General features: G+C 43.5%; 6 protein-coding genes and 1 pseudogene across 18 annotated transcripts; 3 read left to right on the top strand and 4 right to left on the bottom strand.

Annotated features, from left to right (window-relative positions):
* Window positions 1-12,672: 12,672 nt before the first annotated feature.
* On the bottom strand, window positions 12,673-22,993 carry LOC115124948 (synaptic vesicle 2-related protein-like). Of its 2 annotated transcripts, none has more exons than XM_029654461.2 (16): window positions 22,843-22,993; window positions 18,102-18,241; window positions 17,435-17,520; window positions 17,215-17,313; window positions 16,876-16,947; window positions 15,775-15,899; window positions 14,977-15,040; window positions 14,719-14,844; window positions 14,450-14,578; window positions 14,246-14,319; window positions 14,033-14,109; window positions 13,751-13,858; window positions 13,504-13,615; window positions 13,246-13,327; window positions 13,063-13,152; window positions 12,673-12,947 (listed from the first exon to the last, which is right to left on the bottom strand). In XM_029654461.2, exons 1-16 carry the CDS (start codon window positions 22,902-22,904, stop codon window positions 12,723-12,725), a joined length of 1,671 nt encoding a protein of 556 aa, XP_029510321.1. In that variant the 5' UTR covers window positions 22,905-22,993; the 3' UTR covers window positions 12,673-12,722. The 2 variants fall into 2 exon arrangements, with proteins under 2 accessions (XP_029510321.1, XP_029510313.1); XM_029654453.2 differs by having other exon boundaries at window positions 14,246-14,322; window positions 22,843-22,992.
* Window positions 22,994-24,197: 1,204 nt separating this feature from the next.
* LOC115124961 (forkhead box protein N4-like) lies at window positions 24,198-31,762 on the bottom strand (annotated as a pseudogene).
* Window positions 31,763-34,249: 2,487 nt separating this feature from the next.
* Window positions 34,250-48,686, top strand: LOC115124855 (unconventional myosin-Ih-like). 8 transcript variants are annotated; one of them, XM_029654404.2, is made up of 32 exons: window positions 34,250-34,311; window positions 40,882-41,043; window positions 41,343-41,458; window positions 41,592-41,790; window positions 41,894-41,974; window positions 42,074-42,262; window positions 42,398-42,496; window positions 42,625-42,738; window positions 42,926-42,997; window positions 43,112-43,231; window positions 43,380-43,447; window positions 43,573-43,678; window positions 43,777-43,857; window positions 43,981-44,072; window positions 44,240-44,334; window positions 44,570-44,616; window positions 44,875-44,955; window positions 45,082-45,187; window positions 45,391-45,508; window positions 45,662-45,775; window positions 45,869-45,945; window positions 46,104-46,172; window positions 46,283-46,367; window positions 46,480-46,642; window positions 46,759-46,842; window positions 46,961-47,054; window positions 47,172-47,227; window positions 47,314-47,449; window positions 47,582-47,652; window positions 47,792-47,889; window positions 47,987-48,086; window positions 48,204-48,686. In XM_029654404.2, the coding sequence occupies exons 2-32, from the start codon at window positions 40,918-40,920 to the stop codon at window positions 48,243-48,245; spliced, it is 3,099 nt and encodes a 1,032-aa protein (XP_029510264.1). In that variant the 5' UTR covers window positions 34,250-34,311; window positions 40,882-40,917; the 3' UTR covers window positions 48,246-48,686. The 8 variants fall into 8 exon arrangements, with proteins under 8 accessions (XP_029510264.1, XP_029510248.1, XP_029510236.1 ...); XM_029654388.2 differs by lacking the exon at window positions 34,250-34,311 and adding an exon at window positions 34,448-34,504; XM_029654376.2 differs by lacking the exon at window positions 34,250-34,311 and adding an exon at window positions 35,462-35,672.
* On the bottom strand, window positions 48,677-55,760 carry LOC115125002 (BTB/POZ domain-containing adapter for CUL3-mediated RhoA degradation protein 3-like). Of its 3 annotated transcripts, none has more exons than XM_029654513.2 (7): window positions 55,621-55,760; window positions 54,264-54,477; window positions 53,343-53,512; window positions 52,941-53,024; window positions 52,770-52,822; window positions 50,176-50,371; window positions 48,677-50,025 (listed from the first exon to the last, which is right to left on the bottom strand). In XM_029654513.2, exons 1-7 carry the CDS (start codon window positions 55,621-55,623, stop codon window positions 49,807-49,809), a joined length of 939 nt encoding a protein of 312 aa, XP_029510373.1. In that variant the 5' UTR covers window positions 55,624-55,760; the 3' UTR covers window positions 48,677-49,806. The 3 variants fall into 3 exon arrangements, with proteins under 3 accessions (XP_029510373.1, XP_029510380.1, XP_029510368.1); XM_029654520.2 differs by lacking the exon at window positions 55,621-55,760 and adding an exon at window positions 55,283-55,576; XM_029654508.2 differs by lacking the exon at window positions 55,621-55,760 and having other exon boundaries at window positions 54,264-55,576.
* Window positions 55,761-56,858: 1,098 nt separating this feature from the next.
* On the bottom strand, window positions 56,859-86,442 carry LOC115124832 (autism susceptibility gene 2 protein homolog). Of its 3 annotated transcripts, none has more exons than XM_029654326.2 (18): window positions 85,271-86,442; window positions 72,918-73,133; window positions 70,603-70,695; window positions 70,444-70,470; window positions 69,714-69,743; window positions 67,853-67,901; window positions 63,407-63,743; window positions 63,084-63,301; window positions 62,694-62,923; window positions 60,686-60,736; window positions 60,350-60,454; window positions 60,162-60,230; window positions 59,991-60,065; window positions 59,568-59,703; window positions 59,117-59,188; window positions 58,819-58,902; window positions 58,476-58,707; window positions 56,859-58,385 (listed from the first exon to the last, which is right to left on the bottom strand). In XM_029654326.2, exons 1-18 carry the CDS (start codon window positions 85,619-85,621, stop codon window positions 57,356-57,358), a joined length of 3,405 nt encoding a protein of 1,134 aa, XP_029510186.2. In that variant the 5' UTR covers window positions 85,622-86,442; the 3' UTR covers window positions 56,859-57,355. The 3 variants fall into 3 exon arrangements, with proteins under 3 accessions (XP_029510186.2, XP_029510194.2, XP_029510178.2); XM_029654334.2 differs by having other exon boundaries at window positions 59,991-60,062; window positions 63,084-63,304; XM_029654318.2 differs by having other exon boundaries at window positions 63,084-63,304.
* A 12,197-nt stretch (window positions 86,443-98,639) lies between these two features.
* Window positions 98,640-118,004, top strand: LOC115124931 (polypeptide N-acetylgalactosaminyltransferase 9-like). Its single transcript, XM_029654434.2, has 10 exons — window positions 98,640-99,317; window positions 104,273-104,462; window positions 104,572-104,738; window positions 104,854-105,028; window positions 106,386-106,583; window positions 113,200-113,317; window positions 115,519-115,704; window positions 115,799-116,032; window positions 117,048-117,215; window positions 117,318-118,004. Exons 1-10 carry the CDS (start codon window positions 99,077-99,079, stop codon window positions 117,462-117,464), a joined length of 1,824 nt encoding a protein of 607 aa, XP_029510294.2. The 5' UTR covers window positions 98,640-99,076; the 3' UTR covers window positions 117,465-118,004.
* Window positions 118,005-133,236: 15,232 nt separating this feature from the next.
* LOC115125046 (heat shock protein beta-1-like) lies at window positions 133,237-135,027 on the top strand. The gene is made up of 3 exons (XM_029654547.2): window positions 133,237-133,944; window positions 134,110-134,173; window positions 134,417-135,027. Exons 1-3 carry the CDS (start codon window positions 133,542-133,544, stop codon window positions 134,574-134,576), a joined length of 627 nt encoding a protein of 208 aa, XP_029510407.1. The 5' UTR covers window positions 133,237-133,541; the 3' UTR covers window positions 134,577-135,027.
* The last annotated feature ends 8,721 nt before the right edge of the window (window positions 135,028-143,748 follow it).

Consider the following 143,748-nt stretch of genomic DNA (forward strand, 5'->3'; position numbering starts at 1 on the left):
GATGGTATAGAGTACAGTATATACATATGAGATGAGTAATGTAGGGTATATAAACATAAAGTGGCATAGTTTAAAGTGGCTAGTGATACATGTATTACATAAAGATGGCAAGATGCAGTAGATGATATAGAGTACAGTATATACATATACATATGAGATGAGTAATGTAGGGTATGTAAACATTGTACACTGCTTAAAAAATAAAGGGAACACTAAAATAACACATCCTAGATCTGAATGAATGAAATATTCTTATTAAATACTTTTGTCTTTACATAGTTGAATGTGCTGACAACAATAATCACACAAAAATTATCAATGGAAATCAAATGTATCAACCCATGGAGGTCTGGATATGAAGTCACACTCAAAATTAATGTGGAAAACCACACTACAGGCTGATCCAACTTTGATGTAATGTCCTTAAAACAAGTCAAAATTAGTCTCAGTAGTGTGTGTGGCCTCCACGTGCCTGTATGACCTCCCTACAAAACCTGGGCATGCTCATGATGAGGTGGCGGATGGTCTCCTGAGGGATCTCCTCTCAGACCTGGACTAAAGCATCCACCAACTCCTGAACAGTCTGTGGTGCAACGTGGCGTTGGTGGATGGAGCGAGACATATATCCCAGATGTGCTCAATTGGATTCAGGTCTGGGGAACGGGCGGGCCAGTCCATAGCATCAATGCTATGAGCCCTGAGGAACCCAGGGCCACCGCACCAGCATATGGTCTCACAAGGGGTCTGAGGATCTCATCTCGGTACCTAATGGCAGTCAGGCTACCTCTGGCGAGCACATGGAGGGCTGTGCGGCCCCCCAAAGAAATGCCACCCCACACCATGACTGACCCACCGCCAAACCGGTCATGCTGGAGGATGTTGCAGGCAGCAGAACGTTCTCCACGGCGTCTCCAGACTCTGTCACGTCTGTCACGTGCTCAGTGTGAACATGCTTTCATCTGTGAAGAGCACAGGGCACCAGTGGCGAATTTGCCAATCTTGGTGTTCTCTGGGAAATGCCAAACATCCTGCATGGTGTTGGGCTGTATGCACAACCCCCACCTGTGGACGTCAGGCCCTCATACCACCCTCATAGAGTCTGTTTCTGACCGTTTGAGCAGACACATGCACATTTGTGGCCTGCTGGAGGTCATTTTGCAGGGCTCTGGCAGTGCTCCTCCTTGCACAAAGGCGGAAGTAGCGGTCCTGCTGCTGGGTTGTTGCCCTCCTACGGCCTCCTCCACGTCTCCTTATGTACTGGCCTGTCTCCTGGTAGTGCCTCCATGCTCTGGACACTACGCTGACAAACACAGCAAACCTTCTTGCCACATCTCACATTGATGTGCCATCCTGGATGAGCTGCACTACCTGAGCCACTTGTGTGGGTTGTAGACTCCGTCTCATGCTACCACTAGAGTGAAAGCACCGCCAGCATTCAAAAGTGACCAAAACATCAGCCAGGAAGCATAGGAACTGAGAAGTGGTCTGTGGTCCCCACCTGCAGAACCACTCCTTTATTGGGGGTGTCTTGCTAATTGCATATAATTTCCACCTGTTGTCTATTCCATTTGCACAACAGCATGTGACATTTATTGTCAATCAGTGTTGCTTCCTAAGTGGACAGTTTGATTTCACAGAAGTGTGATTGACTTGTAGTTACATTGTGTTGTTTAAGTGTTCCCTTTATTTTTTTGAGCAGTGTATTAAGTGGCATTGTTTAAAGTGGCTAGTGATACAAGTTTTACATCAATTTCCATCAATTTCCATTATTAAAGTGGCTGGAGTTGAGTCAGTATGTTGGCAGCAGCCACTCAATGTTAGTGGTGGCTGTTTAACAGTCTGATGACCTTGAGATATAAGCTGTTTTTCAGTCTCTCGGTCCCAGCTTTGATGCACCTGTACTGACCTCGCCTTCTGGATGATAGCGGGGTGAACAGGCAGTGGCTCGGGTGGTTGTTGTCCTTGATGATCTTTATGGCCTTCCCATGACATCGGGTGGTGTAGGTGTCCTGAGGGGCAGGTAGTTTTCCTCCGGTGATGCGTTGTGCAGACCTCACTACCCTCTGGAGAGCCTTACAGTTGTGGACGGAGCAGTTGCCGTACCAGGCGGTGATACAGCCCGACAGGATGCTCTCGATTGTGCATCTGTAGAAGTTTGTGAGTGCTTTTGGTGACAAACTGAATTTCTTCAGCCTCCTGAGGTTGAAGAGGCGCTGTTGCGCCTTCTTCACAACGCTGTCTGTGTGGCCACGCAGTCGTGGGTGAACAGGGAGTACAGGAGAGGGCTCAGAACGCACCCTTGTGGGGCCCCAGTGTTGAGGATCAGCGGGGTGGATATGTTATTACCTACCCTCACCACCTGGGGGCGGCCCGTCAGGAAGTCCAGTACCCAGTTGCACAGGTCGGGGTCGAGACCCAGGGTCTTGAGCTTGATGACGAGTTTGGAGGGTACTATCGTGTTAAATGCTGAGCTGTAGTCGGTTTTGGTAGCGGGCCGTGTCAGTGGCACTGTATTGTCCTCAAAGCGAGCAAAAAAGGTATTTAGTCTGTCTGGGAGCAAGACACCCTGGTCCGTGACGGGGCTGGTTTTCTTTTTGTAATCCGTGATTGACTGTAGACCCTGCCACATACCTCTAGTGTCTGAGCCGTTGAATTGCGACTCTACTTTGTCTCTATACTGACACTTAGCTTGTTTGATTGCCTTGCGGAGAGAATAGCTACACTGTTTGTATTTGGTTATGTTTCCGGTCACCTTGCCCTGGTTAAAAGCAGTGATTCACGCTTTCAGTTTCGCGCGAATGCTGCCATCAATCCACGGTTTCTGGTTTGGGAATGTTTTAATCGTTGCTGTGGGTATCACATCGCCGATGCACTCGCTCACCGAATCAGCGTATTCGTCAATGTTGTTGTTGGACGCAATGCGGAACATATCCCAATCCATGTGGTCGAAGCGTAGTTTGCCCCCTTTCCTCTGCACTCAACTTTCTTTCTTGCCCAGAGTACAAATTTTAGATGTATTATTGTTGTTATTATTTTATTATTACTACTGTACCTACATTCTTAAAATCTAAGACAGAAAAGTGTAAAAAGAAAAATATGCAGGACAAGCCATAAGAGGAAAAAGCACGATGGGATGGGGGATTGAGGGATGGGTAGAGAGAACAGTAGAGGGCTTTGAAAACTATTATTACTGCAACACATTACCAAGTTCCAAACTGCCTCTGGAAGCAACTCTAGCACAATAACTGTTCTTCGGGAGCTTCATGAAATGGGTTTCCATGGCTTAGCAGCCGCACACAAGTCTAAGATCAACATGCGCAATGCCAAGCATCGGCTGGAGTGTCAAGCGTCTGCCGCCATTGGACTCTGGAGCAGTGGAAAAGCATTCTCTGAGTGATGAATCACGCTTCACCATCTGCCAGTCCGACGGATGAATCTGGGTTTGGCGGATGCCAGGAAAACGCTACCTACCCCAATGCATAGTGCCAACTGTAAAGTTTGATGGAGGAGGAATAATGGTCTGGGGCTGTTTTTCATGGTTCGGGTTAGGCCCCTTAGATACAGTGAAGGGAAATCTTAACACTACAGCATACAATGACATTCTAGACAATTCTTTTCCTCCAACTTTGTGACAACAGTTTGGGGAAGGCCCTTTCCTGTTTCAGCATGACAATGCCCCCATGCACTAAGCGAGGTCCATACAGAAATGGTTTGTCGAGATCGGTGTGGAAGAACTTGACTGGCCTGCACAGAGCCCTGACCTCAACCCCATCGAACACTTTTAGGATGATTTGGAACGCCGTCTGCGAGCCAGGCCTAATCGCCCAACATCAGTGCCCAACCTCACTAATGCTCATGGCTGAATGGAAGCAAGTCCCCACAGCAATGTTCCATCTAGTGGAACATCTAGTGGAAAGCTTTCCCAGAAGAGTGGAGGCTGTTATAGGAGCAAAGGGGGACCAACTCCATATTAATACCCATGATTTTGGAATGAGATTTTCGACGAGCAGGTGACCACATACCTTTGATCATGTAGTGTAGCTACCAGCTACCAGTGGTGTACAGTAAAGTATAAATACCTTAAAGTACTACTTAAGTAGTTTTTTATGTGTACTTTAATTTATTATTTATATTTTTGACTACTTTTACTTTTCTAAATTCCTAAAGAAAATAATGTACTTTTTACTCCATACATTTTCCCTGACACCCAAAAGTACTCGTTACATTTTGAATGATTAGCAGGACAGGAAAACGGTGAGAACATCCCTGGTCCTCCCTACTGCCTCTTATCTGGCGTGCTCACTGACACACATGCTTAGTTTGTAAATTATGTCAAAGTGCTGGAGTGTGCCACTGGCTATCTGTAAATCTGGTTTGCTTAATATAAGGAATTTGAAATTATTTATACTTTTACTTTTGACACTTAAGTATATTTTAGCAATTACATTTACTTTTGATACTTAAGTATATTAAAAACCAAATACTATGACTTTTACTCAAGTTGTATTTTACTGGGTGACTTTCACTTTTACTTGAGTCATCTATTAAGGTATTTCCATATTAAGGTCAAGTATGACCATTTTGCACTTTTCCACCACTGATAGCTACTGTAACTATTTAGCTTCTTGTACCCGTTGTTGGCGCTTGTTGACCCGCAGTGTTGTGCCAGTCCCGCTTGATCTGGTGCGATTCAGAATGGCCATCGACGATCTGTTTGCATCGCCAGACTCAACCCATTGTCCCGTTGTTGGCTTTCCATAAAGGGTTCATCAGGCCCACTCAGGGTCGATCCCCTATCACACAGATGGCTAAGGGGGCTGCTGTATGCGTTTCCACCAATTCCCTTTCCCCTCAGGTAGGGAGGACGATCAGTCTCGAGAGCGCATCTTTTCTACTTGTTGCTCCACTTTGGCCACAGCAACCATGGGAACTCCCTCTCCGGGCAGACCTCCTTTCACAAGCAAAAGACAAGCTTTGGCTCCCCAAACCCAGCATACTGAAGTTGTTGGTGTGGTCCCTGAACATGACCTCCTTGTAGCTGCAGTGTTGATCTTCTTGGTAATTGATCAAATTCAGGCAACCAGGGAATCCTCTATCTGAACCCTGTATTAAGTGGAATGTCCTCAGGAAAAGGTGTCGACCATGCAGAATTTCCTCCAGGAGCTTCTGGCTGCAGGGAAGTCCCCATCTAAACTCAGCAAAAAAATAATCGTCCCCTTTTCAGGACCCTGTCTTTCAAAGATAATTTGTAAAACTCCAAATAACTTCACAGATCTACATTGTAAAGGGTTTAAACACTGTTTCCCATGCTTGTTCAATGAACCATAAACAATTAATGAACATGCACCTGTGGAACGGTCGTTAAGATACTAACAGCTTACAGACAGACGGTAGGCAATTAAGGTCACAGTTATGAAAACTTAGGACACTAAAGAGGTCTTTTTACTGACTCTGAAAAATACCAACATCTCATCTGCGTGAACGTGCCTTAGGCATGCTGCAAGGAGGCATGCGGACTGCAGATGTGACCAGGGCAATAAATTGCAATGTCCGTACTGTGAGATGCCTAAGACAGAGCTACAGGGAGACAGGATGGACAGCTGGGTCCGTCATGGTCTGGGGCAGTGTATCACAGCATCATTGGACTGAGCTTGTTGTCATTGCAGGCAATTTCAAAGCTGTGCATTACAGGGAAGACATCCTCCTTCCTCATGTAGTACCCTTCCTGCAGGCTCATCCTGACATGACCCTTCAGCATGACAATGCCACCAGCCATACTGCTCGTTCTGTGTGTGACTTCCTGCAAGACAGGAATGTCAGTGTTCTGCCCCGGCCAGCGAAGAGCCCGGATCTCAATCCCATTGAGCATGTCTGGGACCTGTTGGATCGGAGGGTGAGGGCTAGGGCCATTCCCCCCAGAATACTGACTGTTACTTTTGATTTTGACTCCCCCTTTGTTCAGGGACACATTATTCCATTTCTGTTAGTCACATGTCTGTGGAACTTGTTCAGTTTATGTCTCAGTTGTTGAGTCTTATGTTCATACAAATATTTACACATGTTAAGTTTGCAAACAATAAACAAAGTCGACAGTGAGAGGACATTTCCTTTTTGCTGAGTTTACATTGAAAGGGTATAGGGCAGCCACCTCTATAGCTCATAACAGATTAACCTATATCCGAGATGGCATAGCAGTTCAGACGTCTTTTGTCCCCGTCTTGTCGTGTCCTGTATATATATATATTTACAACTTTTTTCACATACATTTTATTTTTATTTTTCATCAACTCATCTTCAAAACACTCTCCTGCAACCCGCCTCACCAATTTATATTTATAAATAAGTATTATTTACCTCAAATCTGCAATCCTCCAAGAAGCTAGCCAGAAACTAGCCCAGAAGCTAATCCAGAAGCTAGTTCAGAAGCTAGTTAGCTTCTTCACTGGCAAATCGTTGGTATTCAGCTAACCACGGTTTGTGGTCATCAGCTATCCTTTAGCTCGAAAATCTATCGCCAGTTTTGTACGGCGCAACGCGGCTCGGAACGGAACATACCGGACCAATTTTTCTCTCCATGTCCCTGGATTTCAACTGCTCTCTGGACATTCATACCCGGATCTCACAGCTAGCTAGCTGCTATCCGTGTGACTATCTGCTTTCGTCGATTCCGGAGCAAACATCAATTACTCCGGAACTAGCCAGCTCCGTCAATCACTCCTGAGTTCCATCAATCACTCCTGGGCTGCAGTCACCTATCCGGACCCGTTTTACTGCCTACGCGGAGCCCCACCGGGCCTTCACAACTGGACTGCCGACGTTATCTACCCGAAGGAGATCCGGCTGGCTCCTCCGTCGCGACGTTACCTGGACGCCCATCTGCGGCCTGCTAACCGTTAGCTGTCTTACCGGCTGCTCTCAGAATAGACAATCGGACAATTTCTTTATTTGTATTATTATTATGTTTCTTCTTGGGCCTCTATAACTATATCTAATGTTTATTTTATTTATTATTTATTTATTTGTTGTTTATTTTTTTGTGTGTGTGATTTGGATTAATCCCCTCTACCACACGGAACCTCACTAATCTACTGACGGAACGCAAGAGGTGGCTAACAACAGACCTCCATCCTATGCTAGCTTGCTACCGATGGCCTGGCTAGCTGTTTAAATCGCCGTGACCCCCAACCAACCTCTCCACTCACTGGACCCTTTTGATCACTCGACTAAGGATGCCTCTCCTTAATGTCAATATGTCTTGTCCATTGCTGTTCTGGTTAGTGTTTATTGGCTTATTTCACTGTAGAGCCTCTAGTCCTGCTCACTATACCTTATCCAATTTATTAGTTCCACCACCCACACATGCTATGACATCTCCTGGTTTCAATGATGTTTCTAGAGACAATATCTCTCTCTTCATCACTCAATACCTAGGTTTACCTCCACTGTATTCACATCCTACCATACCTTTGTCTGTACATTATACCTTGATGCTATTTTATCGCCCCCAGAAACCTCCTTTTACTCTCTGTTCCAGACGTTCTAGACGACCAATTCTTATTGCTTTTAGCCGCACCCTTATTCTTCTCCTCCTATGTTCCTCTGGCGATGTAGAGGTGAATCCAGGCCCTGCAGTGCCTAGCTCCACCCCTATTCCCCAGGCGCTCTCTTTTGATGACTTCTGTAACCGTAATAGCCTTGGTTTCATGCATGTTAACATTAGAAGCCTCCTCCCTAAGTTTGTTCTATTCACTGCTTTAGCACACTCTGCCAACCCGGATGTTCTAGCTGTGTCTGAATCCTGGCTTAGGAAGACCACCAAAAATGCCGAAATTTTAATTCCAAACTACAACATTTTCAGACAAGATAGAACTGCCAAAGGGGGCGGTGTTGCAATCTACTGCAAAGATAGCCTGCAGAGTTCTGTCCTACTATCCAGGTCTGTATGCCACTTTGTTTACTTTGTCTACATACTCATCTCATATGTATATACTGTACTCGATACCATCTACTGTATGCTGCTCTGTACCATCACTCATTCATATATCCTTATGTACATATTCCTTATCCCCTTACACTGTGTATAAGACAGTAGTTTTGGAATTGTTAGTTAGATTACTTGTTGGTTATCACTGCATTGTCGGAACTAGAAGCACAAGCATTTCGCTACACTCGCATTAACATCTGCTAACCATGTGTATGTGACAAATAAAATTTGATTTGATTTGATTTGTACCCAAACAATTTGAACTTCTACTTTTAAAAATCCACCTCTCTAAAAACAAGTCTCTCACCGTTGCCGCCTGCTATAGACCACCCTCTGCCCCCAGCTGTGCTCTGGACACCATATGTGAACTGATTGCCCCCCATCTATCTTCAGAGCTCGTGCTGCTAGGCGACCCAAACTGGAACATGCTTAACACCCCAGCCATCCTACAATCTAAACTTGATGCCCTCAATCTCACACAAATTATCAATGAACCTACCAGGTACCCCCCCAAAGCCTTGAACACGGGCACCCTCATAGATATCATCCTAACCAACTTCCCCTCTAAATACACCTCTGCTGTCTTCAACCAAGATCTCAGCGATCACTGCCTCATTGCCTGCATCCGTAATGGGTCAGCGGTCAAACGACCTCCACTCATCACTGTAAAACGCTCCCTGAAACACTTCAGCGAGCAGGCCTTTCTAATCGACCTGGCCGGGGTATCCTGGAAGGATATTGATCTCATCCCGTCAGTAGAGGATGCCTGGATATTTTTTTAAATGCCTTCCTAACCATCTTAAATAAACATGCCCCATTCAAGAAATTTAGAACCAGGAACAGATATAGCCCATGGTTCTCCCCAGACCTCACTGCCCTTAACCAACACAAAACAAACATCCTATGGCGTTCTGCATTAGCATCGAACAGCCCCGTGATATGCAGCTGTTCAGGGAAGCTAGACACCGTTATACACAGGCAGTTAGAAAAGCCAAGGCTAGCTTTTTCAAGCAGAAATTTGCTTCCTGCAACACTAACTCAAAAAAGTTCTGGGACACTGTAAAGTCCATGGAGAATAAGAACACCTCCTCCCAGCTGCCCACTGCACTGAAGATAGGAAACACTGTCACCACTGATAAATCCACCATAATTGAGAATTTCAATAAGCATTTTTCTACGGCTGGCCATGCTTTCCACCTGGCTACTCCTACCCCGATCAACAGCACTGCACCCCCAACAGCAACTCGCCCAAGCCTTCCCCATTTCTCCTTCTCCCAAATCCGTTCAGCTGATGTTCTGAAAGAGCTGAAAAATCTGGACCCCTACAAATCAGCCGGGCTAGACAATCTGGACCCTTTCTTTCTAAAATTATCTGCTGAAATTGTTGCCACCCCTATTACTAGCCTGTTCAACCTCTCTTTCGTGTCGTCTGAGATTCCCAAAGATTGGAAAGCAGCTGCGGTCATCCCCCTCTTCAAAGGGGGGGACATTCTTGACCCAAACTGCTATAGACCTATATCTATCCTACCATGCCTTTCTAAGGTCTTCGAAAGCCAAGTCAACAAACAGATTACCGACCATTTCGAATCTCACCATACCTTCTCTGCTATGCAATCTGGTTTCAGAGCTGGTCATGGGTGCACCTCAGCCACGCTCAAGGTCCTAAACGATATCTTAACCGCCATCGATAAGAAACATTACTGTGCAGCCGTATTCATTGATCTGGCCAAGGCTTTCGACTCTGTCAATCACCACATCCTCATCGGCAGACTCGACAGCCTTGGTTTCTCAAATGATTGCCTCGCCTGGTTCACCAACTACTTCTCTGATAGATTTCAGTGTGTCAAATCGGAGGGTCTGCTGTCCGGACCTCTGGCAGTCTATGGGGGTGCCACAGGGTTCAATTCTTGGACCAACTTCTCTATATACATCAATGAGGTCGCTCTTGCTGCTGGTGAGTCTCTGATCCACCTCTACGCAGACGACACCATTCTGTATACTTCCGGCCCTTCTTTGGACACTGTGCTAACAACCCTCCAGGCAAGCTTCAATGCCATACAACTCTCCTTCCGTTCCTCCAATTGCTCTTAAATACAAGTAAAACTAAATGCATGCTCTTCAACCGATCGCTACCTGCACCTACCCGCCTGTCCAACATCACTACTCTGGACGGCTCTGACTTAGAATACGTGGACAACTACAAATACTTAGGTGTCTGGTTAGACTGTAAACTCTCCTTCCAGACCCATATCAAACATCTCCAATCCAAAATTAAATCTAGAATTGGCTTCCTATTTCACAACAAAGCATCCTTCACTCATGCTGCCAAACATACCCTTGTAAAACTGACCATCCTACCAATCCTCGACTTTGGCGATGTCATTTACAAAATAGCCTCCAATACCCTACTCAACAAATTGGATGCAGTCTATCACAGTGCAATCCGTTTTGTCACCAAAGCCCCATATACTACCCACCATTGCGACCTGTACGCTCTCGTTGGCTGGCCCTCGCTTCATACTCGCCGCCAAACCCACTGGCTCCATGTCATCTACAAGACCCTGCTAGGTAAAGTCCCCCCTTATCTCAGCTCGCTGGTCACCATAGCATCTCCCACCTGTAGCACACGCTCCAGCAGGTATATCTCTCTAGTCACCCCCAAAACCAATTCTTTCTTTGGCCGCCTCTCCTTCCAGTTCTCTGCTGCCAATGACTGGAACGAACTACAAAAATCTCTGAAACTGGAAACACTTATCTCCCTCACTAGCTTTAAGCACCAACTGTCAGAGCATCTTACAGATTACTGCACCTGTACATAGCCCACCTATAATTTAGCCCAAACAACTACCTCTTTCCCAACTGTATTTAATTAATTTATTTATTTTGCTCCTTTGCACCCCATTATTTTTATTTCTACTTTGCACATTCTTCCATTGCAAAACTACCATTCCAGTGTTTTACTTGCTATATTGTATTTACTTTGCCACCATGGCCTTTTTTGCCTTTACCTCCCTTCTCTCCTCATTTGCTCACGTTGTATATAGACTTGTTTATACTGTATTATTGACTGTATGTTTGTTTTACTCCATGTGTAACTCTGTGTCGTTGTATCTGTCGAACTGCTTTGCTTTATCTTGGCCAGGTCGCAATTGTAAATGAGAACTTGTTCTCAACTTGCCTACCTGGTTAAATAAAGGTGAAATAAAAAAATAAAAAATAACCAGGGACACACCCTTTAGTTTCGAAATTCATGAAAGTTGCCCGCAGGCTACGGCCATCCAAGGCCCCTTCAGTACCCTCATTGGAATTAGATTGTTGTCCTACGATCACTTATAAGTCCACCATTTGAGCCCCTGCCTTCACTTGAGCTATGTGAGCTCTCTGTCAGACTGCTTTTTATTGACTATTGTTTCAGCCAAGAGTGTTGGAGAATTGCATGCTTTTTCTACCTATCCTTCATACCTCACTTTAGCAGAAGATGGATCTAAGGCAGTGCTTTGGTCAAATCCAGCATTCTTACATAAAGTGCTTTCATCGTCACATGCTAACCAGACCTTAACAACGCGAAACTCCAGCTTAACTCCTCTTCCACATTTACTTTCCTCAAGACCAGTATGTAAGTGTAACGGATGTGAAACGCTAGCTTAGTTAGCGGTGGTGCACGCTAAATAGTGTTTCAATCGGTGACGTCACTTGCTCTGAGACCTTGAAGTAGTGGTTCCCCTTGCTCTGCAAGGGCCGCGGCTTTTGCAGAGCGATGGGTAACGATGCTTCGTGGGTGACGGTTGTTGATGTGTGCAGAGGGTCCCTGGTTCGTGCCCGGGTATGGGCGAGGGGACGGTCTAAAGTTATACTGTTACATAAGGGACCTAGTTTCAGGCGTTTCTTTTACGCCTGCTACGTTAGGTAACTACATACTATCATACTCCCCACCCAGAAACAAAATGCTATTTATCATGAAATGTCTTGATGTGAATATGTATTTCTTTTTTGTATTTTACCCCCCCTGTTCGATCTTGTCTCATTGCTGAAACTCCCCAACGAGCTCGGGAGAGACGAAGATCGAGTCATGCATCCTCCGAAATATAACCCGCCTAACTGCGCTCTTTAACACCCGCAAGCCGCATCAATGTGTCAGAGGAAACGCCGTTCAGATGGTGATCGGAGTCTGTTTGTCAGGCACCCGGCCCGCCACAGCAGTCGCTCGAGTGCGATGAGCCAGGTAAAGCCCCAACGGCCAAACCCGGGTCTGTAGTAACTCCTCTAGCACTGCGATGTAGTGCCTTATACCCATACGCCACTTGGGAGGTTCCCATATTTGCACATTTTAAGTGGGAAATTCAAGCAAGGAACAATAGTACACACATTTCAGAACTCATGCACAGATATGCACCCATGTATTGCAATAATGAATATGAACACTCTTAAATGATCAAAATAGTTGTAGCAAAATTCATAGAAAAATGATCTGAGCCTCTCAGGCTACACAATATCCATAAATACTCAGTCATCAAAGTCCCGTTAAAAATGCTGGTGTGCAAACGTAAGTGTAGTCTTGTTAATGTGCTGTAACTTGAGTTCTCTCCCCATCCAATAAGGTCTGCGTGGGGTTCCAGCTTGTAAACTGTCCCATCTTTAATATCCTTTTGTGTGGCATCCGTGAGAAATAACTTGATAAGACTAAAGTGGGAATAAGTGCCCTTTATTTCTCTCAACGGCTTACTCCCTATTGTCCTCATCAGCTGTTATAGGATGATCCATAGCTGGTGTGCGTTGGTGAAGCCTCAGAGCCATTTGACATCTGGCCTGTTTTCATCTCCTCCTGACCGGCTGTGATTCGACTAGACTCCTGCAGGCCCAGGCCTGTGGTCTCAATGGGCAACAGCATGGACGCTCCTGTGGCCAGCAGGCAAAAGATGCAGTACACAGACAGTGTGAGGTACACAGACTTCTTGAGCAGCACCTGTATGGGCCAAAATAGCTGGAGGTTAGCAGTGCTGGGGAGCCAGAGGGCCGGGAGTCCTCTGAAGGGGCAGGGTGTCTTCGATTCAAATGAAGTAAAACAAGGTCATGTTTACCTGTGACACAAAGGGAGTTAGAAGGGCACCCACCCTGGCCATCCCACTGCAGGTCCCAATGCCCAGAGCTCTGGTGGCTGTGGGATATACCTACAGAAAAAATCATTTATACAAAAAGTCCTCAACAGCAGAAGCTGTGGTTTTGGATGTCAAGTACCTACTGATGGAGAAAAAAACGCTTACCTCAGGCGTGTAGACATAAGCAACTTGGAACCCCCCAGTGATGAATGCTCTGGCGATGAAGATGAAGACTGTCAGAGCTACCCTGTAGACCAAGTGTATGAGACATCAGCAGAGCATGAACAAAGCTGTCACCCCCACACAGTGTTAAGAGAATGGGTGAAGCCAAATCAGTGACTAACTGGGCCAGTTCAGATTGAAGGCCCTTGATTACCAAGGTTCGCCAATCTTGGACCTGGTCAAGGTGAAGAGTGAACTTACCTTCCAACACAAGCGTACAGGGGCAGAATGCACACAGAGAACATCAGGAAACACATTGCCATGCTTTTCTTCCTGCCAATCCGATCGATCAAAAACAATGTCACAAAAAGACCTGCAGAGACAGGAGAAAAAAGAAATGGACATACAAAATGTCCCACTCAGCACATCAACAAAACACAAGATTCAGTTCCGTTAAATTACTGCTGAACAGTATCTATGGTATATAAATGCCTTAAATATCATTCACCTGGAAATTCAGCTAAGGTGGTCCAGAGTAGGTCTTTGTAGTCATCTAACGTCAAGTATTTGCATTCCAGGTTGCACTTTGGCTCAGTCTTTGCACCTTGGGTGATGACTGGAGGTACATATTTTTTTAAGTCAAAGGTTCTAAAAGAGCAACTAGAAGGGCAGGCTTGCATGACTGTTTACCATGTTTGATCGTTAGGGCGGTGCAGGAGTTTCTCCTTAAGACTATCAAAAAGGGAAGTTTCGACCTTTCAGAGTAACATGCAGACCAGCTGTCACTCACCACCACATGCATCTCCTGCCTGGAATAGCTCAGTGGTCAGGAGGACCAGGCCATAGTAGGAGAAGGCATTGGCAAACCTGAGACAGAAACCATACAAACACAGATCACACAAAGGGACCAATTCTGGGTTTCTGAGGTTCTATGAACTGGGAGGACGGGGTGCACTGGTTGAGCTAATGAGATGCCTGTATAATGAGAGCAAAATCGACCTACCATATAAACCACAGGAGAAGGGTGGTTCTGCGATATTGAGGAGTTAAGAGATCTCGGATCCTACCACGCTCCTCCTGCTTTACAAATATATAAAAAGCACACCCGAGCGATTGTTGTGAATACACAAAAAGTTGTCAGCTAAGATGGTCTCAGATAAACATATCCCACATGAATGCACACACCACACCAATTATACGGTTTCACCTGTTTATTGGCAATAAGCTTCCCAAGAGGCATGGTCTTCCCATTGTCAGCAGCGATGAGTCTTAACGTTTTCATAGCATTTTCCCTGTTTCCCGAAAGCACATCAAAGCGGGGACTCTCAGGCAGCCACTGTATCAGACGCAGACACGTGCATATGACACACTTCATCCACTACCTATGTGTTCAGTATCAACCACCTTTGTGCTGCATGTCAACTATTATCTCAGAACCATAGGTACTGCAGGGCTCAGTTCAGTCGTAATACTTACAAAACAGAAGATAACAAAGACCACCAGGGGTGCAGTAGACAGGCCAAGCAGCCACCGCCAGCCCATGGTAGGCATGATCCAGATGGCCAGGAGGACCTCAAACACAGCGCCTAGGGCCCAGAATATCTGATGGCCGCCAAGACAAGAGGATTAAGCACTGTAGGATGGAACACCACTCCAGAAATGCTTTATTTTCTTATGAGATAAAAACTAATGCAATAGAACAAATATGATTAAAGGCCAGTGGACAGAAAGTACCTGAATCAGCATAATGCAGGTGGCCCTTGACTTCCTTGGGAGGAACTCGGAGTACAACGTCACCCTGAAAGAAGATGTCCATTAATGAACCTAAAAATGACTTTTCTACCTGATGCAGAGCACAACTATGGGGAATTAGAATAAGCACGGCACACAACATTAACTTCTACAAGTAATAGGGTTGCCCGGTATTGGTCAGAAAATTAAACCGTTACCTTGGCTATAAAATAGAAGGTTCCACAGCATCAGTTACATTCAGTACAAAATAAACTACTAACAGTCAGCATTTTATTAACAAAAGGCAATATTTTCTGGTCCTGAATCATTGCGTCTGGAACCAGTTCTATCAATCAGACTCAGGGCTAAAAATACATTTGTTTTGTTCCTGGTTGCAGCGTTATTGTTGCTCTGCCATCTTCACAGGTCTAACTGTCCCAAGAGAGAATGTCAGTGTGCTACAATAACAGCGTTCTGTTAATTCAGCCTGATCAGCTCCACTGCAGATAAACCACATTTAGGAAAGGTTCAACTCGGATTGAGAGACTAACGCAGTCATTTCAAAGACATCAGTCATTTCAACAGTACTTTACAGTGCATCTCCATGATACTGTTAAAGTGGCATTTAGGGTGAATTTATGATGATCGTCTTTCATGTGCGACTGTTATCATCTTGGAAATCTGGACAGTGACGTTGTTGTACAACAAAGTCTGATGAGTTCTATTCCACTGTATTGCAACAGAGTGCGGCACTGTGGAAGCCAGGTGTGCTGTATGTGCCTTATGGAGTACATCACTCACGACTGTGGGGCTCCTCCAATGCCAAAGCCCACCAGGCCGCGCAGCACCATGACCCAGCCATACGCCGGGGAAAAGGCACTGAGGAAGCCGTAGTATAGGACCCACATCATGCACATCGTCAGGCCCTGTTCACCACACAAATACACAGTGTACAAGACATTAGGAACACCTTCCTAATACTGACATTTTGTCCTCAGAACAGCCTCAATTCCTAGGGGCATGGACTCTACAAGGTGTCGAAAGCGTTCCACAGGGATGCTGGCTCATGTTGACTCCAATGCTTCCCACAGTTGTGTCAAGTTGGCTGGATGTCCTTTGGGTGGTGGACCATTCTTGATACCCATGGAAAACTGTTGAGCGTGAAAAATCCAGCAGTTGGCATCCAATACGTTGCATTACTGCCCCCAACTGAACCATAAAGATAAATCCATTATACTTCGTAATACAAAATAAAATAACATCCTTCAAACTAACCCTACACTCACAAGCCATGTCTCAATTGTTTCAAGACTTAAAAATCTTTATTTAACCTGACTCCTCCCTTCCAGCTATACTTACAGTCCACCATTAAACTCCGAAGAAGAAGATATGAATTGCATAGTTGTGCCATTCAGAGGGTGAATGGGCAAGGCAAAATATTTTAAGTGCCTTTGAACAGGGTATGGTAGTAGGTGCCTGGCGCACCAGTTTGGGTCAAGGACTGCAACACTGCTGGGTTTTTCACACTCAACAAGGGCAGCAGGTAGCCTAGTGGTTAGAGTGTTGGACTAGTAACTGAAAGGTTGCAAGATCGAATCCCTGAGATGACAAGGTAAAAATCTGTTGTTCTGCCCCTGAACAAGGCAGTTAACCCACTGTTCCTAGGCCGTCATTGAAAATACAAATTTGTTCTTAACTGACTTGCCTAGTTAAATAAAGATAACATTGAAGTGTATTTAACAGGTGGGATCATAGCTTTCACCTGGTCAGTCTATGTCATGGAAAGAGCAGGTGTTCCTAATGTTTTATACACTCAGTGTATTTCACCATCAACATGACCAAATCATAGCCGTAAGATCTCAACCTTGTATACATGTTAAACAATTGCAGACTGAAACTTACTACTTTTCTGCCGTACTTGTCAGATATATTTCCCCATAGAGTCGAGCTGAACATCATCCCAATGAACACCACCTGAGAGAGAAGAAGTGACCTGATGACATCACTGGAACATTGACACCCAATGAATGATGATTGCTACAAATACTATCCTATTAAAATGTTGTCTGTATGCCTTCAGCATTTCCTCTCTAGCTGTTGGCTACCCTCACAAGCCTATATGATTAGGTCTAATGTGATGATGACGACATGGCGTAATCAAACCCATGCGATAAAGCTTATGAGAATAACCCCAGTCTCGATGCCTGAGAGATAATGTTTTGGTGACAGAATGAGACTGACCGATGTTAGCATAGCCACCTTCCAGCTGGGCAGCATCCACTCACAGTGCAACTGAGGGGATATGACGCTCAGGATCATCATCTCCATGGCGTCCGCCATCTACAGCAAACACAACATGAGGGTCAGTGAGAGCAGCTCATGATTAGAAGGGGTTGTTGTTCCACAAATTAAAAAGATGTAAGGTCATGTCGGTCATTTGGAATCAATCCCACACTCTCACCCATGACAGTCCAGTAAGGATAGAAAGCTTCCACTGAAACTTTCCAAAGCCAATGGCCTCCACTGCATCCTCCACTGTAAAGGTGTCTGACAGGGCAGAGAGAAAGATGTGGTCAAGTTATAATAAAATCCCAAAACAACATATTACATGTTCTATCGTTCACAAACTTTCCCATACATGCTGCTTTTTCTACATCAGACCAGGAATGACTTCATTCATATTATGAACCATGATCAGAAATGGTTACTAAATCAATGTAACAATTGAACAAGCGCCAACGTGATATTAGGTGCTGAATGATGATGTCAGAAGAGTATTCTAGTTGAGAGAGATTGATTGGTGGTTTAACTGGCATAGACATTTGTGTACAATTAGTGTTAATTGGATGAAAAGTTGGGTAACATTCAAGATAACAATGCCACATGTTTTTTTATTTTTTATAGGTGTTCTCGTATCAATAAGTAATGGTAAACTGAGAAATAGTGTTGATGAATTGTGGACAGTGGTTTAGTCAAGCTCAAACTTTGGGAGACTTTGTATGGTTCAGTATTTAGTTTGAATAGCATATTTTCATAAATCCATGGGTTCAAAACATCGGGTAATTCTAAATGACAAATGAGCAGCAAATAGATGTGGACGAAACAAAATATAAATCAGTATGTGAAACCTTCAGTGGGGTCCTGTCCTGTCCTGCGCTCCCCGAGGTCCACAGTCTGCATCCCCGTGGTGTACACCTCATAGTCTCCACACTGCTCCTCCTCATCGTGACGCAGACTGTCTCCCGCTGTGCCTCGAAACGTCACCACACTGAAACCAAACCAAATCTTAAACAATACAGAGAAAGCAATAGATCTAGAGAATGACAACATCCTGATGTGACTTCCTGAACGTCATTGGTTTATTTCATACTGAATCTACATAATAAAGCGCTGCTCTGCCTTTTTAACAACACTATCAACAGGGCAGATCCTACAGGTTCTAGTTTGTTCGCACCAGTCATGTGGTCAGGTACCACAGAGGGATCTCTGAAAATTACAATTGGTTCAGAACAGGGCAGCACGGCTGGCACTTAAATGTACATGGAGAGCTAACATTAATAATTAATAATATGCATGTAATTCTCTCATGGCTCAAAGTGGAGGAGAGATTGACTTCATCACTACTTGTTTTTGTAGTGGAATCTCAATTCAATGGCTCAGACACAAGAGGCATGTGGCAGGGTCTACAGTCAATCACGGACTACAAGAAGAAACCCAGCCCAGTCACGGACCAGGATGTCTTGCTCCCAGGCAGACTAAATAACTTTTTTGCCCGCTTTGAGGACAATACAGTGCCACTGACACGGCCTGCAACGAAAACATGCGGTCTCTCCTTCACTGCAGCCGAGGTGAGTAAGACATTTAAACGTGTTAACCCTCGCAAGGCTGCAGGCCCAGACGGCATCCCCAGCCGCGCCCTCAGAGCATGCGCAGACCAGCTGGCCGGTGTGTTTACGGACATATTCAATCAATCCCTATACCAGTCTGCTGTTCCCACATGCTTCAAGAGGGCCCCCATTGTTCCTGTTCCCAAGAAAGCTAAGGTAACTGAGCTAAACGACTACCGCCCCGTAGCACTCACTTCCGTCATCATGAAGTGCTTTGAGAGACTAGTCAAGGACCATATCACCTCCACCCTACCTGACACCCTAGACCCACTCCAATTTGCTTACCGCCCAAATAGGTCCACAGACGATGGGTCTCGACCCCGCCCTGTGCAACTGGGTACTGGACTTCCTGACGGGCCGCCCCCAGGTGGTGAGGGTAGGCAACAACATCTCCTCCCCGCTGATCCTCAACACGGGGGCCCCACAAGGGTGCGTTCTGAGCCCTCTCCTGTACTCCCTGTTCACCCACGACTGCGTGGCCACGCACGCCTCCAACTCAATCATCAAGTTTGCGGACGACACAACAGTGGTAGGCTTGATTACCAACAACGACGAGACGGCCTACAGGGAGGAGGTGAGGGCCCTCGGAGTGTGGTGTCAGGAAAATAACCTCACACTCAACGTCAACAAAACTAAGGAGATGATTGTGGACTTCAGGAAACAGCAGAGGGAACACCCCCCCCCTATCCACATCGATGGAACAGTAGTGGAGAGGGTAGCAAGTTTTAAGTTCCTCGGCATACACATCACAGACAAACTGAATTGGTCCACTCACACTGACAGCGTCGTGAAGAAGGCGCAGCAGCGCCTCTTCAACCTCAGGAGGCTGAAGAAATTTGGCTTGTCACCAAAAGCACTCACAAACTTCTACAGATGCACAATCGAGAGCATCCTGGCGGGCTGTATCACCGCCTGGTACGGCAACTGCTCCGCCCTCAACCGTAAGGCTCTCCAGAGGGTAGTGAGGTCTGCACAACGCATCACCGGGGGCAAACTACCTGCCCTCCAGGACACCTACACCACCCGATGTTACAGGAAGGCCATAAAGATCATCAAGGACATCAACCACCCGAACCACTGCCTGTTCACTTCATCCAGAAGGCGAGGTCAGTACAGGTGCATCAAAGCTGGGACCGAGAGACTGAAAAACAGCTTCTATCTCAAGGCCATCAGACTGTTAAACAGCCACCACTAACATTGAGTGGCTGCTGCCAACACACTGTCATTGACACTGACCCAACTCCAGCCACTTTAATAATGGGAATTGATGGGAAATGATGTAAATATATCACTAGCCACTTTAAACAATGCTACCTTATATAATGTTACTTACCCTACATTATTAATCTCATATGCATACGTATATACTGTACTCTACATCATCAACTGCATCCTTATGTAATACATGTATCACTAGCCACTTTAACTATGCCACTTTGTTTACTTTGTCTACATACTCATCTCATATGTATATACTGTACTCGATACCATCTACTGTATGCTGCTCTGTACCATCACTCATTCATATATCCTTATGTACATATTCCTTATCCCCTTACACTGTGTATAAGACAGTAGTTTTGGAATTGTTAGTTAGATTACTTGTTGGTTATCACTGCATTGTCGGAACTAGAAGCACAAGCATTTCGCTACACTCGCATTAACATCTGCTAACCATGTGTATGTGACAAATAAAATTTGATTTGATTTGTAAGAAGTGTTGACATGCTGAATGCACCGAGGTGTCTGTTTAAACTACTAGCACACAGCTCAGACACCCATGCATACACCACAAGACATGACACCAGAGGTCTCTTCGCAATCCCCAAGTCAAGAACAGACTATGGGAGGCGCACAGTACTACGTAAAACCATGGCTACGTGGAACTCTATTCCACATCAGCTAACTGCAGTAGAATCAGAAGCAGCCAATGGGGATCCTTAATAAATACAAATATAAATGACAGCAACTGGAATCAATCTACTGATAACATGGCAAGCCCAGAGTACCTGGGTCATTCCAGCAATTGGGTGCCTTTTGAGTAGTGTAACTTGGTTAACGAAACCCATTTGATTTCACCTCATTTTAACATTCTGTCATAAAGAGCGCATGTTCAACTAAATAGAAAAACATGTTTTCCCATCTCAAGAGGTAAGTGCCTATTAAGTGCCAAATAAAGTAACAGGGTTGACTGTAACAGGTTGAATATTTCATCAGACAACAGCCATAAATCCCCATGTGACGAGACGTTTATTGTGTGCAACACGGAAAGTAAGCTTCACAATTCACATTTCTAGCCTATCTATGGGTAACACGGTTGACATGTTATCTCCGACCCACTCACTTTTCCACCACAAAATACCAGAACATGGCCAAAAACAGTAGAACCAGCTCACCTGCTTTTACACTATGGTTTGATTAAAATAGATATTCAAATGTATTCTTGTTTTTAATATATTTTTTTAAAGGACTAGTTTCACCACATTAAAACAAGAGTTCAAGTAACAGGGTTGACCTTACAATGTGGGACAGATGTACATGAATCACTAATGAATCACACATGAAATACATAATACTTATTTAGAAATTACTTTGTCAAACCAACTTAATAAATAGGGCTTTGCAATAGTGGTGAAAACTTGGGAGACTTTTCGGGTTTAAGTGGGTTAAATCTTAATGCAGAATTTGGTGACGTTAGCTGCCACGCCTTGATCTGCTTCACCTGTACTTGTCCTTGTCTCCACCCCTCTCCAGGTGTCACACACCTTCACCACTTATCCCACGGTATTTATACCTGTGTTTTCTGTCTGTCTGTGACAGATTGTCTTGTTTGTTCAAGCCTGCCAGTGCTTTGTGTCTCAGCGCCTGCTTTTTCCCAGTCTCGCTTTTCACACCCTCCTGGTTTTGACCCCCGCCTGTCCTGACTCCAAATAAGGATATGCATCTGTTGGTTACAGATACCTTTTTAACAAATGGGCCTCACAGTGGGCCCTCAGGAACTCGTCGTTTGTGCATTCCAATTGCCAATCGATAAAATGCAATTGTGTTTGCTGTCCATAATTTATGCCTGTCCATACCATAACCCCACTGCCACCATTGGGCACGCTGTTCACAATGTTGACATCAGCAAACCACTTGCCCACACAACGCCATACACATGGTCTGCGGTTGTGAGGCCGGTTGGACGTACTGCCAAATTCTCTAAAACGACATTGGTAAATTAAAATTAAAAGAAATTAAAATGAAATGAAATGAACAATTCTCTGGCAACAGCTCTGGTGGACATTCCTGCAGTCAGCATGCCAATTGCACGCTCCCTCAAAACTTGAGACACCTGTGGCATTATGATGTGTGACAAAAGTGCACATTTCAGTGGCCAATGTCTGGTGGACATTCCTGCAGTCAGCATGCCAATTGCACGCTCCCTCAAAACTTGAGACACCTGTGGCATTATGATGTGTGACAAAAGTGCACATTTCAGTGGCCTTTTTTGTGCCCAGCACAAGGTGCACCTTTGTAATGATCATGCTCTTTAATACGCTTCTTGATATGGCTTTCAGGTGGATAGATTATCTTGGCAAAATATAAATACTCACTGACATGGATGGAAACAAATTTGTGCACAACATTTTAGAGAAATAAGTCTTTTGTTTATATGGAACATTTCTGGGATCTTTTATTTCAGCTCATGAAAATGGGACCAGCACTTTACATGTTGCGTTTACGTTTTTGTCCAGTGTATAACAGGATTTTAAAATTCAATATTGGTGCACAATTTCTACAATATAACAGGGCACTCATTTCATGGAACGACCCAGCTATGCAAAGTATCCAGTTTTCTTCCCCCTATGATTCCCCTACAGGTATTATCTAACGGAACACTAGGTCAGTCACCTTGCACTTCAACTTATCGTTAAGTGTGATTCCATCAATATAAAACTCCAGTAAGCTAGAATTTATGAGATTTAGATATTTACTGTACCTGATTTCAGGATCCCTCCATTGCTGGTAACTTATGTTGGATGTTTCCCCCCAGTTGCTCATGTCGATAAGGCTGAAGGACAGGGACTGAGACCACCTGGTTTCAGGTGTTGTTGAGTTGGTTAAACCTGCTGGGGCATCTTCTATCTCAAATTACAGTCAGTCATCCAATAGGAATTAAGCCCTCAGGGAAGGGAGAGGGAGGAGTTAAATCTACTGTAAACAACCTTTTGGGAGAGGAAGGAAGAAGAATGTAATAGACAATGAACTTTAAACCATTGGCCTCATACTGCCTAATTGTACCATTGTCACTACTATGTATTACGTATACATAAGGGTTATACAACCACTTTTACAAATGGTACTTGGGATATATACAGTATGGATATGAAAATAACCACTTTGTCGCAATACTCTAGACTGACAGTAGACGGTGCTCTTGCATCACACTAGTGCCTACCAAAGTGCACGATTGACATTCAAGTGAACCAGCTGAAAAACCTCAAGGTCAAAGGTCAATTAGGGGGACGCTTATATTTGTCCAGTTTCACACAACTGTGTAACCTGTACAAGTGTGAGGTGCGATCTTTTTTGTGTGCATATCCCACTTTCCCCGAGACACCATCGGAGCGGGGTCACGGCCATCAGAGGGGTATAGCGGTCTGTCAGATTCATCTCAAGATTGAAGTCTTTAGTAACAATAGCAAATGGCATCGGTAAATATTTACGGTTAGACAAACAGGAGTCTATTGTCAGGTTAAAGCCGGTGAATATGCTAAGGCTTTAATACCGTTACGTTAACAATCTTTAGTTAAATGTTTTTAGTATTTCTGAAATAATAGTCCTCTATATTACAAATATAAAAATAATTGTAAGGCATTACATAAAGAGTCATAGTAAATAAATACAAATGAACCTAAATAAATACACAGAAAATGCAGAGATAATGCCTACCTAGTAGTACTATAGTACTACAAACATAACCTATCAAGCTACAGTACCACAGTGAAATCCCGTAAAATAAAAAGTATTGTTTGCACAAGCTAGTAAATCAGTAAGACTTTTCCTCCATAAGGAATAGCCTAGATAACAGATTAGTTTCCCCGACAACGTCTACATATCTTCACAGAAACAAACATTGACTCCGGCTCTTGTAGAAATAAAGTGGCATTGCATTTTACCGCCGAAGATCCACACACACAAAAACACTTCATCCTCATCACTCCAAAAAGCTGACAGACGCAATCAAGAAAAGAGAACACAAAAAAAAAACAGACATAAAAGGGGCGAGACATCCTGTCAGGTGCAGAAAAGTTCAGGATTCTCATACAGTTGGTGCGGGGACTTTCAGATTCAACAGTAATGATCTTCCCATAGTCTGTCCTGGTGTATTTCAGTGTTTAATACACTGTATATCAGTGTTTCACAGTCAAAGTCAGAGCTGGGTGATGGCCTGGCCCCTGGCCTCTGTGGTTGTGATGTACTGGGAGGGGACACCTGTCGGTCCACCAGGGGCTGTCCAGTGCTGGGGCCAGTCAGCTCACAGTCAGAGTGGTTAAAGGTACCCAGAGACTCCAGGCTGAAGCCCTCCTCCCTCATCTCCTCCCATAGGCTCCCTGAAAGACAGAAACAAACACATTATCACCAGTCTTCACCATTACTGTCTGTTTTAAACTATCTGTTTTGATAAACGTGATCAACAAATATGGCATTTTGATTTTAAACATACGGTAACATCCCTCCTATCCTCATCAGAACCCACCGGCAAACTCCATGACACTGGAGTCCAGAGCGTCCACCTCGGCTGTGACGTCTGGGTGGAGGCTGTACAAGCTGTGGCTAAAGGGGTGTCTGTAGGGCTGCTGCTGGGGGAAGGGGCTGTGGGAGTAGTCTGGGGCAGCATGGAGGGGAGGGGTCCGGGCGTGTACAGGGGAGCTGGGTTCTCCTAGGAGGGTGTGATTCTGGGCCTGGAGGTGGAAGGGGAGGGAGGACTGCAGATGTCCAGACAGCGGGGGACCACAGGGCATGGACAGGACACATGTCTTCCTGGGATCACAGGCCTTTCTCCGGCAGCCGTCCGGTCGGTCTGTGATCAGCCTATCCAGCTCATCTGAGAGCCAATACAAGAGCATTAGCTATAAACACTCATCAAGCAATATTATATAATGAATCAGAATGTTGCAATTATTGTCATGTTTCCATTCCCATCATCCCCTGCCAGGTCTCACCTGGGTTGGCCATGCTGTGGCGGATGGCAGTCAGGTCCTTGCGTTTGCACTTCTGCATCTCCTCCTCCATCTTGTTGATCTTGGCTGGGTTGAGGGCCCACAGACAGCCCTTACGAGAGGTAGAGGAGGAGCCTCCCTGCTTGTTTTCCTCCTTCTCAAAGCACTTGTTCAGAGACAGGTTGTGTCTCACAGAGTTCTTCCAGCCATCAGGCGCCGTCTGTAGGGTGGAGAACCATACATCAGTAAGACACATTATACTGATCATATACAATGTTGCTGATGTTCCCAAACTTCCACGAGCCCTGACAATCTCAGGTGTGTAAAGCAGTATCTCCCCGCTCCTCACCTTGAAGTAAGGGAAGTGCTCCTTCATGAAGCCGTAGATCTCACTGACAGGAAGGCTGCCTGTCCGGCTGTTCTTCAAGGCCATAGCAATCAGGCAGCTGGCAAAAACCGTCAAATATCATGCATTTTCGCTCACTTTCAATTGTTCTGACCACTAGTCTGCTTTACACACTGTATTAAAACTGCACCGATTAAATGTCAATGGAAAATGGAGGGGTCAGTGTGTTAGTGTATCCTACCTGTAGGAGTAGATAGGTTTAGGGAAGGCCTTGGGTTGTTGTAGCAGATCCTGGTTGCTGTGGGGGTTGGTGATGCTCGTGACTGCTGCTTGCTGATCATACAGGTTCTGGTTATGGTAGGAGGTGCTGTTGTACAGGCTGCTGGGGGAATGCTGGGAAAAAAGCAAAACAAGAGACCTATTAGGCTGTCTTTGAATCAATTACAAGTGCTAGAAATCCTCTGCATCTCTCTGACATACAGTCTTATGTTTATAAGAGTTCAGAAACACTTCTGAAACAGTCGGTGGATGTGTTACCTGTTGCATAGCCTGAGCTGGGCTGTAGGCCTGCTGGGGGGAGTGGAAGTAGTGGGCTGGGGAGGACTGGTATTCTGAGGCAGGCACAGCACTTCCTGGCAATCCCGCCATCTGAAAGACAAAGACACACAGTAGGAGGGGAAGAACAGTGTTGATTTAAAAAATAACTACAATAATAAGACCCCAAGAAATACTTACATTTCCATTTTGATTGTTGAGGTAGTTCATTCCAATATAAGTGTTTAGCATATTGCTATGTGGAGGGGCCATGGTATTATGTCCTAGTGCTGAACTCATGTTGCTTTGCTGGTCTGAAAAAAAGAGTTTGTTTCAGGCCAGGTGTGTATACGTGTTTTTTGGCTTGTGTGTGTGTGTGTGTCTGTATTGTGTCTCACCTGTGTGTAGTTCCAGTATGCTGCTCTGGGGTCCTGCGTTGTTGAAGGCCAGTCTGCCTGTGGCCATCTGCTGCAGTCTGGGTACATCCACAGTGGTTAGCCAGGACAGAGACTGCAGGTCCCCCAGCTCCTCACTCTGTTGGGGCGGCTCAGTGGTCAGTGGCCTGACAGACACACACAATGAGCTGGTTACATCTACTGTAAGGGAGCTACGGGATAAACATATTCCCTATAATGTATATTGCCACTGCCCTCAGCTTATCGAGACAAGAGGTCACTGAAACTTTTGCTAACGTGCTATTCTTCTTTTTTTCCCGCTTGTATTGAGTTGAAATGTAAAATAAACTGAACAAAACTATAAACGAAACATGCAACAATGTGAAAGATTTGACCGAGTTACAGTTCATTTAATGGAATCAGTCATTTAAAATAAATTCATTAGGCCCTAATCTATTGATTTCACATGACTGGGAATACAGATATGGATCTGTTGGTCACAGATACCTTAAAAACAAAGTAGGGGCGTAGATTAGACAACCAGTCAGTATCTGATATGACCACCATCTGCCTCTTGCAGCGGGACACATCTCCTTCGCATAGAGTTGATCAGGCTGTTGACTGTGTCCTTTGGAATGTTGTCCCACTCCTCTTCAATGGCTGTGCAAAGTTACTGGACATTGGCGGGAACTGGAACACGCTGTCGTACACGTTGATCCAGAGCATCCCAAACGTGCTCAATGGGTGACATGCCTGGTGAGTATGCAGGCCATTGAAGAACTGGGACATTTTTCAAGCTTCCAGGAATTGTTTGAAGATCATGGTGCCATGCATATGAGGTGATGGCGGCGGATGAATGGCACGACAATGGGCCTGCATATGGCACGACAACGGTATATCTCTTCATTATGCCTGCCCATAAAGTAACCCCACCGCCATCATGGGGCACTCTGTTCTGGAGGTCGACCGATTAATTGGAATGGCCGATTAATTAGGGCCGATTTCAAGTTTTCATAACAATCGGAAATCTGTATTTTTGGACACTGATTTGGCCATTTTTTTGTTATTTATTGTTTTGTTACACCTTTATTTAACCTTTATTTAACCAGGCAAGTCGGTAAAGAACGCATTCTTATTTTCAATGACAGCCTAGGAACGGTGGGTTAACTGCCTTGTTCAGGGCAGAACGACAGATTTTTACCTTGTCAGCCCAGGGATTCAATCTTGCAACCAATTAACTAGTCCAATTAACTAGTCCTCTCATTGCACGCCACGAGGAGCCTGCCTGTTACGCAAATGCAGTAAGCCAAGGTAAGTTGCTAGCTAGCATTAAACTTATGAAAAACAATCAATCAATCCCTCATAATCACTAGTTAACTACACATGGTTGATGATATTACTAGTTTCTCTAGCATATCCTGTGTTGCATATAATCGATGCGGTGCGTATCGTTGCTCCAATGTGTACCTAACCATAAACATCAATGCCTTTCTCAAAATCAATACACCGAAGTATATATTTTTAAACCTGCATATTTAGCTAAAATAAATCCAGGTTAGCAGGCAATATTAACCAGGTGAAATTGTGTCACTTCTCTTGCGTTCATTGCACACAGAGTCAGTGTATATGCAACAGTTTGGGCCTCCTAATTTGCCAGAATTTTACGTAATTATGACATAACACTGAAGGTTGTGCAATGTAACAGCAATATTTAGACTTATGGATGCCACCCGTTAGATAAAATACGGAATGGTTCCGTATTTCACTGAAAGAATAAATGTCTTGTTTTCGAGATGATAGTTTCCGGATCCGACCATATTAATGACCTAAGGCTCGTATTTCTGTGTGTTATCATGTTATAACTAAGTCTATGATTTGATAGAGCAGTCTGACTGAGCGATGGTAGGCACCAGCAGGCTCGTAAGCATTCATTCAAACAGCACTTTTGTGCGTTTGCCAGCAGCTGTTTATGACTTCAAGCCTATCAACTCCTGAGATTAGGCTGGTGTAACCGATGTGAAATGGCTAACTAGTTAGCGGGGTGCACGCTAATAGCGTTTCAAACGTCACTCGCTCTGAGACTTGGAGTGGTTGTTCCCCTTGCTCTGCATGGGTAACGCTGCTTCGAGCCCAGGTAGGAGCGAGGAAAGGAATGGAAGCTATACTGTTACACTGGCAATACTAAAGTGCCTATAAGAACATCCAATAGTCAAAGGTTAATGAAATACAAATGGTATAGAGAGAAATAGTCCTATAATTCCTATAATAACTACAACCTAAAACGTCTTACCTGGGAATATTGAAGACTCATGTTCAAAGGAACCACCAGCTTTCATATGTTCTCATGTTCTGAGCAAGGAACTTTAACGTTAGCTTTCTTACATGGCACATATTGCACTTTTACTTTCTTCTCCAACACTTTGTTTTTGCATTATTTAAACCAAATTGAACATGTTTCATTATTTATTTGAGGCTAAATTGAATTTATTAATGTATTATATTAAGTTAAAATAAGTGTTCATTCAGTATTGTTGTAATTTTCATTATTACAAATAAATAGAAAACAAAACGGACGATTAATTGGTATCGGCTTTTTTGGCCCTCCAATAATCGGTATCGGCGTTGAAAAATCATAATCGGTCGACCTCTACTCTGTTCACAACGTTGACACCAGTAAACCGCTCACCCAAACAATGCAATACACGTGGTCTGCGGTTGTGAGGCTGGCTGGACGTACTGCTAAAATGACGGAGGCAAATTATGGTAGAGAAATTAACATTCAATTCTCTGGGAACAGCTCTGGAGGGCATTCCTGCAGTCAGCATGCCAATTGCATGCTCCTTAAAAAGTTGAGACATCTGTGTCATATGACAAAACTGCACATTTTAGACTGGCCTTTTATTGCCCCCAGCAAAAGGTGCACCTGTGTAATGATCATCAGCTTCTTGATACGCCACATCTGTCAGGTGGATGGATTATCTTGGCAAAGGAGAAATGCTCACTAACAGGAATAAGCTTTTTGTGCATATGGAACATTTCTGGGATATTTTATTTCACCTTATGAAACATGGGACCAACACTTCACATGTTGCGTTTATATTTTTGTTCAGAATAATTTTTGTAAACTAATTTGCATAAAGGACATTTTCTTTATTTTAATGAGCATGTTACTTTCCATTTCCAGACACTGAAAAACAAGGTGATGTAACATCTGATGACCACTGATCCTAGTGCTCCATTGGCTGAATCACAATACACAGGGGCACACCCACGGTATTGAAAATGTGGAGTAGGGTCGGGTACACTGTGTGCACATGGTCTGCAACAGTTGGTCTGGCCATTGAATAATGATTAGTTATTGTGTCCCAAACGACAGTCCCCAGCCCAGCGACACGTGCCTCTATTGTTTCCAGAGGGCTGTTCCCGGATTGTCCCAACCACTCTACCCCCATGATGACCAAAGCCTGCATTCATCTGGTTGAGTGACAGCTAATTGACAAGCGAGTTAAAGGAGAGCCATCTGCCTCTCTGTCACCACCAGACCCTCTGCACTACAACCAACCACTCTCTAGTGAAGGGGACTCCCTGAGGGGAGCAATAGCCTGGAAGGCAGGCTTAATGCTGTTGACTCTTCTAAACAGACATTACAATAACATGCATGTTGCATACAAAATGACATCAGTCTGCCTTTACAGCGCCAACCACACACTGCTATCAGTAGGTAAACTTATTTTTAGTCACATGATAAAAACAACGTGTTGCTTGGAGACTCTGTGTGGGCTGTTTCATACCAACAAGCCAACAAGGGAATGGTTAATAACTATAAGTAATATAATGTGAAAACCCTGTCTACAAACTGGCCATTGAAGTTTGATTGTGGTTAATTTGACAGTTAGGGTTTGGTCAATGTGTTGAATTAACTCCATTGAAAATAGGATAATTATAAAAGAGCTGATCTGGGTTTCAATCAATGGGCCATAGGCTATGAGTTAAGAAACTAGGTAATAAGCATAAGAAATTAGACTACAGTGAGAACATTACAATAAAGTCACAATGTGGGAACAGAATATCCAGAATGATAAAAGTGACTGGAGTTCATTCAATGACAATTTGACTGTAAACAATCTCCAAACTTGATTGCTTGAAAAGTCACTAAACATAAAATCTGAAAAAACACCAACCTTTTTGAGGGAAACATCCATGTGCCACAAATAATACCGCTCAATTTAGCTTAGCACAAAATAATGATTCCTTCTGAGGTTAAACTCCCTTCACTCAACAACAATGTCGCTAGGGGAACTCCAAACAAACACAATGTGAAGGCTAGAGACAAGCAGGTCCAGGTGATTGACCAGGAAAAAAGCTTGTACTTGAACTTGTAAAAAGGGGTGTTTGATGTGTCCACCCCCTTCGATTACCAGTACAAATTAGAAAGGCAGTGAAGCAAGTCCCCCCCAGGGGTAACTACAAGCAGTGTCCCCTTGTTTTCTATTTTTGAGGCCAGCCCTTCAAAGTCCCCACAACCAGACACCCGGGGATATATCTCCCGCTCTCCTCCATTGCCCCAAACAGCAGGACTGAAAACAGAGCTGATGTATTCATTGTAATGTTTTTTTGTGTGCATATTTTCACACACACGGGGGTGTAAGAGAGAGAGAGGGGGGGCTCTTAGCAAACCATAACGTTAACATGAACCATCAGGTTTGCCTGCCAAGCTTTTCAGAGTTAGCTAGTTCAGACAAGTGAAAGCCTGATGATGTGATTAGCTGTCTGTACCTGAAATCATGTGATGAGGTGTGATGATTAACGTTAACGTTACTCCCAGAATTTCTGAGAATCGCTGTCATTCTGGGGGTGGTATCATCTCCTGAAAGATAAATAGCCACCGTTACTGTAGCTAGCTAACGTTAGTTCAAAGATGTTCATTGTTCTATTTGTGGTTAGTTGATAAACATGGCATACTTACAGCTAGCTAGCTAACCACATAGTAACTAACCGTAGTTACCTGACCCATACCTGACTGTCTAGTTAGTTCGGTAAGTTAACGTTGCAAGCTAGCTCCCAACGCCACAACAACACTAGTGTGGGACATGTAGTTAACGTTACGTCACTGCTAGCTAGATATCAGAGATAGCTAGCTGCGTTACATGAAATGCAAACAACTGTGTAAACAACACCTTGCTAACCTGTTTCTGAACGAATCCAAAGGTGTTCTTTTCAACTTTAAGTTTGAGTCCATTCATTCACCTTTCGAACTGTTTTTAAATCTCCCTCTTCTGTCACCGACTGTCCTGTGTCGACTCCTCTCTGTCGAGGAGCTGTTCATCAGCACCACTGGTCGGGTTCGAATCCCGACCCCGCTCGCTTGCCCGCGCCGTTTGGGCTGCGGCGGGGGGAGGTGGTCGATGAGGCGCGGAGAGGAGGGGCAGTAGCGTCTGTTTTCAGGCTCAATAACAGCAGTGGTATAAACACCAGTGAAAGCAGCAAACAACATTGACGGGTTGGGATGATGCTATTTGAAAGGGGAGGGAATTCAAAAGCGTGCAAATATTGATATTGCTTGTATAAAACATCGTTAGCGTATATTTTGCTCAAATAGGACTAATGACCCTGCTAAACAATAACTTGGGTAGCCTAGGGCTAGGCCAACCTCCCAAATTAATGTATACTTTTTGAATCGTTTTTAGCCGTCCCAATGGAGTGCACAAGTTTATCGTCCTAGTTGCTCTTGAAATGTATTTCCCTCGCAATCATCAGAACTGTTGCACATAGCCTCTTTCCCAGAATTTAATCATCCGAACACACTCTGCCTATAGAATTGGAAGGTATGGTATGTTATCAACAGCAGCAAGCAGTAAATTATTACTATATATTGTTTGGATCGTAATCAGTATGTTGTAGGCTATACTAGTTTATATCTAACTGACTAAACTTAACGCCGGTGTGAAGGACGTTTCTCAGTTGAGTTCATTTTAAACACTCGGGAAATGAGAGGGCAATGTTACACTTCCCGCAAATCTGTCACAATCCAACACATCATTTAGTACTGAGCCGCAAGAAACAGAAAGTGGGACAAACATCTCGATTTAGTTGTTTCTTAAATAATCATTCTGGATAGCAATGTCGATCAATGACTCATTTATGTTTAGGTAAATCATGTATGATTGTTCTCATTTTCATTCAAACATAACTTTAAATATATATTTGTAGATGACATAAGAGCCACTAGAATACATAATATGAGTCTCTCTGACACATGAAGGTTAAACAGGAAAGCCATCATAGTATGGTATGTCCCTCTTACTGCAGCACAGGCTGGTGTTGACAGCAGCAGTAAGATGCACTGAAAGGACAATAGTTTCATCCCAACATGCCCAATACTGTAGATTCACCATGGCAGTGATGAGTGGTTTGTAATTAGTTAGAATTGTTGCGTTGAGTTTAGTCAGCTAGTTGCTATCAAGAGTTCCAGACAGAAAAGTGTTGACATTACAGTGATCTGTGCCATTTTACGACACAGAGTATGATTCTCTGTATATTGCAATAATATTTTCTCACATTGGCATTTGTCTAGGTCTAGTGGCATTGTGTCTAGTGGTCTCTGTTGAACTGAACAGGGAATGAGGCCAACCTAAAAAAAACAGAAGAAGGAAATTAGGACACCATGACAGCAAGTTTGCAGGGGCTGTTGCATTATGGGTTGTCCATAAATCCAGGTGCTATAGATCATGTTTATAGAGCTGCTCTTACCCTTGTATCAATGTCCCACTTCTCGGCAAGCATTCCTCAACACACAGATGAGCTGGGTTCCTCCTTCTCTGTCCTATCCAGATCAGATTCAGCGTCTATTGACCTGGACTGGACTTGTCAGAACGGCCCGACCAGAAGAATCCTCCTTTTTATGCACATTACACCATGTACATGTTCTCAAAGGTAAGATTTTTGTCATTTGATTGGTCATTAGATTTTCAGTAGAGCATCCTAAACTATTTTTCCACATCTACAACAATAACCTCCACTATCTGTACATTTAAGTGTTACCAGCTCTATCAGCATTATCATATTGTAGCTCAGTCAAATATCTGTTAACCTAAGGGATTGCGTTTTAGAATACTTTTATTTTATTGCTATCACATGCATTTGGTCACGGTGTCCTAGTAGAACGTCTCTCGCTCAAAGAACATGGCAGAGATACAGAAGGCTACTACAGCAACCTGGCTAGTGTTGACCTTCAGTGTCCAGCTCCGTCCTCAGTTATCTATTTGCTCCTATAAATAAAGCATTAATTGAATGTTGAGTTGTGTAAGACAAATTGAGCCTGTGCGTATTTATTTGTCTATCCTGTGATGCCCTCTGGAGGCAGAGTTGTGCTGTAATTGGTCAGATTGTTTACCCATGATGTTCTGAGAGGTTAAGGGGTCACTGTTTTCCCCCAGGCACATGTTACCTAATAGGCTGGTCTAGCTGGTTTTGTGTGTTTGTATTGTTTGGAGAAAGTTGTTAAGTGCCTTGCTCAAGGGAACAATGCCATACAGCCCAGGTAATTAAACTGGCAACCCTTTGGTTATAGGCTAGCTTCTCTAACCTTGAGACTACTGCCACCACTATTGATGGTGTTAAGGTAGAACAGTGAAATTGCTGTGTATGGGATCGGATATCCCATTTCATTGAATGATAGAATGAGAGTAAGGTCAGAGAGGTTGGATGAGGATGATGACCTTACCGCATGACTGGAGTGGACTCTGATGACTAAGGGATACCTCTTGTTCCTCGCATTACAGAGACATAAAGTGTCAGGGTGAAGAGAAAAGGAGTGTTTATGTGTGAGAGAGGGGCACGGGGGGGCTGATGTGTGGGTTTAAAAATCGTAGTCCTCAAACTCAGCATGAAATCTGTAATGGGAAAATCAACCCACTGACTCTGGTGTAATTGGATTTTACAGGGACTCGTGCTAATTCAGAGAGCTGTGGGTAGGTAGCACAAAGCTTGCTTGGGCTAGACAAGCCATACCGCAGGCTAAAGGGGCAGGATGTGTGGTGATAGGACATGTGGTGTGATTGTAAGTATATGGGTGGGTGTGTTTGGTAGGGGGCTGCAACAAAGAGAAAATAAACTGTTCAGTAGTCTCTGGGAATGTAAGCGTCTGTAACGTTGACTGGAAAGGTAATAATCCCTTCTGTTCTGATTTGTAGCAGTGGTTGCTTTTAAAAAGCTATGTGGCTTTAAAATATAACTTCTTTGCTGTGAATGTCTCCTCTCTGTTTAATCAGTGTGGCTGTAATGCAAGATGCCTTCGTTAGTGTTTACAGGATGCTCGACTTTAAATTTTAAACAGTTGGAATGAGAGGGCAATGTTACGCTTCCTACAAATCCAACACATCACTTAGTACTGAGCCAATAGAGAAGGTGGGACATACATCTCTACTTTGTTTTTTCTTAAATAATCATTCTGGATAGCAATGTCGATCAATGACTAATTTATGGTAAGGTAAATCATGTATGATTGTTCTCTTTTTCATTCAAACATAACTTTAAATATATATTTTTAGATGACATAAAAGCCACTAGAATACATAATATGAGTCTCTCTGACACATGAAGGTTAAGCAGGAAAGCCATCATAGTATGGTATGTCCCTCTTATTGCAGCACAGGCTGGTGTTGACAGCAGCAGTAAGATGCACTGAAAGGACAATAGTCTCATCCCAACAGGCCCGATACTGTTGCTTCACCATGGCAGTGATGAGTGGTTTGTAATTAGTCAGAATTGTATCTGCCTAATCAAAGATCAGTAACACAATACCTGTGCTGTAATTTTGTGCGAGGAGGAGGATGAGGAGCTTGAAGCAGATAGTTTCCGCATTATTGTGTTACACGTGCACGCACGCACACACACACACTGGGTCTTTGGACACTCAGGTGAAGTGCTGAATGAGACCTCCCTAGGCTTAATGAATGATTAACTATCTTAGAGCTCTCAGAGCCAACGAGATCATTATGGACCGGACAGGAATGACGCTTTAGCAGAAAGTACTAGTCCACACAGAAGCACTCCCAACTGAACCCCTCCCTTGGTCCCCAGAACCTGGCCAGTTCTGTCAGAGGGACAGTGGAAGCGGAGGTAGAGCAGTGTGACGGTGAAGTGATACGGTCAAAGGGACATACCTGCATCTGAGTCGTCAGAGGCTAAAAGTGACTCTAGAATGTGAGTGCTTCTCGGTTGCTAGCCCCAGGACGAGAGTCCACCTCTACTGCGTACTTGATTTGGATTCTATCTGATCCATTACAAGATCGATTCAACCATGACTCACATGGCTTTGGAGATGAGTGAGGTAATACTGCGGTGTGTTTTTCTTTGTGTGTCTGTGGAGCCCTGGTTCTAACTTGCGTCCTTTGTCCTGATCTTGTCCACATTCTGATTGTGCCCACATTTGTTTGGCAGGTGTAGACAATCTAAAGACACATTGTGATCAGATCATCCTGCCCACCTCCAGAGGTAGTCAGACACACATTGTGTCTAGATATCTCATAAGTGTAGACAGATCTGGACAGAGAAACCATTTAAATCATTATTTTTCCACCTTCGAAAATCATTGACAATAAATAAAAAAGTATTATTTTGAAAGAATAGCTGTGAAATAATTTGCATAAAGGAAAGGGACAAGGAATTCTGGTATCAATGCAAACATAGTGTAGACACATTTCTGGAAATGTGGCACAGTCGGAATGTAGACAAGATCAGGAAAAAGGACCCATGTTAGCACAAGGTATAAACAAGGCTTTTGTTTATCCTCTGTTTAGAACAACATATTGATAAGGTCTTATATGCAAAATAGATTTTTCCCCAATGCTATGAAGACCACCACCTAAAGCTTCTACCTTTGCCAGACTTTGAAATAAATATATAATAGCAATACAGTATTCATATTGTTTTATCCAATATCTATAATTGAAGCTATATAAAGGCAGCATTGTATGAAGAGATACAGAACCGTGACACTCGGGTTTCTCTAGACACCTGGAGCCCCCTAAACGTGTGTTTGTTTCCCTGAGTGATGTGATGTGTGGTGTCAGTCAGTGGCCCACGCACGAGCAGTGCTATCTGTTTCAGGAGCCTAACGGCCACTTTGTGACAGAGTAACAGGATCCTGTGCCATAGTGGAGAGCCTGGGACAATGGGCCGGCCTCTCGGGTGATGGCCGCTGGGTCAGATAGGCTTTCCTGTTCCGTTTTAGCCTGCCATCAAATTTAGGTATCTTGTTGCTCATTTTCCGCTTTTGCAAGTGTCATCCTTTTCTCTCCACATCCTTTTGCATTCTTTGTGTGTGTTATCACCTGTTTCAGTCTCCTTTCTACTCCCATCAACCTCTCCTTTAAAAAGAGTCCTATGTACCATTACCACGAGATGCCACTGTTTCCTAGATTACAGTAGAACTGTGTTGTGCAAGTGTATCTATCTGTGTGTGTGTGTGTGTGTGTGTGTGTGTGTATTCTTATGTATGAATTTACATGGATTGTGTCCTTGGGCCATACTGGTTGGCCATCTCATGACGACCTGGTGTTATCTTCTCATCTGCCGAGTGTTCTCCGTTTTTCAGCTCAGATTCCCCCTGAATGGCTGTAATCTCTGCCTTGCTCTCTGAGGCGTACCACCGGCTTGCCCAGCCTGATGCCAACAGAGCACCAACAATGGGCAGAGTGCCAGAATCAGGCCTGGCATGCAACCTGACCACTCTGAGCCATTGTCTCTGTTCAGTATTTTAGGCCTGGTACAGGGTGGTCAGGTGTAAGCAGGCAATGTGCAACCTTGATGTCACATTGGAAGGAACCTTGGCATTAGAGGAAATAATACGAAATAGTGAATTTAATGCTTATAATTTGATGTTTTTTCCGTTGTCAGTGATTTAGAGTGTGTCAAACACAAATGCCTAGAGAAACTCTTTCTCGCTCACGCACAGAATGGAATGTCAAGACATTTTCCCTTTCAGTGTGGATAAGAAGGCTCCAGTTCCCATGTTGGTGCTAAGAAGGGGAGAAAGGGAGGGTTGATCCTCATCTCCCCCTTCTGTATTGTCAGATTGATTCTGACATCTCAAATAGGGTGCCTTCAATGATATTGTTCACTTGTCTCATTGGTTTAACTTGATGATGGGCTGGGAGGAGATTGGACAGATCTGGAAGGAGGGATGGTGGAGTGGAAGAGAGTGCAAAATAAAGAGTGTCTTGGAGGTGGGAGAAATCAAGCCCCCACCCTGTCCACATCCATTACCCAGTTATCCTCTTTCCTTGAGGATCGGAATAATAATTCAATAGTAATAAAATCAGACTTAAAATTAGTTTCAATGTTTTTTCCCCCTCATGATAACTATAGGTGTAACACAAGTCTGAGACCTTACTTCTCCTTAAAGTCTGTTCCTTGTCTTATGGAGGACTTGTTTTTGGGGTTCACAGATTAGACAAATACACCTCCCCCTCCACCAACCCTCACCCACATCCCCTGTTGCTCTCTCTATTGCTCCATCGTTGCCCCCAGCATTGCCCCCCTTGCATTAAATAGGCCAAATCCCTTTTGTGTTTTGACTGCCGAGTGTGAAATTGACTATGACGTTGAATGTGTTCTAATGAATAATTACTGAGTAGATATACTGGCTGAATGTGTGTAATGGATTGTAGACTGCTCTTTAAAACATTTTCCACCAACGTTTTATTCACACGACCAAAAATGCTTTTCACATGCAAGAGAGAGGAGGGGCATTGTGTGATAATTTTATACAAATTATTATCTTTTTATGGATGTTTTCTCAACTTCACAGAAAATTGAAAAATCCTTTTTTTTTTGCAGTTCAGGGAAAAAGTACTATAGGTTTTCAGTGTTGCAGGGCTGGCAACCATGTAAGCTGTGGCCTGTTGCTGTGCCGGGATGCTCTGCCGGGTTGCTCTGCCAGGCTTGGGACAGGGTGGGAGAATGGGGGTTGGAAGAGGAGGGTGATTTTTTTATCAGAGGAGTGGATTGAAGATGTTTTTAGCACTCCTGTGCCTAGTTTTAGGCAGCTTTAGCGATATCCCACTGGGCATAAACTGGTTGAATCAACGTTGTTTCCACGTCATTTCAACAAAATAAATCAATGTGATGATGTTGAATAAATGTGGAAAACTGACTGGATTTTCAAAAAGTAATCAGTGGAAGGGAATTTTCTTCACCCACCTTTTAACCTAAATCCAATGGCATGGTGACATTTTTGGTTGATTTCACGTTGAATTCACGTTCGTTGTTGTCAACCAAATGTAAATCAAAACTAGACGGTGGGATATGTCTTCAGGTAGCATGGTGTGGGCCTGGGTGTGAGCCTCTGGATCTCAAATGAACTTTTAACTCATGTCCGGACATTTACCAAACGGCTCCTAGTAAACGATTCACTGTAGCTCACTGAAGCTTAGAAGATAGACATGAAGTACAGTCACCTCCGAAATGATTGGCACTCTTGATAAAGATGAGCAAAAAAAACTGTGTAAAGGAAATCATACAAATACTGAGCTATGTTGTATTCTAAGAAAAAAAGAAAATTATACTATTTTATACTAATACAATTGCTCAAAGAGATTGTGTTTAACTCGTAATATTTGTTTCTCTCAAAAAGATAGGGGTCATAATTATTGGCACCCGTGTTTTCAATACTCCTGCACCTTCCCCTTGTGAGGATAACGGCACTGAGCCTTTTTCTAAAATATTTTATGAGATTGGAGGAGGGATCTTAGACCATTCCTTCATATCAGATCCTTGATATCCTTCGTCTGTGCTTATGGATTGCCCTCTTCAATTCACACCACAGGTTTTCAATGGGGTTCCATTCCGTAGACTGAGAAGGCCTTCCCTAGGGAAATGGCATCAGGAAACCACAATGAAAAGTGATGAATCACCTTATGTGTTGGTGCCCTTGGCCCATCTTCCACCTTGTAACTGGGATTGGTAGTGTTGCTTTCCTGTAAGATGGGCTGAAAATAGCCCTGTTTCCCCTATAAATAAGAGTCCGGGGGGAGATTGCTATCCAGTGCTTTGCTGAGCAGGACAAGGGGGTCATTTGGTGGAAAGGGATTTGGAGAGAGAGAGTAGCTTTAGAACAGTTCAGTCATCACTGTACATATAGCTGTCTTTCCCACCTTTATGTCATAAATACTGTAAGTAAGCTAACAGTTTTATTCAAGACTTAGTAAGTAATAAAGGTATACATGCGACTCCACACACACACACACACACACACACACACACACACACACACACACACACACACACTATCACTTCTGCTTCCTTTCTCGCTCACTTTTAGCCATTATTGATGGCTTCCTATTGGTGGAAATGGAGGGGGCAATATGTCAATGTTTCCTGCCATACTGTTCTTTCCCTAAATAAACCCAGATGTTCAGTATAAAAAGGGATTGAAGCTCACAGCAGTCTGATACAGAAGACTTTCTTTCACTCAAGGTAGGGACTTACTTTGAAAATCTTTGTAAAGAAAAATATATATTAAGCTACATTTTGTGTATGGCAGTGTTTGAGTTGTACATTTAAAAATTGCCGTCACCATGAGGGTGGATTGTTGTGGGTATCGATTACGACACCATGGGACCAGGTTAACTTGGCACTGTTTGTATGCCAAACCGGTGGAGCGTTGAAATATTCTGGACAGTACTTTCATAGCACTGTAATTAAGGAGCACAGATCTGACTGATAATGTTACCTGATGCATATTGCGGCCCTAGAGCTCATTTGTTTGGGACACAAAACTTCAGCAACAATTGCATTCCATGCCGGTAAACCTTTGCCTTCTGTTTAGTATGTACATTATGGAAGCACAATAGCATTGTGCATGACACACTCATGTTCTAAGCTGTCAAAGGGATAGCATTATTTGTATTTCTAGGAGTTGATTACAGTGCAACATCTTTGGAGTTGGTATGTGTGTTTTGACCCTGCTGTTGGGGTAAATTACAGGGCGGAGTCTGCCCTATAGTTGTGTGGGGAGGGGGACGTGTGTATCCTCTTAAACAGTGACAAGAGACTGATTGCTCCTTGAGGAACATGGAAGTAGATTAGATAGGGATCCCTAAACTGACCTGCTATCTGTGCTGAGAGGATGTGGTCAAGGCCACCACACACTGAGTGGAAGTGGATGGAGGGCCAGAGATGAGGACAGATTGACAGTAAAATAACTGGTGTAGGGCGAGATTGTCTGTGTGTGACAGTGAGCACCGCATGGCACGGCGTCATACCTGATGGATGCAGATAACTACAAGGAAAACAGGACACAGTGGAACAGGACACATGAAAACCCTTAAACATGTGGTGTGTATCTGAAAATAATACAGCCGATACGTTATGTTGTAAGATGTGGAACATCTCAACTGGTTTGTCGTAAATAAACGTTTACAGCTGTCATGTCTTGATGAGATTTGTGACAGTGTTGTTGGGTTGTGCTTCCCGGGCATTTGCACAGCTATAAGATATCAATGTATCCATCCTGGACCCTTTCTCTGATTGGTCAGAGCCTGGAGGAGCGCTGTAACCGGATCCTCCGGGACATGGAGGGCTCCCTTACGGCCCGGGATCGGGTGGGCATCCAGGATTTCGTTTTGCTGGACGCCTACACAAGTGAGAGTGCCGTCCTGGACAACTTGAGGAAACGCTTCAACGAGAACCTCATTTACGTGAGTCTATCACCTACACAGTCCAGAGGTATCACATAGCCTTCCTTTCAGCCAGAAAGCCACCCTACCTCAAGATGCCAGGGAGAACACAGTGTTCCTCATCTAATTGAACTGGCACTTTGCTCTGCTGAAACAGCAGCTACCGTGCTGTAACTACAGCCACAGGGTGAGCTACCTTACTTTCTGTAAGGTCAGGTCTGATAATTACTCATACTGTGGATAACAAGCACAGCACATTCTCGTTGCAACCATGCAGTGAGGCATCCATCTCTCTTTCGATTCTAATACATTTCCCACAGACCTACATTGGTACGCTCTTAGTGTCAGTGAACCCCTACAAAGAGCTGGGAATCTACACCAAGAAGCAGATGGATATTTACATGGGCGTCAACTTTTTTGAGCTTCCACCCCACATGTAAGTTGCATTTGTGTACGTGTGTAACGTGGCTGTGTGCTTGTATGTGTGAACCACACGATATGAAATAGAGTGCTGCCCATCTATATCCATCAGCAGTATTACTGAACCTCTACATTGCCCTCCCTTTCAGCTACGCCCTGGCAGACAATGTCTACCGCACCATGTTAACAGAGACCAACAACCACTTCATCTTGATCTCAGGGGAGAGTGGAGCAGGAAAGACGGAGGCCTCCAAGAAGATCCTGCAGTTCTACGCTGTGAGCTGCCCCAGTACCAAACTGCTGGACAACGTCCGAGACCGACTGCTGCTGTCCAACCCTGTGCTCGAGGTGAATACCACAGTGAAGCAAATATGACACGAGAAATTAACATTGTTTGCATACTGCCATTTACAAATACAATGACTGATAATACAGTCTATACCTCTCTAAGGCTTTCGGAAATGCCAAAACCCTGAAGAATGACAACTCAAGCCGCTTTGGGAAGTACATGGATATTCAGTTTGATCACATGGTAAGAGTCAAGACGTTGAGCACAGCATTCCCATATTAAAACATCAGAGGAACATCAAACATCAGCATGTCAATCACTGTTATATCTTTAATAATCTAGGGGGGAGCTGTTGGTGGCCACATCCTCAGTTATCTACTGGAGAAGTCCCGGGTGGTGCATCAGAACCATGGAGAGAGAAGCTTCCACATCTTCTACCAGCTAGTGGAGGGAGGAGAGGAGGACCTGCTACGCTGGCTGGGTCTGGAGAGGAACTGTCAGCGCTACAGTTACCTGGTACAGGTGGGAGAGGTAACCTATCAACACTACAGTTACCTGGTACAGGTGGGAGAGGTAACCTATCAACACTACAGGTATTAAAGAGACAAAGAATCAGTGATTCCATGGAGTGGTCATCATCTGGATATTATCTCCCTTCTCACCCAGGGGGAATGTGCCAAAGTCAGCTCAGTCAACGACAAGAGTGACTGGAAGACGGTACGGAAAGCCCTCAGTGTCATAGAGTTCAGTGAGAGCAATATAGAGGTGAGTCCTAATCGCTCTACACTGCCAAAACACTACCATCAGATACTGAAAGGTGAACAGAACATATAATTTGTCATAAAAAAAAACATATCAGTTATGACCAGCGTCTTCTCTTGCCCATGATGTAGAGCCTGTTTGCAATCATTGCTAGCGTACTTCACCTGGGAAATGTTACGTTTGTGGCTGACTCACAGGGATACGCCACTCTCAACAACAGTCCGGAGATACATTGGCTGTCCAAGGTGAGACACCTCTGACGGCAAACTACAAACTAATGGACAGTCACTCTATTTAGCAGTACTCATACCACAGAAAACTATCGAAGCACTCTCCCTTTTCAGACATTATGGCAACTTTTCAGATGAATTGAAATCCCTTTTCAATTAGAGTATTTGGTGATGTGTGATTGGTTGTTTCTCTGCTCTGTAGTTGCTGGGCATTCCTGCACAGGTGATACAGGTCGGTTTGACACACAGGAAGATTGAGGCCCGATCAGAAGAGGTGAGGAGGATGCTACTGTTTTGGGCTCATTCATAGAACTTCATGCCATCACAGTAAATGTGCAACCTGTCTCTTGAAAATCAATCTCTGTGGTTTGTCTGTTGTGCTGGTCAGGTGCTCAGTCCCTTCACCGTTGACCAGGCAGTATATGCCAAGGACGCTCTAGCCAAAGCCATCTATGGCCGCACCTTCACCTGGCTGGTCAACGAGCTCAATGAGTCTTTAGCAAACAAGGTGAGTGACCTTTTTCAGTGGTCCACCAATAAGAGTGATGTCGTCCCAGTCCAAAACGACATCTAACCAATCATGACACTGCTAACAAGTATAGGATATACAGTAAGTAGTAAGACAGTAGGCTGACTGGTATTGTGCATCCATGTAGGATTCCTCCAGGAAGACCGTGATTGGTCTGCTTGACATCTATGGGTTTGAGGTCTTCAGTGTGAACAGGTGAGGGAAGACACAGTTGGTCAGCACCTGTTGTATTCGGCGCATGTGACAAAAGCAATTTGACCCGATAGTGAATTTTAGAGTGTGAAAGGATGAGCCTAATGACTTGTCTCTATATGTTTAAGCTTTGAGCAGTTCTGCATCAACTACTGTAATGAGAAACTGCAGCAGCTCTTTATCCAGCTGACCCTGAAGTCAGAGCAGGAGGAGTACGAGATGGAGGGGATTGAGGTAAACGCTCCTCCTCTACTCAAATCTATGTTTGGACTTAGCTACAAAACTGATGTAATGGGCTACACAGCTTCATGTTTTGTATTGTTGTTTTTCAGTGGGAGTCAGTGCCATACTTCAACAACAAGATCATCTGTGACCTGGTGGAGGAGAAATTCAAAGGCATCATTTCAGTGCTAGTATGTAGATACTGTAGACTTGACTGGCTGACTGACCGACTCGCAGTCAGACTGAAATGTCGTCAGACAGACACGATAGCTTTGGATTGGTTTTGTGCTCATGTTCTGTCTCCTTTCCACTAGGACGAGGAGTGTCTACGTCCGGGAGAGGCCACAGACATGACCTTCCTGGAGAAGCTGGAAGAGAAGATGGGAGGTCACCCCCATTTCGTCACGTGAGTGAGGCAGCGTTGGGATACTGCAGCACAGTAATACATTTCTAACAAGAACTATTAGATAAAGCTGAGCTCCCCCAACTGACAGCTGAGGATGGAGGGGTCACGGTCTGCCTCTGTAACACCTGACTAGAACATCCTCTTCTCTCTCTGTCCACATCCTGCAGACACAAGCTGGCTGACCAGAAGACCCGGAAGACTCTGGAACGAGGAGACTTCCGCCTCTTACACTACGCAGGGGAAGTCACATACAGTGTGGTCGGTGAGAGATGAGTTCCACAACGTAATATACCCAAGCCCTCCGCCCTTCCTCTCACTGTTTCTGTACACCGCTCTCCATATTTGTCTCTCTAATGTGTCTCTTTGATATGGTTTCAGTAAGCCGAATATGCCCCAAGAGTCACCCCCCAGTTCTCCTCACTTTCTGTCTCACTGACAGAAAGTGTTACCAGTCTTTATCTGTTATTTACTCTCAACTATACCTTTCTGTTTTCCAGGATTCCTGGACAAAAATAATGATCTCCTGTACAGGAACATTAAAGAGGTAAGTGTGCCCAGGGCTCTCGCTGGCACTGTTGTGGTCCGGAATTTACATCCTGCCAACTGCTGTATTATTCATTGTTAAGCACACCTGTGAATTATAGAGGAGATGATTGTTAAGCATTGTTTTGGGATAGACTGACAGGACTGTTAAGAGGGAGAACTGTGGGAGCGTTTGTTTGACTGCCTCTTGGTTTTGAAAAGAAGCCGGTTCTTTATCTTTCATCCTGAGAGATTTAACGGAGAGATTTTCCACCTTCAGGTTATGCGCCAGTCTAAGAATGCCATTGTTAAACACTGCTTTCCCAGCACTGAGCCGGACAGCAAGAAGAGACCTGAAACAGTAAAGAGACGTTCTGTTGACACATGATCCACCAAAGTGAATTAGAAACATACCCATCCTTTACTGTTGTGTGTATGGTGTTCTGACCTTGCCATAAGCTTGCATGTTAATCCCCTGTCTTCTCAGGTGGCCACTCAGTTTAAGAGCAGTCTGGTAGGCCTGACTGAGATCCTCATGTCTAAAGAGCCCTGGTACGTCCGCTGTATGAAGCCTAATGAAGGCAAGCAGCCAGGTGAGGCCTCATCTATAAACTGTAACATACATCTATGGTAGTCTATTTGACTAAGCACCACACACCTGTATACTCAGTATAGCCATTACACCAAAAGGAACCTTCCCTAATAGACTTGACCTATGCATGCCCTACAAAGTATTACTTGGCGCATTCATTCACAGTGCATGACCTGATGCCTGTAGCCTTGTGACCTCGCGCAGGGCTCTTTGACGATGTGTTGGTGAGACACCAGGTGAAGTACCTGGGGCTGATGGAGCACCTGAGGGTCAGAAGGGCCGGCTTCGCTTACCGCCGGAGATATGAGATCTTCCTGCAGAGGTAAATACAACCTGCACTTCAAAGTTCTGTAGATAGTGTGCAATTGCTCTGTCCAGCACACCCTGCTCTGATACATGGCTGCCTTACAGTATGTAGATCTGATGCTCTCTAAACAATATATTTAACACGGGTGTTTCCTGTTGTCCCTGCCAGGTACAAGCCCCTGTGTCCAGACACCTGGCCTAACTGGAAAGGTACAGCCGCAGAGGGGGTGGAGTGCCTGGTCAAGCACCTGGGCTACAAGCCTGATGAGTACAAGATGGGAAGGTGAGGTGCTCTCCAGGATTATACATTTGGGTTCACCTGGCAACACACAGTCTGGCTGTTTCTCACTGGCTTGTCTTTCATGATACAAAAAAGGACCAAGATCTTCATCCGCCATCCCAGGACTCTGTTTGCCACCGAAGACGCCTTTGAGGTCTGCAAGCATGAGCTGGGTGGGTCCTGGCTCTAGCTTAAGTCTTTCAAACAACGGATCACAGACCACTACAAAAATTCAGCAATTGGATTGTTATATGGTGTTGGGATTATTTCAAAGAAAATGAACCTATTTGCCTATGAAGTTAGGTTCTACATGTGTCTCTTTATGTTACAGCTACAAGGATCCAAGCAAAGTACAAAGGCTACAGAGTGAAGGGAGACTACATGAGACAGAGACAAGCAGGTAACTGCTGAATGAGACACAACAGGCCTCTACTTTTGACTGCCTTGGAACTCGTATAACAAATATGACGTATAAGCCGATAAGTTTATCAGCTTGTGTTGTCTTGTTAGCTACAAAGATTGAGACATGCTGGAGAGGCATGAAGGCCAGGAGAGAGAGGGAGAAGAGAGCCTGGGCTGTTAAGGTCATTAAGAGGTAAGAGACAAACATCTGAAGATATCGCCAAAGACAAAGGTCCAACATCTACCACGCACAATGAAACGACATAACGCTCACCAATCAAATCTCTTGTGCTTATATTTTGTAGGTTCATCAAGGGCTTCATGACTAGAAATCAGCCAGCCTGTGTTGACAACACAGAGTACCTGGCATTTGTCAGGCAAAACTACCTCACACGGCTCAAGGAGAATCTACCCAAAACAGTTGTGGACAAGAACACCTGGCTAACCCCACCTCCCATTATGCAGGAGGTGAGTCGCAGTAGGGAATTGACTTTACTTGAATACTTGCGCTAACCTCGTTCTGCACGCCTGTGCGTCATGGTATGAGTATGCTGTACACTTATTACATACATTTGTACTTGTAGGCCTCACAGATGTTGAGGAAACTTTACACCCGGCACATGGTACGGAGGTATGTACAAGGAATCATGACAGAGCGGAAAGCACAGGTAGGCCTACCCTACAAGCCAGGGTGCTTTAATGCATATTTGAACTGCATTTGACTATAGGGATAGCCTCACTGATCACTTAATATATCTCTACTGTGTTTGCTTACCCCATGTACAGTTGCAAATCAAAGGATTGACCAGTTCCATATTCAAAGGAACAAAAGAGAACTACCCTCACAGTGTGGGAATACCATTCGTGGACACCAGGATAAGTAAGGCATAGGCCTTGTGCTGATGAATTATGTGCCCCATTGTGCACCTCTTACAAAGCAACAGTGATAATGAAAATGATTTATGTCATTTGACCAGTTGCATTGTTATCTGGTCAGGTGAGGAAGACATCCACATTAAAGTCTACCAGATGATTAGGCAAGAACGCATCAAGGTAAACACACGGAGCGAAATAAGCCATGTCAGAGTTCAAATCAACTTTAATGTTCAAATGAAAGTAAGCCCCATACCTTCCCACAGTACAGTGTTCCTGTGGTGAAGTACGACAGGAATGGCTTCAGGCCACGTTTCAGACAGCTGATCTACACTGGAAGTGCAGCCTACCTGGTGGAGGAGGCCAAGATCAAACAGCGGGTGGAGTTCAACAACCTCAAAGGTTAGCACCACTGACTGGAACACGTGTGTGCAGGTGTCAAGTGTTTTCTCTCTCAATGGAATAGTCCGTGTGTGTATACTGTGTTAATTCAACCACTGTTCTAAAGTATCTGGGTGGTGTGTGTTCTTCCAGGTGTGTCAGTCAGCACCCTGAGTGACAACTTCCTGATCCTCCATGTCCAATGTGAGGATATCAAGCAAAAGGTTGGCTGCCCAAAAATCTTTTCATTGATGTGCACAAATGTATTTAAATGTTTGATTATGCTTTGCACCAGTTATTTTCTGAATGGTATATAGAACTATAAAATGTGCATTTCCATTGTTGCATTTTCTATTTGCTCAGGGGGACCTGGTGCTGCAGTGTGACTACCTGTTTGAGGCCTTGACCAAGTTGTGTCTGGTGGCCAACAAGCACAATTTTATCAAAGTAGTCCAGGGCAGGTAAGACCTGTGTTCAACTTGTAACTGGTCTTAAAAAAACAACTGTCACCAAAAGTATTAACGTAATGTTATATATTATGTCTGTGCTCATTTGCAGTGTAAAGTTTGACATCCAGCCTGGCAGAGAGGGGTTTGTTGACTTCAAGAGTGGCCAGGAGACCATGATTTACAGAGCAAAGAATGGCCATCTGATGGTGGTGAGTATGAAACTAAAGACTGTGTGGCCATTCAATTCTCAAAATGAACAAATACATTTTCTAAACTATTATTAAACAGTAGGCTAGGACATAAACACTTCTCTTATATTTACCCAGGAATCAACTCGAACAAAGTCCCGGGCAATGATACAAAATTGAACTGGATCCAATAATCAGATTCTACAAGGTTTTAGGCATCTTGGGACTTAAATCATGAATGAGAACCTGCATCCTCTCAATAAGGGTTGGACATAATGAAATGAATTCAAATCTCAACAAACGGTTCGTACTGTGGAGGAAACTCCAAAGGAATGACTACTGATGCTCTACTCGGATGAAAACTTCACCGGTTATTAAGCTATACATCACATGCATGGGCTCAGTTGTGACTTATCAAGCAAAGTGGTCATTAAAATAGGGCTCATTTGTAAAATATGGTTTTGCTTTAGGTATATTTTCCCTAGATGTCCCATTTTATAGCGATATAAGCAACATGGTTAAATCATTCAAACATTTTGTGATTTTGAAGCCATACTTTTTATACTTTCTCACAAAGATGCTGTACCATATTTACATTAAAACCAACTAAGTATTCATAAACATCTTTATTGTAAGAAAATTGTGTTAAATACAGTGCAAAAGACACTTGTACATGTGAAATGATCGCAAAGAATGTCACAATTTTACGCAATGTCTGGAGTTGCTTAGTCTCTTCAGCTGTGATCCATCTTCCAAACAAGTTTGGTCTTGTAACCATGTCACCCGCCAATCATTTTTGTAACAGGCAGCAATGACATTCATTTTTATCACACAGAAGAAAACCAGATTTCATACATGATGTCAAAAGATCATTAATCCTTGACTACAGAAGAAACGGTGGCTTTATTCATACCACTTACAATTAAGAGGTGTGTTGTAAACTTATCGCTTCAGGGTTAAGTTCCCGTAGGCAAACATCTAGGATCAGCTTCCCCTCCAAAAATCCTTAATCATTAGTGGGGGAACTACAAAACTGACCGAAGATCACCATCTAGAGGTAACGTCAACCTAATATATCACACCTTTCAGTGTTTTTGTACACAACAACCTCTGCTGGACGAAATGAGTACATACAGAAAATAGAAGCACCCAATTTCTAAACACAAGATAAAATGCTGTTATACAGTTTACATATCACTTTATATTTTTTTATCTAAAACTGCTGTGGTAGGAAAATGTATTGTTCCACATTGTACATAATGTATAGAATCCTTTAAATGCAATTGACCTGAACTAGCTATACTGTGACACATACCTGAACTTCAAAGCAATGTTGTAGTGACGTGATAAAGTAAATCATGATAAAGATTGTAAGCAGCACGTACACCCACAGACTTAAGGCACAATATCTCTACTGGGCACAAGTAATATGTCTACATACATACAACGACAAAACATATGGAAATAAAGGCGGTAAAATACATTCTGACCACTGAAAAAAAGTTGACGGTTTAGAAAATACTGATATAGCCATTTGGGACAGAACATTAAAATCATGTTCTACTTAGAATGATATCAGACAAGCAACAGTTCATTAGTGGCTGTGGTGCAGAAGCACAGAAGTCGCTTGTGGTCAAGGATGTGAGATTACCTGTGGGTATACCGGTAGTGTGATCTCAGTGATGGGTAATGGTCACTGGTGAGGTCTGCGGATCCTGATAATGCTGGTTGGCTGGTATAGTTACTGGTGGTGGTGGGTGCGGTCATCGGGACGTTTGATGTGGATGCGGCGCACCCTCTCAATGCGTTCCCGTTCCTCGTCCTCGTCCAGATGATGGGATCGGCCTGCAGCGCCTCCTGTAGCCTCCAGTAGAGCGTTGTCTGGACCACGCCCATCCTGAGACTCATAAAGCAGGATGTTAAGGGTCTCCTCATAGATACGAGCCTCTGGGAACTCCACCTAAGGAAAGAGAATACTGCTACTTAGACCACTGCCCCTAGGTCAAAAGACAAGACTACTCACTGACAACCAGGCTAGTCTATGATTTGGTCAAAGCAAGAAACATTCATATCTTCCTTTTCTGTGGTCGTGCTGTGGGAGACTGCATACCTTGGTTTGTTTCTTCTCTGTGGCGTAGACTATGGAGGTGCAGCACACCTCAGCGATCTTACGGCCCTGCCCATAGAACGACCAGCAGCAGATCTCATCCCCGATCACGTCCTTGATGAAGAGCACACGGCCGTTGAACCGCAGAGAGAGCTTGTCAAACAGCTCAATGTTCTTCAGCATGTTGTCATCGGAGTTGCTGTGAAAAGGCACCAGATGTTAATGTCTAGTTGTCAATCTGTTCAAATCGCCATACACATGTACATCAGTCTACCCATGATTAGGGCTGTTGCGGTGACAGTATTACCGCCACACCGAAGGTCACGAGTCATGAAGGCAGTCAAATTCCACGTGACCATTTAGTCACGGTAATTAGGCTTCTCCAAGCTCTGATGCTGCAGATGGTCATTAGTAGCCTACCAAACTTGATAACTGCCTGGTACTCAGCACTCTATTGTCCCCCTAATCACTCTGACATCAATGCAAATGTAATGGAAAATCGAATCAAACACTTCATGAGAGCCCATGAGCTCATGTTGCGCAACATTTCTATAACAGAGTGATGGCCTCTACTACAAAGAGGAGGATCAGCTTTCTATTGGCTCGGCCTACTATATTTATTAGTCAACTTTCCTAATATTAAGCACATTGCTTATATTTACAACAGCCTACCTGGCTGGCATGAAAATAAACCAGTTTCAATACAGGTGCATGATAATGGTCCATTCTAAATCAAAACAAATTTCACACATATATTATTTAGTATATGTAAAGACAAGATTAAATCAAGAATAGTCTGATAGGTGACAATATTAGCCTTTCACTTGTGAATGATGCCCAGCATAAGAAACAATGCCTTTTTTTGTGCAACGTTTTAGAATCATAGTCACACACCTCATGTAGCCTAGCCCATAGACCTACATGTTTTTTGCAAATGGAACATTTGCACTTATAGCGTACTACCATGTGCGCATTGATGCACTTACAATGTGAAGAAATAGCCTAATAGTTTATCAACATTTTAAGCTAAACGCTCTGATCTGTTGCGTCAGCCATATTGCATAAAATGTTTTTTTGATGATAGTGGTTGTATTACTTTGAGATCTATCCCATCTCACAACTGTCCCAGACTATGTTTGGAATACTTATTTCTCACACAGAATAGAATAGGTTGATCTTTGTACTATGGGTGACAGTAGATTGACATAGGCTAGTGTTTTTGCTGGTTGTTAGGCCAACTCATCTTGTTGGCTGACGAAAAGTAAATATGGACAGTTCTTCAATATGCACCTCAGAATTGGATAAGGACGTGAGCAGTTGCATCCCCGATATGTCGGTCTTCACTTGTAGCCTGTGAGAAAGACCTGATCATGTGATGGAGCGCGCAGCACTCTGGTAGTGTTTTGCTAGCACAGACTGGAATCTGTTCCGGGATTCCTACGATGGCATTGAGGAGCACACCACATCAGTCATTGGCTTCATCAATAAGTGCATCGATGACGTCGTCCCACAGTGACCGTACATACATACCCCAACCAGAAGCCATGGATTACAGGCAACATCCGCACAGAGCTAAAGGCTAGAGCTGCCGCTTTCTAGAAGCAGGACTCTAACCCGGAAGCTCATAAGAAATCATGCTATGCCCTCCAACGAACCATCAAACAGGCAAAGCGTCAATACAGGACTAAGATAGAATCGTACTACACCGGCTCTGACGCTCGTCGGATGTGGCGGGGTTTGCAAACCATTACAGACTACAAAGGGAAGCACAGCCGAGAGCTGCCCAGTGACACGAGCCTACCAGACGAGCTAAACTACTTCTATGCTCGCTTCGAGGCAAATGGCACTGAAACATGCATGAGAGCACCAGCTGTTCCGGAAGACTGTGCGATCACGCTCTCCGCTGCCAATGTGAGTAAAACCTTTAAAACAGGTCAACATTCACAAGGCCGCAGGGCCAGACGGCGTTTCAGGACGTGTACTCCGAGCATGCGCTGACAAACTGGCAAGTGTATTCACTGACATTTTCAACTTCTCCCTGTCCGAGTCTGTAATACCAACATAGTGCCTGTGCCCAAGTACACTAAGGTAACCTGCCTAAATGACTACCGACCCGCAACACTCACATCTGTAGCCATGAAGCGCTTTGAAAGAATGGTCATGGTTCACATTAACACCATTATCCCAGAAACCCTAGACTGACTCCAATTTGCATACCACCCCAACAGATCATGAAATCTCTATTGCACTTCACACTGCCCTTTCCCACCTAGACAAAAGGAACACCTACGTGAGAATGCTATTCATAGACTAAAGCTCTGCCTTCGACACCATAGTGCCGTCAAAGCTCATCAGTAAGCTAAGGACCCTGGGAGTAAACACCAGTGTGGGAGCCAGGAGATGCTAAATGTGTTTCTGTTAATCAACGGTCAATTACAGCGAGACCGGCAGTTATTTGCTTGACAATCACTGGCTGACGAAATTTTGTGACCGCCACAGTCTTATCCATGATACAATCCACTTCACACGTACATGTAAGAAATACAGTATAAGCTCATTAAGTATTTTACCACAATCATATGTAATGTTTAGCCTACCTGGTGTAAGAGTACTTGTTGTTGCTCCTGTTGTATAACAGCTTGACTGTGGGCTGTAATCCAAAATTAAAAGGAACATAGGTAGTCAGTGTTGAGAAACAAATAGAATACAACTCCATGCTGTCTGTCTAATCATACATGTCAATTGTGATTTTTTAAAATATTTTTTACCTTGGAGGTAGAGATGAGTCTCTGTTCTTCCTTTGAGGATGTGACCAAAGGCACTTTACAGAAGGGCTCATACATATCTTTGTTCTGAAAGCATGGAGGAAACAGGACCCAAATAATTCAATGGGGACTGTGGCTACACCAGCATGCAGAGAAAGAGAGATACCAAGATAGAGATTGATTACAGGTAAGTGTTTACAGTATGTTAAGGTAGTACACAATACACTGGAGACTGGTGGGAGGAGCTATAGGACAGGCTCATTGTAATGGATGGAATTGAATAAATGGAATGGAGTCAAACATGCGGTTTCCATTTGTTTGATGCCGTCCATTTATTCCATTCCAGCCATTACAATGAGCCTGTCCTCCTATAGCTCTTCCCACCAACCTCCACTGATACAATACCTCCAAGGCAGCGTGGCACTCGTCAGCTAGCCCCTGCACCAGGTAGTACTTGGCCTCTGCCAGGAGCTCTTCGACCTCTCTCCGGATCTCAGGCAAAGGTACAGCACCATCACGCAGGTAGTTCAGAATGGTCCCAAAGTGCTTCCCACACCTGTCAATAAGGATCCAGCCTGCAGGAGAGGACAGGACTCATTACATTGAGAAGTGGCAGAGACAACATAGTGGAGATAGTTGACTGTGTGTGTGTGTGTGTGTATCTTCATTTAGAGCCATATCAGATGGAAGGCATGCAAAGGGAGCTAGTCTGTAAAATAGAATCATATACTATGCAGCATCAAGGAGCATGTACTTTGCAGGACTAAAGACTTTGCAGTGGACATAAGGTTTGGGAAACCCTGGCTGCAGTCAACCCATGTCATCACCAATGCCTTCTCCACAGATAGAACAAGAAACTGTATAAATCTGAAGCATTCCGTTGGAATTTCCACTACCCATCAAATATGGCAAGGAGGAAGCCCAGTGGCCAGCAGTGGGAGAGTATGGAGCGAGATGGAACTGGGCCGACATTCTGCTTATTTTCTCATCTAAAAAAAGCCTGATCTCAATACAGTTTTCAGTTCCCAAAACTAGAATCTGTTACAAACAGAGTGCACTCAGTGTTTTAGGAGTGACCCTTTGCCAAAGCTTACATTTTCAAATTGCGTTGTTTATAAGAAGTGCAAGGCCGAATTTAATTACTGCACATGCGCACTTTAGAGAATGTTCCCTAATGGAAATATGCAAATACATGCTAGAATGTGCCACTATGATCTCACGCTTGGCTGTGCCCACCTCCTTGCTTGTTTTGCCCATTATGCTTAATTTGCTCCCATTGAAAAGGACACAGATAAACTATCTTGGTTTAGTTATAAATATCTTTGCCTTCACTGTCTGTGAGGACCTCCATCCTGCCACTGAACATGGCTTTGAGCATGGTGTCCTGCTTGGTAAGGGTCTGCATGGTGGTGTAGTAGAGCACCCCGCCCACATTCAGCTTCACATACTTCGAGCTGGGGCAGGAGCCCTTGAAGGAGGTGGTACGGGTTGTAGCCGCTGGCAACGCCGAGCTCACCGCACTTATTCCTGACATCTCTTCCTGTGGGTCCAAACAGTCCATATGGAAGTCGTGACAATGCAATGGTGTTCACAGCTGATATCAATCAGGCACCCCAAATAAATAGCATAATAACTATCGAGCTAGTTTGTTGTTTATATCATTGTTTATAACTAGCAGAAAAGCACAGAACAGAACCTGTTCTTAAACTATGCTAAATAGTTCGTTATACTGGGTTCTCAGAATGGGGCCAATGTGACAAGTCTGTACTAGCTAACGTTAGTCATCAACATTTCATTAGCTAGCTAATCACAGGAAGCAATAGCTATAGTAGCTAGCTAAGGGACTTAACTCCAGGCTCAACATAGACTCAGTGTACAAAACATTAGGAGAACCTTCCTAATATTGAGTCGCACCCCCTTTTGCCCTCAGAACAGCCTCAATTCTTCGGGGGCATAGACTCCGCAAGGTGTCGAATCGTTTCACAAGGATGAATGATAGTGTAGAATTTTAGCAACCAGGAAATGACAGAGAGATTTCCACTAGACAACACAGCCAAAGTCAGAAAAGCTTTCATATTCTGACATCAGATGCCGCTACGTCGGGAGAAACCAATAGTCGAATATCACAGTAGATAGTATACCACAACTTTGGTAATACTGTGAAACACTATCATTCCACTATTAGTGCCAGATATATTGTGGACATTTTCTGAAACAGTGCAAAAAAATCGTATGTGTAACGCTACCACCTTAAAATATGTCGATCCTGCAATTAAATCATTTCTTAGCTTTAATAATGGTAACTTTCTAGCTGTAGTAGCTACTTAATAGCAATTTAACGTTACCGTAGTTATGGAACTTTCTAACTCTGATCTGGCTAGCTAACGGGCTTCATATGAATGCTACTGTAGCCACAAACGCTAACATGCTAAAGAACCTCAGCTACCGTTAGCAAAGCCATTGTTTAAGAGAGATACTAGGCTAGCTAGCTACGTCGTTATTGTGGCACTATAACAACCATAGTTACAGGTTGGCATGCATTCCGCTAGCTGGCATCCTGTCGATATAACGTTACATATCTAGTAGTATGTGTACTATAACATTAGCTACATTGTCGACTGGATTAGTTCCTAGCTAGATAACATATATATATATATATATATATATATTTTTTTTTTTTTACCATAGAATCCTTGTTCAGTCAGCCTTGAAGAACAAAGTTAGCACCAACATAGAGAATGATAGAGGCCTCTAGTGGCCAAAAGGCTGAATAAGCATGGCCAGCTTCGACCATTTGGTGGACTTCCAACTTAATTGGCTGATCTCTCCTGGTGACCCTGTTAGAGTCATGTCCAATCGGGTCATCAGGAGAGATCAGCCAATCGTGAAGAAGAACATGGTCTACTTCAAAATGGAGATAGCTCAATGGCGCTGCCCATGCTGTCACAGGCGTGGAAATGGCACGTCTGTGAGTCCTCTATCTATGTCTATGGCACCAAACCACAAGCTAGATTTTGTTATGCACAAAGACTTCCGGTTTAGCAGATGACGTCCATGGAAAAGAATGAGGTACGCGCTACCTGTGGGCACAAGTCGCATACACATAGCACATGCTATGATAAATTATACTATTAAAACCTATAACAATTATGATAGATTAAAATGACATAATTAATTATAGATTGAATCAGCATTCCTTAACTTGAGCAGGAATGAAATGGAATGCTCTTTTTTAATTTCTAAAATAAAACATGAACGTGGATGTGATTGAAGATTATTCTAAATTCGGGTTCCGTGCCATTATTACCCTTATTACCCTGATGGTCCGAGGGTGAATACTTATTTGTAGGCTAATAATTTCTGCTTTATTGAGGAACATTTGACTTTTAACCCTAACTCGTTTTATTTAGATTTGATTTGAAAATGTAAAATACATAAACATGTTACATCCGGCAACATATACTTTCAATGACTATTTATTACTTATAAACACAAATAGATTAGTTGAAAAGCACACTGTAAGGCTTGGAGCAAATGAGCCCAAAAATATCCACAACACAAAAATAAACATGAACATGCTGCTGTCTTTTCCTCAGACAATGGAATTTGATAAATATTACTCTCCTCTTTGGTGCACCGGTTGTATGTGCTTGTCTGATACAACATGAGGATTTCATAAAAGGTAGCTTTATGGTCATGTAGGCTATTTGTTTACTGAAAGCTACACAAATCTGGTGACCTACGACACTTGATAATCTAAAAGGAATTAAATCAAATCCGTGTTTAGATTCAGCATTTAGTTGAACTATTGAACCCTGTGCCATCAATTCCAAGTGGACAGCATTCTGTATTTTGTACCAAGTCTGCCACAAGAGGGAGCACTGCTGATGCAAGTGAAAATAAGAATGAATTATCAAGTAATTACGTTTTGTTTAAATAGACATTCTTTATAGAAACAAATGACAGGTTATGTGAATATTTACAGAAGGTAAAAGTAAATAACATTTTCAGGTAGGAAACATGGTTACATCTAAGACGAACTATCAAAAGGAGAACATCTATTTTCTGTTTTACCTGTTGATAAATGTGTAATAAAGAACAATGTAATGCATTACACAACATAAAAAATATACAAATTCATAAAATCTACGTCTGTACACGGAAATCTTACAAACATGAAAAAACATCATATATTACTATCAAATAACATTATCCAACATCAGTTATTCAACTTATTCAACAGTTCCTATGCAGACTCACTACTTAAACTTCTGATTTATTAACAAATAATCTACAATACACAATTTTGACTTAGAGCTTTTTCATTTTAAAAAGCGAGACATTTCATCAAGTTGAGTGTGTAATGTGTATTTAAAAGGATCCCAGTCTTGTCTCTTTTTTTCTAAGAGACTTCCATGCTACTGTGCCTCCACCTCTACCTCTTTGGCTTTGCAGGATGGGGTGGGGTCCCCAGAGGGTGGGGCACTAGTGGGCGTGGTCTTTCGAGGAGTGGCAGGTCTGCCAGGGGTTGTGGTGGTGGTGGAGGTGGGCACCAGAGGGGGTGGGGCACTAAGAGTGACAGTCTGTGGAGTCCTGTTCAGATGGCCACTGTGTGGAGCTGAGGGGCTAAGCCTAGGGTACATCACCCCACCCAGAGAGGACACAAAGGTGGGTGTGTGGGCTAGGTGGCCCTCCATGGGAGAGCCCTGGAGCTGGTGCAGCCTTGCCCTCTCCTCTGCCTGCCGGTGCCTGTCCTGTAAGTACTGCTGTGGGTGGGGGTGTTGCTCCCGCTGTCTGTGGCCTCTCTCAGGGTCATAGGTCAAATGTACCTGCTGGCTCTGCAGGTACAGCCCTCTGTAGGGGTCTCGAAGTGGGTCCCAGTGGCCTGAAAGGTGAGGGGACACATGGTGGTTTCGACCTGCGGCTAGTGTACTGACCCCCATGAAGGGCTGGATACGGGCTCGCTCCATTGCACTGAGGCTACTCACTGGGTGCACGGGGCTCATGGAGAGGGGTAGAGAGTGAGGTAGATGACTGCTCTGAAGCATGCCTGCGGTGGGGAAGTGGTTGTGCCTTGAGGGGTATGGAGCCTGAGAGTGGCCTGGTGGGAGTAAGAGGGTACACTCCGGTGGCCCAGCCATAACCTCTGGCTCATCTCTGCGCTCCTGCTTTATCTTTAAAGGTCCCTTCAGAGTTTGTGTGTTCTCGTTGGATTGGTGGTTCTTCACTGTGGTGTATGGGGTTGAAGATCCTCTATCCTGTACCTCCAGCGCTGGAGAGGAGCTCTGCTTCACCTGGACTCTCCCAAGAGAGCTGCCCTCCCTCTCAGCCTGGGGTCCCTGATCTGGGCTGCTCCTCTTCATCCCTGGGCTGCCGCTGCCAATCAGGTTACTAATCTGAAAGCCTGAGGATGTGTGGGTGGACTGATGGCTTCTTTCCAGAGTATTCCTATAGAGAGGACATAATATTATTATATCACAACTTTTGAAGGGCTTTATGGATAGGAAATGTCATTTCCACAGTAAGGCTGTCACTGACCCGTCTCTCTCCGACTCCTCCTTGGTAGCAGAGTGATCCCTTTTCTTAGCTTCCCTTTCCCTCTCGCTGCTATGGACCGTAGGCTTGCGGTCCACATCAGCAGGCCTGGACAGTGCTGGAGGTGTGGGGAAGGAGGGGGGCGTTCGGTGCAGGCGGTTACAGGCTTCCTGAGGGGGGCTGACAAAACCGGACAACCCATGGCTCTGCCTTCCACCAAACAGGCTGCCTGGGCCTGAGAGAGGAAGGGTTGATGTATTTTCAATCAAATCAATCAATTTTCTAATTTAGTTCAAACAGTAGGTTGTCTTTGGTTGAGGTCAATTATTTGAGAGCGAAAACTTACCAATAGAAGAAGCACCCAGGCCGCCAAATGCATTAGTTGCCAGTTGTCCAAGGTTTCCATAGTGACTGGCTCGTCCAAATGGATCTGAGGAACATCACAAGAATGGCACCTCTTAATGTCTATTCTAAAACTGGTTGTTTGGATCCTGGATGCTGATGCTATCACGTCGGGCCGAACAATGCCGTTTACCTGTGACTGTATTCATAATACAGCACTGCCTCTTGTGCCTTATTGCTTAATTGTCTTGGACTTTAAACATCATTATTTAGACGTTGCACCAGCAGCCTATGGCACTTACCAGTGAGGTGGCTAGCAGGTAAATAGTGGACGTGATGAGTGGCGGCGCTGAATGGTGATGCAGACAATTGACCTGTAGGGGGTGAAGGTACAGTAGTGAGTGAATCAACCACACTGACGAAGGCTGTTGCCAAAACATGTCTTTTTGTTGACCTCTGCTGCTGCTAAAATACAGTAAAACTGCAAAAAAAATAGCTGTTTTCCTTCTTTTCAATATGCATTTTTTTACTCAGCACCGAAGACCGTTAGTCTATAGACTTGAGTTGCACGCCAATGTATTTTTCTACGAATCAACCACACTCACATTGACATAAAGGGATATAAAGTAAACATGTCATCTCTACAGTAAGCAACCAACACAGTTGCTCCCAAGGCCGTACAAAATCATCATAACTGCACGTAGATCCTCATTTAACACCCACAATAATGAATATGAAAATGGGCTGGCTAACCTGAGGAGGACAGGAGAGGTCGGGCCAGGTCATGGCCATAGGACAGTCCAGGAGGAAGACCCGGAGCAGCTGGCCGACTAAACAGGTCCAGCTTCACCCCGCTCATATTCAGCTTATGTGGATCAAAGCACATGTGCTGTTAAAGATAGACAGATAAAATGGGGAGGAGAGAGATTGACAGAGGAGGTGAGAGAGAGAAGATTAAAAGCTCAATAGAGATTGAGAGGTGAGTTGCTGAGACCGAGGAGGATACAGAAAGCATAACTTCACTGATTATTGTAAGTTAGAATTTCACGGCAAGGTCTCCACTTGTTGCATCCGGTGCATGTCACAAATAAAGTTTGATCTGATTTGGATTTGATTTGTACCGCTATTTGAAACTTTCGCTCCATTGAGTGAAATAAAGGAACACATCTGAAGTACCTTCATCCTCTGCTGGTGGTGTTGAATCTGCCAGGCGATCTGGGCATGCATTGCACACCATTTGCCAGCCTTCTGCTAGAATAAATAGAAGGAAAATAATTTGATTAGTCTTAAACCTGAGGGCTAGAATTCTGTCAACAAGCTTACATAAGGCTGGCGAATGGCATATACCCGTAGGCCCTTTGGTAGGAGATTGTGAGGAACTTCTCCTGGCCGTGTCGCCACATCCATAGGATTAGACTAGGGAGAGATGGGAAGTCACGTGTTTAGACTGAGAACAGCATGTGTGTGTGGGGGGTTAACACTAGGTAATGAAAGAGAGACAGACAGACTGAGGGAGTCAGTGATGTGTTATGGACCTTGGGCTGGAAGGCTCCTTGCAGAGAGCTGAAGGGCCCTGGGGGTCCTGAGTGGGGGTGCAGGGCTGACATGCCAGGCATCGCTGGGGGGTAGGGGGGGAAGAACTGGGCAAGACCACACATAGGTTAAGGTAAGAATAAATGAAGTATGACTTTAGGGTAAACAAAATAACTTTGTACGCTCAGAGAAGGTCTGTGACTGTACTGCTGAGGTAGTATGGAGTAAATCATCAAATAACTGAGAATCATTGATCATATATAATAAAAAATTATTCATTTGAAAAGTAATCCAAAGGAACATATCCCCATCTTTCTGAAAGCAGTACTTTCACTTACATTTTTATCTCTTATGTAGGGGTTTTCCAGTTTAGCTGGGTACTTTTCCAACTGAAAGACAAAAAATGTTGTAAGTAACATTAACAATATTAGACAAAGAAGAAACATCAATGTAAAAATGCTACAAATGATTGTTTTTGAGCATTTTTTCATCTTCAAGTCCTGATCTAGTGCTGACATCTACGCAGCTAAACCAGCTCATTGACTGGTTAACAGATGCATGTACACACTTCGGATGGCTATGTTCAGAGTTTCCATATCTCGGCTGCTTAAACCCAACTGAAGCCCTGCCAATGCTGGCAAAAGCATCCATGAGCAATTACCCACGATCAAAAGCACTCTAATGACCTCATTCCTTCTGCTGCGGCACAGTCATTTATCCTGACAGCAGGGCTTTGAGTGTGTCAAAACAGCCATGAGATCCATTTCCACTGGCTTTACTGAGCTGTCAGTGGAACAGCCAGCCATTTCAGGGCTCGTACATTTTTTTGCAGTATGATGAAATATTTCAAAATGTTCCCTGGTGGGCGGAAAAAAGTTTTAAACGGCTGAAAGCTAAAATGTGTCTCTCAGGGACTGTATCTGATATTTCTGTTATGTTGAGATACTGTAATAAAGAGTTTGATATTTGAGATGTGAAACTAACACAAGGTTTTCCCCAGAGTAAAGGAGGCGGCTGCTGAGCCTGAGGCTACACTATTAAGGAGATTGAGTTCAGAAAACAGCAAAAACAAAGCACAGCGTTATCTCTCTCTCGTTTCTGGGTGACCTAAAATGTTCCCCACAATGAATGTGGGTTTTGATAACATTAAAGAGTAAAACTGTTGGTGAAAACCATACCAGATGTTTTAGGCTTAGTTATAGGGAAACACGTCAATTCTGGTCTTCATTTTGACAGTTCGTTGTAGTAAATCTAGCTATTTTTGTCCACTAGAGGTTCAACTCCACCATTCAAACGGTGATGTAGAAGCACCTCGAGAAGGTTCCTCTACGTCATCTCAAGGGAGGGGTTCGGTATGAAATACACTCCCTTCTAGATGTGCTGGGTGGTACCACCTCAAGGTTTACTGGAAAAGCAAGATGCTCCCTACTGACGTTATACAAAATTCAAAAGGCAATAAGGCACTTTCCCACATATGACCAAATTCAAAGTGTTGTGCTTCACAGTTCCATTCCTCCTTTTACGAAGGAAAAAAACACAAGTAGGCTATGAGGATTATATGTTTATATTCGTAGCTACATCCATCATAACAAGAAATAGATGACAATGGTGGTCATGTCAACTCATTGTGTTTTTCCCCAGCTGCTATGAATGATTGGTGGCGCAGTCCACTAAGACAGTAGACTCAATTACTGTGATTTCTTATCACACATGAATCAAATCTTTTATTGACTATTTTCATCCCGTGCCCACACACTTCTAATTCCGAAAAGTGAAAGCATACCTGTGAGAGGGGTCCCCCTGGTAGTAGTTGTAGGTTTTTATACAGTACCCAAGACCAATCATTTGACCATTGGAAAAAGAGCTACTGCGTAAACACTGCAATGCAGGTTGGATTGAATTGAGCACCTAATCTTCAATTTCAAGGTGATGATTGCACTATTCTTCCCAACAGAATAACACAATAAATGTCAGTCTACATTTCAACTATTTTTTTTTGCACCCCATGGGGGATTAGAATTTACACGGAAAGTGGCAATAGATGTCAGGAACTTGGCGCCTTACCACTGTGAGCCAACTGTCCAAAGTCGTATTTGCTCATGATGCACATCATTTTATTATCAGAGCGTGCCAGCGGACTTCTGGTAAGTATGCTTTAGTGAAAAAGTGTTGGGATCAGGTACAACTATGTTCACCCACCCCCAAAATGAATAATTATGAGCAATTCCCCCCACCCACAACTTCTCACCTGAATGCATATTTTTTGGGCAAAAGCTGAAATTGGGGTTGAGAGTTACCCTTTAACCTCACATGAAGCCGTTTGTGGTGGCCATGTACTGGACTTACATTTAGGTCAGCTGTGCGACCCATATTTGGGGTTGTAGAGAGGATGCCTGGTGGAGGAGGCAAACCACTGGGGTAGGATAAGAAGGTGAGTTGGTGCTGGTGTTGATGTTGGTGCTGGTGTGTGTGCTGGTGGAACTCTGTCCTCAGCAGAGGTGGCCCCGAGCCAGTCCCTCTCTCTGCAGTCTGCGCCAGGAAACGGTTGTTCAGTTCTTGGCGAAGCAGGTCGTGCTCTGTTGTGGGTGAGAGGTTAAAGGTCATACTCTATGACAAAAACTGCTCTTTCTCACCCACAACCCATATCCCCAGCAACACCTGTTGTACACTAAACACCAATCTATCTCCTATACGGCTCCTTCAATATCCATCTCCTTTACTGTTCAAGCCTCTTACCTGAGTAGCCTGCTTCAGTGGAGTGTCCTACAATGCCATTGGTTGGTAATCCCAGAGGGCTTGTGAACATGGCCGGGCGGCGATGCCCGTGAACTGGCAGGAAGAAGTGGGGTGCGGGCAACTCCGAGACGGACAGGGGGAGGACCGGCAAGGGAGAAGAATGGCGCCCGAGGTGGGGGGATGGCGGGAGGGTTCGCTTGCGGGATCTCTCTATGCTGCTGCTGTAGGGAGGAGAAAGGCAAGGTTGTAAATAAATATCACCTCATCTAGGATGTCAGTATTATGAAATGGTTTGAACAAGTACAGTCAATGCCATGTCCTACCTGTTGTGGAGACCAATGTACAGGGGATGACCCTGGTGATGTGACAATGGTTCTCTCTTGACCTGGGATAGGCCTGACCCTGGCAGAGTTGGGGTGGTCGTGTTGCGAGGGGACGTCCTCTCCTTCTTCACACACACAGCAGGAAGTGGGCTGGTGGTACGGGTGCTGGTGAGAGGGGCTGCAGGGGCAGGGCTGCCAGCAGGCTGAGAGCCAGGGGCGGGACTGGCAGCAGGCAGATCGAGGGGTGTGTCGCTGCTCTGCTCCTGGCTGCGTTGTAGACCTGACACTGTGGCAGAGCTGCACACCTTCGTCTCGTCCCTCTCATCAACGCCTATGTCTATGAGCAACCAGAGAACCTTTGTTACCAACCACAGTTTGACAGAGCTGACGGAATCATTTAAAGCTGCAATATGTAACTTTTTTGGGCGAAACGACCAAATTCACATAGAAATGTTGTTATAGATCTGTCATTCTCATTGAAAGAAAGTCTATGTGCGCTATTTCTATGCTTCCGGTTCTTAAGTTTCATTTTTTGTGTCTTTTACATTCGGTTTTGTACTCTGGTAGTAGTTTTTTCTTCTTCAAACAGCTGAAAATACAATATTCTTGGTTATATTCTTGCTTGTTTGTTTTGTCACATAAACTGAAATTAGGCAAACTATAAAAATGTTAGAAACCAGGAAATGGTAGACTGATTTCTGCATAGTGCATCTTTAATATTCTTTCTCACATCAGATAAATACTGAAACTTATTATACACTATATATACAAAAGTATGTGGACACCCCTTCAGCTTAGTGGATTTGGCTATTTCAGCCACACCTGTTGCTGACCTGTTGCTGTCCCAGTCAACTGTTAAGTGGAAACGTCTAGAAGCAACAACGGCTCCGCCGCAAAGTGGTAGGTCACACAAGCTCACAGAACGGGACCGCCAAATGCTGAAGTGCGTAAAAATCTTCTGTCCTCGGTTGCAACACTGACTACCAAGATCCAAACTGCCTCTTGAAGCGTTGTCATCACAAAAACTGTTCGCCGGCAGCTTCATGAAATGGGTTTTCATGGCCGAGCAGCCGCACACAAGCCTGAGATCACCATGTGCAATGCCAAGCGTCGGCTGGAGTGGTGTAAAGCTTGCCGTCATTGGACTCTGGATCAGTGGAAACGCGTTCTCAGGAGTGATGAATCACACTTCACCATCTGGCAGTCCGACGGACGAATCTGGGTTTGGTAGATGCCAGGAGAACGCTACCTGCCCCAATGCATAGTGCCAACTGTAAAGTTTGGTGGAGGTGGAATAATGGTCTGGGGCTGTAGATAGCGACACTACACTATTTACCTAGAGAGTTTTCATCTGTATTTTTCATAGCCGTCTACATACCACCACAGACCGACGCTGGCACTAATACCACACTCAATGAGCTGTATAAGCAAACATGAAAACGCTCATCCAGTAAGAATTCAAGCAGGAAGCCCCAGTGACTCAGTCAATATAAAAGTGGTCAGATGTAGCAGATGCTAAGCTACAGGACTGTTTTGCTAGCACAGACTGGAATATGTTCTTCCGATGGCATTGAGGATTACACCACATCAGTCACTGGCTTCATCAATAAGGCCATCATTAAGTTTGCCGATGACACAACAGTGGTAGGCCTGATCACTGACAACGACGACACAGCCTATAGGGAGGTCAGTGACCTGGCCATGTGGTGCCACGACAACGTGATCAAGACAAAGGAGATGATTGTGGACTACAGGAAAAGGATGACAGAGCACGCCCCCATTCTCATCGACGAGCTGCAGTGGAGCAGGTTGAGAGCGTCAAGTTCCTTGATGTCCACATTACCAACAAACTAACATGGTCCAAGCACACCAAGACAGTCGTGAAGAGGGCCTATTCCCCCTCAGGAGACTGAAAAGATTTGGCATGGGTCCTCAGAGGGTTCAACATCCGGGTTGCATCCCTGCCTGGTATGGCAACTGCTCGGCCTTCGACCGCAGGGCACTACAGATGGTAGTGCGTACGGCCCAGTACATCACTGGGGCCAAGCTTCCTGCCATCTAGGACCTCTATACCAGGCGGTGTCAGAAGAAGGCCCTAAAAATTGTCAAAGACTCCAGCCACCCTAGTCATAGACTGTTCTCTCTGTTACCGCATGGCAAGTGGTACAGGAGCGCCAAGTCTAGGTCCAAGAGGCTTCTAAACAGCTTCTATCCCAAAGCCATAAGACTCCTGAACATCTAATCAAATGGCTACCCAGGCTATTTTCATTGCCTGCCCCACACTTTTACACTGCTGCTACTCTGTTATTATCTATGCATAGTCACCTTAATAACTCTACCTACATGTACATATTACCTTAATTACATCGACTAACCAGTGCCCCCCCGCACATTGACTCTGTACTGATACCCCCTGTATATACCCCTGATATTGTTATTTTACTGCTGCTCTTTAATTATTCATTATTTTTATTTCTTATATATATATAATATATTTTTATAAACTGCATTGTTGGTTAGGGCTTGTAAGTAAGCATTTCACTCTAAGGTCTACACCTGTTGTATTTGGCGCATGTGACAAATAACATTAGATTTTTCATGGTTTGGGCTAAATCCCTTAGTTCCAGTGATGGTAAATCTTAATGCTACAGCATACAAAGGCATTCTAGACGATTCTGTGCTTCCAACTTTGTGGCAACAGTTTGGGGAAGGCCCTTTCCTGTTTCAGCATGACAATGCCCCCGTGCTCACTAATTCTCTTGTGGCTGAATAGAGGCAAGTCCCTGCAGCAATGTTCCAACATCTAGTGAAACGCCTTCCCAGAAGTGTGGAGGCTGTTATAGTAGCAAAGAGGGAACCAACTCCATAATGCCCATGATTTTGGAATGAGATGTTCAATGAGCAGGTGTCCACATACTTTTGGTCATGTGGTGTATGTGTTCATGCTTAGCTAAAACAACCTTCATTCATTGTGGTGAATAGCTCCTAATCTCTGTTGTCTGGTGATAAAAGCCTTAGTCCTGTGGCCTCCATGACTGAATACTAGGCCTACATCTAGAAACAACAATGAGGCTACTAATGAGCAGCTTCATAACAGCCATTGGGTTCATGTCTTGGGCAAATGCGCTTGTTCATATTACAAAGTGCTCACAATTTGTTAGTTGCACCATTATATTTTCCATTCACAGCCAGACAGACAGTGTAATGATCATTAAATAATTCAACAAAGCCTATTTTCCCAGCACCAAACAACACTAGTCTCTACTCCCTGCAGTCTTTGAGCTCTGACAAAAACCGAGGGCCCTGGGGAGAGACTAGTGGTGTGTTTAGCATTCTTTGTAATCATAACATTCAATAGGCTGAAGTCCAGACGGCTCATTGGAAGACTCAATGAGAGACCTCCAAAGCTAACAACAAATGCCCTCTCCAAAGCCCACCACAAGCAGCTTGGAGGTAGGGAGAGTTAAATAGAGACCTTCTAATCGCTTTCACAAGGCATATTAAACCCCTGGGCTCAGCTCTAAAAGGTTCTCACCGCTAGCCAGCCAGTGGGATTATAGAGCATGCTTTATGCTGCCTGGCCCTGGATGCGAGGCTCCGCTTGGCTCTTTCAGGCCAAATGAGGTGAAATGTGACCACGTTAGTTCTAATGAGCTTTTGAGTTTGAGAAATCGTGGGTTGTGAAAAGAACACAATCAATCAAGCTGCCCATATAAGGCAACAACAACTCAGTCGGGTAAAGAATACTGAAAGGGAAAAATACCATTCAGTGATGTTGCTTTGAGAGGCATTCTCTTGGGTGAAAATTGCACTTAATTGTTGAATTTAAAAGCTATAGTTAGATCACAATATGGAATTGCTAAGAGATACTAAGGATGATAATAGGGAATATTGCAGTAGATTACAAACTTGCTTGAGCCAGTAGTCTCATTGAGAATGACGTGTGACTCCAAACATCACTTCTTCCTAGCCCCAATGAAGCAGCTAAGCCACTGAAAGTGCAGGTTCAATCCAATTCATAGCTAAAAGATTGTGTAGAAGGCATTTTCAACTATTTCACGCAACTCAACACATTCAAATGGACACACATCTCTGTCAAAACACTTGCGCCATTATTCTGTTTTACTTCAACATAAATCCCTCTAGCTCAGAGACTTTCCACAGGGTAGAGTGACATTCAGTGTCAAACCACGTTGTGCAATTAAGAGTGTGTGGGTTTCCTTAAACTACAATGGCCACAACACCTTGACAACAATTAGGTAATTCTTGATAATTGTGTGGTTTGAATAAGGGCTGTCGCCCTTATTCAAGTGAACAGAAATGGAATGTCAGAAAAAGCATATAAGAGCATGTCACTGAGACAAATATATCTATTCTGTTTAGCAACAGCTAAGCAAGGACAGAGAAGTCAAGTGCAAAGAAAATTGAGAGTGAAAATATTCTTACCATTAGTTGTCCTTAGTGTGAAGAGCTTTTCAGACTCAATCCCTGAAACCTGAGTAAAGATGAGAAAATAAAAAGGTTAGGATTTTGAGTCTGGTGCTGGAACTGTCGCCAAAAGTGATTGCTTTTCCATGGTAATCTTTAACAGCACTCGATCAACAGGACCATCCGGTATGCTGGCTCTTGCTCCACTCCCAGACTCGACGTCAGCGCCACACTCAGGGGGGTGTGTTCAAGTTCCCAATGAATGTATGGTCCCGTGGGGCTCAGTTGGTACAGCATGGCACTTGCAACGCTAGATTTGTGGATTCTATTCCCATGGGGGACCCGTGTGAAAAAGTATCCACTCACTACCACTGTAAATCGCTCTGGATGAGAGCGTTTGCTAAATGACTAAAATGGAAATGTAAAAGGAATGAAAATGAGATCAGAGGAACAAAAGGTGAGACATAACTCACTAACCTTGTCCAATGACATGAGAGGGAACGTTTTCTAAATGAAACTGAATGAGATTCAATCGAAACCATTCTAACTTCATGTAGTATGTGACAGCTCAATGAATGCATCTTTTTGACAGTATAATAAAAAGCATCACAACATAGATTACACATTAAGAGGCAATTAATGTAATCAGTCATTTCTTTCATGTAAGAGCATTACGTAAATGCCCATGACATTTACCTTGTGAAAAACAAATTAGAAAGTGGATGACACAAATTAACTTAGTAGCTAAGTATCTTATTCTAATCCATAAATTACATTTAAAACAGTATGTTTCTAATTACATTGCTGAATATTGGCCAGATTGTCATACCAGGCAGCAGAGTCCACACACACACACACACACGCGCACACACACGCGCACACACGCGCACACACAGCCTAAAACACTCAACCATTTTCACTTAAATAAGCTATGTAGTAATATTATATTTTATGTGCTCCTCTGTATTCCTCATCTTTAAGCATTCTGTCCTTTGTAAAGTGTCAATCATACAGATGCTGGGAAAGCGCATGGTTATACACTAATGACATCAAAAAGACATCAAACTGACCAGATTCAATTGCTAAATCAAATTGTTGAACTCAGCGGAAATTCAGCTGTGGTAAACTATCATGAGGTTCCTTTCGTGTTGCAAATGTAAGTACCTTATTTCCAGATATTCCTGGAATCCATCAGTTGATTAACAACCTTGCAAAATGCTACATTACCGTAATCTGGTTCATATGACCTCTGTCATGAGTTTAATTTCAGTTTTGGAGCCTCCATATTTAATAGGAGGTTGCTGACAAAAATAAATAGATCATATAGAGGAAATAACAGAGACTTGTTATGATAATCAGAAAGTCCTTACTTTCGTAAGTAGCCCTAATGATATTCACAGTGTAATCCGGTTAGCTTCAGCGCATTCCTTAGATCAAAATCCAATAATGCAATCAAAGAGAGCTGGCATTATTAACATGTAGACATTTTTTTTTAAAGAGTTAAATGAGTATAATGTCCGTAAGGCACACAGACTGAACCTCACACTCACAAACCAGTACCAAAACACAAGTTAGAGTTTGTGGCCATTTACCCTCCTTGACGTCAACTATGTCCCAAAAATAGACTGCTCAGGATGGAGGAGGACCACCACTGAGAACAAAGACACCCCACACACTGTTTACGCTGCCCTGACCTATTAAATAAAAAGGTCCGCCAAAAAACCTGACCCCATCACAACCCTGTCTGCCATTTGGAGGACCCCCCCCCCCTCTACAATACAGCCTGGCCAACTGACAGCCCCGATGGGAATACACCAATACATAACATGTAGAGGACTGATAAGTTAATAGTTCTGAGAAGTGGGAATGTTTATCTGACCTTGTCATCGATGTCACTCTCACTGTCACACTGCGGGAGAAAGGATGCGAAGCGCTGCATTAATTCACGAGAACGGCTTCATCCATCACCAACACTCAAACTGTAACTCTAGAAATGTAACTGTATATAATGCATATAAGAAAAAACATGGAGATCCGTTGAGAAACGTATTATTGTTAGATTAGTAAGAAATGTGTTTATGCCTGGAAGTAAGAGTCTGTTTACATATCAAGTCAGAGAGAGAGAGAGTGTGCGAGAGAATGAAACCGAGCGGGAGAAAGGGGACATTATTATGCATTAGGTCTGTTACCTCGTTCCAAGTCATCGACGTGTGTTTAACTGCTGTGTGTACTGAACAGTTTGCTCGAAAGGAATCATCATGCCAGGCGACAGAGCAACACAGTTGTGAGCTACTACATATCAGCCGGTCAAATTCTACTGAAACCACTGATAAATCATGTGTCAGTCCCTCCCTCAAGTCCTGCTCACTGTCAAAGTGTCACTCAGATATACAAATCACTAATCCGTGTTGACATGACACGTTACTAAATATCAGCCTGTTAGCTTCTGAGGACATTTTGTTCCAGCTTCTGAGGACATTTTAGTTACGGACTGTTCTTCTCAGTATGCATGAGCTAATCACTGACCCAGTTTTGTCCTCATACTTTGAGCAGCACCATAGGTAACATAGGCGACATTCATTCTGTCAGAAAGGATTGAAGTCACTCACCGAATAGCCCCGACCAGAGAATGAACTCTGTGGAAAGAAATTATAATGTTCATGAGCAAGGGCTTATAACAGATTCTGATAAATGCCTTCTGTAATCAGTCAATAGGTTGTTGTTGGCACACAAAAAAAATCCCTTTATCCAGACAATACTGTTCATACCCCACTGTGGTGTTCTTTAGAGTTGCTTCTCTGAGGCGTGCCCTGCGTTCTGGTGACCTCAGCTCCGCTTTGCCTTCCCAGAAGCCGCTTCACCTGAGGGACAGGACAGACCCAGAGGACAGATCAATCACACACTCAAAGGCTTCCAATGTAACTAATTATCACCATGTCTTTGAGTCCAGGGTTATCTACATAACATTGAGTTGGTAGACAGTGAATTTACCAGCCCATAGCCCCTCTGCCCAGATGAGAATCTGGCCCACCAGAGGGCACTGGTGTATTACAGGAATGAGTGATTACACATCAGTGAGGACATCCATTTCAATGACACAGTTAACCCGATTTAAAATAAGCAGAGTTCATGTCCAGACTCATTCACTGACCGTGATGGGCAATTAGCCCTGGCCCTGGCTCAACTCCGAGCCAGAGCTGGCTTTTCTTTAAAGGCAAGATGAATGCAGTGCATGCATAAATGGGCACACACACATACCAACATTGGGTTGGAATGGAGACCTTGAATGATTTACATTTACATTTAAGTCATTTAGCAGACACTCTTATCCAGAGCGACTTACAAATTGGTGCGTTCACCTTAAGACATCCAGTGGAACAGCCACTTTACAATAGTGCATCTAAATCTTTTAAGGGGGGGGTGAGAAGGATTACTTTATCCTATCCTAGGTATTCCTGAAAGAGGTGGGGTTTCAGGTGTCTCCGGAAGGTGGTGATTGACTCCGCTGTCCTGGCGTCGTGAGGGAGTTTGTTCCACCATTGGGGGGCCAGAGCAGCGAACAGTTTTGACTGGGCTGCGCGGGAACTGTACTTCCTCAGTGGTAGGGAGGCGAGCAGGCCAGAGGTGGATGAACGCAGTGCCCTTGTTTGGGTGTAGGGCCTGATCAGAGCCTGGAGGTACTGAGGTGCCGTTCCCCTCACAGCTCCGTAGACAAGCACCATGGTCTTGTAGCGGATGCGAGCTTCAACTGGAAGCCAATGATCCATGCAGCATAATGCAGATATTGATTCAGGAGATCACAAGTTGTTTCAGGACAAAACAGAGAAATCATATTGACTGGAAACTCAGCATGTGGTGATTCAACAGGAACAGTACAATAATGTGGTGTTGATCTGGGGTTTCATGGTTTAAACCTACCGTTCCATAATGTTCAGCCCATGCTGCAGTGTTCATTTGGCTGCTACACTTCACTGCTTTGACAGGCAGGCCCAGAACACTGTATGTCTATTTCTGTGTGTGAGCGTGAGTGAGTGTGTGTGTTCGTGTAAAAATGATTGACTTAAATAGTATAGGTGGGATTTAACAGTGGCAGTGAACATGTCATCCAGCCATCTTCCAGCTAGTCTCATGACTTGATTTGACACAGTGAACGTCCCGTGTCAATGCGCTTTAGCAAAGTACATGTTATCTGAGAAAGGATGTTATCTGAGGTCCTTCTACTTCCTACAGCACTCCGGATGTTGCTTCAGTGACACAATTAAACTGCTCGATTGATCAAGTGTGAGTAGGTGTCATCCATTTCGTAGAGTAGATCCCATTTACCTACAGTAAAACAGTCAATTCAAGGAACAAAATACACCGAAAGAAACCTGATAATAGCTCTGTCCTGTTTTGCATAGGAGGCTACCACCCAACATACTGTTTTGCATACTGTTCAGAACAAGAGAGATCCACAGGGGGTAATCTAGGCGATACCTTAAAACAAGTAGTATCTGGTCGACACATACAGATTAGGGTGCGGGAATTAGCTAGGTCAGGGACTGATATGGAAGTGGACATAAGTTTGTGAGTGCCTGGTGTGCTCTCTGCTACAAACACAGACACATCCTGCGCTGAGGAGGAAGCTCTTCACAAAGCACCTTATCTCGTCTCTTTATTGGCCCTTGTTTCCTGTGTGGCACTCTCCTAACTTCCTGCAAAGCAGACACGCTTGTGTGAAGCAATTACTGGATCAGGATGGGAAGATTCGGAAATGAACCTGATAACACAGTTCATTGACTGGCTGGTGCTGACAATTAACACCTCACGATGGAGCCATTTTTTACAGGACAAAAGCCGTATCACCATTAGAAGAAGGAAACGGTGGGATTTAAAGTGGATGACTTGAAAACAGCTAAGGAAGAACTCCAGATAAACATATAGCTGCTGAGCTAGGTAAAGAAACAAAAACGAAAACAAACTGTACGATCTCTTTTACCTCACTGGGCAAAATGCCCACACACATTACGAGGTAGACAGGTTTTAGTTTGTAGGAGAGCATAGTCATTCAAATAGAAGGAAGGTTAATTGATCCATAGACTACCTGCTTGGTCTTCTTTGATCTGTTTTTCACCTTCCCTTGCTCCTTCTCTCCATCCTGCTCATGATCAAAGTCAGCTCGATTGTCAGTGAATCCATTCACAGGAATCACATGCCCCTCAGCAGTCTGTTCAGTCTTCCGTTTCTTCAGCACCTGGCTCTCCCACTTCTCCTTGCCCCCCTGCGACCTCAGGCTCTTTGTGCTCTTCCTCAGAGCCACCTACGAAAGAGCAAACACAAAAGAGGCTTAATATGTACAGCACAGGAGAGCCACCTCAGTATGAATGATGATAATGCTTACACTGAGTCAATATGACAAGGCGGCAAGGAAATCCTTCCAAAACCTCTAGTACATAAAAAAAAAACCATCATAAAGAAATAGGGAATTGAAGAAGAGCCAAAGCTCATGATGCTTCTGGGCATGGTTGTGTATTGAGGTCATATCCTATGAGGCAGGCCTGTGAGACTAGAATATTGGCGGCCAGCTGCTACCCATTGTCAGGCTGTGGCGTTTGGCAGTCTGAGCTAAATGCGCCTGGACTAACCATGCCAGTGGCCTGTGAGTGGGTTGTCAGTGGTGTTGATATACATACTACCGAGCACAGTGGAGCAATGGACATGAACAAGAATCAGTTACAGGTCATCTAAAACACAGAAGTCTGTGAGAACTTGGAAAGGAGCAATTTAATACATGCTCCCCTCCCCCGATGGCTTTTGGGGGTATTGTTCAATGCAAACACAACTAATCTCACTTAGCCAACGAGTGTGAACTGTGAGCATTCCCAGCTCAGCGTCCCCCCCTGCCTACAGCTTCAGCTATCCACGAAAACAAGTGACCTAATGGCACAAGTGTAATCTCCAGAACCATTGCCATAGTGATATTAATATTCATGGCACTGCTAAAAGACTAGCGGCGTGTGGTAAATGATGTGTCACTGTGTTTCTCCACCTCCCTGGACAGTTACCAAGCATGTCTGATAAAAACAATCACTGAGCTTGGCTCTGAATAGCATCAGGCACACACAGCTGTGGAGACGCAGGGGGGAGTAACTCAACTAACCCCAAAAAACACAAACAAGGGCTGAGTGAGAGAGAGTGGGTGAAAATAACCTTGGGTAGTAGATCCGTTTTGCCAGCTACACTGAATACAATAGGGTGAAACCAGCTAAATCCAGGTTAGGGTTTGCAGTGACAATGGCTTTGAAAATGAACATTGGCCCTAAATCCCAGGTAAAGCCCAGCGGCTTACAAAGGATTCAGTGGATGGGCTCTCATCAAGTTCCACTGTCACATTCGTACCTCTATCCAGTCACTCTCACCACCCATGGAGCCAAAAGTGAATGGCAGTAACATGCATGTTCTAACACGGTCTCTCCTCGGTGGACAGAAGACATGGACATCAAGCTATTAACAGCTCATGTGCCACAGCTTCTGCAATCAGACCTCACATATCAGCTCTCACCAGGTAGCTGAACATAACCTGGCCTGCAAACGTTCCACAAAGGACATGGGATACAAGAGGCCAGGGAAACAAGGTGGCTTGTTACAGTAGGCTGTTCAAATCCAATTTGCATCCAATGGCACAGGAAGCGCTGCTTCAGCCTCCATTAACTGCTCTGTAAATCATTAACTCTATTGATGTGACATAGATTTCAAAGACGCAACGCAAGCAGGGGTACAACAGAGAGTCGGTCGGTTAATTGTATAAAGCTAATAGCATCCGCTAACATGCCTTTTTATCAGAGTAATAGATGGCTAATTTCAGAGAGCTATTTTCCCATGACAAGATATCGTACAAGACAGTGGCACACAGTTCCTTCTAGAGATCCAGAGAGATCTGTTACAGTGAAATATATGCCTACAGTTGTGCCTTCCTATGTTCATTGATTCAAGCACTGCACTGTAGGAGAGAAGACCCAGCAGATCTTGATGTTCCTGGGCATTAGATTCATGATGGATTCCTAAACTGTGTGTAAAGCTACAGGTCTACAGATGATTTGTCTTTATCCTCCTGACCACGACAGAGATAATACTGGCAACAGCCTGTCCATAGGTCAAGCACTCCATTTATCCATACATCCCCAGCTAGACCGCTTTCTGTCATTAGGAACTGTTCGATCACATGGCACTATAGGCCAACATCTTCTGGTACAAGGTTCACTTTAAATGCCCCTGACTTTTACAGATGCCATCTGTAGAGTGGCCAGTGGTGGAAAAAGTACCCAATTGTCATTATTGAATAAAAGTAAAGATACCTCAATAGAAAATGACTTGAGTAAAAAGTTGCCCAGTAAATTCCTACTCGAGTAAAACTTTATAAGTATTTGGTTTTAAATACACTTAAATGTATACATCTTTTCAAATTCCTTATATAAAGCAAACAAGATGGAACCATTTTCTTGTTTTTTTAAATGTACGGATAGCCAGGGCCATGAGCTAACGCTCAGACATCATTTACTAAGGAAGCATGTGTTTCATGAGTTCACCAGGTCAGAGGCAGTAGGGATGACCAGGGATGTTCTCTTGATAAGTGTGTGAATTAGACAATGTCCTGTCCTGCTAAGCTTTCAAAATGTAACGAGTACTTTTGGGTGTCAGGGAAAATGTATGGAGTCAAAAGTACATTATTTTCTTTAGGAATGTAGTGATGAAGTAAAAGTAAAAGTAGTCAAAAAAATAAATAGTAAAGTACAGATACCCCAAAAAACAACTTAAGTAGTACTTAAACGTATTTTTACTTAAGTACTTTACACCACTGAGAGTGGCTATAGATATACTAGGTTCATAATCACTTTATTTGAATGCTGAAATGGAGTTTGTGTGTCATTTCCCACAGTACTTGTGACACATAATTAAGTGGTAATTAGACACTTAACATGCTGACCAGACATGTTGATTTTGTCCACCCACACCAGACACGATCAGGACACACAGGCTGAAATATCAAAACCAACTCTGAACCAACTATTTTAATTTGGGGACAGGTCAAAAACCATTGAACATTTATGGCAATTTAGCTAGCTAGCTTGCTGTTGCTAGCTCATTTGTCCTGGGAAATAAACATTGGGTTGTTATTTTATCTGAAATGCACAAGGTCCTCTACTCCGACAATTAATCCACAGATAAATGGGTAAACATAGTTAATTTCTCGTAATCTCTCCTCCTTCAGGCTTCTTCTTCTTTGGACTTTATATGCCAGTTGGCAACCAACTTTAAGGTGCATTACCACCACCAACTGGACTGGAGCGTGGACCTCAGGTCATCTTTCAATCACACATGTGGGTATTTGCTCCTAAAAACCAACGAGGATGGGAGAGGCGGGACTTGCAGTGTGTCAAGCATCACAAATAGAACCAAGTTCTATTTTGAAGCCTGCCAACGCAGATGCTCGTTTACTCACAAGATTTAATAACATGCATGTGTAAATTTATTTTGCAACGCGAGCTGTGTGGTCAGCATTACACTCTCTATTTCCCATGACACGTCCAGCAGCCTGAGGTCACGGGTCCTGCCACTGAATTACTGGACCTGCACTGACTGGGCAATCAGTCGAGCAATTTATGCACCAGTAATGGACTGAAGACGAGTCATAAATATTCTGACACTGCCATGGCTTTGCCTTACAAGTCTAAATGTGTAGGCTACTTTGTCACATAACTGTCAAACATATTTAAAGGAGGTAATGGTGGCCAAAAAAGATACATTTAAAAAAAAAAATTTTTTTTTTATTGATCTGTTATTTTACCAGGTAAATTGACTGAGAAAACATTCTCATTTGCAGCAACAACCTGGGGAATAGTTACAGGGGAGAGGAGGGGGATGAATGAGCCAATTGTAAACTGGGGATTATTAGGTGACCATGATGGTTTGAGGGCCAGATTGGGAATTTAGCCAGGACACCAGGGTTAACACCCCTACTCTTACAATAAGTGCCATGGGATCTTTAATGAACTCAGAGAGTCAGGACACCCATTTAACATCTCATCCGAAAGACGGCACCCTACACAGGGCAGTGTCCCCAATCACTGCCCTTGGGTATTGGGATATTCTTTTAGACCAGAGGAAAGAGTGCCTCCTACTGGCCCTCCAACACCACTTCCAGCAGCATCTGGTCTCCCATCCAGGAACTGACCAGGACCAACCCTGCTTAGCTTCAGAAGCAAGCCAGCAGTGGTATGCAGGGTGGTATGCTGCTATTGCTGAAATTGCAATAGAACATAATGTCACTTTCTTGTGTTGTTGTAACTTTAATGTGTTACAGAGTTAATGTTTAAGTTCATTCATTGAGCTGTATCTAAAGATATTTCTTTACAGTTATTTACATATGTAATTGTATTGGTTTGTATTGAATTACGCTTTTTGACTGCAAGTTCCAGAATGACTTGCGACAGGAATGAGAGAGATAACGCGCCAGTTATGTGCAGGTGCAAGGTGATTAAGTGATTAAGCTGACTTTCCGATAGTACAGAGCAATGCAGGTAAGATGCTATCTAAAGTTGTTAAATGTAAAGTGAACAAGTATTATTACTAAAAGAAGCTTTCATATCAAACCCGACGTCCCGAGTCATTACTTTGAAGTTAGTTAATCTAAAATGTGTCAAAACCTACAGTAATGATAAACACGAGGGCGGAAAATGGAGCCAGTTTATTATCACCTAGATCCATATGCAACCACGACTGTATATTCTGTCCATATATCACAGAATATAGACTATCTACAGTCCCTATTATCTTCATTCTTAGAGGTTACATGCCTATTGTATTCAGTGTAGCTGGAAATCTACCCCAGATTATTTTCACCCGCTCTCTCTCATTCAGGCCTTGTTTGGTCTTTGGGTTGGAGTAGTTTCTCTCCCTCTGCCTCTCAACAGATGTGTGTGCCTGATGCTATTCAGAGCCAAGCTAGCAGTGATTGTTTTGATCAGAAGTGCTTGGTAACAGTCCAGGAAGGTGGAGAAACCCGAGTGGCTCAGTGGTCTAAGGCACTGCATCTCAGTGCTAGAGGCGTCACTGCAGACCCTGGTTTGATTTCAGGCTGTACCACAACCGGCCGTGATTGGAGTTCCCATAGGGCAGCACACAATTGGCCCAGTGTCGTTAGGGTTTGGCCGGGGTAGGCCGTCATTGTAAATAAGAATTTGTTCTTAACTGACTTGCCTAGTTAAATAAAATACATGTTTTATCATAACTGTGTGAAACAATGAGTGATTGTTTCTTCTGCCCAGTACAGATCCGATCAAGGACATTCCGTGCTTTTATAGACAGATCTTGTCATGCATAAGAGCGATGTCAGTATCATTCAGAATCCTGTCTGACTTACTGTTCATCGACTCAATACATTATCTGCACTGTCAGCTCAGGTGAATCAGATAAAATACAGACACTGACAAGTGATCCTAATCAGAACTTTGAACCGCTGACAAAAGCATACAGACAACAAACATGATCACTCCTCAAGACCCACATTACTACAATCACTCTTTTTACAGTGAGATTATATACCATATATATTATATACCATATACCACAGGTATGACAAAACATTTATTTTTACTGCTCTAATTACGTTGGTAACCAGTTTATAATAGCAATAAGGCACCATTGGGGGTTTGTGGTATATGACCAATATACCAGGGCTAAGGGCTGTATCGAGGCAGTCCGCGTTGCGTCGTTCATAAGAACAGAGCTTAGCCGTGGTATACTGGCCATTTACCACACCCCCTCTGGCCTTATTGCTTAAGTAGTGATCACCAGTTACTGTGTAAGAGGTTAGATCATGACCCCACAGTTTACATACACCTTAGCCAAATACATTTAACTTCTCTAGGGTAGGGGGCAGCATTTGGAATTTTGGATGAAGAGCATGCCCAAATTAAACTGCCTTATACTCCGGCCCGGAAGATAGGATATGCATATAATTGGTAGATTTGGATAGAAAACACACTAAAGTATCCCAAACTGTTAAAATAATGTCTGTGAGTATAACATAACTGATTTGGCAGGTGAAAACCTGAGAAAAATCCATCCAGGAAGTAGGATGTATTTGTTGTAGTTTTCTATTCAATGCCATTACAGTATCCATTGACTTAGGACTCAAATTGCAGTTCCTATGCCTTCCACTAGATATCAAAGGTCTTTAGAAATTGTTTCAGGCTTGTATTCTGAAAAATGAGGGAGTAAGAGCAGTCTGAATGAGTGGACCCTGCCGTGTCACAGAGCTTTTTCATGCGCGTGACCGAGAGAGTGCCTTTCTTGTTTACCTTTTATATTGACGACGTTATTGTCCGGTTGAAATATTATTGATTATTTAGGCTAAAAACAACCTGAGGATTGAATATAAACATCGTTTGACATGTTTCTATGAACTTTACGGATACAATTTGGATTTTTTTGTCTGCCTGTTGTGACTGCGTTTGAGCCTGTGGATTACTGAAGAAAACGTGCGAACAAAACAGAGGTTTTCAGATATAAAGATAGTCTTTATTGAACAAAAGGAACATTTATTGAATAAATGAATGTCTTCTGAGTGCAAACATATGAAGATCATCAAAAGGTAAGTGATTAATTTTATCTCTATTTCTGACTTGTGTAACTCTTCTACTTGGCTGATTACTCTTTGTAATGATTTGTCTGCTGGGCTATGTTCTCAAATAATTGTAAGGTATGCTTTCGCAGTAAAGTATTTTTTAAATCTGACACCGTGGTTGGATTCACAAGAAGTTCATCTTTAAACCTATGTAAAATAGTTGTATGTTTTCTGAAATTTTATAAAGAGTATTTCTGTATTTGATTTTGGCGCTCTGCAATCTCACTGGATGTTGGCCAGCGTCCCACATACCCTGGAGAGGTTAAACTCAGTTTTTCACAATTCCTGACATTTACTCTGAGTAAAAATTCCCTGTCTTAAGTCAGTTAGATCACCACTTTATTTTAAGAATGTGAAATCTCAGAATAATAGTTGAGAGAATGATTTATTTCAGCATTTCTTTCTTTCATCACATTCCTCAGAAGTTTACATACACACCAATTAGTATTTGGTAGCATCACTTTTATTTTTTTTAAACTTGGGTCAAATGTTTCAGGTAGCCTTCCACAAGCTTCCCTCAATAAGTTGGGCGAATTTTGGCTCATTCCTCCTGACAGAGCTGGTGTAACAGAGTCAGGTTTGTAGGCCTCCTTGCTTGCACACACTTTTTCATCTCTGCCCACAAATCTTCTATAGGATTGAGATCAGGGCTTTGTGATGGCTACTCCAATACCTTAACTTTGTTGTCCTTAAGCCATTTTGCCACAACTTTGGAAGTATGCTTGGGATCATTGTCCATTTGGAAGACCCATTTGCGACCAAGCTTTAACTTCCTGACTGATGTCTTGAAATGTTGCTTCAATATATCCACGTAATTTTCCTCCCTCAAGTGCACCAGTCCATCCTGCAACAAAGCACCCACACAACATGATGTTGCCACTCCCATGCCCTCACGGTTGGCAAGGTATTCTTCGGCTCGCAAGCCTCCCCCTTTATCCTCCAAACATAACAATGGTCATTATGGCCAAACAGTTCTATTTTTGTTTCATCAGACCAGAGGACATTTCTCCAAAAAGTACAATCTTTGTCCCCATGTGCAGTTGCAAAATGTACTTTTTTATGGCAATTTTGAGTAGTGGCTTCTTCCTTGCTGAGCCGCCTTTCCGAATAGGTCGATATACGACTCGTTTTACTGTGAATATAGATACTTTTGTACCTTTTCCCCCATTGCATCTTCACAAGGTCCTTTGCTGTTGTTCTGGGATTGATTTGCACTTTTCGCACCAAAGTACGTTCATCTCTAGGAGACAGAACACATCTCCTTCCTGAGCGGTATGACGGCTGCGTGTTCCCATGGTGTTTATACTTGTTCATCTGTACAAACAATAGTATACGTGGTACTTTCAGGCGTTTGGAAATTGCTCCCAAGGATGAACCAGGTCTACAATTTTATTTCTGAGGTCTTGGCTGATTTCTTTTGATTTTCCCATGATGTCAAGCAAAGAGGCACTGAGTTTGAAGGTAGGCCTTGAAATACAACCACAGGTACACCTCCAATTGACTCAAATGATGTCAATTAGCCTATCAGGTTCTAAAGGTTCTGAAACCATGACATCATTTTGTGGAATTTTCCAAGCTGTTTAAAGGCACAGTCAACTTAGTGTATGTAAACTTCTGACCCACTGGAATTGTGATACAGTGAATTATAAGTGAAACAATCTGTCTGTAAACAATTGTTGGAAAAATCACTTGTGTCATGCACAAAGTAGATGTGCTAGCCGACTTGCCAAAACTATAGTTTGTTAACAAGAAATTTGTGGAGTGGTTGAAAAACGAGTTTTAATGACTCCAACCTAAGTGTATGTAAACTTCCGACTTCAACTGTAGACTGACAAGGTGAATCCAGATGAAAGATATGATCCCTTATTGATGTCACTTGTTAAATCCACTTCAATCAGTGTAGATGAAGAGAAGGTGACAGGTTAAATAATGAGTTTTAAGCCTTGAGACAATTGAGACATGGATTGTGTATATGTGCCATTCAGAGGGTGAATGGGCAAGACAAAAGATTTCAGTGCCTTGAACGGGGTATGGTAGTAGGTGCCAGGCGCACAAGGTTGTTTCATGAACTGTTTTTCATACTCAACATTTTCCCTTGTGTATCAAGAATGGTCCACCACCCAAAGGACATCCAGCCAACTTGACTCAACTGTGGGAAGTATTGGAGTCAACATGGGCCAGCATTCCTGTGGAGCGCTTTCAACACCTTGTCGAGTCCATACCCTGACAAATTGAGGCTGTTCCGAGGGCAAAAAAAGGGGGGGGGTGCAACTCAATATTAGGAAGGTATTCTTAATGTTTTGTGCACTCAGTGTATGTTTAGGCAATACAGACATAGGCTAGAGTAAAACATGACTGTACTCTCCTTGACGGCTGTTTATAATGGCTTGATGAATGCCTCCCCTCTTCTACCAGGTACTGAGACAATTAGATGACACCATCAGTACCTAACGAGGACTTTTCCTCAGAGAACCTATTCACAGTGACATTGTAGTGGAACCCTGACCTAACTGAAAACCCAACACAGGCAGACCATTAATGAGAGCGAGAGAGCGAGTTTTAAACAAGAGAGTGGTTGCACTGCGCCCTGGAACTCTAAATTTGGAACTGTACCATATTCGACAGATAGCCCTACTTATCAGGGCTAAATAGTACCTATCCGCTAAATGGGGCCAACAGTCATTATTAAGCCAGTGGATTGAGGTCATGCAGTAGCAGCACATTCTACATATTAATTTTCTAAATAAAACTCGCTGTCTCTCTCTGTCTGTCAGTCTGTCACTGCAACAGACAGACATAATGGTGTTCCGTGTCAGTTCCAGGCCGTTCAGGACGACTGATGGTTTATTTACAGCATGAGCCGACAAGCAGCAGAACAAAGGATAGGAAATCACAGAGGGGGTTTATGGCAGGGAGAGTCAGCCTGTTTCCTGTCTCACAGCCTGGCTGGGCAGTGGGCCCAGGGAGAGATGGACACACACACACTTTTACAACTGCGGCCTACGGCCCTGCAAGTTGTCCATTATGTGGAACTGCGACGAACAAGGGTAAAACATGAAACGTTCAGCATTATTTGGCTGAGTGAAGTCATTGTGCTTCCACAATGCTGAAGAGAGGGGAATGTAATCCTTGGACATGACAGTCTAGTTGGAGACTAAGGGGGATGGCAAGGACAGATAACATAGAGGAGGGTAAATCAATGAGTGCCTGAGGGAGTAACACACTAACCTGGTTGTGGGACTACATTCAGTCAAACTGAACAGGCCACAGAGAGGTATTTTCAGTGTTCCTAGAACTAGAAGATTGATTCTACTGAAAAAAAGGGCTGAAAGCAAAAGCACGGCTTTCCTGTGAGCACACCGTATTATCAGCTGTCAGTGAACACTGTTACATACACAGACAAGTGACACCTGCTTGTTTAAAAACCCTTGCAGGTCCCCTGAAAGCCAAGCACTTCCTCAATCTTGTCCACACAAGGAGTTTGTAAAGAGCGTCATCCGAATAGGCAGACAAACACCACAAAGAGACAAGGAGCTGTGGAGCAGCAGCCTTTCCCCCTCTTGACTGCCTGGAGAGCTCTCAGCTGGACAGATGGGCCAGAGGTCCGGAGGGCTGGTGCACGTTAACTATGCAGCAGGGCCTTGGCTGTAATAAAGAACCTCTAGAAAGATTTACCAATCAATAGATGGAATAATTCAATGATATGCTTCTTGATCAAATAAGACCACTGTACCCACTACCTGTACAAGTTCCACCACAGAAATTATCTTGAATATAGCAACACAAAAATAAACAGAGAGCAGCCTATTAAATTAACATTTAGCTTTTGACACACTGGTAGTGTTTATCAAACAGTTACTTACATGGCATCACCTCTGGGGTGTACAGTACAGTACACACCTGACCAGGAGAACGGACTCCGAGAATACATCAAACATATCAATTTATTTCTGCAAATAGGGTGTTGAAATGTCTGCTTGGGGACCCTACTGCAGTAGGATATTAAACACTTGTAACAGTCTGACAGCTCGCTTTACAAATGACTAATCCTAGATTTAGTATTTATGAAATTCTATCTGGTGAAATCCTAGGAGCTCAGTCATCATAAAAGAGGGAGAGCAGGGAGAGATTCTCCCTGCTGCCAGAGCAGAGCTAGAGAAGAGAACAGGCCGTATGACAGAGAAGCGTTTCGCCGTTTAAAGGGTCGAGCTGCTGCAGGCGTCACCCAAACATCCACATCTAGACTAGTGCCAAAGCCAGACTAGCTGGTTACAGAGCTAATGAAACTAACCCTGTGTAAACAAACATACTGTGGGCCAGAACATCCCAGAGTCAGGCCCTGGGGAGTTACACCGTCTAGGTTACAGCACTCACTACAACAATCATTACCCAACTACACAGGCCTCGTATTAGAATCCAGGCATAGGGTCATTTTGAGCTGGAGCCTTCATCAGTCTACAGTCATCCTCGTCCGGGATATAGTGGAAATCATGTTGACAATATGCAACAGCTGTATGCAGCAGCTGTTTCTACAGTGATTTGTGTACAGTTAGCCGGTACATCGTGCGTAGTCATATAGCAAAGCAATTCCATGAGCTACTCCTCTGAGAAGCAAGGTTTGACAGGAATAGAGAAGGACCGTCATTATCGATGACCGAAGATCGCGTCGAGTCCTGTCTTGTTTTTCACGCCTGACATTTGGTATAACAATAAGTTTCTCTTCCTAGACAGAGAATGAATCAGAATGATGATGAGTATTCTGTCAGGGCCATATGCACCAATCACTGAGTAGGCTCTGGCTTTTTACTGCCGGGTTGTCTTTCACACAGTGTCACTTAGATACCATTTATCAAGTGTACTGTTAGTCACCATCTGGCGGGAAGCATTAAGAGAAAAATGTCCTCTTCAAGCATTTCAGAAGTCTCCAATGCCTTTATTATTGTCTATTTTGTATCTCTTTTGACACATGTCCCTGTGGTGACCTTGCGGGTTAAGAGCGTTGGGTCAGTAACCCGAAAGGTCGCTGGTTTGAATCCCCGAGCCGGCAAGGTGGAAAAATCATATACACTAATACTCCAGCTGATGATCCCTGCACCTGGAAGCATTTAAGCGCAAGAGAGGAGCTTTTATAAAATGGTTCAAGCCTAGGCCTACAGTTTACAACTTTTGATTTTCCATTTCTGGACCATCAGCAAATCAGAACATATTCCAAATGTGTGACATCTACCAGTTCTCTCTGCCAAACCCCAGGAATTATCATGACATTGACCAAACCAGCCAGTGTGCAGTAGTGCATCAACAATAATCTGTATTCCAGAAACACATATTCTGGAATGGAAGTAAATCTGATCTATAGAAACATAATGGACTGAGTGACACCTCAAAGCATCATAATGGTTGTTGTTGGGATAAATCAATAGTAACCTAACAGCATATGTTCAGCCATCAGCCTCTTGGCATATTGACCCTGCAAACCAACCAGTGTGTGTTTACAGCAATATCCTGGGTCCTGAAAACCTTGTCACAAGGCAGGTACAGTGTAATTACAGTGTAGATAACCATTTTATGTAACACTGTATAGGCTGTTATATAACTTTTACAATAAATGTGCTAATTAACTCACAAGAGATAACTGCGTCAACTGCACATGACCCTGGCAGAGATCTTGAGCGACGTGGGCCACGCAGGAAGATGTAATCGACTAATGTGTATCATGTCTAAACATACAACCGTCTGTCAAAAACAACAACAACATAGGCCAACGTTCTTACCTCTAAAGATTCCAGACTGAGAAAGCTGGCTATGGCAAATCCATCAATAATGTCCTCCTCCTGTGACACTGACCCTCGTCTCTTTTTCCGAGAGGGACGCGGGGGCCGGACATAATGCAAGTTGGTAATTTTTCCATAATTACACAGGGCCTTATTCCTGACCGGGCTTTGCCCTAGGTCTGAGCCAGATGACGGACTCCGGTTTTGGTCATTCCTGACAATCGCATCCCTTCTTCGCACGCGGTCTCGTTGAGATCTTGACCTCCGGCGGCGCTTTATTTTCCCGTCCATTTTAGAACTCAGAGTCGAAGCGATCGCCACACGACAGAGCGCAATTCGTTCTTTGTCCATGTGAAGTAGAAGTGTGCAGAACAGCACTTGCTTTGTTTTACAAATTTAAAAAACAATCTGAGAGACTCCTTGATCCAACAATAACAGACAAGAACATTTTCGAAGGTTGGTTTCGACTTGAATGCGAACCGTGGCTGCCTTTCTAGTTGGACCACCACAACATCAGATTGTTACTTTGTTGCGCCTAGCGAGTGGAAGAACTCTAAATTGTAACTCTTACAATAATATGAACTTGCTTTGCAACTTTTTTTTGTTGCTTGCAATTGTTGTCTGGCTGCGACAGAGCGAGGCTACAACGCTGTATCATGTCGGACTGTTCTTCTTCCATCACCGCCCGGCCAAATCTATAGTCATGAACGATTGTGCTTGGCTAGAGGGAACCCGTTTATTTAAGTAAAATAGCCTAAACAACACTTCACTTTGATGGTGTTTGGCCGATTGATTGATTGTTACTCTGGCCTTAGATATGCAAAAGCGAGACACATGAATAATCCACTCAACTCAACAAATTCCGTGATTTGTAGAATCATCCATTCTCAGGCTATTTGTTCAAAGCTTGTCAACCTTCACGACAAAGTAAGCAAACCCCAGCCAGAAAACGATTTGCCTTTCCTGAGTCGGTATTGTTTCTAAATAAATCCAGCCTCGAATTCTTCTTTCCTTGGTTGATATGGTTGGTTCGAATGGCAGGTTGATCTTGAGTAAAACGTTGGGTAAATTGTGTAAAAAAAAATAAAAAAAAACACGTTAGATTTAAAGCCCACTTCCCCACTTCGCCCTACATTGCATTTTCGGTTGTACAGTAAATCCCAGTACCGCGAACAACTGACGTATTTCCGCCACTTCTGCACGGAAGTGCCTGAAATGATCAGCGATTTAACGCTGAGGGGAGGAGGTGAAAGATGTACCCTTTCATGACCCTATGTGCTGCTTGAAAGGGTTGGTTTTAGTTCTGTTCTTTATACTGCATTATTATAGGTTTGAAGTTTATTACAACACAGAGTAGCCTAGGCTGAGAATAGGCAGATCTTATTGACCCTTTAAACAAACAACAACAAAAAAGAGCCAGTGATGGTGAAATAAAGGGTTTTGAGGGAATGTGATTAATTTATTTCACCATTAGTCATGAATAAATTACAAGCAAAACAGTTTTTCTATATGGATTCTCTTTTTTTGCATAATAACCTATTACTAATGGGAAAATGTTGCCTAAGATGTGTTACACTAAGGCAGTGTTAAATTAATCGGAGTGGCCACAGATCCGACTTTTCCGGACCCTTCTTCCCAACATTCTCTGCTCTACTTGTTCGGCTGCTCAGAGAACAGGCTACTCTGGCAAATGGCTGTGATTATATGGTTAGATCAAAGCCGAGTCAATGTCTGCAAGATCACATAATGATAGTATTCTAAATAACAGAATGGAATAAAATAGCATAGTATGACGTTACTGTATTACAAAAAAACACCACATAATTTCTTACGAGATTTTAGGATGATTGTGCGAATGGTCACATCTTTCTCTCTTATGTGGCCAAAACTCAACAGTGCGTGGCACAAGGCAAAATATGTGCTTTGATTGAAACAAAACACAGGTACACTACCGCTCAACAGTTTGGGACCACTTAGAAATGCCCTTGTTTTTTAAAGAAAAGCTCATTTTTGTCCATTAAAAACTGGCAGTGATAAATGTGAAGGGAGGCCACAGACATGTGTACATAATGCAGATCATAATGTGATCTTGCAGACATTGATTCAGCTTTGATCTAACTTTATTAAACTAGCAGCATTCGCCAGTGTAGGCCTGTCGTGTTCTCTGTGCAGCCGAACGAGCAGAGCAAAGACTGTGCGTAAAGTAGGGAATCAGGCACATGCACAGTAGCTTTGGGACCTTTGGCTGTCGGGTAGGAGGCTCCGGTGCCGCCTAGGCCAGAAAATTATTCAAAAGTTGTAGGTCTAATCCTAATCCACAGGCATGCTCGGCATCGGCATTCCTGTGCCGAGAAAACAAATAAACCTCCATAGCTGCAGGACCTACATTGATTCACGTTAGTGCTCAAAGTGTCCTGCTACAATTGCCTCAGGAACAGGACATAGTAGAAAGCTTCCTTAATGCACAGGTTGCCATTACCAGTAACATCCAGCCTTTATTGAGCCTGCCCATGATTTGAGTCTCTCCCAGAGGAACCTTAGCAGAATGTTAAAATATGCATGAAGCATGAAGATGCTCATATCATCCTCTCTGTTGTCCTCTGGGTTTCTGAACAAAGTTGATCTGATAACGGCTTTATCACTGCAGTTCTACATTTTGCTCTATTATCATTTAAAAAACTCTGTTGATTTTAAACTTCTTTGATTTACAATCCTTGCATAGTGAGAGCTGTGCTGCAGTAGTTACCACATTCCCCATGTGCCTCAGGTCTCTAGAGGTGCACTGACAGACTGTGGGTTTACCCTAATTAAGTGCTCCATTTAGAAAGGTCCTGTAGGTTGAATTTGTACAGAATTGCTCCACTAGGCTGCTGGAGACCATTTACAAATGGGACATGTATGCTCTGAAACATTCAATACTCATTCATGTTCATTTGCTTCATTGTGCTCCCACTTCTCTCCTATTACATTGGATGCAATGGTGATGCTTGCTGGCAGACCAAATATTCATCTTGACTTAAGGTAAGGTTATGACTGTGTCTTCTATTCTTGTTGCCATTCCCAGATGCCAAAGCATTTAGACAAACCTTTGTTATGACTGCAATGGTTTACTTTGTAATTAAATCTGACTGATGAGTTGCAGTGAAATTATATGAAACACAGAACAGAGCGACAGAACTGAAAGCATATTTTGTGAGAAACAGGAACATATGTTGTACTTATCACAGTTTTGGAATAGGTGGCTTGTAATAAACTAGTCCTGAACATATCTAAAAGTTAAAGCATTACATTTGGTACTAATCATTCCATAAGTTCTAGACCTCAGCTAAATCTGGTAATGAATGATGTGCCTGTTGAGCAAGTTGAGGATACTAAACTGGCTGGTGTCACCTTAGACTCTAAATTGTCATGGTCTAGGCATATAGATTCGATTATTGTAAAGATGAGCAGAGGTCTGTCTGTGCTAAAGAGATGCTCAGCATTTTTAACACCACAGTCCCTTCAATTGAAGTGGTGGGAAACAAACAAAAGTGGCCACATCTCCCCCAAAACGGATAAAAAATGAAATCACTGATAATTATAATTATTCACTGGCTTCCAGTTGAAGCTCGCATCCGCTACAAGACCATGGTGCTTGTCTACGGAGCTGTGAGGGGAACGGCACCTCAGTACCTCCAGGCTCTGATCAGGCCCTACACCCAAACAAGGGCACTGCGTTCATCCACCTCTGGCCTGCTCGCCTCCCTACCACTGAGGAAGTACAGTTCCCGCGCAGCCCAGTCAAAACTGTTCGCTGCTCTTTCCCCCCAATGGTGGAACAAACTCCCTCACGACGCCAGGACAGCGGAGTCAATCACCACCTTCCGGAGACACCTGAAACCCCACCTCTTTCAGGAATACCTAGAATAGGATAAAGTAATCCTTCTCACCCCCCCCCCCCCTTAAAAGATTTAGATGCACTATTGTAAAGTGGCTGTTCCACTGGATGTCTTAAGGTGAACGCACCAATTTGTAAGTCGCTCTGGATAAGAGCGTCTGCTAAATGACTTAAATGTAAATGTAAATGTAAATTATAAGAGAGCAGGAGAACTTATAAATTGGTTCCAATAATAATAATACATTTTCAAGCACCAAATCGAGGAAATGACTGATATTCAAGGTAGGCCTATTCCAGTACTTGCATTTCTGAGCTCCAAATTCAAGTTTAAGTAGGCTACTTCAAGTCCCTTATATATTTTTAATTGCAGGTGTAACTGTCACATCTGCTCCTGCAACGCCCTCTACTGCTCATCCTGTGTCTCCTTGACCTGCCGCCACTCCCCCAGTACTCTCTCCCTCTCTCTGTGTGGGTGTGATTGTGTGGGCGGAGACAGGTGTGCTGGAGTCAGAGCAGATCCCCACCAGCTGCAACATGTTGCATAATCAAGACCTCTACAAATACTCAGCCCTGCCACTTCCACGCTGCCAGATTGTATTCTCTGCTCTGTCAGTCTACGTTTCTAGCCGTTTGTTACTATTCAGATCCTGTTGTCACTGTTTTCCTTGCATGACGCTGTTTTCCTCTCGGCTACAGTTCTGCCCACTCTGACTCTGGTCCCTGTCTCTAGTCCCACGTATCGTATTCCTGGTACTCTGTCCTGGATTCCCCACTCTACTACTCTCTTGGATTCCCCCCCGGACCTGCTTACCCCCTCTCGCTCCAGCATCAGCCTCCGCACCTGATTTCCAGCAATCCGCCCGAGCTTCCCCTGACCTGCACTCCATCTCTCCCCTGTGTTTTAATAAAAATACCTTGGTTATTTCATCCCAGTCTGCTCTTGGGTTCCACTCTGCGTAACAGTAACATGGGGGGGGAAATATATATTTGTCATGTTATTTCATTACCTGAACATATTTTGAATAAGCCCACTAGGTTATGTAATTTGTTGTCATAATATCCAGAATAATTCATAGGAATAACGTTGGATGTTGCACTCCTAACAGTTGAGCACAGTAGACTCGGTATCCAATTCGAGGCACAAAAACATGAAAAAAGGAACTTATTAACTTGATGCTTTGTCTGTTAAATCTAAGGAGACCTGCTGTAAATCAAGCAGACAACAACAGATGATCAATATTAGATCCAACGTGGATCCAGTCACAGCTGTCTTCACCGGCGTAAGGAATGAGACACCAAAATATTGTGGACATTCCTCTTGAACACCTTTTTTCCAGCACTTGGGCTGTTGTTGCATGGCATGCTCTATCGCCACAGTTGTTGTAACGATCGTTGTTGGAAGGATGGTTGGACCAAGATGCAGCGTGGGGTAGGTTAATCATTTTTATTGATGATAACCGGCACAAAACAAGAAAGAGTAACAAACGAAACGTCCAGCTTTGTAAGGATAAAAAGAGAATAAAAGGCTCTCTAAGGTCAGGGCGTGACAGTTGTTCGTAACTTGACCGTCATTTGGAAAATCCCTTCCTGGATCAGATGAAAATATCAAGGTGTAACTAATCAGCTGGACACCAAATGCGCATCCAACAAGTATTATGCATAATTGTTGAAAAAACACGTTAATGTCAGTATCGATTTAGGTTTTGTCACGTTCTGACCTTTATTTCCTTTTTTTTTTATATTTATTTAGTATGGTCAGGGCGTGAGTTGGGTGGGCAGTCTATGTTTGATTTTCTATGATTTGGGATTTCTATGTTTTGGCCTAGTATGGTTCTCAATCAGAGGCAGGTGTCATTAGTTGTCTCTGATTGAGAATCATACTTAGGTAGCCTGGGTTTCACTGTGTGTTTGTGGGTGATTGTTCCTGTCTCTGTGTTTTGCACCAGATAGGGCTGGTTTGGGTTTTCACGTTTCTTGTTTTTGTTAGTTTGTTAGTTTGTTCATGTGAAGTGATTTATTAAAACATGAATCAAAATAACCACGCTGCGCTTTGGTCCGCCTCTCCGTCAATGGAAGAAATCCCTTACAGAATCACCCACCAACCAAGGACCAAGCGGCGTGGTAACGGGCAACAGCGGCGCAAAGAGGAATGGACATGGGACGATGTATTGGACGGCAAGGGTTGCTACACCTGGGAGGAGATCCTGGCGGGAAAGGATCGCCTTCCATGGGAACAGGTGGAGGCAGCTAGGAGAGCAGAGGCAGCCGGAGAGAGGAGCCGGCGATATGAGGGAACACGGCTGGCAAGGAAGCCCGAGAGGCAGCCCCAAAAATTTCTTGGGTGGGGCACACAGGAAGTGTGGCGAAGCCAGGTAGGAGACCTGCGCCAACTTCCTGTGCTTACCGGGGGGCGAGAATATCGGCCGGGCTAGAGTGGGCATCGAGCCAAGTGCCATGAAGCCGGCTCTACGCATCTGGTCTCCAGTGCGTCTCCTTGGGCCGGCTTACATGGCACCAGCCTTGCGCACGGTGTCCCCGGTTCACCTGCATAGCCTAGTGCGGGCTATTCCACCTCGCCGCACTGGCAGGGAGACCGGGACCATTCAACCGGGTAAGGTTGGGCAGGCTCGGTGCTCAAGAGCTCCAGTGCGCCTGCACGGTCCGGTCTATCCGTCACCACCTCCACGCACCAGCCCTCCGGTGGCAGCCCCCCGCACCAGGCTGTCTCTCCGGCTCATCCTTACAGAGGCTCCCGCCTCTCCAGCGCTGCCGGAGCCTTCCTCCTCTCCAGCGCAGCCGGAGTCTCCCGCCTGTTCGGCGCTACCAGAGCTCCCGCCCCTCAGTCCAGAGGCGCCAGAGCTACTCAGTCCAGCGCTGTCAGAGCCTTCCTCTCCAGCGTTGCCGGAGCTTCCCGTCTGCCCAGCGCCGCCAGTGCCGCCAGTCTGCCCAGCGCCGCCAGTCTGCCCAGCGCCGCCAGTGCCGCCAGTCTGCCCAGCGGCGCCAGAGCCACTCAGCCCAGCGGCGCCAGAGCCCCTCAGCCCAGCGGCGCCAGAGCCCCTCAGCCCAGAGGCGCCAGAGCCCCTCAGCCCAGAGGCGCCAGAGCCCCTCAGCCCAGAGGCGCCAGAGCCCCTCAGCCCAGAGGCGCCAGAGCCACTCAGCCCAGAGGCGCCAGAGCCACTCAGCCCAGAGGCGCCAGAGCCACTCAGCCCAGAGGCGCCAGAGCCACTCAGCCCAGAGGCGCCAGAGCCACTCAGCCCAGAGGCGCCAGAGCCACTCAGCCCAGAGGCGCCAGAGCCACTCAGCCCAGAGGCGCCAGAGCCCCTCAGCCCACAGGCGCCAGAGCCCCTCAGCCCACAGGCGCCAGAGCCCCTCAGCCCACAGGCGCCAGAGCCCCTCAGCCCACAGGCGCCAGAGCCACTCAGCCCAGAGGCGCCAGAGCCCCTCAGCCCACAGGCGCCAAAGCCCCTCAGCCCAGAGGCGCCAAAGCCCCTCAGCCCAGAGGCGCCAGAGCCCCTCTGTCCCGAGCTTCTGCCCCTCTGTCCCGAGCTTCTGCCCCTCTGTCCAGAGCTTCTGCCCCTCTGTCCAGAGCTTCTGCCCCTCTGTCCAGTGGGGTCATTGAGAAGGGTGGCCATGGTTAGAAAGCCACGGAGGCGGACAATAAAGCGGACTAAGACAATGGTGAAGTGGGGTCCGCGTCCCGCGCCAGAGCCGCCACCGCGGACAGACGCCCACCCAGACCCTCCCCTATAGGTTAAGGTTTTGCGGCCGGAGTCCGCACCTTTGGGGGTACTGTCACGTTCTGACCTTTATTTCCTTTGTTTTGTATTTATTTAGTATGGTCAGGGCGTGAGTTGGGTGGGCAGTCTATGTTTGATTTTCTATGATTTGGGATTTCTATGTTTCGGCCTAGTATGGTTCTCAATCAGAGGCAGGTGTCATTAGTTGTCTCTGATTGAGAATCATACTTAGGTAGCCTGGGTTTCACTGTGTGTTTGTGGGTGATTGTTTCTGTCTCTGTGTTTTGCACCAGATAGGGCTGTTTTGGGTTTTCACGTTTCTTGTTTTTGTTAGTTTGTTAGTTTGTTCATGTGAAGTGATTTATTAAAACATGAATCAAAATAACCACGCTGCGCTTTGGTCCGCCTCTCTGTCAATGGAAGAAATCCCTTACAGGTTTTCAGTATCAAGTGACTCTTACGGTTAGAAGCATTACATTTTGGAATGCATATATCATTTGGGATTTGTATGCCCATGAAATGTGCTTTCACCCCGTGACAGAAGAAGACACGAAATGTTACATAAATACACTGCATTTTTGAGATCTCTAAACAAAAAAACGATCCAACAGCTAGATCCAGGATTCTTACAGGGTTCAAGTTCAATGTCTAATTTAACTGATTAATGATTCATGTATGATATAATGACAACTTATACTGACATAAATGCAAGGACAGAAAAGTAAGGTTTTATGCCACACTTTTTTGGACAAATCCATCAAGACACCCACCACGATAAAGGGTTAAACATAGGTTTAAATCAACTCGTGACTTTTATTGAATTATAGCTATGACCCCCCCTCCCTTTTATCTTAATGTAATGACATGAAAGAAAATTGCAGATCGTTATCAACGACATCAACAGCTGTAACAAGTTGTCCAGTGTAGGAAATTCTCACTGAAACCCTCATTTAACTGTCAGTAATGTGGGTAACTGTCAGTCATGTCGGTTACTCAGTCGTGGGTAACTGTCAGTAGTGTGGGTAACTGTCAGTCATGTGGGTAACTGTCAGTCATGTCGGTTACTCAGTTGTGGGTAACTGTCAGTAATGTGGGTAACTGTCAGTCATGTTGGTAACTCAGTCGTGGGTAACTGTCAGTCATGTCGGTAACTCAGTCGTGGGTAACTGTCAGTAATGTGGGTAACTGTCAGTCATGTGGGTAACTGTCAGTCATGTCGGTAACTCAGTCGTGGGTAACTGTCAGTCATGTCAGTAACTCAGTCGTGGGTAACTGTCAGTAATGTGGGTAACTGTCAGTCATGTGGGTAACTGTCAGTCATGTCGGTAACTCAGTCGTGGGTAACTGTCAGTCATGTCGGTAACTCAGTCGTGGGTAACTGTCAGTAATGTGGGTAACTGTCAGTCATGTGGGTAACTGTCAGTCATGTCGGTAACTCAGTCGTGGGTAACTGTCAGTCATGTCGGTAACTCAGTCGTGGGTAACTGTCAGTCATGTCGGTAACTCAGTCGTGGGTAACTGTCAGTCATGTGGGTAACTGTCAGTCATGTGGGTAACTGTCAGTCATGTCGGTAACTCAGTCCTGGGTAACTGTGAGTCATGTGGGTAACTGTCAGTCATGTCGGTAACTCAGTCGTGGGTAACTGTCAGTCATGTGGGTAACTGTCAGTAATGTGGGTAACTGTCAGTCATGTCGTTAACTCAGTCGTGGGTAACTGTCAGTCATGTGGGTAACTGTCAGTAATGTGGGTAACTCAGTCGTGGGTAACTGTCAGTCATGTCGGTAACTCAGTCGTGGGTAACTGTCAGTCATGTCGGTAACTCAGTCGTGGGTAACTGTCAGTAATGTGGGTAACTGTCAGTCATGTCGGTAACTCAGTCGTGGGTAACTGTCAGTCATGTCGGTAACTCAGTCGTGGGTAACTGTCAGTCATGTCGGTAACTCAGTCGTGGGTAACTGTCAGTCATGTCGGTAACTCAGTCGTGGGTAACTGTCAGTAATGTGGGTAACTGTCAGTCATGTCGGTAACTCAGTCGTGGGTAACTGTCAGTCATGCCGGTACCTCAGTCGTGGGTAACTGTCAGTAATGTGGGTAACTGTCAGTCATGTGGGTAACTGTCAGTCATGTCGGTAACTCAGTCGTGGGTAACTGTCAGTCATGTGGGTAACTGTCAGTAATGTGGGTAACTGTCAGTCATGTGGGTAACTGTCAGTCATGTCGGTAACTCAGTCGTGGGTAACTGTCAGTCATGTGGGTAACTGTCAGTAATGTGGGTAACTGTCAGTCATGTGGGTAACTGTCAGCCATGTGGGTAACTGTCAGCAATGTGTTCTATTGTTCTTATTTTAGATGTGTGTTGTTTAGTCCTTGAGCACTTCTAGTGTATTGATGTTCTTCTGTATTATGTCATGTTTCATGTTTTGTGTGGACCCCAGGAAGAGTAGCTGCTGCTTCAGCAACAGCTAATGGGGATCTGAATAAAATACCAAAAATACTAAATATACACTGCTATTTCAGTCACGCACAGATCTGAGAGATCACAGGGCAAATTTGCAAGACTAATCAGTATTGTGTAATGCAATTGTTCAATGTTATTCTATACTAGATAGGCCCAGGCAGTCACCATAGCCATTTACTTTTGTGTTACACTGCCCCCTGCTGGTGTAATGCCTGGCTCTTTGAAAACCCCTTGAGAAATCAGAAACATGCCTGTCAGTAGAGGGCAGCACAGGTCTATTCAAGCACAGACAATGATAGAGGCCTCTAGTTGACAAAATGCTATTTTAGCATGGGCAGCGCCATTGAGGGCCTCCACCATGCTTCCCCCATTTTAAAGTTGTCAAAGTTGTCAACTGGGTGGGTATTCCTATAGGTTGTAGCCTCAATGGCTCTACCCATGCTGTCACATATCCTATAATGGCACACATATAAAGATGAGTCCTCTATCTATCTCTAGGATCCCAGGTCACTCACTGTGCTGTTGGATCCAGTTCTCCAACATTTACATTGTACCTTCTACTATGGGATGAATGGTTTATCCACAGCTTCCACATTCACCTGTAAAAAAAAATCTCTGTGTGCACATTGCACATCATCTAACAGAAATACCTAACAGAAACATTCTCAGTAAAATCATTTTGTCATCTTTAGCTAATGATGATATTGAATATTTTCAATGTCATAGTATGGTAGACATAATAGCTAAGCAAACGTACAATACAAAATTACAAAACTCTGATCAAGGACAACAATATAGAACTGCAGCTTGTCTATGTCTTGCATAGAATTAGACATTAGAACAGTAATTTAGTAGGATCTCTATGGTGTCTTGTCTCTCCCCTCCATCTCAGATTTCAAAGAAACAAATGCCATTGAAACATGTTAGGTAGACTACATATTGCAATGAGGCAAGAATCTTTATTATTGTTATTCTCACCATCTTCTTCTGCTTGTGATGTGCTGTATAATCCGTTTACTGAAGCAGTGACCACAGCAGCTGGAGCCTGATGGCGCTCATGAAGTTGTGAGGTTAATCTGGCTAAGAGAGGGTGTCTGACACCGAGGCAGCCCCAGGCTCTCAGTTGGATGATATGGCTTTAGACAGTTGCTAATACAGACGCAGGATTGCCTGGGAAATGTGTTTGGATTGATTCCCTGGGTAGGCCAATTAGATAGAGCGAGAGAGAGAATCAGGCAGTCATCCCCAGTGCCACCTCTGCTGTATCTTTTTAAGCAATATATTCTGGGTGCTGTGGATTTTTAATGGGGTTATTCTTCAGCAATGATGTGTAGTGTTGGTTCACAGAATAGCTACTAGATGGAAGGGCTGGGCTATTGCTCTTGAATGGTTTAAGGTAGAAATGGAAAACCAACTTTAAAATGTGCAGACAGGCTGGCTTTGTCTAGTGTCAAATATATCTTAACAAACACTTTATGTGGCTAAAGGTCAGTGGGTTTTTCAATCAATAACAAGTTTAATGGAAGATTAGTGGCCTCCGCCAAGAGTACTCCAACTGGCAGGAAAACAATCTGTTGGGGCTTCTTGTGGTTCATTTGCAGTCTACAAATCATGTATAATTATGGCTGAATCTAGTTGATGATCCCTGATTTGACCTATTGTCCTGTGCCCTTTAACGCATGATCAAGTAAGAAAATATTATCAGTTGGCATTTCTGTTCTGTGCAGACATGTTCATTCCTGTCACTTTGCTGAAAAGAAATACTGTTTTGGTCACAAATCAACTTTTGTTAGAAACATTAACCTGCCCTCAGCATTTTTTACCCAGAATATAAAACATCTTACGAAGTCAGGTTTATGCTGATGGATTTAAAGCTGTACATTAATATTCTCTATGGATGATTTGGTTTGTCTGCATAATCTTATTTCACCAAGCAAATAACAGTTTTGCTCATGTTGTTAGATGCGAATAAGGGATTTGTCAGATCCACATATCAGATTGAAAAGATTAAATGAATGTGCTCAGACCATGACAGTACATGGATCACTTTGACCAAGTAAATAGAAGTGTTGCAAGTATTGGGCCCTGGAAAACATGCATGTCTTCATTCTTGATGTTCTTTTGCAGCTTCTTCAATGCATAATGCTACTGTAGTATTATTTAACAGCTGGCTTCAGTCATTTATTACTGCAATATAATTTAGGTCTTGATGATATGTATGTTATTATTCAAGGAATTATGCAATTGTACACATCATGTGATAATGATTATGTGTGGGTGGGGATATTTATTCTCTCTCCATAGGTGTTTATTATCATTGGATGTTCTGGGACAAGCTTTATTTATTCTATATGATTTGAGGCCCCACAAACCCTCCCACCTGGTCTAGACTGTTGACCGTTGCCCTGAGGAACAGTTTGGGCCTCCGGGGTGGATTGTGTAATTATAGCAACGCACATTCAGCACCCGCCTGCTTTATGTGGGGTGCCCTGGGAAATAACTGTGCAGGGAAAAACCACATCAGCAAAACTCCACAGAATGACATTGTGTACCTTCCTGGCATTATTCATGGTGTTTCCTAGAAAGCACACCAAACATCCTTGACTGACCTTGGTGGCTTAGTTTCTTGATGATGGAAGTAGGCCAAGTCATGTTACCTTGCTTAATCAATAAGGGAAATAGGTTTAGATCACAAGGGTTCACAATAGATGACAAACTAATAAACATTTAAATACAATTGGAATTTTATATAAAGTCAGAGCTGCTGAAAGTATTTGGTGACAAATTGCACCAGATTATTATTATTTTTTACCTCAACTGGTTAAAACTATTAAACCAATTGTTACCTCAACCGATTAAAACGATTAAAACAACTATTGATCAGCTTTCAACACGGACTGTAACAGGGCTCTCCATGAGAGAGAGAAAGAGAGAGAGAGAGAGAGAGGGGGGGGGGATATTCTTATTCGTATTTTTGAAACTACATTGTTGGTTAGGGGCTTGTAAGTAAGCATTTCACGCTAAAGTCTACCTACAACTGTTGTATTCGGCGCATGTGACTAATACAATTTGATTTGAGAGAGAGACCAGTAACAGGAATGCTTTTATCTCTCTGTACAGACGCAGAGAGCATCCGCGCGATATCGGACATACCTTGGCCCTTTTATCTATAGCTTCTAAACAGTCTTCATCAAGCGACCATGAGAAACTGCGAGTAATCATATCTCATCAGTAACTCCTTGGTATTTTTTTTGTTTCGTGATTTTTTTTAAATCGTCAAGAAGGGTGACTGAGTGAAACCAGAAGGGATAATACCTACTCTCGCTTCTTTTGTCATCAATTTTAGCCTACTACTGGCAAGTGGAAAACAAGTCCCACGTTCGCTCAATTGAGAGAGAGATTCTGTCGTTCTAACGATGTGCAGTTGGTTGGGGGTGTAAGTGTAAGCAGATGGTTGGATGGGGGGCCGCTTTGGAGAGGATAACCTGTGCAATGGAATGGCAATGAGATTCAATTTGGGTTGATTGTCTTTATATACAGTCTTCTTGCCTATTATAATCTCTGCGGCGAAACTGGTGCTGATGACAGGATATCTAATTTTCTGCGCGGGAGCACTGAGGTGGCTATGATGACGATACGTGCCTTATACACATAAGCAAAGATCGGTCACCAAACTTGGATTGGGCATGTTTTTCTATCACGGGTAGGTGTTGTCGGTTTCCCTTCGGTTTCATGGCTGGCGCACGGCAGATAAAAACTTTGTTGACTTTAAACATCTGCATGTTTGTGGGTATTATACTGTTCTCGGTTTACTGCAGAATTCAGGATCGCTCAGAGGAACTCTTGAAGAACGGCAGGACCACTATGCAAAGATCTAACCGCAGAAATGGGAAAGTGAATAACTTTGTGGAGAAGCAAGCTATTCTACAGAGGCTTGAGCATCTTGAGGACTTGGTCTACCACCAACTGAACGGTAAATGATTGATCCATGTGATCATGAACACCAAGTCAGCTTGGTGCAACTTTATTTCACTCCACATCAGTGCTTTATGAATGACTTTTATAGTGCCCCGACTGAGTAAATAATGCATTTGACAGTGTTTCTTTGATTTGCCACATCTCAGCTGTTGTACAACCCATGGGTATTGTCATTCTCTTAAATTGGAATAACCGATCAACCTGGCCCACATCCACCTCATCCATTATAGATCCACTCCTAGCATCGCTTTCAGCCTAAATGTCTAATCTGCTTTTACATAATTCAAAAATAACCCAGACAAAGGGCTCTGTTTTTCTCCAAAAGAACAGCATTATAAAAGTCTAATTCAGGGTGCCCCAACTGGCGGCCCTCAGGTGATTTTATTTGTCAAATGTTTTATTGTTTGACATAAACGACTGTAAAAACACCAGCAAATCATTTTCATTTTGGAAATATGTTCCCAAGTATTCCCACTAGGGTTGCACATTTTGGGGAATATTCAGAGGTGGAAACTTTCCGTGGGATTTAACGGGAATATATGGGAATTAACGGGAATATATGGGAATTAACGGAAATATATGCACATTTATATTAATACCATTTAACAGTAGATGTTTTTTGCATTGGATATATTTACCATATCATATGGAGACTAAACATAAACCTTTTACCTTTGCATAAGTAGTTCAAATAATTAAATCCTTCCAATAAAAATTTAAAAAAACAATTTAGTTATGAATTGAACTTTAATTAAATAAGTTGACTTCACATGGGATGATTTCACTGAACAACAAAAGAAAGGGAATATTGAATGATCCCCAATGATCCATCACATCTCCCAAAAACGTTTTTAACATACATCTGTAAAATGATAGTCTAGAAACTAAAGCTTTGGATATCTTCCTCTGAGGCCTCTATCTTCTTCCTGGACCTTTTCAATGTCCACCTCTTGAACATCAGACTCCAAGGCCTCATCTTCACTGTCACTTTCCAACCTTGTTGAGGATGGCTCGTTGTCAGGCTCAAAAAGCCTCAAATTTGCCCAGATGGCCACCAATTTTTCCACCCTTGTATTGGTCAGCCTGTTGTGTGCTTTGGTGTGTGTGTTCCCAAACAAGGACCAGTTGCGCTCTGAGACGGCTGATGTTGGTGGCATTTGGAGGATGATGGAGGCAACAGGGGAAACAGCCTTAGATCCACAATGTCCCTTCCACCAGGTGGCTGATGAGATATGTTGGCACAACTGCTATATTGCATCTCCATCCCAAAGCCCTTGCTTGGAAGTATACTTCGCCAGTCTGCCAAGAACCGTGGCCTCATCCAGGCCAAGGTTTCGAGACACGGAAGTGATGACACCATAGGCCTTGTTGATCTCTACACCAGACAGGATGCTCTTGCCAGCATTTTTGGGATCCAACATGTACGCTGCGACGTGTATGGGCTTCAGGCAGAAGTCTTCACGCTTTTTGATGTACTTCAGAACTGCAGTTTCCTCTGCTTGGAGAAACCGTGATGTGGGCAGGGCAGTACAGATTTCTTCTCTTACATCTGCAAGCAGAGTCTGAACATCAGACAGGATGGCATTGTCTCCCTCAATCCGTGCAATGGCTACTACTATAGGTTTCAGGAGTTTCAGGCTGCTTACCACTCTCTCCCAAAATACATCATCCAGAAGGATCCTCTTGATGGGGCTGTCCATATCAGCAGACTGTGATATGGCCATTTCTTGGAGAGACTCCTTCACCTCCAGGAGACTGTCAAACATGATGACAACACCACCCAAGACTGGTGTTGCTGGGCAGCTTCAATGTGGTCCTCTTATTCTTCTCACTTTGCTTGGTGAGGTAGATTGCTGCTATAACTTGATGTCCCTTCACATACCTAATCATTTCCTTGGCTCTCTTGTAGAATGTATCCATTGTTTTCAGTGCCATGATGTCCTTGAGGAGCAGATTCAATGCATGAGCAGCACAGCCAATGGGTGTGATGTGAGGGTAGGACTCCTCCACTTTAGACCAAACAGCCTTCATGTTCGCAGCATTGTCTGTCACCAGTGCAAATACCTTCTGTGGTCCAAGGTCATTGATGACTGCCTTCAGCTCATCTGCAATGTAGAGACCGATGTGTCTGTTGTCCCTTGTGTCTGTTGTAGAATACTGGTTGAGGGTTGGAGATGATGTAGTTAATTATTCCTTGCCCACGAACATTTGACCACCCATCAGAGATGATTGCAATACAGTCTGCTTTCTCTATGATTTACTTGACCTTCACTTGAACTCTGTTGCACTCTGCATCCAGCAAATGAGTATATAAAGCATGTCTGGTTGGAGGGATGTGTGCTGGGGGAAGAACAGTCAGACATCTCTTCCAATACACATTGCCTGTGAGCATCAGAGGTGAACCAGTTGCATACACAACTCGAGCAAGACATTCATCAGCATTTCTCTGACTACATTCCTCCATTGAGTCAAAAACCTTCTGATTACAGGAGGACTATGAGCTATTGCTATCGATAAGGTGTTTGATTCATAATTTTCACCTCGAATAGAAGTAGCGGGACTTTTGTCAGAGAATGCTTGTTGTGAGCACTGAGGGAACTTTATGCACTTGGCCAGATGATTCTGCATCTTTGTTGCATTCTTCACATATGATCTGGCACAGTATTTGCAAATGTACAGAGCTTTTCCTTCTACATTAGCTGCAGTGAAATGTCTACATCAGATAGTGCCCGTGGAAAAAGATGAGTAAAAAAATCCAAGTACAATACCATGTACAGATAAAATAAGAGTTAAGCAGTTAGATTAAACAACTAATTTGTAAGATAAATGTTTAAAAATGAAACATGTATGGAAACAGGGTGATTTACACAGTTAGCAGGCTCAGTTAGCAGGCTCAGTTAGCAGGCTCAGTTAGCAGGCTCTGTAGAACTTCTTGAGGATCTGAGGTCCCATGCCAAATTTTTCAGCATCCTCAGGGGGAATAGGCATTGTCGTGCCCTCTTTACGACTGTCTTGGTGTGTTTGGACCATGATAGGTCCTTAGTGATGTGGACACCAATGAACTTGAAGCTCTCAACCTGCTCCACTATAGCCCCGTCCTTTTTGTAGTCCACGATCAGCCACTTTGTCTTGCTCACGTTGAGGGAGAGGTTGTTGTCCCGGCTCCACACTGCCAGGCCTCTGACCTCCTCCCTATAGGCTGTCTCATCGTTGTCGGCGATCAGGCCTACCACCGACGTGTCATCGGCACACATCATGATGGTGTTGGAGTCGTGTGTGGCCACACTGTCATGGGTGAACAGGGAGTACAGGAGGGGACTAAGCATGCACCCCTGAAGGGCCCCCATGTTGAGGGTCAGCGTGGTGGATATATTGTTGCCTACCCTCATCACCTGGGGGCAGCCCATCAGGAAGTCCAGGATCTAGTTGCAGATGGAGGTGTTCAGTCCCAGGGTCCTTAGCTTAGTGATGAGCTTGGAGGGCACTATGGTGTCGAACGCTAAGCTCTAGTCAATTAACATCATTCTCACGTAGATGTGGCCAACACTCTTACTGGATAGACACTAATAAGGTGTTGAATCAGATTTGTTTTAGAGGACTGTCTGGAACAAAATCCTGCACATCCAGTAGCTCTCCATGAGAAGGGTTAAAGAGAAGGGTCCATGACCCATCTTTTTAGCACCTAAAATAGTTAACAACATTCTCTTCGAGAAGCTTAATTGGACTCCACCACAAAGCAGTTTAGGAGGATGGATCCTGTCAGCCTTAATTGATGGGTCTCAACCTTGCTGCAAACAAGTGTAGAGGACAAACTAGTTATCCTGAAATATCACCTCTTTTTTTTGCTGCACAAAACAAGTAGTCCCAAGAAGAAATCTCTATACCCCATGATCCTGAGGTTATATATCAGGAGGTCAGTGATATAATAAAAGCCAGTTGGGGACATTTCTGCAGCAGGTTTGACGGTTATATCACATTTACTAATTCCTCTTCCTTATCCAATGTGGTGTTGTCTGATGCATTTGCTTTATAAATCCCCCCCCCCATTCCCAATGTTTGGACTATGACACTCATAATTCAGTGTTTAAATGCATAATCAGTTCAGAAGTTGGATTAGCAAGATGCCAGGTCCTGCTGTAATACTGACAGTATAAGACATTCTTCTCACATTACAAGTCAATCATCCTGTCCCCCTGTCTATTACTTCCCACCAGTAAAGTCTAGGTGAATAATAATAGCCTTCAGTTTCCTTTATCCCTGGCTCTCCTGTTTGTCAGTCAGACTGGGAGTTTATTAAGATGACCTATTTTAATTTCACAGACAAGGTGCTGCAGACAGTAGACGTGTCAATTATGTATCTTGTCTAAACTTCAATTGCCAACTGTCACGCCCTGGTCTAAGTATTTTGTGTTTTCTTCATGTATTGGGTCAGGCCAGGGTGTGGCATAGAGTTTTTGTATTGTGGTGTGTTTTGTCTTGGGATTTTGGAATGTGTGTATAGTGGGATTGTAGCTTAGTGGGGTGTTCTAGGAGAGTCTATGGCTGTCTGAAGTGGTTCTCAATCAGAGGCAGGTGTTTACCGTTGTCTCTGATTGGGAACCATATTTAGGCAGCCATATTCTTTGGTTGTATTGTGGGTGATTGTCCTGTGTGTCTTGATGTCCTGGTTAGAGGTTAGTAGACACTTGTATAGGCTGTTTTCGGTTTGTTGTGTGTTACGTTTGTTTATTAAAAATGAATCACAATAGACACGCTGCAGTTTGGTCCGACTCTCCTTCACCATTAGAAAGCCGTTACACCAACTCTCTAATGACTCTAGATGCTCACTATTGTTTACGTTCTCGAGGGAAAAGAGACAGCTCAAATGACTGACACATTGAGATGATGATCCAGAGGCACCTCAGACAGTTTGCAAAATGAGTCTGACATTTTCCTTCGGACTTTCCACAGGTCTGGGAAAGACGGTTGGTGTACTGGAGGGACGAGTGGGCCAGGGACAGGGGCAGGCCAGGACCCCTGCAACTCTGAGAAACCCTGTCCGCGACCCAGATGGGGGAAAGTACGAAGAGTATGGCTACAACGCACAGCTGAGCAATCAAATCCCACTGGATAGATCCATTCCTGACTACAGGCCGAAAAAGTAGGTCCTAAACTCTGCCCTCACAGCTTGAAAACCAGAAGGTAACATAATAAAGCATTATGAGTTTAGGGTACTGATGTGACAGCTTCTCACTAAGTTGTGTTGACAGGTGCAAGATGATGACTTACCCAGATGACCTCCCTCAGATGACGGTGGTGTTCATCTTTGTAAACGAGGCTTTGTCAGTGATCCTACGGTCAGTCCACAGCCTGGTCAATCACACACCTGCACACATCCTCAAGGAGATCATCCTGGTGGATGACAACAGTGACAGTGGTAAGACAAGGGCTTTTACTGTGTGTGTGTGTGTGTGTGTGTGTGTGTGTGAGAGAGAGACTTGAAATTATGGTTTTCTAGTTTGAGCTCCAATACTTTATTATTCTTGTTGTAGTGGAGCTAAAGCTGAATCTGGATCAGTATGTGAATAAGCAGTACCCAGGCCTAGTGAAGATGGTGAGAAATAGCAGACGGGAGGGACTTATACGGGCCAGAATCCTTGGCTGGAAAGCTGCCACTGCACCAGTTGTTGGCTTCTTTGACGCACATGTTGAGTTCAACACAGCATGGTGAGGAACAACTTCTTATTTCCCCTCAGATTGACACTTGAAAAGGAGTTTAAAATAGTCTCATGCATTATCATCAATCAGATGCAGATTCCTCCCAACACTGAGGTGCCATTTGTCCTCCAATATCTAGCTATATACTGTACTATTTTAAACCTGGAATGCATTACACTGAGATCTGCTGACAGTGTTTGTGCATCTGACAAGAAGAGCATTTTTATTTGCAAATCAGAGGTATTCCTTTCTCTCAGTAATGGAAAGACAAGGAGGTACAGTAGTCACCACAATCCATCTTCACCACACCACTTTAAGAGGAATTCATTCAGGCAAGGTGACACTCTCTCAGAAGTGAACCCTATTTGTTCTAAAAAATGACATTGCAGCGGTGAAAGGTTGACTCCTTAACTGCACTCATATTGCAAAAGCTATATCCACAATGGAAATGATATCTGATTGCATCAGTCAAGTTTTACACGGAAAAACTATTGAACACACCACGCAGCCCATGTCATTTCAGTAAGCCATGACACCCACCATCTGAAATTGTTTCTGTAGTTAGAAACATAATCTGATCTCTGAGAAATTAAGCTAATTGATTGCACACAAATGGTCCATTTTAATTTATAGGATTCATATAATATTAACTAAGTATAGTACTTAACATCCAATTTGGTCCAAACATTTTTCAAAGAATGAGTAAGACATGAAGAATCCAAAGACATGAGCAAAAGCCCCCCACGCACCCCTGCACACCCCATGCCAATCCCAATCCAAAAACAAGTATAAAATGGACAGTTTGGATGCAATCAATTAGCTTAATTTCTCAGAGATCAAATTATATTTCAACAAAATAATGTTTCAGAAATGCTAATCTTATCTGTTTCTAAAAACAGAAACAATTTCAGAGCATTTTGAGACGGTGGGTCTCGAAATCCTCTTTCTTGTGCTTTTTGAGGTGGAACGACCCACATGTGAGGCCATCAGTGTTTCACTACAGTTGTAACACATAGAACTGCTAGCTACAGTACATAAATGACTATTTATTTGGTTTTGTTCTCTGGAACGGATGTGAAATGGAAAATAAACTGTCAACTGTAAGGGAAGATGAGAACTGTACAGTACCTTCCTCTGCTAGCAGTGAGGATTCAGGATGTTTTGATGAAGATGATTAAACGCTTGAACAGACTGTGGTGGCCCCATTTTCCCCCTGGGAACAGATGAGATGACAGAAACATGATTTACTGTCATGCTTTTCCTATCATGGCAGCATGAAGTTACCAGTAAACATCTCAAGCACCTTTAGAATATTTATAGAGATAAAATATTTGACTAAAATGCGTTTCCTTTCCTCCTTTGACAGGGCAGAGCCAATCCTAACCAGAATCAGGGAGGATCGAACACGTATTATTCTACCATCGATCGACAACATCAAGTACAACACGTTTGAGGTGCAGCGGTATGACAACGCGGCCCATGGCTACAACTGGGGCCTTTGGTGTATGTACATCACCCCCCCCCAGGCCTGGCAGGACAGAGGAGATGAGACGGCCCCCATCAGGTATGGGAAAAGTACAGTATGTTTCTAGGACATTATTGGGGCGGTTGTCTGATGCAATATTCTGCAATACATTGCCTATCGATAATCTACACCCCTTCTATTCACATTTTCTTGCATTACAAAAATGGATTGAAATAGATTTAATTGTCATTTTTGTCATTGATCTACACAAAATATTCCATAATGTCAAAGTGAAAAGAAAATTCTACACATTCTTTGAAATTAATACAGATTAAATAAGTATTTGCCCCCCTTTTAGGCAAGCCTAAATGAATTCAGAAGTAAAATTTGGCTCAACAAATCACATAATAAGTAATATGGATTCACTCTGTGTGAAATAATAGGGGCTGATGTGATTTTTGAATGTCTACCCCTTCCTCTGTCCCCCATACATCAACAACTGTAAGGTCTGTCCCTCAGTCAAGTATTGAATTTCAAGCACAGATTCAACTACAAAGACCAACAAGCTTTTCGAAAGCTACATAAAGAAGGGCAATGATTAGTAGATGGGTAACAATAACAAATCAGACACTGAATATCTCTTTAAGCATGGCCAAGTTAATAATTATGCTCTGGATGATGTATTAAAGCACCCAGACACAAAGATGTAGTCGTCCTTCTGAATTGAGCTCTATCACAAGAAGGTATACTTAGGGATTAAGGCTGGGAATAGCCAGGGACCTCACAATAATACTACGAAACTTATGTGCTAATATGTGTTGAGATTCTCACGGTTCTATATATATTGCGATTTCATACTGTGATTTTATGATGTTTCAAACATACTACTCACCATATGCCTGCTGTAAAAGTATAGCACAAGAGAGAGCCATGAGAAAATGAGTTTGCTGAAATAAAAGTGCTGAAAACAAATTGGCTCCCCATTTAAAAAAGATGATCAAGCTATGAAGGACAAATACTGGAGTTTTGGTGCAGGTACAGCCAACTAGTGCAAAATTATATTGCGATATTGTCAAAATTATATGATATGATATACAATGTCGGCTGGAGTGGTGTAAAGCTCGCCGCCATTGTACTAGTTCCAAGATGGTGTAGCAGTCGGACGTGTGTTTTGTCTTGTCCCGTGTAAATATCGTTTTATATATCGTTTTCCTTGTTTTTTTTTCATTTTAATCTCACTTTCCATCTACGGACTGAATATACTCTCCTGCAACCCGCCTCACCCAATGTGGTACGGATCTGCTATTTTTATACTTTAGAACCGTAACCCCCATCAGAAGCTAGCCAGCTAACTAGCTACTAGCTAGTAGTCAGTTAGCCACTGCTAGCGTTCTTCACCGTTAACTCGGACACCAGCCAGCCTCAGCTCGGTCAATACCTGCCAGTCTGCACAGTGCGATATCAACCCAGAGCATATTGGACTGCTTTTTCTCTACCAGGATTCCTACCGCAAGCTCTGAACCTTTACACCAGATCATCACAGCTAGCTAGCTTCAATCTGAGTGGCTACCCCTGGCAAACGTCTCTGTCCCGAAGCAAGCACCAGTTAACCTTGAGCTAGACTCGAGCTAGGCCCATTACGCGGATTGCCGAAGAGGTCCACCAGCTAATTCTTGGGCTACAAGGCCTCTTTTGACAATTGGACTGGACCCTTTACTGCCGACACAGAGCCCCGCCAATCCATCATGACTGGTCTGCTGACGTAATCGTCCGAGGTGGTTTCAACAGGGCCTTCCGTTCCGACATCGCCAAAGGCCCATCTGCAAGCCCCGGCCCGGCCCGCTACTTGTCTGAATCGCAGTGTCTCCAGCTCGCCTAGCATAGTAGCGACCACTGAATCGGCTCCCTGATTCACCTAATGTTACTCATTGGCCGGTAATGATCACTTGGCTACACATGCCTCTCCCTAATGTCAATATGCCTTTGTCTATTGCTGTTTTGATTAGTGATTATTGCCTTATTTCACTGTAGAGCCCCCAGCCCTGCCCAATATGCCTTAGATAGCCCTTTTGTCCCACCCCCCACACATGCGGTGACCTCACCTGGCTGAACTGGTGCCTCTAGAGACAAAACCTCTCTCATCGTCCCTCAATGCCTAGGTTTACCTCCACTGTACTCACATCCTACCATACCCTTGTCTGTACATTATGCCTTGAATCTATTCTTCCACACCCAGAAATATGTTCCTTTCTGAACGCACTAGACGACAAGTTCTTATAGCCTTTAGCCGTACCCTTATCCTTATCCTACTCCTCCTCTGTTCCTCTGGCGATGTAGAGGTTAACCCAGGCCATGCAGCCCCCAGCACCACTCCTAGTCCCCGGGCACTCTCATTTGTTGACTTATATAACTGTAAAAGCCTTGGTTTCATGCATGTTAACATCAGAAGCCTCCTAACTAAGTTTGTTTTATTCACTGCTTTAGCACACTCCACCAACCCTGATGTCCTAGCCATGTCTGAATCCTGGCTTAGGAAGGCCACCAAAAATCCTGAAATTTCCATCCCCAACTACAACATCCGATCACTCTACCTGTACACAGCCAATCTGTAAATAGCACATCCAACTACCTCATCCCCATATTGTTATTTATCTTCTTGTTCTTTTGCACCCCAGTATATGTACTTGCACATCATCATCTGCACATCTATCACTACAGTGTTAATGCTAAATTGTATTTATTTTATTAAATATTATATATTTTATTTATTGCCTTACCTCCCTAATCTTCTACATTTGCACACACTGAACATAGATTTTTCTATTGTGTTATTGACTAACCGAGCAATTGCTGTACCAGGCAGTGATACAACCCGTCGGGATGCTCTCGATGTTGCAGCTGTAGAACCTTTTGAGGATCTTAGGGCCCATGCCAAATCTTTTTAGTTTCCTGAGGGGGAATAGGCTTGACTGTGCCCTCTTCACGACTGTCTTGGTGTGTTTTGACCATTCTAGTTTGTTGTTGATGTGGACACCAAGGAACTTGAAGCTCAAGTCAACCAGCATGATTTTTCCTGTACTCCTTTTGCTATTCTCTTTTTGATAGTCTGCCCGGTTTTGAGCCCTGCCTGTCTCTGGACTACTTTCCTGCCTGCCTGATCATCCTGCCTGCCATGACCTTGACTCTGCCTGCCCTTCGGTACCTTTTGGACTCTGAACTGGTTTTGACCCTTTTGCCTGTCCACGACCATTCTCTTGACTTAACCTATTGGATTAATAAATACTGTAAGACTCCAACCATCTGGCTCCTGTGTCTGCATCTGGGTCTCGCCTTGTGTCATGATAGTTTCAGCATTACAATGCCCCCGTGCACAAAGTGAGGTCCATACAGAAGTGGTTTGTCGAGATCGTGTGGAATAACTTGACTGGCCTGCTCAGAGCCCTGACCTCAACCCTATCAACCTCCTTTGGGATGAATTGGAACGCCACCTAAGAGCCAGGCCTAATCACCCAACATCAGTGACCGACCCCACTAAGGCTTTTGTGGCTGAATGGAACCAAATGAATGGAACCAAATCCCTGCAGCAATGTTCCAACATCTAGTGGAAATCCTTCCCAGATGAGTGGTGGCTGTTATAGCAGCAAAAGGGGGATTTTGGAAAGATGTTCGACGAGCAGGTGTCAACATACCACTTAATATCCCGATATATCCCGATCAGACATAATATCCCGATATGTAACTGTATAGTTTTTCCCCCATCACTATTAGGGCTGCCACCATGTGGCCATTAGTGATTTTAAAACAGCTACAAGGTTCTATGACTGTGATGGGAGAGAACTGAGGATGGATCAACAACATTGTAGTGACTCCACAATAATGACCTAAATAACAGAGTGAAAAGAATAATACAAATATACAGAATAATCCAAAACATGTGTGGTGGAAATTCAACACCAGGGACACCTGAAGTCAGAATTAAATGAATCCCTCTTTACTGTCACGGCCGGAGAGGTTCACCAACTCAATCCATCTTGATGCTACACAAGCAAATCATATAAGCATGATTTACATGTTTCATTATTCATTTATATCGTTGGTTCCTGCATGTGACTGACTGATACCTCACAAGGCTTTTTCTTTCATAGCTGGGACCTTGAAACTGAGATACTCCTTTTGGTTACCAGAGCAATGTTCTGGGCTTACTGCCAAATTGCTTATCAGTGATATTATGGTTTACTCCTGTGTGTAGTCAATCCGTCACTTGCATGAACCCAACCAAGACATTTAATTACAAAGCAGCATTATTCTAAACACATGACCATCAAATCAAATCAAATGTATGACTGTACTGGTACCCCCTGTATATAGCATCGCTTTTTACAATTATTTAGCCCTTCGTACATCAGCTGATATCTCAAAGTGCTGTACAGAAACCCAGCCTAAAACCCCAAACAGCAAGCAATGCAGATGTAGAAGCACGGTGGCTAGGAAAAACTCCCTAGAAAGGCCAAAACCTAGGAAGAAACCTAGAGAGGAACCAGGCTATGTGGGGTGGCCAGTCCTCTTCTGGCTGTGCCGGGTGGAGATTATAACAGAACATGGCCAAGATGTTCAAATGTTCATAAATGACCAGCATGGTCGAATAATAAGGCAGAACAGTTGAAACTGGAGCAGAACAGTCAGGTGGAAGTTGAAACTGGAGCAGCAGCATGGCCAGGTGGACTGGGGACAGCAAGGAGTCATCATGTCAGGTAGTCCTGGGGCATGGTCCTAGGGCTCAGGTCAGTTGAAACTGGAACAGCAGCATGGCCAGGTGGACTGGGGACAGCAAGGAGTCATCATGTCAGGTAGTCCTGGGGCATGGTCCTAGGGCTCAGGTCCTCCGAGAGAGAGAGAGAAGGGGTGAATTAGAGAACGCACACTTAGATTCACACAGGACACCGAATAGGACAGGAGAAGTACTCCAGATATAACAAACTGACCCCAGCCCCCCGACACATAAACTACTGCAGCATAAATACTGGAGGCTGAGACAGGAGGGGTCAGGAGACACTGTGGCCCCATCCGAGGACACCCCCGGACAGGGCCAAAATTAAGTTTGCCGATGACACAACAGTGGTAGACCTGATCACCGACAACGATGAGACAGCCTATAGGGAGGAGGTCATGTGGTGGCCTTGTGGTGCAAGAACATCCTCTCCCTCAACGTGATCAAGACAAAGGAGATGATTGTGGACTACAGGAAAAGGAGGACTGAGCACGCCCCCATTCTCATCGACTGGGCTGTAGTGGATCAGGTTGAGATCTTCAAGTTCCTTGGCATCCACATCACCAACAAACTAACATGGTCCAAGCACACCAAGACAGTTTTGAAGAAGGCACGACAAAACCTATGCCCCCTCAGGAGACTGAAAAGATTTGGCATGGGTCCTCAGATCCTCAAAAGGTTCTACAGCTGCACCATCGAGAGCATCCCGGCGGGTTGTATCACTGCCTGGTATGGTAACTCCTCGGCCTCCGACCGCAAGGCACTACTGAGGGTAGTGCATATAGCCCAGTAGATCACTGCGGCCAAACTTCCTGCCATCCAGGACCTCTATACCAGGCGGTGTCAGAGGAAGGCCCTAAAAATGTTCAAAGACTCCAGCCACCCTAGTCATAGACTGTTCTCTCTGCTACCGCACGGCAAGCGGTACTGGAGCGCCAAGTCTAGGTCCAAGACGCTTCTAAACAGCTTCTACCCCCAAGCCATACGACTCCTGAACATCTAATTAAATGGCTTCCCAGACTATTTGCATTGCCCCCCCTTCTACACTGCTGCTACTCTGTTATTATCTATGCATAGTCACTTTAATAACTGTACCTACATGTACTGTACATATTACCTTAATTACATCGACTAACCGGTGCCCCCGCACATTGACTCTGTACTGGTACCCCCTGTATATAGCATCGCTTTTTACAATTATTTGTTACTTTTATTTGTAACTTTTTTTTTAGGTATTTTCTTAAAACTGCATTGTTTGTTAGGGCTTGTAAGTCAGCATTTCACTGTAAGGTGACATTGTATCCTGTTGTATTCGGCACATGTGATTTGATTTGATACACACAGAGAACATTTCCATCACACATGCAATGTATGCAACGAGGCACTGAAGTAAAACTTAAAACAATATAGCAGAGGAATACACCTTTTGGCCTAAATGTTTGGGGAAAATACAACACAACACATCACTGAGGAGCTGCCTCTTTAAATTGCTGTCTAGCAATGATCCCCAACACCTTGACAGAGCTTGAAGTATTTTGAAAAAAATAATGTGTAAATATTGCACAATCCAGGTGTGCAAAGCTCTTATGAGATTTACCCAAGAAGACTCAGCTGTAATCACTACCAAAGGTGTTTCCAACATGTTCGTGTTTTATATAATCGTGTATATTAGTGTTTTATTTTTCATTACTCAAAAAAATTGTTAGAATTTATCTTCAACTTTGACATTAGAGTATTTTGTGTTGATCGTTGACAAAGAAATTACAATGAAATCCATTTGAATCCCACTTTGCAACAGAATAAACAGTGAAGAAATCCATGGGTGTTTAGGTTTTCTATAAACAGAAAACGTGGGCTTGAAAAACATGTTCTTAAAATATACAAGATGTTCCAACTCGCTTCTACAGGGTAGGCCGCTAGGCCTTAATCTGTTCTTTCTCCGTTCAGAACCCCTGCCATGATTGGCTGCTCCTTTGTGGTGAACAGAGAATACTTTGAAGAGATTGGCCTTCTAGACCCAGGCATGGAGGTGTATGGAGGAGAGAACATTGAATTGGGCATGAGGGTAAGTTTCTAAGTGGTACATGCTTAAACTAAGAACAAATCAATACAGTATGTTCTGTGGTCCATTATGTGTTAGCCATTACAATGTGTGTAACGGTTATCGGTGCATGAAGGATCGGACCAAAGCGCAGCGTCGTAAGTGTTCATAATTTTCACTGAACAAAATAACAAGGTGAGAAAGGAAACCGAAACAGTCCTGTCAGGTGCAGAACACTAAACAGAAAACAACTACCCACAAAACACAGGTGGGAAAATGCTACCTAAGTATAGTTCCCAATCAGAGACAACGATAGACAGCTGTCCCTTATTGAGAACCATACCTGGCCAAAACAAAGAAATACCAAAACATAGAAAAATTAACATAGAATGCCCACTCAAATCACACCCTGACCAAACCAAAATAGAGACATAAAAAGCTCTCTAAGGTCAGGGCGTGACAATGTGATTATAAAGCAAGAAAATCATTATGTAATTGTGACTGGAGAGTTCAAGTGTTTGTGTGCTGTAAGAGATGCATGCTCTGTCACAGTAAAAATAATGTGGGTGGGATTTAATATGAATGTAACGGTAGCAAATGTTTCTATATATTTTGGCCCTGATCCAAATAGATTTCAATATTTTTTAAAAAGGGATAGGCTGCCATTATCTGAAGTATGATTCAAAACAAGTTTAGTTTAAAGTTTTAAGTCTCGTGCACAAGTACAGTGAAATGCCTTTCTTGCCAGCTCTAAACCCAACAATTCAGTAATCTATATCAATGTAGTAATAAACATAACAAAAGGCAGAACAAAAACACACTAGTAATAAAAATAAGAAATAAGAAGAACACAACAAAGTAAGCACACTAATATACAGGGTCAGTTTTACTATCAAACAGAATGGAATATTCAATCCGATCATTTAACTTAGGTCCTAAAAAAATGTGTGACTTGGCATCATGGCTTGTTATTAAAACTTATGGGTCTGTTCTGACTAAATTCTCTCCCTGCATGTTTTGTTTGGCTCTGCTGAGATCATTAAGGAATCATTAGGCTCTAAGCATACAGGGAGACCAGTTTGCATGAATATGGATGGAAGTTATCCTGCACCACACCACCTGGTATACTGCTGAATAACAAACCCATGCCTTTATAGTGCACCAAAAAATGGTCTGTGTCAGGTGATTTGTCCATCAGTTATTTCCCAAAAGCCTGGACCCATTTGAATTCCCTTTCTTTCTAATACTATAACTGAGATACAGAGGGGCAAAAAAGTATTTAGTCAGCCACCAATTGTGCAAGTTCTCCCACTTAAAAAGATGAGAGGTCTGTAATTTTCATCATAGGTACACTTCAACGATGACAGACAAAACGAGAAAGAAAATCCAGAAAATCACATTGTAGGATTTTTTATGAATTTGAAGTGTACCTATGATGAAAATTACAGGCCTCTCATCTTTTTAAGTGGGAGAACTTGCACAAATGGTGGCTGACTAAATACTTTTTTTCCCCACTGTAGTTGACTGTAAAACAGTCTGTAGTGACGTTGGTGCGGAAGTTGTGTCCCAGTGTGAGAACTGAATGTGTTCCAGAACTCTGCAGTCACCTACTAGCGTCCCACTGACACACAGACTTATTTCACACTTCCGACATGATCGTTATGACGTGAGCATCAGTGTGCAGGAAGCGACAGGGGACAGCAGGACAGAGACGGAAGGGGGGAGAGAGAGAGAGGGGTGGGGACAGGAAGAGAAGAAGAGGTCAGGTTTGCACCTATTACGCTGAGGGGAATAAAGTACAAAACATTTGGTTTAGGTAATGGAGACAATGGGAAAGGGAGACAGCACAACAACAGAAACCCAATGAGAGACAGCTGATTGTATCAAAAGAGATCTAAGCCAAATTATATTTTTGTTAACCCTACCACACCTCTCTGCCCTGTGCTCAATGCACGGGAGTATGAAGAGGTACTCTAAAAAAACATTCTGCCAACACCATCAGTACAGTATAATCATACACACAATGAAGTGGCCCTTTGCCTGAAAAATGTCCTAGCAACTGGGCAATTGAAAGGTGTTAACAGCTTTCCATATGCCTGTGGGCAATTGCCTCGGCAGCACCTCTCTCAACAAGATTTCTTTTTAGAGTACAATGTTACTATTACTATTGTGGTCAGGCTTCTTTCTGTCTTTCTCTTTCTTGAACTGTCTATGTTATGTCTCAGGTATGGCAGTGCGGGGGGAGTATGGAGGTGTTACCGTGTGCTCGGGTGGCACACATTGAACGCACCAAGAAACCCTACAACGACGACATTGATTACTATGCAAAGCGCAATGCCTTGAGGGCAGCCGAGGTGTGGATGGATGACTACAAATCGCACGTCTACATGGCCTGGAATATCCCCATCAACGTGAGTCGAGTGTAGTTCCCCAATATTCTACAGCTCAATTGCGTGTTAACTGGTCATTGATTTTGGTGCTGTGAATTGTTTTCTAATTCAACAGAACCCCGGAGTTGATTTTGGAGATGTTTCTGAGAGAATCTCCTTGAGGAAAAAATTGCAATGTCATAGTTTCCAGTGGTATTTGCAGAATGTGTATCCAGAGATGCGAGTGTACAATGACACCATCACCTATGGTGAGGTGCGAAACAGCAAGGCCAGTGGCTATTGCTTAGACCAAGGACCTAATGAGGACAACAGCGCGACTCTCTACCCGTGTCATGGCATGACATCACAGGTCAGGAAAAGTTCATAGAAATGTAATCCTCTTACACAGGCTCTTATGTTAGTTCAGGAAAACATGTATAACTATCCCATACACTCTGGCCCCGGCAGACGTCCACAATATATTATGCATCCCCACCCATTTGCGTTGAAGCCCTTCCATTGTTCATCTTTACAGTGGTTGTTTGTGCTTTCATTTAGCTTGCTTTAGCATGGTAATTCAGTGAATTCCAAATGAATTGGCTTGGCACGGGGCAATTTGACAAGGTTACCTCTACTCAGAACGGTGCAGCAGCACCTGTGATGGGCTCCAACATCCTCTCTGTGTGTTGTTCACCGTGAATAATTCAACCCTGGATTTTGTAATCGTCTGTGCCCTTACTTGTGACATTCACTGGTTTGAAGCTGCGTTTGGCGTGTGAAATGTAATAGAGATCAAGCTCACAATGTCAAATGACAATGAACTCTTCAGAGAGGATCACTGGGTCTCATTTATAACAACATGTACTCACCTAAGGGATCTGTATGGTCCATTACGCTCATAAACAATTTGGCTTTCATCAGCATGGAACATACATAAATGCCCGTATCCCTGTGGTATCTATCAAGAGTACATTGTCATTAGTATTTCAGTCAATTACACAGCAAATGTTTGTTGGACATCTCAACAATAACTAAGGACAGGCCTTGCATTGGATTTGATTGATCTTTCGTTTCAAGATGGCCTTTCCACTGGGTAGTTGTGGTTCAGCTGTTGAAAGAGCAGGCACTGGTTTGACAGCTCTTGTTCAGCTCAAGAGGCACTATGACCTTTTGTACTCAAGGTATCAAGAACTATCTTTCTCATGAGACAGCTCAAGGATTACACAATAACATGTACCATTCCTATGTGTACAGAGTATTTAAAACATTTTGTATTGTCCTAAGACTACTGTATGTAGGTGTCTGTAAAGATAGTATTTGTGTATAACCGTTCATATATTTTTTCAGAACTTGACGTTTACTTGGCATTGACGTGTTTTTTTTAGCTGGCCCGTTACACCTCAGAAGGGCTTTTGCAGCTTGGTCCTCTGGGTTCCACTACGTTCTTGCCCAACACCAAGTGTCTGGTGGACGAGGGACGAGGGAGGACGCCAAGTCTCAAAAAATTTGATGGAGCGTCACACTCATCACAAAGGCTTTGGGACTTCAGTCAGGTAAAACTTCAAAATGTCATGACTTGTGGGGGAAAAAGGACTCCTGCCAAAACTGTATTGCTTTTTAATTGTAAACACAGATTGTTCCTCTTCCCTCTGTAGAACGGCCCAATAATCAGCAGAGACACTGGTCGTTGTTTGGAGGTAGAGATGTCTAGAGAGGCCAGCTTCGGCCTACGGCTGGTGGTCCAGAGGTGCTCTGGTCAGAGGTGGACTATCAGGAACTGGATCAAACCATCCCGACACTGAGGGCACAATATACAGGCCAGCTGATGTCTACAAAAAAGACATGGGACTCTTACCTTGTAGCACTTGGACTTCCTCTTTACAAATATTGTGTTCCTTTGGATTGAGGCTATAGACTCCTTTGTCTGCTCAAGGAAAAGTTAAGGGATTTCAAAGCATCTCAACACCAACCTTCCACAACTCAAGCATCTTAACAACAAGTCATCACAAAGTATGGAGGATACATATCCCTACGAAGAACCAGAGGATGTACCATACAGAGGTTGTCTATGACAATGATAGTTGCAGTCTGCGATACTTAAGGAGGTAATACAAGCGAACTGGCACATGTTGACGAACCAGTTCATTTTGAGTGTGTTTTGTTTCTGATTTCAGATTTCACGCCATAATCCCTGAACACAATTATGTTCCTTCAATCATATGTCTGTCATCTGGAGGGCTACATTATCTCACTTCATGGACAATAGGACAGAACAACACAAATTGTACACAACAACTTGAATCGAATGATAATATGACATTAAACATTATGACATATGTGTTCCTTCTTGACGAGTGATTTTGTATGAGAGCGGAATTTTTTACTATTCTTAATCATGAAAAGTATTGTTTTCTCACCTCTACAGCTGGTTCCACATACATTTATGCAAAGGGCTGACCTTGAGTATCCAGGCTCTCTAATTATATGTAAGTGTTTCACTCAGACAACATGTGAACTGTAATCTCTGTGATCAAGCACAGGGGAGTCATCCAGGTAGCCATTTGATTAGCTGTTCAACAGTCTTATGGCTTGGGTGTTAATAAGCCTTTTGGACCTAGACTTGGCCCTCTGGTACCGCTTGCCGTGGGGTAGCAGAGAGAACAGTCTGTGACTAGGGTGCCTGGAGTCTTTGGAAATTTTTAAGGCCTTCCTCTGACACTGCCTGGTACAGAGGTCCTGGATGGCAGGAAGCTTGGCCCCAGTGATGTACTGGGCCATACGCACTACCCTCTGTAGCACCTTGCAATCGGAGGCCAAGCTGTTGCCATACCAGGCGGTGATGGAACCTGTCAGGATGTTCTCGATGGTGCAACTGTATAACTTTTTGAGGATCTGAGGACCCATGCCAAAACTTTTCAGTCTCCTGAGGGGGAATAGGCATTGTTGTGCCCTCATCACGAGTGTCCTGGTGTATTTGGACCATGATAGTTTGTTGGTGATGTGGACACAAAGGAACTTGAAGCTCTCAACTTGCTCCACTACAGCCCCATCGATTAGAATGGGGGTGTTTTCAGCCCTCCATTTCCTGTAGTCCACGATCATCTCCTTTGTCTTGATCACGTTGAGGGAGAGATTGTTGTCCTTGCACCACACTGCCAGGTCTCTGACCTCCTCCCTATAGGCTGTCTCATTGTTGTCGGTGATCAGGCCTACCACCGTTGTGTCGTCGGCGAACTTAATGATGGTGTTGGAGTCGTGCTTGGCCACACAGTCATGGGTGAACAGGGAGTACAGGAGAGGACTAAGCACGCACCCTTGAGGGTTGAGAATCAGTGTTGAGGATCAGGGTGACAGATTAGACTATGGTGGTCTGCTTGAAACATGTATGTATTACAGACTCGGCCAAGGACAGGTTGAAAATGTAATTGAAGAAACTTGCCAGTTTGTCTGAATGTTGACCTGTTTAAATGTCTTACTCACATCGGCTAAGGCGAGCGTGATCACACAGTCGTCCGGTACAGCTGGTGCACTCATGCATGCTTCAGTGTTGCTTGCGTCCCGGTTAGAGTCCTGCTCATTGAAAGCAGCGCGGATGCGGATGTAATCCATGGCTTCTGGTTGGAGTATGTGAGTATGGTCACTGTGGGGATAACGTCATCGATGCACTTATTGATGAAGCCGTGGACGGATATGGTACACTCCTCAATGCCATCGGATGAGTCCCGGAACATATTCCAGTCTGTGCTAGCAAAACAGTCCTGTAGCTTAGCATCTGCGTCATCTGACCACTTCCGTATTGAGCGTGTCACTGGTACTTCCTGCTTTAGTTTTTGCTTGAAAGCAGGAATCGGGGATAGAATTATCGTCAGATTTACCAAATGGAGGGCGAAATAGAGCTTTTCACGCATCTCTGTGTGTGGAGTAAAGGTGGTCTTGAGGTTTTTTTGGCTCTGGTTGCACATGTAAAATGCTGGTAGAAATGATTTAAAACGGATTTAAGTTTCCCTGCATTAAAGTCCTCGGTCACTAGGAGCGCCGACTACGGATGAGCATTTTATTGTTTGCTTATAGCTTTATACAGCTCATTGAGTATGGTCTTAGTGCCAGCATCGGTTTTTGGTGGTAAATAGACAGCTACGAAAAATATCGATGAAAACTCTCTCGGTAAATAATGTGGTCTACAATTTATCATGAGATACTCCACCTCAGGAGAGCATAACCTTGAGACTTAATTTTGATTTTGCGCACCAGCTGTTATTGACAAATAGACACAGACCGCCACCCCTTGTCTTGTTGGAGGCTGCTGTTCTGTCTTGCCGATGCACGGAAAAACCAGCCAACTGTATATTATCCATGTCGTCCGTCAGCCACAACTCGGTGAAACATAAGATATTACAGTTTTTAATGTCCCGTTGGAAGGATAGTCTTGAACGGAGCTCATCCAGTTTATTCTCCAATGATTGCACATTGGCCAATAGGACGGATGGTAGAGGTGGGTTACTCACTCGCCTACGAATTCTAACAAGGCACCCAGGACCTGCGTCTCCTGTATCGGTACCTCCCTGTGTAGAACTTAGTTATGACAAGTTTTTGCTGTTTGGTATCCACTACCATTGCAATATTTGAGTTACTGAAATAGAGCATGTGCAACCTGTGCAAAACAATTTAAATTCAAGGTCAAGACAAGTAGAGCGAAGATGATATGTTGATGAAAAATGCATGAGTATCATGAGATGCAGAGGGTGATAGCTGTGCTTGTTTTAATCTTGCGTAGAGACTACCTCAGACTGAATCGCTTGTTCCCTCATCATGCTACACCAGAAGATACGGGCCTAACTCCACTTCCCCTCTGTAATAAAATGGTAGGTTTGGCTCAGGGGGAGAGAAGATAAGTAGGTGGCAGAATGCAGAAGGGACCTCAATATCCCTTCCAGGAGGAGACTGCTGGAATATAAAATGTCTAATTAAATTGGTGGTGGATATCTTTACACTATGATGAAAGCCAGCACAGTTCCCTGCTAGGCTTTAAACGTGACAATACCTGTTATTAAAGCTTTGCTGCTGTGACAGGTTTTTCCCAGAAACGATATATTTCATTCAGAAACATAATGGATGAATATTGATATGTTCATAGTCAAGTTGTAGACCCATGCATATAATATGTGTATTAAAAGCGTTGGAAAAAGGATTCCATTTCTTATGGTGCCCATCATAAATGCCAGATATGATTTGAACTTGAAATAATTCTAGATCTCCAAAGTCTACAAGAGATAAATGTTATCTGAAATGTTAAAAGTGATACATGATACAAGTGGTTTGGTTGGAGCAGTTGGAGATAACCCTGGGAAAGTTCTTCACCTCTGAGGTAAGTCCCACACTGATCAGAGTTATTGATGTCCAAATCCTGGAATCATTCTCCATGGGACATAGCTTGGGTGAAACAGCTAGGAGGCTGGAGAAGGCTAATCAGAGCCCAGCAGACAGTGTTACAGTACTCAGAGTACTGTGACACACTTCCACTTGGCTACAGCCTGCCAGCACAGCCTGGAGCCACATCCCAAAAAAACTCCAGCCATCTGAGCCCAATCTGCCTGTGTGTGTGTGTGTGTGTGAGAGAGAGAGAGAATTAGCATCTCCATAAATGACTGCTGATACCGTTTTAATAATTTCATAATTTTTAAAACAATTACATACAGTATGTTTCTGTGACAGTGTATGAATTTACTGGAAATCTAATACAACAGCATATCTATACTGAACAAAAATATAAACGCAACATGCAACAATTTCATTGATTTTACTGAGTTACAGTTCATATGATGAAATGAGTCAATTAATTCATTAGGCCATAATCTATTGATTTCACACGACTGGGAAAACAGATCTGTTGGTCACAGATACCTTAAAGACAATGGGCCTCACACAGAGCCTCAGGATCCTGTTACGGTAATTTTGTGCATTAAAATTGCCATTGATAAAATGAAATTGCGTTCGCTGTCCTTAACTTATGCCTGCCCATACCATAGCCCCACCACCACCATGGGGCACTCTGTTCACAACGTTGACATCAGCAAACCTCTCGCCCACATGACGCCATATACGTGGTCTGCGGTTGTGAGGCTGGTTGGATGTACAAATTCTCTAAAACAACATTGGAGGCGGCTTATGGTCGATAAATTAACATTAAATTATCTGGCAACAGCTCTGGTGGACATTCCTGCAGTCAACATGCCAATTGCATGTTGTGTGACAAAACTGTGCAATTTAGTGGCCTTTCATTGCCCCCCCAGCACAAGGTGCACCTGTGTAAGGATCATGCTGTTTAATCAGCTTCTTGATATGCCACACGTGATGGATTATCTTGGCAAAGGAGAAATGCTCACAAACAGGGATGTAAACAAATTTGTGCTCAAAATTTGAGAGAATAATCTTTTCGTGCTTATGGAACTTATGGAATTTATGGAAATAATCCCATTAAGTACAGTATTTCTATTTGTATTTATTATGGATCCCCATTAGCTTTTGCCAAAACAGCAGCTACTCTTCCTGGGATCCAGCAAAATTAAGGCAGTTATACAATTTTAAAAACATTACAAATCATTCACAACAGATTCCACAGCATATTAAGTGTGTGCCCTCAGGTCCCTTTTCTACAACCACATAATATCTACTACCACATATCTGAAGGCTGAAGAATGTACCTTACCTAAAACATCAATGCCTCTTTATCAAACTGTAAATGCTTTGTAATTATGTCTCACAATAATACAGCTGTCATGCTCAGCTTCTTTTGATGTTTGGTTTGTTCCTTTTTTCTTTGTAGTGTCTGATAATTATATTGGTTGAAGGCATTGGCAGAGGGAGGGAGCGACCATCAAAGCACTCATCCATCCATTTCAGTTGAATATGGCACACCTTCCCTGAGATACAATGCAATTCCTGTTTCATGTGTACCTCACCCATCATCAATAAAACACGGGCAGTGTCAAAGGATTTTAATTTTACATCAATGCAAATGCAATTACGTTGTTGAGTAGGATGCCACAGTATGTGCAATACCAGAGGGTGAAAGTTTAGTACCCTATATGCGGAGATATCGGCTTTAATATCATCCTCTTGCAGGAAAGCTGACTCTAGTAACATAACACAGCAAATAACATTGTAAATAGAACACTTTTTACATGTACAATGCCTCTAGTATAGAAATGCTGAAGGGTAAGGAGGGTGTCTCTCCCAGGTCTTTTAGGGAGAATGCCATGCCATCCTTAGAGATTCATGTGAGCTGTAGAGCTACCAAAAACAACACATGCATTTTAGTAATTTAGCAGACGCTATTATCCAGAGCGACTGACAGTAGTGAGTTCATCTTGAGATACGCAGGTGAGACAACACATATCTCATAGTAAGTACATTTTTCCTCAAAGCAGCTATCAGCAAAGTCAGTGCTAGTGGGAAAAAGTCAAGTGCGAGTGTTAGTTCACGAAAGGCAAGGGTGGGATTATTTAAGATACTCTTTGAAGAGGTAGGGTTTCAGAAGTTTTCGGGAGATGGGCAGGGACCCTGCTGTCCTAACATCAGGGGAAAGCTCGTTCCACTGTTTAGGGTGGTAGGACAGAGAAGAGATTTGACTGAGCTGAGCGGGAGCTGACCCACCATAGAGGTGGGAGGGCCAAGCGACCAGCGGTGGTTTGGGGTGTAGGATTTAAGCCTGAAGGTCGGGACGGGCAGTTCCCCTTGCTGCTTCATAGGCAAGCACCGGGGTGTTGAAGTGGATGCTTTGAAGCCAGTAAGGCAGTGGAGTGTGCGGTGACATAGGAGAACTTGGGAAGGTTGAACACTAAGCGGGTTGCAGCGTTCTGGATAAGATTTTTTTAAACATTTATTGTTTCGCTCCACAGCCAACAGAGAGTTGCAGTAGTCCAGACGGGAGATGACAACTACTGCCTAAACCCGTCATGTGGTTGTCTTACTTTGTTACCTTAAGATGAACGCACAAACTCAGTTGCTCTGGATAAAAGCATCTGCTAAATTACTCAAATGTAAAAATGTATCCCCATTCTCCAGAGCAGTGAGCTGTGCATTACACTTCATGGCTACTACAGTATGTGTGATTCAACATGGCATTTATCAGCCTCCAGCCAGTCACCCAGTAGCATCACAGCTCCTGCATGAGTCAACAGAAGACAGCCAGCCATTTACTGGGCTGGATTGATGTTAGGATAGCATCATCCCATCCCTCTTGAATCAACAGATATATGGGTTTAAACACTAGGCTGGAGCTATGTCACACATTAACCTGATGAAGTGATGCTCCCATCTTTATGATGGAATGATGCTCCCATCTTTATGATGGTGTGTGTTACCTGTTCAATTTCTGAAACGTTTCAGCACATCATATGCTCGAGAGAAAATCTTCTCCTATTTCGCCCTGTTAGTGAGTACCTACATCTTCGGTAAATCACAGTATTATGGTTCGGGCTGTTCATCAAATTGAATGGCCTCTGCTCTATATTACTGCTGGAGGCTATGAAGAGTGTGGACTCATTTGAATGACAAGCTTGTCAGAACAGCTTGCACTTGGTGAATGTGCTTATTCCATTAAAATATCAAAATAATGTTTATTTCCACATGATCAGTATTAATGAGATTTCCTTGCTGAAGGCAACAGTTCCCCTTGAATAGATGGAATTCATAATCTGAAGGATGGGCTGTCACTGTTAGTGTCACTGCAATATTGCCATGTTTCTACGAATGTGGAGGTATCTGATAATAAAGTCTGTGGGAAAAAATGGAATGTAGCGGATTTGATTGCATTAGCTGTGCTCAATGATCTTTCTGTATTTCCTTAGATAAGATATTGAATAAATGACATATTCACATGCAAATCTTGTCTAAATCGTCAAAACCTGATTGAATATATCATCATATTTTCAGCTACATTTGGAAAGCTCACAATGACTCAATGTGATTTGCCAGTATGGTGTAACTGCATCTTCTTTCATTTGTGTAAGTGAGCAGAGCAGTTTGGCATAAGTGTTTTGTACTCTGAATCCCTCTTTACTAGAGCAGTGGAGGGTCGTACTTACGGAGTTGGCTGTAGTGCATCTTCAGCCATGCCTCTTTCAAATCAGACTTTCAAAGTGATTAATACAAGCAATAATTATCACGCAAACATATATTCAAGTCTCTCAGATTTTCTAAGTGGGAGTTCATCATCATTGTGTCTTAATTCAGAGTCAGGTTTTTGAGTCTGAGAAGAATACTTCGCACCAGGTCTGTCTCAAGGGGGCTCTCTGCCTCCGGAGGTTACCAAGGCAACTAACTGACTCCCAGTTGACATTGTTATGATCAGAATGGATATTGTACATAAATCTAGGGGCTGAGAGACTAAATGTGACTGGATTCAGGAAGGTGGGCAATTGATGCTAGTTCCTACTTAGTAGGGCTGTTTGAATTTTTGTTTTAAACAACAAATGGGTGTGTTATCTGTAGGCCTAAATATGAATACAAATATTTAATTATGAGCCCAGTTTAGCCAAGGAGAAAGCACTGCGCTATATAAGGAGAAAGACAGGATCCTTTCTGGTTTGCCACGATTGGCTGAGATAATGAAGGGACTGGATGTGCCAAGAGATGAGTCCTGATTGGTCAGTCATGTCACAGGCTTCTGTCTATAACAGAATGAGGCCTTCCCTGGTCAGAATAGATCATCTTTGCTAACTCAGCTATGGACTAGAGGAACTGTACCTGCGAAATGCACAACTGACCCGACCTGGTCATTTTTGAAAACAATACCTGACCCAAATTGGATCCTAGGTGGACCAGATCCGCCCGGAACATGTCCAAAATGAGAGAGACCCGGATCCAAGTTGGGTCGGGTCTGTATTGGACCCAAATGGATCCGCAACATTTTAAATGCAGCTTCATTGCAGCGCAAGCCAGAAATATGTAGTCTGGCAGTGAAGTTTCACGAGCGCATTTTCTGTTGTATCTAAAATAATGGATTTGTGGTCTATATATGTATTTATATAATGGCATCCCTATAGTTTGATGGTGCATATTATGAGGCTTTCCTTATTTCTGTTTACAAAATATTTGAGTTGGAGGATTTGTTTTATGTGAGGCATGATCGCGTATCAGACAGACCACTGCATAATTCAATTTTGTGTGTAACCTACACTCTAAAAATAAAAGGTTCCTGGAGTATCCTTTAGGGGTTGTTCAAATTGAAAGTGTGGGGGAACCCCTATAAGTTCTTCGAAGAACCCTTTAGAATGGTTCTTCAAAGAACCCCTTTTAATGCATCCTCAAAGAACCTTTTTAAGAACCTTTTGGGGTACGTTTTTGAACTACCCCTCCTGCCCTACCATTATTATTATTATGAATAATAATAGGCATAACAGTAACACAATATTTTAGTTCTCAGTGCTTATCATGATTTTAGTGTCAAAGCAGAAAAGAAAAATCCAAATATGATGTCAACTCAAAACAGAGACCCAAGTATAATGGGTCGTGTTGATGTTAATGTTGATGTTCTCCGTATCCATAGCTAGAATGATTTTGCAGTGCATGGTGATCTAACAGGTTTCCTGTTATACTCATCAGAGCTGTAGGGAGGGTGAAATCTGTGAATCCCAAAAATAGTAATTAAACAAATGCAAACGACAGAATTCATACCTTGGTATTTGAGGTGAATGTGAATGAAAAAAACTGTTTCGATAATGGTTTTCATACACATACCTTGTCCATAATGTAGAGGCCTATGGGATATTCATTGAAGAGGTAAGAGAGGAGGATGGTAAATGTGATCTGTATAACATACCAATACCAATTGACATACCTTTGTATGCCTCCTCGTCTGTATACCTGCAGATACAGACACAAAAGTGAGCAGTTCAGTCATCTGCACCCAATACAGCCAGCCTTCAACATATTCTTATAGCCTATATATTCTTACCTCTTTGTTGATTGATATCCATTGAATTGTGTCCATTTTAGAAAGATTTGTAATCATATGAAAAAATAATAACAATTCGATCATAACAAGGGACAAACCTTACCTTAAATTATGGAGATCTTTACATTTGTCAGTTAAGTGCCTGCACCTGCTGCCCGTTCAAATTGAAATATTTCAGTTGGGCAGTTATGTTCCTGCAAAGAACCCCCACCAACTAAGGAGGTTCCCCGATGAACCCCACCTTCTATGGGGTTCTTTGAAGAACCTTAGGGTTCATGGCACTAAATTTGGCCCCCAAAAGGATCTTCCAAGAACCCCAGAGGAGGTGGGGTTTATTGAGGAACCTTCAATCACAAAGGAGACAGATGGATTAATAGCACAGCAGTTAGGAATCAACCATATAGGGATTTAAAATGAGAATATTTGAATAACGTGAGTTACATTTTACGGGTTGTAGCACAGGCCAACAGCAATAATGTATTATATTCTCACTGTTGTGTGTAGTTAATGCATCACACACGGCTCGTAATGTAATGATATTCCTTATCAGCTCACTCACAGTTCAGGGTGTTGATGAAGGGTCTAATGTTTTGTGAGGTATTTCATATGTATGGCAGTTAGAGCCATCTGCAGGCAAAGCTTTCACACTACAGTCTTATTCCTCAATGGTAAAAATAGGGTCCAAATAAATAAACAGGCACTGATGAGTGAATTAGTCAGCAGAGGACAAGCTTAAAGAAATGTGTTAACGCAATGACTTTTGCTACCATTACTCAACAGAGATGCCTGGAATGTTAGTGAACGAAAGGTTATGGGACATTGGACTGTTGAGCACAAAAAAAAAAGATTTGATGAAACATTACATTTGCCCTTATATTTATAGTACCTGTCAAAAGTTAGGACATATCTACTCATTTCAGGGTTTTTCCTTTATTTTGACAATTTTCTACATTGTAGTAACACATATGTAATCATGTAGTAACCAAAAAAGTGTTAAACAAATCAAAATATATTTTATATTTGAGATTCTTCAAAGTAGCCACCCTTTACCTTGATGACAGCTTTGTACACTCTTGGCATTCTCTCAACCAGTTTCACCTGGAATGCTTTTCCAACAGTCTTGAAGGAGTTCCCACATGTGCTGAGCACTTGTTGCCTGCTTTTCCTTAAATGCTGTGGTAGCCATGCTGGTTAAGTGTGCTTTGAATTCAAAATAAATCACAGACAGTGTCACCAGCAAAGTACCCCCACACCATCACAACTCCTCCTCCATGCTTCATGGTGGGTACCACACATGCGGAGATCATCCGTTCAACTACTCTGCGTCTCATAAAGACACGGCAGTTGGATCTAAAAATCTCAAATTTGGACTCATCAGACCAAAGGACAGATTTCCACCGGTCTCATGTCCATTGCTCATGTTTCTTGGCCCAAGCAAGTCTCTTCTTCTTATTGGTGTCCTTTAGTAGTGGTTTCTTTGAAGCAATTCGACCATGAAGTCTCCTCTGAACAGTTGTGATGTTGAGATGTGGCTGTTACTTGAACACCGTGAAGCATTTGGGTTGCGATTTCTGAGGCTGGTAACTCTAATGAACTTATCCTCTGCAGCAGAGGTACCTGGGTCTTCCTTTCCTGTGGTGATTCATTATAAAGCTTGATGGTTGTTGCGACTGCACTTGAAGAAACTTTTAAAGTTCTTGAAATGCTCTGTATTGACTGACCTTCATCTCTTAACCTTTTGCGACGAGCAAACCCGTATCCGGGAGCGTAATCATAGCCTCAAAGGCATTAGCATAACGCAACGGACATAAATACCCCTATAAACTTTTCCTATTCATGAAAATCGCAAATGAAATTAAATAAATATATTCAAACACAAACTTAGCCTTTTGTTAACAACACTGTCATCTCAGATTTTCAAAATATGCGTTACAGCCAACGCTAGACAAGCATTTGTGTAAGTTTATCATGGCATAATGCTATGCTAGGCTCTGCTGGCAGCAGGCAACATTTTCACAAAAATAAGAAAAGCAACTAAATTAAATTATTTACCTTTGAAGAACTTCGGATGCTTTCACTCAGGAGACTCCCAGTTAGATAGCAAATGTTCCTTTTTTCCAAAAATATTATTTTTGTAGGCGAAAAAGCTTTCTTCACCATGCTTGGCTGAGAAATTGACCGAAAAATGCTACAACTATAACGCCAAACTTTTTTCAAAATTAGCTACATAATATCGACACAAACACGGAAAACGTTGTTTAGGATCCATCCTCAATGTGTTTTTAACAAATATATTCGATAATATATCCGTGGAGGCAGTTGGTTTCTCATAAGAAGCGATTGGAAAAATGGCTACCTCAGTATTTTACGCAAGGTTTTCTGCGGGAGACACCATGTGCGGGAGACACCATGACACCCTTACAGCCATTCGTCAATGGAAATGCCTAAAAAGACGTCACAATGCTGTAGACACCTTGGGGAAAAGGTGGAAAACGTAAGCTCATTCGTAGCTCATTCACAGCCATATAAGGAGTCATTGGCATGAGGGGGTTTAAAAAAATGTGGCACTTCCTGGTTGGATTTTTATCTGGGTTTCACCTGTAACATCAGTTTTGTGGCACTCACAGACAATATCTTTGCAGTTTTGGAAACGTCAGAGTGTCTTCTTTCCAAAGCTGTCAATTATATGCATAGTCGAGCATCTTTTCGTGATAAAATATCTTGTTTAAAACAGAAACGTTTTTCATCCAAAAATTAAAATAGTGCCCCCTAAATCCAACTGGTTAAAGTAATGATGGACTGTTGTTTCTCTTTGCTTATTTGAGCTATTCTTGCCATAATATGGCTTGGTCTTTTACCAAATAGGGCTATCTTCTGTATACCCTACCTTGTCACAACACAACTGATTGGCTCAAACGCATTAAGAAGGAAAGAAATTCCACAAATTAACTTTTAACAAGGCACACCTGTTAATTGAAATGCATTCCAGGTGACTACCTCATGAATCTGGTTGAGAGAATGCCAAGAGTGTGCAAAGCTGTAATCATAAAAAAAAATTTTTTGATTTGTTTAACTCTTTTTGGTTACTACATGATTCCATATTTGTTATTTCGTAGTTTTGATGTCTTCAATATGATTCTACAATGTAGAAAATAGTACACTTTTTTTTTTAAATCATGGAATGAGTAGGTGTGTCCAAACTTTTGACTGGTACTGTATATACAGAGTATACACCGCTCTTTTCATGACATAGACTTTACAGGTGAATTCAGGTGAAAGCCTTGAGACAGACAGTTGTTACTGCAAAATGAACTCAGTAATGCTGAGGATTGATATCATGGGCATATTGCCAGTGGGGTCACTTCTACTTTATCCTGCTTATCCTCCTGAAATTAGTTGCTTTACTATGTACTGGCTGTCCTGTCTTCTCTTAATTGTCCCAAATCTTTAAAGTGCGTTACTACACCACGGTTTCATCCCACTGGGCACAGACATCAATTCAACGATTCAGCCAGTGTGTGCCAAATGGGTCCCTTAAATCAAAAAGGGAAGGATTTCAAGGCATTCACAACTCCCTTGAACAAAATGATTTATCTTTCCCTCTTAAACCACACTGACGTTACAGTACATGCTCTTTGTTTTTCAGATTATCTCGTGGGAATTGTAATGTGTTCAGTTATTGGAGCAATATTATTAAACTTAATGATAGTAACACTCAGTCAACAGCAGGAAAAATGAAAGGTACGGTAAAGTGATCGTCATGCAGTTCCTTTTCCTTTTCACACTGCCTCTGAAGAATACACATTTTATACTACAGTTGAAGTCGGTAGTATACATACACTTAGGTTGGAGTCATTAAAACTTGTTTTTCAACCACTCCACAAATTACTTGTTAACAAACTATAGTTTTGGCAAGTCGGTTAGGACATCTACTTTGTGCATGACACAAGTGATTTTTCAAACAATTGTTTACAGACAGATTATTTCACTTGTAATTCACTGTCTCACAATTCCAGTGGGTCAGAAGTTTACATGCACTAAGTTGACTGTGCCGTTAAACAGCTTGGAAAATTCCACAAAATGTCATCATAGCTTTAGAAGATTCTGATAGGCTAATTAACATAATTTGAGTCAATTGGAGGTGTACCTGTGGATGTACAATGGGGCAAAAAAGTATTTAGTCAGCCACCAATTGTGCAAGTTCTCCCACTTAAAAAGATGAGAGAGGCCTGTAATTTTCATCATAGGTACACTTCAACTATGACGGACAAAATTAGAAGAAAAAAAATCTGAAAATCACATTGTAGGATTTTTAATGAATTTATTTGCAAATTATGGTGGAAAATAAGTATCATCGTGCGGCTTTCTTTCCAGCCTTCACCTAGTGCAACTGACAACAAAAATATATTTATTGACGTCTTCACTATCTGGGTTGGGAGCGGTGGTGGGGGCGCGCCCGTGGGAGTGTGTCTCAATGTATGAGATTAATATGTGTGGACGTCTTTGTATTTGACGTCCACACGTTGTCCACACGTTTGTGCTTCATTTATTGTATTTCCTATTATTTCGTTTTTGAAAACCAATGTACAATCAATGTCCAAATACTCATACCTGCATTCTAAATAGTAGGTATTTTAGGTTTGCGAAAATAGAACGTTATACAGTATGTGAAATTTCGAAAATCATGTATGCTTTAAATGCCAGGACGTCATACTAATTTCGCATTTTCATTTTGTAGAATTTACTGCACACTTTTGAAGAATTCCAGGCTCAAGTGTTTTTCACAACCGCTGATAATGAACGAATTGCGGGAATCAATGCAATTGCGCATTAGATTATTCATTTTTAGGATGGGTGAGTCTAGTATGTTGATCTGTTGCTTACTGCATTCGTTTTTACGGAACAGTACATTCAAAATAGCATGTAGTAAGATTAGTACACAGTATGTAGTTTTAGTAGGTAGTAGGCAAAACAGATTTTTGGAAAAGGGCCAACGTGTGTGTATAGCATATTGCAGTTTGAAAGCACCTTTATTTGAGAATTTATGTCACACCACCACCCCCTCTCATCCCCCACCTGTAGAATACAATTGTTGTTATGTTGTATTACTAATATCTGAAAGACAATACACAAATATATAAACACTACGAAACTGCAGCAACAAAATAATTATCCAACAGTGTCACGACTTCTACCGAATTCGGTTCCTCTCCTTGTTCGGGTGGTGTTCGGCGGTCGACGTCAACTGTCTTCTAGCCATCGTCGATCCATTTTTCATGTTCCATTTGTCTCGTCTTGTTTTCACACTCACCTGCTTTCAATTCCATAATTACATGTTGTATATTTTCCCTCTTTTTCCCCCATGTCCTTGTCAGGAAATGTTTATTGTAAGTACTCGTGCTATGTGTTACTGGTGCACTACGGGTTTTGTACCCCATTGTGTTTGTTGTTTTATATGCCGTTAGTTTTATATAATAAACTGCTCCGGCTATTCACCAAGTTCTGCTCTCCTGCGTTTGACTTCCCTGCCACCAGTTACGCACCCCTTACAAACAGCAACTGGCCCAGAGGTTGCAATAGAGGGTACACCAATTCTAGTTTCCATCCTTGCCTGATAGATATATTGGGGCCTTGAAAACTTGGTTTGTGGACTCTAAAGCTAACCAAGGAGAGTTATCAATTATGTATGGGAGAGAGAGAGAGAACACTAAGTGGGACTTGACCCCAGGGAGTTGTTGAATGGAGAGAGCCTGAGTTGTTGACATTATGTAGATAATCCCTTTCATGACCCTCCTAAAACACACTGGCGCAGGCTTATTAGGTCCATTCCCCTCTGACAGTAAGTGAGGGGACAGAGAGTCGCACCCAGGGGTAAAGCAGGGCAAACCAGAGGAAAGGCCTACAGGCTCTTCATATCAAAATTCCTCACTACCTCTCTATTGCGTCAGTCTTTCCATTAGAACTCCATCACTCCCCTCAGATGCAGGAGCAACAGTGTCAACATGTAAGTGAATGTTACATGCCCATAGATGTAGAAGTTGAAGTCACTGCAAAATAACCTATTAGGTGTCAGTAGCCTAGTGGTTAGAGCGTTGGACTAGTAACCGGACCGAGCTGACAAGGTACAAATCTGTCGTTCTGCCCCTGAACAGGCAGTTAACCCACTGTTCCCAGGCCGTCATTGAAAATAATAATTTGTTCTTAACTGACTTGCCTGGTTAAATAAAGGTAAAATAAAAGCATGGCTCCGACAGTGGGTTAACCAGAGAAGTCATGTTTAGGAGTTTGGGGCTGGAACTAAAAGTTTCCCCCTCGTTCCTACAGTAGCTGACGAGTTGCTTAGCAGCTTCTGCGCTGAATGGACATGCTGTCCCTGTACATAGCTGAACGGTGTGATTACTATGGAGAAGACAAAGAGCACCAGTATGTGACAAGACTGCAGAGGCCAAGTGCTGAAGAAACCCCATCGTTGCTGCACCCTGAGTCATCCACCAACTACTTGCCATTTTACGCCTTGGAGCTATAAATACACATACTTAAGATTTATTCTCTCCAGGTCCCAGGGCAACAGAGGAGCAACACCACTGCCCCAACCATGCCAATCAACTCATTGTCATGCCATGGATAAGACTTACTCTTTGATACGTTCTAGAATGGATCAACTGGGTATATAAAGGGTGTGAGTGATGCTCCACAGCTGAACAAAGTCTGATTGTCCAGGGCAGTCCTTCCCACTATGAGCCAGCCTTCCTGAACTGTTTGGGGGAAAATATTGCTGCCCTTTTGTGTGTTGAGTAAGTCATTAAACCTGACTTAGTCATTGCAATTAGTCAAAGATTAAATTACATTAGCTAGCCAGGGGAAAACCAAGAGAGGAAACAGTTTTTTCCTCCTAGTACCACTCTCAGGCCATTCCGAAGTCATGGCTGACCACAACAAGGTATTACCGCGTCCTCTTTTCCGCCGAGATGTAAACTGGGATCCTTTCCGTGAGTGGACACAGCCTAGCCGCATGATCATGGAGCAGGACTTTGGCCTCCCTCCTTTCCTGGATCCAGGCGATGTGAGCTGGATAGACTGGGCTAGGAGGAGACTGGCATCATCCTCCTGGCCAGGGTACACACGCCATCCCCTCTTCACCCCCAGCACTGCTCCCCCTGCTGCAGTGGCACCCCAGACCGCAGCCAGACTTCAGAGACAACTGTCTGGAGGAGTGTCAGAGATCAGGACAGGACAGGACAGCTGGAGGATCACACTGGATGTCAATCACTTTTCACCAGAGGAGATATCAATCAAAACCAAGGGGGGCTTCCTGGAGATTACAGGTACTAACATTATTTCTCTGATCGGAGAAACCAGAATATGGTGGCAGTTTGAACATTCATTGTTACTAAAAATGTTGGACAATTAACTGACGAAAATTGTTATAGAGGTCTCACGTCCTCACGTCCACATGCTCCTTCAATTATTCTCTCAACTTATATTTTCAGGTCAACACGAAGAAAGGGAGGACGAACATGGATCAGTCTCAAGGTGTTTTACAAGAAAATACAAGTAAGTTCTAATAGAAAATAAAGTCCCTCACAATGCTGTGACAAAGACATACCGGTAATGAAAGTAAGAATTCAAAAGAATTGAACGTCTTTGCTGTTGATTGCTATAGGAAGGCATTCTAAATGGTTTCCCTCGGTTTAATTACATTTGTAAAAACAGATGACAAGCAGTCTATTGAATCACAGTAAACAAGTCCTTGCCTGTCTGTGTTGTAAGCGGATTGTTGTTGTGGGTTTGTTGAAGGCTGCCCCCTGGTGTGGACTTGCAGCACGTCAGCTCATCTCTGTCTGGTGAAGGGATTCTCTTGGTAGAAGCACCCCTCCCAGGCTTAACCACCACCATCCTCCCCAGTGACATGGTCATCCCCATTCAGATCAAGCACGAGTGTGAGGGGAAAGAGTGAATCCAGTGATCCATTACAACTAGATGTAAAGGTTGGAGTAGAGCTTTAAAGCTGATGTCGGCGTTGACAACTTTTGACAACATTCTTTTGAATTAAGCCTTGGTCATTTATGATGACAAACATAGTGGCTTCTATTGCTATTGAAACACCATCACTTTATTTACTCTCACTTGAACTACACGTGTGGCATGTTTTTCTATGTATTATGTTAAATCATTTCCTGCAAAGACTAGCAAAACCAAGATAAAGTGAAAAATCAAGACTGTTGAAATGTACTTTCTCATTTGTCAAATGATAGATCATCTGGGAGTCAACATGACCATGCTTAATAAAGCTGTTCTTAATAAAGATGTTCATAACTGTTAATAAAACAGTTTTGCAAGGCATACATTTCAACGTGATCTTTTTCTAAGAATTGAATCTCCTTTGAATCAAAGCAATAAACAATCCATGGCAAAATGACACATATTGAGGAGGGCTGTGGGCTCTTATGTATGCGGTGTCTGTCTTTGTACTAGAACTGCTGCCTGTGTACACACATGACTTACTCTAAATTAGACCTGGAAGTAGTAGAACGTTTTAAATGAGTCCAAACCAAAATAACTACTGTGTAAATACAGTATAAAGTGAAGTAATTTCCATTTTAGTTATTTATCAGACACTCTTATCCAGAGTAACTTACTGTTATTACATTCACTAACTGAATGCACCAGGTACAACAACCACATAAGTCAAAGTAAGCAAACTTCCTCAATAAAGCAGACAAGTGTTAGTGCAAGAAAGGTAAGTACAACGCTAGGGTGTGCCCCCCCCCCATTCTCCTCTCTCATTTCCCTCAAACTCTTGCCTACTTGACCCAAATTGACCCTAAAGGACTTGGCAAACGATCCTGATGGTGGCACTGTTGCCCTGCATTTGCCTTAAGCCTTGAAGTTTGACAGGTATATGCTAAGAACCCTGTTTAAATACATTAGAGATATACTTGATGTGTGCTCCAAAATCTTATATTCATTGGTGTGGGCGTGTTGACCCATGTCAGAGGCTACAACGTCTAGTCGTCCACGAACAGGAGTTGAAACCCTCTCAGCTGGTACACTGTGACAAATCACGTACAAAGCATTTGGTCAGTAGAGACAGTGAGCAACATCGATGGATACCTCCAGCCTGAAAACATCTAATGGTACTGTAAAACCTCAGATTTCGGCTGAGGCCGTTAAATGTGTTGATTATGACACCATTTTATTTTTTTCTATTGTGTTAATATATTAATGTTAAAGACAATGCAAGTAATCTACTCTCAGAATTTTGACATGACAGTTTTACAGTGGTCTGCAAACCAAAATATTTAAATGTAATCTGTCCTGTACTTGTACTAGGTGCCACATTCTGTCATTGGCCTGTCAGGTAATGTTCTGTTGTCTGATATCACTGCAATTCAGAAGAACCTGAAGTGCAGATGAATGGTTTAGTACTTACACTGAGGGAATGTGACGACGTCACCCAAAGCAAGGTGACACAGATACTTGTTCTGCCTTTTGATGTCAGTTATCATAGACACTGGCCCACTGTTAAGTCACATGTTAATTGTGGTTCTATACATTAGACCTAATGTAAATGTGACGATTTACCTCAGGTACTGGAAGAAAGAAAATGATGTATGGCTACAAGACTTGTGTCCAGAAGAGCAGAAGAGGAGTGGGGCTTGACCCAGACGATCCTATGTTTGTATCAAAGGAAACTCTTCATAGTGCCTTCAGCTCCAGAGGTGTTCTGCTATTGATAGAATGTGCAGTGAAATCAACAAATAGGGATTAACACCCATAAACCACTGGAAGCACCAGGAGTGCAGTGTGTGTCAGCTGAATATCATGTTTGCATTAGTTATCCTTTCCAAATATGATTGACTATTTCTGTCAGTGTAAGAATCCATAAGACCTTTGGAACATTGCCACGGTGTGGCCGTTTGTCTCTCAGGCTGATACAGAGAGACTCATCCATGCTTTTATTACAAGCAAGCTTGACTACTGTAAGGCTCTCCTGTCTGGTCTACCTAAGAAAGCCATTGGGTCAACTGCAAAACATACAGAATGGTGCAGCACGGGTACTGACCAAGACCAGACGGAGAGCACACATTACACCAGTTTTAAGATCTCTGCCTGTGAGTTTTAGAATTCATTTTCAGATTATTCTATTGGTTGTAAATCAATCCATGATTGTGCACCCCAATAGATGCCAGACATGCTTTTAAAGTTATGTGCCCAGTAGGTCCCTCAGGTATTCTGGCACTGGCCTTTAACTATCCCAAAGCTGTTGACATTTTTAAAAGAGATCTTAAAACACACCTTTTTAGCTTGCTTTTCCTTAGGGTGCTTTTTAGTCGTTCAGTTTCTTATTGTTATTCTTTTGTTTTTTATCCTCTTATGTTTGTTGTGTAGTAAATATTTCAGTTTTTATTTTCATTGTTTTTATTATTTTGTTGCTATGAATTACATTGTGTTCCTGTGTGAAATGTGCTGTATAAATAAAGCTTGATTTGATTTGATATTATCTTGCATTAGGCCTATATTATGAATGAAAAATAAATATGTACATTCTCTCTGCTCGACAAGACTAGGCTTACTACATTTGTTATAAACATATGTATGCAAGCACATGTTTTATTAACCAAAAATACATATCCTTTTGGACATGTTCGGCAGCTGATTTTCCAGGTGATTTCCCCAGTGTCAAGTTACTGTAAGTAGAAAAATGCAGGCCTCTTTTGATGGACTAAAGCCAGGGTAACCCAACTTTCAATTACTTTACTTACTGTGATCCCAGTCAATGAAACGAATATCAAATGTTTAAATGTCCATGCATCCTTTTGGAGTTGTGGTGTGAGAGATGTTTTAAGTGGGGCTGATGGTGTTGACATTTGGTGCGGCACTACTGGTAGTAGGAGTAAATATCAGAGGCATGGGTTGCCTTGTGTTACCCTCTCTAAATTCTAACCCTCATGTCTCACAGATATATAACTGATCCCTTGCAGTAGAAATGTCAAGATCTTATCAGTTATAGAACTACAGTGCCTTGCGAAAGTATTCGGCCCCCTTGAACTTTGCGACCTTTTGCCACATTTCAGGCTTCAAACATAAAGATTTAAAACTGTATTTTTTTGTAAAGAATCAACAACAAGTGGGACACAATCATGAAGTGGAACGACATTTATTGGATATTTCAAACTTTTTTAACAAATCAAAAACTGAAAAATTGGGCGTGCAAAATTATTCAGCCCCCTTAAGTTAATACTTTGTAGTGCCACCTTTTGCTGTGATTACAGCTGTAAGTCGCTTGGGGTATGTCTCTATCAGTTTTGCACATCGAGAGACTGAAATTTTTTCCCATTCCTCCTTGCAAAACATCTCGAGCTCAGTGAGGTTGGATGGAGAGCATTTGTGAACAGCAGTTTTCAGTTCTTTCCACAGATTCTCGATTGGATTCAGGTCTGGACTTTGACTTGGCCATTCTAACACCTGGATATGTTTATTTTTGAACCATTCCATTGTAGATTTTGCTTTATGTTTTGGATCATTGTCTTGTTGGAAGACAAATCTCCGTCCCAGTCTCAGGTCTTATGCAGACTCCCTTAGGTTTTCTTCCAGAATGGTCCTGTATTTGGCTCCATCCATCTTCCCATCAATTTTAACCATCTTTCCTGTCCCTGCTGAAGAAAAGCAGGCCCAAACCATGATGCTGCCACCACCATGTTTGACAGTGGGGATGGTGTGTTCAGGGTGATGAGCTGTGTTGCTTTTACGCCAAACATAACGTTTTGCATTGTTGCCAAAAAGTTCAATTTTGGTTTCATCTGACCAGAGCACCTTCTGTTTCAGTATGATATGTTAGATAAAGGAATAACGACAGACACCAATGTTAGGTTCAATAGCCTTGTTTGTGCATTGTACGAATGGCTACAACTGGAGTCCGGGGAACAGTCCGGCTAGTCGATTACCTATCAACTAGACTCCGTAACATCATCCTTTTCAATAGAAAGTGCAAACATAAAGGCATAACATTAAATTCTTAACAGTCAGGTCATAACAATAGAAAAGCATTACATTTCTTTTTTACTTCAGTTGTCATCTTCCTTTTTTAATTTCAATTTAATTATTTAAGAACAAATATAGATTTTAATTAACCAAGGGCAAGTTAACAGTCCCTTGCTTACAGAGTAAGCCTGTCCGGTGGCTTGCACAGCCGACCCACCCGTGAGTAAGTATTGGCTCTGACAGGGGTAGGATTAGGGGCACGAGCTGGAGAGCTTGGTGGGGTAGAAGCCTCACTTTCGGTTGGCCCATGTCTCAATTCTGCACCCCTTACCCTTAGGCCTGGACTGTGATCCAGCTCATCTAGGTGAGTGTATGGCGTGTTCTGGTTTGTCTGCTCTGCTACGCGCAGATCCACCCGATTGCGACGATAGAGGGAGCCACCAACATCCACCAGGTAAGAACGTGGTGCAACTCTCTGCAGGCATGTGCCCAGCCTCCAAAGTCCTGTGTGGTCTCCCGGCAGCGGTTTCATCCTTATCGTTTCACCCACCTCCAGCTCTGGTAGGTCCCGAGCAGTCCGGTCGTAGAAGCACTTAGCGAGCTGCTTTCTGTGACGCAGTTTGTCCGTGACGCCAACCATGACGCAGGGCTCAAGTAGCTTGTTAGCTACGGGGATGGTAGTCTTCAGACGTCTGGACAGAAAGCGTTGTGCTTTTTTTTTTTTTTTTTTTTTTTTTGCAATCTTGACAGCTGATTCTGCCTTGCCATTTGCTTTTGGGTGTCTTGGAGAGGAGGTCACGTGGTCAAACTCCCATTCTGAGGCGAAACGCTTGAACTGCGCAGTGAATTGTGGGCCATTGTCCGTGATTACCTTGTCAGGCTGACCTTGCCTTGCAAACTGCGCCTTGCAGCGCTTTATGACCGTCTCTGCAGACAAGTCAGGGAGCAGTTCAATTTCCCAAAAGTCAGAGTAGTGATCAACGATGAGGAGATAGTCCTTTTGTCTGTGGCTGAATAAGTCCATGCTGACGATTTGCCAGGCCCTTGTGGGCAGTTCGTGTGACATCATGGTTTCCTTTTGCTGTTCATGAGCGTACTCGTTGCATGTGGTACAGTTGCTGACAAAGTCTTTAATTTCTGCTTGCATGTTTGGCCAGTATAATGTTTCATGAGCCTGGCGGTAGCATGCATCACCTCCAACGTGACTGGAGTGTATGCGAGTAAGCATCTCTGGACGTAGTGATTTGGGAATAATGACCTTCTGACCTCTGAACAAGATGCCATTTTGCACGCTGATCTCATCTCGAAAGGTCCAGTATTCTCTCACTGTGAAAGGTGTCTCCTCTTTCAGGTATGGCCAACCTGCGAGAGCCATGGACTTCAGTGACTGTAGGCGTTCGTCCTTGTCAGTGTGTTGCCTTATCTGGGCTAGGCGGTGATCTGTGACGTTTAAGTAGTCTGCCTGATTGATCTGTTGAACATCTTGTTGTTCCTGCTGTAGCGAACAGATGGCCTGCCGCTGATAGACAGTGCCTCTGCCTGTACATTGTGTTGTTGCCCTGCTCAGTGTGTCGCTGATGTACATCTCTGGTCCTGGCTTGTAAATGACCTTCAGGCTGTAGTTTTGCAGAGTCAGGAGCATGCTTTGAAGCCTCTTGGGCGCGTTGAGGAGAGGTTTACTGAATATGGCAATGAGTGGTTTGTGGTCAGTTTCAGCGATGACCAGGTCTCGCCCATATAAGTAGTGATGGAATCGCTGGCAGGAGAAGACGATGCTGAGGCACTCTTTCTCAATTTGTGCATAGTTTTGTTCGGTGGGGTGAGCGCTCTCGAGGCAAACGCAACGGGCTGGCCTTCCTGCATAAGGCAGCATCCAAGTCCCCTTTGGCTGGAGTCGCTCTGGATTGTGACAGGCTTCATGACGTCGTAGTAGCGCAACACTGGCATGGATGAAGCCAGAGATTTCATCTTCTGCACTGCGGCCTCGTGCTTGGGTAGCCAGTGCCATGGTGTATCTTTGTCCAGCAACCGGCGCAGAGGCTCACAGACTGCTGATAGGTGTGGCATGAACTTTGCAAGATAGTTTGCAAAGCCGATGAGACGCTGTACTCCTTTTGCATCAGACGGGTTTGGCATGTCGAGGATCGCTCTGACCTTGTCTGGGTCTGGCTTCAGGCCTTTTGCAGAGAGAATGTGGCCATGGAAGTGGACGTCTTTCACCTTGAACTGCAGCTTCTTCAGGCCAAGGCGAAGCTTAACTGATCGGCAGCGCTCCATCAGTGCCAGGAGCTTCACATCGTGGTCGCGTACTGCTTCTTCGTCTGTGTCACCACAGCCTACGATCAGGACATCATCTGCGATGGGTTCAATGCCCTTGAGCCCAGCCAGTAACTCGTGCTGCTTACGTTGGTGTATCTCAGGCACCACCGAGACACCAAACGGGAGCTTGAGCCAGCGTTTCCGACCCCAGGGGGTCCAGAAGGTAGTCATGAGGCTGCTTTCTTCATCCAGCTTGCATTGAAGGAATGCATCTCGGGCATCCACCAAGGTGAAAATCCTGGCCTTGGGAAGCTTATAGAGGACATCCTCTAGTGTCGGCATGATGTAGTGGGATCGTTTCAGTGCTTGGTTCAGATGCTTTGGGTCGATGCAGACCCTCAGCTTCTCTGGTTTTTTCACTATGACCATATTGCTGATTCAGTCAGTTGGTTCAGTCACAGATGTCATGTGGCCATCGGCCTCATACTTGTCCAACTGGGCCTTCACAGCCACTTTCATTGCAATGGGCACATTGCGAGGAGCACACTGGACTGGAGTGATGCTCTCATCCACTTCAAAGTGTACCTCCCCAGGCACTGATTCAACGGGCATGTTGAATACATCGTCATATCTGCTAAGTAGTTGTTCTTTGGACAGGGGTCCATGCTGGACATGATCCACAATGTGCAGGTCATTTGGTACAGTGAACTGCATCAGTCCCAGGCGTTCGCATGTAGAGCCTGAGAGGAGAGGATGTTGACTGGTTTTTACAATCTCAAACTCCAGCTTGTGTTTGCGTCCCCGAATAACACATTCGGTCTCAAAGGTGCCCATAGAGCTCATTAGCTCTCCTGAGTAGAGCTTTAGTCTAGTATCGCTGGGCAATAGATGTGTGTCAGGTGCCAGATTGATTTTGTCTTTGTAGCTCATTACGTTGCATGTAGCACCAGAATCCAGTTGACATTGTTGTTGCTTGTTGTGTAATCGTAGTGTCACAAACCATTTCTTCCCTCTTGAGTGTACAGCCCCAATGGATTCATGCATGTAAATGTCACTTTCACTTTTCAGCTCTGGACATTGAATGACATCATCAACACAGTGAATCTTGCCCTCACTCACCCTTCTTTTGCTTTTGAGACACACTTTTGCAAAATGATTATTAGTTCCACAAGCTCTGCATGGTTTTCCGTAGGCAGGGCGGTGCTCTTTGCCACGTGTGTGTGTATTCCCACAGTATTTACATGCTACGGGGCTCTCTGTGTTCACCGTTCGTGGTGAATTGCTCTGCCTCGATTGATTTAGTCTGAATGTCTGCCTAGCAACAGCGTGAACGGTATCAACGTCGGAGCGTGGGGTTTCGATTTCCATTCCTCTCATTCTCATGTCAGTGACTTCAGCAGTGCGGCACATTTCAATGGCAGTTACTAATGTTAAGTCTCTCTCTCTCAGTAGACGCCGGCGTGTATCCTCATTTGCAATTCCCAGCACTATTTTGTCACGAATCAATTCATCTTTCAATCCCCCGTATTCACAAGTGGCGGATTTCTCTCTCAAACGGGTTACAAAGTTGTGTACTGACTCACCCTCTTCCTGTTTACAGCTTCCGAAAACGAACCGCTCATAAATTACGTTTCTGGCGGGTTTGAAGTAATTCTCCAATGCATCCAATATAGCCTTTGCATCACACTGTTGACGTGCTGTGAGGGTGAGATTGTGCCGGTAGATATGCCTGCATTCGCTGCCCATTAAACTCCTCAGAGTTGCTGCTTGTACCTCGTTGGGTTTCTCATGTAGACCGGTTGCCAGCGCATAGTCCTCGAATTCATCCCTGAAGTTGTCCCAATTAGTATTTCAGTCTCCTGTGAGAACCATGGGATTTAGTGGCGGAATGTTCGCTGCCATTGCAATGGAATATGAGATTTCTTTGCCTTCAGTCATCGACGTAGGTAGTGATGCTAGCTAGGCAGCTAACAACGAGTTCATCAGTGTTGTGAGTAGGAAACGGCGTGTGTTCGCATATGGAACGGAACTGCGCCTATACTGTACTTAGCTACAAAAATAACAAACGTGTGTTATCCGAGCCACTTCTGATACCATGTTTCAGTATGATATGTTAGATAAAGGAATAACGACAGACACCAATGTTAGGTTCAATAGCCTTGTTTGTGCATTGTACGAATGGCTACAACTGGAGTCCGGGGAACAGTCCGGCTAGTCGATTACCTATCAACTAGACTCCGTAACACCTTCTTCCACATGTTTGGTGTGTCTCCCAGGTGGCTTGTGGCAAACTTTAAACAACACTTTTTATTAATATCTTTAAGAAATGGCTTTCTTCTTGCCACTCTTCCATAAAGGCCAGATTTGTGCAATATACGACTGATTGTTGTCCTATGGACAGAGTCTCCCACCTCAGCTGTAGATCTCTGCAGTTTATCCAGAGTGATCATGAGCCTCTTGGCTGCATCTCTGATCAGTCTTCTCCTTGTATGAGCTGAAAGTTTAGAGGGACGGCCAGGTCTTGGTAGATTTGCAGTGGTCTGATACTCCTTCCATTTCAATATTATCGCTTGCACAGTGCTCTTTGGGATGTTTAAAGCTTGGGAAATCTTTTTGTATCCAAATCTGGCTTTAAACTTCTTCACAACAGTATCTCGGACCTGCCTGGTGTGTTCCTTGTTCTTCATGATGCTCTCTGCGCTTTTAACGGACCTCTGAGACTATCACAGTGCAGGTGCATTTATACGGAGACTTGATTACACACAGGTGGATTGTATTTATCATCATTAGTCATTTAGGTCAACATTGGATCATTCAGAGATCCTCACTGAACTTCTGGAGAGAGTTTGCTGCACTGAAAGTAAAGGGGCTGAATAATTTTGCAC

This window comes from Oncorhynchus nerka, linkage group LG4, assembly GCF_034236695.1.
Source record: "Oncorhynchus nerka isolate Pitt River linkage group LG4, Oner_Uvic_2.0, whole genome shotgun sequence".
Taxonomy (NCBI): Eukaryota; Metazoa; Chordata; class Actinopteri; order Salmoniformes; family Salmonidae; genus Oncorhynchus; species Oncorhynchus nerka.

Bases quoted from the DNA above. Each gene is read 5' to 3' on its own strand.
- LOC115124948 (XM_029654453.2), bottom strand. From the start codon at position 22,904: ATGAGCAACTGGGGGGAAACATCCAACATAAGTTACCAGCAATGGAGG. The intron at 18,242-22,842 runs GTACAGTAAATA...GTTTGGTTTCAG, and splicing joins TGGAGGGATCCTGAAATCAG to TGTGGTGACGTTTCGAGGCA. The intron at 14,845-14,976 runs GTACTTTCTGTC...GGCGGCCATCAG, and splicing joins CCTGCATTATGCTGATTCAG to ATATTCTGGGCCCTAGGCGC.
- LOC115124855 (XM_029654344.2), top strand. From the start codon at position 40,616: ATGCAGATAACTACAAGGAAAACAGGACACAGTGGAACAGGACACATG. The intron at 46,173-46,282 runs GTAACTGCTGAA...TTGTCTTGTTAG, and splicing joins CATGAGACAGAGACAAGCAG to CTACAAAGATTGAGACATGC. The intron at 47,055-47,171 runs GTAAGGCATAGG...TTATCTGGTCAG, and splicing joins ATTCGTGGACACCAGGATAA to GTGAGGAAGACATCCACATT.
- LOC115125002 (XM_029654508.2), bottom strand. From the start codon at position 54,498: ATGGACTGTTTGGACCCACAGGAAGAGATGTCAGGAATAAGTGCGGTG. The intron at 52,823-52,940 runs GTAAAAAATATT...TTTGGATTACAG, and splicing joins GACTCATCTCTACCTCCAAG to CCCACAGTCAAGCTGTTATA. The intron at 50,026-50,175 runs GTATGCAGTCTC...CTCTTTCCTTAG, and splicing joins CAGAGAAGAAACAAACCAAG to GTGGAGTTCCCAGAGGCTCG.
- LOC115124832 (XM_029654318.2), bottom strand. From the start codon at position 85,621: ATGGACAAAGAACGAATTGCGCTCTGTCGTGTGGCGATCGCTTCGACT. The intron at 63,744-67,852 runs GTAAGAATATTT...GGTTGCTCATAG, and splicing joins CACACTAAGGACAACTAATG to ACATAGGCGTTGATGAGAGG. The intron at 63,305-63,406 runs GTAGGACATGGC...TCCTCCCTACAG, and splicing joins TACATTGGTCTCCACAACAG to CAGCAGCATAGAGAGATCCC.
- LOC115124931 (XM_029654434.2), top strand. From the start codon at position 99,077: ATGGCTGGCGCACGGCAGATAAAAACTTTGTTGACTTTAAACATCTGC. The intron at 106,584-113,199 runs GTATGGGAAAAG...TTCTCCGTTCAG, and splicing joins GATGAGACGGCCCCCATCAG to AACCCCTGCCATGATTGGCT. The intron at 117,216-117,317 runs GTAAAACTTCAA...TTCCCTCTGTAG, and splicing joins GGCTTTGGGACTTCAGTCAG to AACGGCCCAATAATCAGCAG.
- LOC115125046 (XM_029654547.2), top strand. From the start codon at position 133,542: ATGGCTGACCACAACAAGGTATTACCGCGTCCTCTTTTCCGCCGAGAT. The intron at 133,945-134,109 runs GTACTAACATTA...TTATATTTTCAG, and splicing joins GGGCTTCCTGGAGATTACAG to GTCAACACGAAGAAAGGGAG. The intron at 134,174-134,416 runs GTAAGTTCTAAT...GGTTTGTTGAAG, and splicing joins TGTTTTACAAGAAAATACAA to GCTGCCCCCTGGTGTGGACT.